This window comes from Gymnodraco acuticeps, unplaced genomic scaffold (assembly GCF_902827175.1).
Source record: "Gymnodraco acuticeps unplaced genomic scaffold, fGymAcu1.1, whole genome shotgun sequence".
Lineage (NCBI taxonomy): Eukaryota > Metazoa > Chordata > Actinopteri > Perciformes > Bathydraconidae > Gymnodraco > Gymnodraco acuticeps.
In genome coordinates, this window is record NW_022991680.1 from 193,215 (window position 1) to 337,393 (window position 144,179).

Genomic DNA, 144,179 nt, shown 5'->3' on the forward strand with positions numbered 1-144,179 from the left:
CCGGAGTTCTTCAACACGTTCAATTTTAACTCCAAATTCCTGCAGTTTCCTCCAGCGTATACACCTGAACATCAGCAGGAGAGGACTCTTTAAAGTAGAGACACTACATACTGATATACACCTGAACATCAGCAGGAGAGGACTCTTTAAAGTAGAGACACTACATACTGATATACACCTGAACATCAGCAGGAGAGGACTCTTTAAAGTAGAGACACTACATACTGATATAAACCTGAACATCAGCAGGAGAGGACTCTTTAAAGTAGAGGACACTACATACTGATATACACCTGAACATCAGCAGGAGAGTACTCTTTAAAGTAGAGACACTACATACTGATATACACCAGAACATCAGCAGGAGAGGACTCTTTAAAGTAGAGACCACTACATACTGATATACACCTGAACATCAGCAGGAGAGGACTCTTTAAAGTAGAGACACTACATACTGATATACACCTGAACATCAGCAGGAGAGGACTCTTTAAAGTAGAGACAATACATTACTGATATACACCTGAACATCAGCAGGAGATAACTCTTTAAAGTAGAGACACTACATACTGATATACACCTGAACATCAGCAGGAGAGGACTCTTTAAAGTAGAGACACTACATACTGATATACACCTGAAGATCAGCAGGAGAGGACTCTTTAAAGTAGAGACACTACATACTGATATAAACCTGAACATCAGCAGGAGAGGACTCTTTAAAGTAGAGACACTACATACTGATATACACCTGAACATCAGCAGGAGAGGACTCTTTAAAGTAGAGACACTACATACTGATATACACCTGAACATCAGCAGGAGAGGACTCTTTAAAGTAGAGACACTACATACTGATATACACCTGAACATCAGCAGGAGAGGACTCTTTAAAGTAGAGACACTACATGCTGATATACACCTGAACATCAGCAGGAGAGGACTCTTTAAAGTAGAGACACTACATACTGATATACACCTGAACATCAACAGGAGATAACTCTTTAAAGTAGAGACACTACATACTGATATACACCTGAACATCAGCAGGAGAGGACTCTTTAAAGTAGAGACACTACATACTGATATACACCTGAAGATCAGCAGGAGAGGACTCTTTAAAGTAGAGACACTACATACTGATATAAACCTGAACATCAGCAGGAGAGGACTCTTTAAAGTAGAGACACTACATACTGATATACACCTGAACATCAGCAGGAGAGTACTCTTTAAAGTAGAGACACTACATACTGATATACACCAGAACATCAGCAGGAGAGGACTCTTTAAAGTAGAGACACTACATACTGATATACACCTGAACATCAGCAGGAGAGGACTCTTTAAAGTAGAGACACTACATACTGATATACACCTGAACATCATCAGGAGAGGACTCTTTAAAGTAGAGACAATACATACTGATATACACCTGAACATCAGCAGGAGATAACTCTTTAAAGTAGAGACACTACATACTGATATACACCTGAACATCAGCAGGAGAGGACTCTTTAAAGTAGAGACACTACATACTGATATATGTTGTGGAAATAATTATCATAAGACGCCAATTAGTAACATACAGGACAAACCTCGATGTCTGTTTACCTTCTTTAAGGACACAGGCTGCTTAGCCAATAATGTTATTGTTCCCATTCTGTGACCGGTCAATACTGGGATACAGATGGTCTGTGTTGTGGGTACACTGGGACACTTCCTTCTCTGTATTTGTGGACTCCAAGGTAAAATCTTCGAGGTCATAAGTGTCCGAGGCAAGTAGCTCTGTGTTCCCACACTGTTTAGGCTATCTCCTCAAATATGTTGTTTACTCTCTGCGAAACCAGTTAGATGGGCTGGCAAGAGAGAGGCTCTCCAGAATTGACGTGGCAACTCTACCGTGAAGTCAGAACCTCTGACTCTTGGACTTGTGATGTGAATCCTCCGGCCGTTAACTCCAAATAAACCATCATGTGTTTGACATCAAAGCTACTGCTCTTCCCGTGTCTCCTTCCTGAGTCGGTGACTCCCACTGCATAGCTACACAGAAGTTTCCATTACAATATACACCTGAACATCAGCAGGAGAGGACTCTTTAATGTAGAGACACTACATACTGATATACACCCTGAACATCAGCAGGAGAGGACTCTTTAAAGTAGAGACACTACATACTGATATACACCTGAACATCAGCAGGAGAGGACGCCTTTAAATTCTGAAAAACATCAATGTCAAGGAAATCAGTATTAATTTGCTTTATGTAACTTGTGTTGTCAGGTTAATGAATTGAGTTGCTAAGAAACTGCACAGCCATAATTAAACTTCTCTACCTCTTGCATGTGCAGCACATTCAAACCTGTTCAAACTGTGACACGCGTGTGACATATTGTTGTGTCACATTGTTAGTTAGCCTAGAATCTCTTTTATTGCTTTACTCATAACTCACTCTGGATCTCATAAGTAAATAAAACAATCCCATTAAGCTGTCAGCCTGTTCCTGGGTGACAAGCCATCAGAACCTTTTCTCTGGCCAGCTGTTCTCTTTCTGAAGTGTGTTTTTGTCGTCTCTCTCTCTCTCTCTCTCTCTCTCTCTCTCCCTCTCTCTCTCTCTCTCTCTCTCTCTCTCTCTCTCTCTCTCTCTCTCTCTCTCTCTCTCTCTCTCAGAGCTATCCACACAAGTCTCTACGTCCTTTTGCCAGCCATCTCTTCCGTTATGGAGATTCTTCGAGGCACAGAGAACTGACAAGGCTGTGTGACGGTTTTGTCCGTGTTGAGGCCTCCTTCAGAAAGCAAAAAGGCACGAGTGTCTGACAATGTTGTTTACCAAACCACAAAGGGAAGAGCATAGATATGTCCTCGCTGAAACAAGTCCAGAAAGCCACAAGAAAAGTAAACAAAGAAGAATCTGTGACCGTGTGGTTCATTCAGGTTTTTCTAAAGGTTTTCTTTTCACTGCAGTTTCCCAACAGAAAGTCACCTTAGAAATAATATTTAAAATTAGATTAAATTTCGTAACATTTGCTCCATTTGAAAAAAACAGATAAATATATGAATTTAAAAAAGTTAAATTATATTAGAATAAAATACAAAAATATTTAAACATGTGCATATTGTACCACTATATATTTCAACATTAAATTAAAAGAATATGTATTATTGTCGACATCATATATCATATCACACCCACCTGACTTAAGTCCTACAATGACCAATACATTACATATTTTACATTATCCGTATCATACTCACATCTTTTCACATTCATTTTAAATAAATGTGTGTTTACAGAGAAACAGATTTCACCTGGTGCGTACAGTTGTCATAGGTTTCTCAGATAAAGCCACATGGCATGCAGCTGCCGTCCTGACGATGACATTTGACATTTTGACGTGTTTTTGGAGTGAATCTGGGTCGCCAGTGTAACTGCTGAGAATCCACGAGTACAGACGCTCGAACACAATCTGTCAAACACATTCTGAAATGTTGATACTCAAAGGTCTGGGGTACATTATTCCTATAGCCAACATTCAAGATATGGTGATAGACCCAACCATCAACCAGGTCTTTACACTATTTAATTTTACATTACTTTATCCTATTCTATTTGACATATTTCTGCATTGACTTGCATATTGGCCACTTGCAGCATCCTTTTGCACTTTTACTGTTTCTTCTTGCATTACTTTTATGTTTTATGTCATATATATCTAGGTTGCCTTGGTTTTCCATCGGTATTCATCTTGAAAAATACACTGTGGCGATTGTGCATATTAATTACACTGTAATCTGAGTTTTTCAATTTTAACTGTATTGTAATTAACTGTGCTATGTATTATTGTATTGACCTGTACCTAAATCATGTTTTATAATTGTTTGTGTGATAGAGATGATGCAATGTTTTAGTGTGTGTTGATTGTTGTGTACCTACCTCAGGGCTGCAAATAGAAATGAGCTATTAGCTCAAATCTGGCATAATTCATCTCTCCTCTTTTCTGAGATTAATGTTGTTGTATGCATGCATGGTCCTTGTTGAAATAAATACATACTAATAATATGTAGATAATGCCCTTGCATCTTGAGTAGCACATTAAGGCATGGATACCGGTATGAACACACTCCTGTTTCCTAAAGGATCCCCGTCACACCGTGGCACAGCGCTCCGTCAGACACACTACAAAAACTCAAAATCTTGCCAAGTATCTGTGTCTAATATCTAGTCAGAATATGTCTCTACTCCTGATATAAGACATAATAACTTCAGAAGTGACACTGCAGTGAGATATCAGGTCTTGATTTTAGACAATCATCTTGTTACGTCAAAACATTATATTTTGAGTTGTATCTCAGATGAAACACATATAAATTGAAACATTGAAACACAACATCTCATGAATCTGGTCAAATATATTTCAAAATGAGTAATCACAAGATCTGATTCATCTAAATATCCCTTCTTATTTCAAGAAATCTTACCAAGCACATGTTCACTTGTTGTATTGGCAGATTGTGTTACTTAACACCTTGTTTTCATAATTTTTTAACGTGTTTTTGGAGCTGCATCTTTTCCAGTGCAGATATCGGAGTGTCTCTGGTGGAGGTGTTCAGGTATGAAGAGGAGCTGCAGTCGGAGGAGATGGATTCAATCCTCTCCTGATTGATGGTCCTGACAGCAGCTGTTGGCACATTGGCCCTGTCAGACGCTCCGAGGCACTCGGGATCTTCCTGAGGGGGCATCACATGTCGGAGGAGGAAGAAGACAACGCCCTGACAATTCCTCACACCGGCAGACACCAAGGACATGTTGTTATTCCACACTACGATTTACAGCCTCGCTGGAAACTCTGACGTTTGCATCTTGTGGGGAAATGTACAAATACACAGTCCTGTCCTTCAACTTCTGACATGTGGAGAGACACCTCGGGAAAATACATTGTTTTTATGGTCAACTTTGAGAATGGGGGTTATTTTGCTTCCATCACATGGAAAACTATGAACAAAATGTAGGTGCTTTACCAAACTTGATCTATTTGTAAATGTATCTTGAACTCACCAAAACAGCATGACTTAGTGCTACACTCGTATATTTAATCATAACATTTCAGAAGAATTTAAATACAAAAAATAATTGAGATGTTTCACGATTGCGTTTATTTATTTAGATTTCTATTAAAGTCATTGTTTATTTCTCTTGACATTATTTTTCTGATTTTTGGAGGGACACAAAGACATATCCATAATAATTCACTTTGTAAAAACGTCCTTTTTGGAAATGTACGAAAAATCAACACGTATAATATAATGAGTTATGTAACGGGGGAAGTTTCATAGGGGCATCTTTTAGTTAAAATGGTTAGAAATTGGGGGATTTATTGCTTTTTTCAGTATTTTCTGAGTATTTCAAAGATATTCCCCTCTGTATTGACTTTGACTAAACTTTAATAAAGTTACATCAACATGTTGAACATGGTTTCATCTTATATTCAGATATCTGTTCTGGAAATGTATGCAAATTAGCACATATATTTAACCCTCCTGTTGTCTTCGGGTCAAATCTGACCGATTTACTACTTTCATCAATCATCACTTTTTAGTTTTACATTCGATTGCATTCAGGCTTCATGATATCCTTCACAGTAGACATGTGAACATATACAATTGCTGATCACCACTTTCATTGCATTTTGGATGATTTAGTCAACTTTGTAACACCATGGTGTTCCCGGCCATAAAGAAAAGGAATTAGTAACCATCCGGATCAGATAACACACACACACACACACACACACACACACACACACACACACACACACACACACACACACACACACACACACACACACACACACCACACACACACACACTAGATGTGTTCCCCCCCTTATGTGCCCAATCCCCTCATGTGAATCACACCTGGCACTCACACACATAAAAACACACAGGACAATTTGACACATGTCCCGCTCTTATGTGCCCATCCCCCCACATGGATCACACCTGGCACACGCAATACATGTTCAGTGTCTGTTCTTTGTATATTGACTGCAGTTTTTCATGTATACCAGTAGTCTGATACAATATGTACAGTTTGAAAGGGTGTTAAAGGACATTTGGTGATGATTCATGGTTTTTGTGTTAATGTAATAATAGCAGTTAAAACAGGACCGGCCAAATTTGACCGCGAACACCAAAGTAAGGGGGGAACGAAGGCAATAGGAGGGTTAATAAGGTTCAGCTGTATTTGCATTATTTAAACATAGAATTTCAGAAAACTTCAAATAAAAAAAAGTGTTCTAATGTCAGTAATTACCAAGGTGAGTTTAATAGTGGCTTTTTTTAATTAAAATGTTTTTTTAATTAAAATGTTTCAAAAGAAATGTTTCAAAGTGGTATCTGTTGGCCCTATTATCACCTAGGGTCTCTCATTAAGTCAACCTGTTTCTCTCAACTGTGTCTCCTCTGTGCCAAAAAAAATTCCGGGATGTTCCTTTGTGAATAGATGTTCTGGCACGTGATTGGCCGCAGGTTCTGTTCGGAGCACTTAGCCCACTGGCCCTGACTCTTTAACACTAACGAGAGTGAGGGAGAGGACATTGAAATTGATAACTGAATGTGGGCAAGGAGCCATTGGTTAATGGAGATTGTTCTGCCAGCCGGGACCCGGGTCCTCGGGAGGAGATATTTCATTATTCCACGGTCAACGAAAGGGGCCACGACCACATCCAGGGTTTTGAACCATGATGTGGAAAATTAAAGGTTATTTCACTGCTATGTGACACGCAACTCCCATTCTCTTACGGAAATATTGGATGAGTACGAGTCTTTTCCCACCGCTCAGACTAAGAGACACGTGTCAAATCCATGCAGCAAAACTGTGGGGATCAGACGTCTCTATTAGGGATGACCTTGACGTGAAAAAGTCATTTATCTAACTCCCCCGATGAGAGAGCAAGTAAAGGAGGTACTTAATTTGACAATTGTGTAATGGCGCTGTGTGCAGATGCTATGGTTCAGAAGTGAAGTGCACACTGGAGAGTCTCTGCTATCGATAGCAGCCGCAGAAGAACACGTGACAGCAGCTTTGTGTGAAATGTGTTCATAGCGGATCCAACGTACATCAATAGATCCTCGCTGTATCAGGCTGTCATGTGGGTTATGCTAATGTGCGGTGATCCACACCTTTGTAGTGAGATATAGGGTCGATGTTGATGTCCGAAAGCAACTCCATGCTAAGCCCTAAAAGGGACGCTATTATGCTTTTTGGGGGCTTCCCTTCGCTGTAGTGCGTTATATAGGTTGTTGTGCATGTAAACCTGAACATTAGCATATTATTACCTCTTCAAACTCTCAAGGTGGAGACCCCCTGTTTTTTGATGTGCCTCATAAAAAATACAAATGATTAGAAAGTTCATTTTATAGCATATCAGTTGAAGGTAGTATTAACTGTCTTACTGTTTGTTGGGAGCTAACACAGAAGTCCAGAGTGCCAGCGAGACCATTGAGGTTAAACTACCTAATAAATCTCATATCTTCCTGTAAGAGAGCAATTTCTAAGGCTCAAGGCATTTTACAATGTGCTCTGTATCCTCTGTTTGAAGAATTGAAGCTCATATATCTGATTTAGACTTCCAACAGCCAGGTCTCGACTGAATAACTCCTTTATTTCCTAATGCTCTATGCCCCGACTGATTTCACATTTAGCTTCTGGGAGCTGGTGATGTTTTTAGGAATGGCATAACTGTCTGTGCGGCTATATAACCCGCAGCAAGATACGTTTTCTCTTGTGAACAATAAAGTTTAAATTGAAGCTGACGTCTGGGACAGTTACCACGATGCTGTCGGGAAATAAATGTGTTTAGTTCCTACATTCTGGAAAAGCAGACAAAAACAAGAGAAGGGCCTTTTCTTTGTTCTATTGAAGACCAGTTATTTAGAAACATTGAATTTTTATTTGTAATTCCTTAAAGAAATGGCTCAAGGAGTGGCATTGTAAATATAAGATGCCATTTTTTACAATGTAACCCTCCTATTGTCTTCGTTTTCCCCCCCTTACTTTGGTGTTCGCGGTCAAACCGGTCCTGTTTTAACTGCTATTACATTAACACAAAAACCATCAATCATCACCAAATTTCATTTAACACCCTTTCAAACTGTACATATTGTATCAGACTACTGGTATCCATGAAAAACTGCAGTAAATATACAAAGAATAGACACTGAACATGTATTGCGTGTGCCAGGTGTGATCCATGTGGGGGGATGGGCACATAAGAGCGGGAAATGTGTCAAATTGTTCTCTGTGTGTGTACGTGTGCGTGTACGTGTGTGTGTGTGTGTGTGCTGGTGATGTTTTTAGGAATGGACAACCTGGCTGGAGGAATGACAGAGAGGTTTCTGAAGGTACCGCTGAGTGTTCACTTTAATAACTATAAGTTATCATATGATGACGGTGTGCCAGGCTGCATGCCAGGCCTCCCCCACTCATTACCCCCAGATTTCCAGACGTGGGAAGTAGCGGAGTGCAGATACTTTGTTACTGTACATAAGTTTTTTTGGTATCAGTACTTTACTCCACTACTTAATTACACGACCTTTTACTTTGACTTCTTACATTTTGAAGACAAATACTGTCACGATCTTAGTTTTATGTCACGGTTTTAGTTTGGTCTGTCTTGTCATGGTTTTATTTTGCAATTCTGTTCTCCCTGTCTTGTCTTCCTCCCTGTCGTTAGTTTCCCTGGTGTGTCTGATTGTGTTCACCTGTTGCCCTTGTGTTTCTCCTCCCCTGCCCGGCTGTTTCTCGTCTCGTGATTACCCCTCCCTGTATTTAGTCTTGTCTCTTCCTGTGTTCGGTGTTGGTTCATTATTTGTCGTTCATGTCTCCCTTCATGTTGGTCACAGTCACCTTTTGTTTGGATGCTACCTCGTGCTACAGTACCTGTTCATGGATTCTTGTTTTTTTCAGCTTTTGTAAATAAAGCTCGCCTTTTGTTTCATTTTGAAACCTGCTTCCCTCCTCAATCTGCATTTGGGTCCTATTTTTCCCCAACCATGACAGAATGAACCAACCACATATGGACCCAGCAGATGATCCATTTGAAGTGGAGTTGTATTCATTTACCTACTTGCTGGCTTGCAGCTATGGTAAATTCTGTGGAGCAACCAGTGCGGAGCAAAAGAGGGCTGCCCTGGCAGAGGCGTACCAGAGGGCAACAGAGAAACCAGGGTTAGTGAAGTTCTTACCTGGCTGGATTATGGACTTCCTCCAGACATAAGTTTCCCGGCCTGCTAGCCCCCTGCCTGCCACAGTTCCCAACATAGCTTCTTTCGAGAACGCTTTTGATGGGTCTCGTCTGGCTTTTGGAGGTCCACGGAGCCTCCAAAAGGCTCCTAAGAGAAGGAGACCCAGGTCCAGGCTACCAGCCCGAGCCCCTGCAGCCATGTTTCTGGCTCCAGCACTGGCCCCTGCAGCCATGTTTCCGGCTCCAGCACCGGCCCCAGCAGCCATGTTTCCGGCTCCAGCACCGGCCCCAGCAGCCATGGTTCAGGCTCCAGTACCGGCCCACACAGCCATGGTTCTGTGCTCCAGTGCCGGCCCACACAGCCATGGTACCGTGCTCCAGTACCATCCCACACAGCCATGGTTCCGTGTTCCGGTTCTGTGCCCAGCAGCCATGGTGCCTGCTCCAGTACCATCCCACACAGCCATGGTTCCAGCTCCAGAACCGGCCCACACAGCCATGGTTCCAGCATCAGTTCTGGCCCCAGCAGCCATGGTTCCAAGCCTTGGTCCAGACTCCAGTTTCGGCTCCAGTACTGGCTCTCCGGCCAATGCCCCGTGTCCTGTCGGCGTACCGGCCGACGCCAGTCTCTTCTCGAGTCCCCTCTCGAGTTCCCTCTCGAGTCCCTACTCAATGTCCTGTCCCGTTGGGGGTCCCGCCGACTACTCCCCTGCCGGGGGTCCTGCCAACCCTATGTCCTGTGCCGTTGGAGGTTCCGCTGGGGGTCCTGCCAACTCCATGTCCTGTCCCGTTGGGGGTCCCGCCGACAACTCTTCTGCCGGGGGTCCTGCCAACACTATGTCCTGTCCCGTTGGGGTTCCCGCCGACTACTATTCTGCTGGGGGTCCTGCCAACCCTATGTCCTGTGCCGTTGGAGGTCCCACCGACTACTCTTCTGCCGGGGGTCCTGCCAGCCCTATGTCCTGTGCCGTTGGAGGTTCCGCTGGGGGTCCTGCCAACTCCATGTCCTGTCCCGTTGGGGGTCCCGCCGACTACTCTTCTGCCGGGGGTCCTGCCAACCCTATATCCTGTCCCGTTGGGGGTCCCGCCGACTACTCTTCTGCCGGGGGTCCTGCCAACCCTATATCCTGTCCCGTTGTGGGTACGCCGACTACTCTTCTGCCGGGGGTCCTGCCAACCCTATATCCTGTCCCGTTGGAGGTCCAGCCGACACCTGTTTCGTTGGTCCTGCCCGTCCTCCGGAGTTGTCCCATCGCCGCCTTCTTGCCCGTCCTTGTGCCCGGCCCCCTGAGTTCCCCAGCCGCGGCCTTTGTCCTTGTTCCCGGCCCCCTGAGTGCCGCGGCCTTCGCCCTCGAGCCCGGCCCCCTGAGAGCTGCGGTCTTCGCCCTCGAGCCCGGCCTCCTGAGTGCCGCGGCCTTCGCCTTAGAGCCCGGCCCCCTGACTTTCCCGGCCGCGGTCTTCGCCCTCGAGCCCGGCCCCCTGAGAGACGCGGACTTCGCCCTTGAGCCCGGCCCCCTGAGTGCCGCGGTCTTCGCCCTCGAGCCCGGCCCCCTGACTTTCCCGGCCGCGGCCCTCGGGCCTGGCCCCCTGACTCTTCTAGCTGCTGCCTTCGCCCTCATGCTCGGCCCCCTGAGTTCGCCCGCTGTGGCCTTCGCCCCTTTAGGAACTCTGCTTTGCCCCCGGGCCGTCCGCCCGAGACCCCCACAATGAACTCTGCCTTGCCCCCAGGCCGTCCGCCCGAGGACCCCTTCCTGGTCCTCTGCCGTGCCTCTGGGCTGTAAGCCCAACCCCGTCCTCCAGACCCCCTCCACCCACCCTTTTGGCCCTAGTGATGCGTTCATTATTTGTCGTTCATGTCTCCCTTCATGTTGGTCACAGTCACCTTTTGTTTGGATGCTACCTCGTGCTACAGCTATTCATGGATTCTTGTTTTTTTCAGCTTTTGTAAATAAAGCTCGCCTTTTGTTTCATTTTGAAACCTGCTTCCCTCCTCAATCTGCATTTGGGTCCTATTTTTCCCCAACCCTGACAAATACCTGTACTTTTTACAGGCTGGTTCCTTTAGTCTGAATGTGTGTTTGGTGGCGTGATCATTATTCTTTAGAGTCATTGCGTGCCTATTGATTTGAACACGATCCGTGTATCCATCGTTTCCTGGTCTTCTCTAAAGAAGAGGGACCAATTAAAACGTTGTCATGTTGCCGTTGTTCAGCATGGAAACATTCATTAGCTAACAATGACATTATTGTTCTATTAATATAAAGGGAGGTCAGGTACTCTTTAAAGCAGCTGCTAGTTATGGGTACTTTTTACTGAAGTACATTTCAAAGCCTCTTTACTTTTACTTGAGTAAAGAAATTTAGTCAGTAGGCCTACTTCTCCTTTTACCAGAGTATTTTTAAACACGAGTATCTGTACTGTACTTCTACTTGAGTAAAGGATGTGTGTACTTTTGCCATCTCTGGCGATTTGTACCGTGTAAGCCTCCTATCGGACACAAAGCAGATCTGTATCAATAGATATTCTGTACTCTCCGAAACAGCTGCCAGGTGTGCAGGAATAAAATGGGCACAGCTCCAAGCACTTCTCCTCCTCAACTTCGTTCCTCCACATTCCTCACATTCCTGCTTCAATCCCCTTGTTCACTGCTGAACCGCATTTAATCTCGCCCGTGTTGACAGCGATGGAGGTGGCATGCCTTCGGGAAAATGGTGGGGGGAGTGAGACTCTCACAAAGATCAAGTTTTCTCCATAGATTCACCTCCAATCCACACATTTCTCAATGCAGCTCTCACATGTGGTATGAAACACACACCAGGACACACACACACACACCTGCACCTGTGTTATCTCTGTATGCAGCACATCATCCTCTGCAGGTGCTCTATTGATCGCCTGTACCAAGGTCTACTGCTGCTTCATCATCCAAACACACTACATTATACAGCTTGACTTTTACATTGAGGCATCTGCAACATGTGACCTTCTCAGAGACTATTTATAAAGTTATACTATTTAATTTACACGGGTGCCTGTGGAATCGTGAGGTGTACGTCAACATGTTGGTAATTGCAGCATGAATTGGAGAATATAGTACATATATTGATGTGTGGAGATATGTGGTTCTTCTGTCTGTCTTCTGTCTGTCTATTTTTCCACGGTGGCCAACAGATGCTAACGCGTTATAAAAGGCCAAAACCATGCAAATATAAAAACACAAATGTGCCAAAACACATGCCATTTAGGTAACATCTAAACCAACTTGACGGAACATGCACAGGCTAACAAAAAACACTGCAAATACAAAACACTGAAAATTAAAAATCACGCTGCAAGAAGCTCAAAACACAAAAGAAGCTGTTTCCAGGCGATACTCAGAGGTGATACACAGCTGGGACCGGAGCACTTCCTTTGATGTTTGGGGATTATAAAGTTGGCACATTTATGTTTTTATAATTGCATCTTTTCTGAAGCTTCAGTGCGTTTCCTTAATGGAAGTGTTTTGGGCCGTTGTAGCGTGCACTGAAATGAAAAACGATTCATCGGGTTAGTAGATTCCACTTTTAAAAAACAACATAGAACATTTCGTTTTTTACCTCAACTTATTTTAGTTAGTTTACAACTTATTTTAATAAGTCGCTCAAACTGAAAAAGAACCAAAAAAAGAACCAAAAAAATGTAATGATTTTGAACAAATATTTCTGCGTTCACTCAACTATAGGGATACTAAATTAGAGTAACTCATATCTTTTGAGTTTCAACGGTATAGTCTCAAAACTGAACACACGCTTGGACTTGCCCGGACTTTGCTGGACCGCATGTTGAGTTGGAGCAATCTGCGTTCCTCCTGGAAGTGGAACTCTAGATAGCAGTGGAACAACAGGATTTTGAACTAATCTATCAAGTTACCTGGTAAGTAGCCATTTTTGTTCAGCTGCTTACTGCTTATACAGTGTAACACAAGCTGTAAAGTAGTCATTAGCTACTTGTTTTAAGCTACTGTAGCATGATACTGATAGCTAGCTGTTTGTATCCTTTGTTTCATAGTTGCAGTCAAAGTTCATTATTTGTAATACAGTATGTATTAGTGATGCACGATAATTATCGGCCCGATAATTATCGGTCCGATATTACGAATTATGACGTCATCCCGATAAACCCGAACAGTATTAATAGCCCCGATAATAATATAATAATAATAATATATTTTTTGGGTAAAAAAAAAGAAAAAAATACTGCGGTGTGGGTGGATTGGGATGAGGGGCGCTTGTTTTTCACTCGGCTCCTCCCGTTTTGCCAGTACTGTGGTATTAGTGGTTTAGGAAGAGGGGAGTTCTTCACAAATCCAGCGCTCCCTAAATCATGCCTGGCTGTGACGTAAATGGTGTGCGGCCGTGAAGCCAGGACAGTAAACAAACATGTCGTCGGTAGTATGGGACTATTTCAAAGTTTCAGAGTTAGATAGTTCGCTTGCTATTTGTATTAACAAATGCAGAAGTTCCACGAGGAGGGAAAAAGGCAACGAGCTATAATACTTCCAACCTGATTAGTCACCTGAAACATCGCCATCGCTACGATGGTGTGTTAAAAGCGTAGGAAGACGCCTGCGCTGCTAAACTAGCGGCGAATCCAAAGCCAGCTGCAAAGGCACCGGGGCTTTTACCGATCGACGAGGCTTTTGGAAAAGGCAAGAAGTTTGCCAGAGACGACCCCAGGGCTAAAACGATCTCTAACTTCATCATAGAAATGATGGCGCTTGACGAGAGTCAAAACTGTTCTTAGCTTTGTTTTGTTCATAGTAGTAATGCTCATGTCATTTGCTCACTACTAGTCTTTTTTCTACCACCAGGTGTGCAAAAACTACAGGTACATTTAATATATATATATATTATATTATTATTATCGGTATCGGTATCGGTCTTGAGAAGCAGGAAGTTATCGGTATCGGTTTCAAAAAACCAATATCGTGCATCCCTAGTATGTATATATACATTTTCTTGTTAGAATTGCAATTTAATATTACAATACATCACTTTGTCTTTCCCAGCACAGAATACCTGACTGCGGCACATTGTTGCAGAACTCTCTGCAAAAATAACAAATACATCTTGCAGCAGGGTCAATATGAATAGAGCCAATGTGTGGGATGGAGCAATCCGCAGCTTCAAAGGTGCCTCATTCGACCCCTCTCATTCGACTGAGGATGGAGGGGACACTGGTGGTCCCAAGCGTGAGTTCCTGACCCTCCTTATGCTGAGAATGCGAAGAAAACATCATGTCATAGCAACTGTTTGTGCCCCATGGCGATGTGACTTTCCCAGCCGCTCACTGTCTCAAAATGTATAATGTTCTCTATAAAGATAGAACTAATACACAATTATGAATGTATAATATAAGCTGTTTTGTGTATTTAATCACGCATTGGTCTACAATTGAATGATGGCTTCGACATATTTCACATAAACAGACAATGAAAAAATGTGTCCTTCATGCTGATAACTAGTGTCTGCATCTGCCAATTAGTATTCTAAACAGAGCAGTGTGTTGAATCCTTATTTCTTGCATTTGAAACAGATACAATAGAAAAAGTGAACTTACTTCGTGTTCAACTTCTGCCACAAACTGTACATGTTTGCCGCAGAGCACTTGAACTGTCCCCAGATGTTGGCCACAGAAAGGACAAAACATGGCGGCCTGAAAATACATTGATGTAGTAAATCCATTTAATCAAGTCAATAAAAAACACATAGTCTAAATAGTGGTTAGCTAAATAAATAGAAAGACACATCATGATTACCGTTGAATCTGTGTTCTGTCTCTCCTTGAATGTCTTCTCTATATTTGTTCTTGAGCATGTCTAATGCACACTACTCTCCTGTCATTACTTTGTCCCTCTTCACATGTTGTCACTTCTCTCTCTCTCAATTCAATAGCTTTATTAGCATGACCATAGTTACAGGCAATTGCTAAAGCTCTGTATAGTTGCAACATCTATATATAAATACATACATATAAACAAACTGCTAAGAATTGAAATGTCCTTTTTCCGCGGTACTCACTATGGCCCGTGTTATTTGCCTGCAGATGATTTGTCATCTCTTTTAACAATGTTCTTCCCTCACTTTATCTTCTCTTCACGTGAAGCGAGAGCTTCAGCTGGTGTAGTAGTTAGGCACGCTAACGCTAGCTATATGAATATGACGCTCTATGTATAAAAACAAAACTTACCTTCTTATATCTTTCTCCACTTAAATGAACTTTCTTTCCTCCCGATTTCCATCACTCTTGTTCGTTCTCTCTATGTCTGGTCAGACGTCAATCTGTTAGCGGGCCCCCTAGAGGCCTGGAGCACTTCCGGAATGTTTTTTTTGTTTTGGGATTTGTACGTGCTTTTGACTTTGCATATCGTTTCGGTATTTGAAGCATTTTTCTGTTGCGTTTGTTTTCGGGGTTTGTGTGTTGTATTTAGTTTGCATCATTTCTGTAAATGCAGCGTTTTTCTCTTGTATTTGTTTTCAGGGTTTGTTTGTTTTTCATTTAATTATTTGCAGGTGTTTCCTGCTGATGTATGCGTTTTGGGCCATTGTGCAGCGTTTGCACCTGCCAGCCACCGTAGTTAATAGAGCGAAATGAGGCATGGCTAAAATGCATTATCTGTTTGGTATTTTGAAAAAAATATATATTTATATACTTTATATAGGTATGGCCCTACAATATATTGTTCAAATATAGCATGATATGTCCCCTTTAAGTCGCATTTTAAAGATCCCATGTCATGCTTTTCCGGTTATTACCCGTCCCCTTGTTATGAAGGTTTTTCTGCATGTAAACGGTCTGCAGGCACAAACCTTCAAAGTACACCCTGTAGCGAGTAAAACTCTAACACAGGAAAGACCTGTCTATGCTGCCCCAGAACGCCTCGTTGGGGATTTCTCTTTTTCCATTGTTTGCTTCCTGGGTTCTGTGACGTGTGAACACCCACATCAACAACAAATGACCGGATTGGCCCAAATGGACCAATCCGCGGAGCTCCTCACACACCAGGATCCCTTGGCTAACTAACAGGGAGTCCCATTGACTTGCATAGAGCTCCCTGAACGCTGGTAATAGACGAGTTGGGATGGTGGAGAAATGCTCTCCGCAGACCCATTCTCACAGCGTTATAAACCTTTTTCTTACTCAATATCAAGCCACACTTATTGTTTTTACTTCGGCTGTGAGTGTTTGTGTGTGCTCAGGGTGAGTTTCGCTGTGTCTGGCTGTATCGCCGCTCCTCGCAGCAGCAACGAGCCTCACAACATCCCGATCAATAGCACACTGGGCTCACAGGGAGGGGGGGGCAGGAGCTCCAACAAGCCATTTAGGACAGAGAGTGAATACACATACTATACAGAGATGCTGTGAGAAACCAATGTGAGTTTGGAAAATTGCACAATTTAAATCTGTTCTAGTCGACCTCAACAATGGAAACATGATCAGTAGAAATGGCCATGACATGGGACCTTTAAGATTAATTTCTATGAAGTCAAATAATTTTCTTGATGAATGTAATAGTATTTGCTCTATAAAACGTCAATAAACTGTTTAAAATGTTAATTTACGTTTCTCAAAGTGCAAGGTGAAGTTTAAAAATGTATTTGTTTCAGTCTGAAATCTAAGATATTTACTTTAATATGATATAAAAACAGGAACTCTCCAGATATGAGATTCACAAAACAGCATTTTATGTCATTACAATTACGATTAAATTATTTAAAAAAATAGGTGATTATTTGTCTGTTGATCAAGATAAAGATTCATGACTAATAGTTGCAGCTCTACCAGCAAAATATCTTCATTATTTAAAGGGACTTTATTTCCATTATCGACATTCTTCTCTCTCCTGTTTGCAGAGGTCAGTTTATCAGACGTCACTTAAACTGCAGCACTTTCAAATGTATACCTCGGAGATGAAGACCTTGCAGACTGATAAATCAAAGTCCTGTTCTCAAAGTTAAATTATTTGACTCACTGACTTGGAACCGCTTGGAACCCATTATTGGCTTCATGCGTCACTTTCTCATTTTATTGTTTAATATGTGTGAAAGTATTGTGTCCCGGTTGTATTGCAAAAAAGCAGAAGTGAACAGTAGGCTATATTAAAATGCAGCATGATACTTTAAAATGGACTCAGATTACATTTGTCATTGTGAGACGACTTCGCGTGGATTTATTTATTGATTATGTGTCAGTTCATGGGTTAATGCACACTCTGCTCTAAATTAAAACGCTCTTCACTCCGGTGTCAGAGCTTTCAACTTCTGTTATATTTTATGTGAGCTTAATGAAGACTCTCCAGATAAACAAGGTTGAGTAGACAATGGCACGAAGATTATAAAAGCAGTTTAATCTTTAATATTTCATATAATCCATGATGCATCGATTCATTTGTGCTGCGATGAAATTAAGTCCAGCCTGCTTTGCATGTATTAAGGTCACAGACTTCTCAAAAGTACAAATTGAAACATATTGTTCTTTTAAATCAGCTGTGTTCATGAAAGTGCGTGTCCAAGCTTCACATCGAGTTTTATGTAAAATATTTGAGGACAGGTTTTAAAGATTATGTATGCAACAGACCTAAAGTTTTTACCAGGTTTTTTTTCCAAGTGTTATTTGTGTCATACCCATTACTCTCCAGTTGAGGGCAGCAATACTGTTGAGAGTGATATTATCTCCTTCAAATAAAGAGGCAGAGCAAGACGTGGAGGATGGACGATGAAGAAGTTTGATGTAAAAGAAGAAGAATGCAACCTTCAGGTGCACTCTGTAAGTTACTGACGCAGCGATGAGAATAGAATAGAAGGGATGAAACCCTCTTTGATGGTCACACACACAGTGACATGTGTTCTCTGCTTTTAACCCATCCTAGTACCAGGAGTCTAGTACTAAAAACACAGTATACATCAGTTAAGAGTACACCATGATAAATAGGAATACAAAATAAAGAATGTAAGTTTATTATAGTATGATAAAATATAAACAATATAAGTAGTTAATAATCTTTACACATATATTATCCTTAAGTGCTGTGTGGCATTAATACTTTTAACAAAAATTAAATATTCATTCCTCATGTTGGCTCTTATTCTAACAGTTATATACTTGTTATATGATGCAGTTGTTTTCATTTCTTAAGTTTATTGTATATTGCAGTCTTATAGCATCCAGGGAGGGGGGTCAAACTCAAATACACAGTGGGCCAAAATTAAAAAATGGGTACTGGTTCAATGTTTATTGCAAAACTTATTGAAATGAACTTATTGCACATATTAAACCTGGAACTAACAAAGCATAAATTATTGCCTATAAAAACAACATTAAACATTAAATAATCAGTTGCATTCATTTCTTATGGCTCTATCTGCAGATTTTCCAGAGTCATTTCTTATGATTACATTTTCCCACAGGACAACAACAGCTTCAACAAAACTATTTCCCTCAACCAAAACCAAACCTTTCCCTGTTGTCGTGAGAGAGAAAGTGCAGAAGGAAACATCCATTAAACTCAGTGTTCTGCTCTGTGATGCTAGTTCAGATACTTGGCATCTCATCTTGGGTGCAAGTTCAACAATGTTTGGGGTCAGGCTCTGAGCTGAGGAGACCCTCAGGATGGAGTGAAGGTGTGCGTGCAATATACCGGCGAGCCAGATCTAATGGTAATTAGAAATTATCCTGCGGGCCGAAATTAAATCCACTAAGTGCCTGATTTGGCCCCCGGGCCTTGAGTTTGACACAAGTGCTCTGTAGGCATACCATCCAACCTCCTCAATAAACTCCAACATATCCAGAACTCTGCTGCCCGCCTCCTCACCCACACCCGCTCCCGAGGCCACATCACTCCCGTCCTCCAGAACCTCCACTGGCTCCCCGTCCGTCAAAGAATCAACTTCAAAGTCCTCCTGATTACTCACAAAGCCCTCAACAACCAGCCCCCCCCCCCCACCTCACAGACCTGCTGCACCACCACACCCCTGCCTGCTGCCTCCGCTCATCAGAAGCCAACCTCCTATCCATCCCCACCCGCATCTGGAACTCACTCCCACAACCCATCAGAGACTGCACTGACCTCACCACCTTCAACACACTCACAAAAACTCACCTCTTCAATCTTGCTTTTAATGTGTGATTGTTTGTGTATTATCTGACTTTAACTATATTACATTACATTACATTACATTGCATTTAGCTGACGCTTTTATCCAAAGCGACTTACAATAAGTACATTCGACCAGGAAGACACAACCTTGAAGAAAACAGAATCATATAAGTACATCAGGTTTCATAGAGCCAAACATTTCAAGTGCTACTCAACTGGCTTTAGATAAGCCAGTCCTTTATTAGTATAGAAGTGCTTTGTTAATAGTTATATCGCTCGAAGTGGAGTCGATATATATTTATTTGTTGTTATTTTATTTTCACTATATCTGTAAAGCTTCTTTGAGCACCTGTAAAAGCGCTAACAAAATAAATCTATTGTTATTATTATTATTATTATTATTATAGGACCTCAGATTTTCAGTGCCAAAAACGCCACTTTATCTATTGTGCTTATGACAAAAAAAGCCTCTGAATGTTTACATTATTTCCCGATTGTTCATGCAATTCTTCGTGTATAGCAGAAGCAGAATGTTACCAGTATATTTACAACAGTTGTTTGTTTTTGGATCAGACAAGGAAGACCACAGAAGGACATGTAATTGTAAGCATCCTTATGCACGGACTATACTCTAAAGCAAATGTGTATTTCGGTGGTTGGTGTAAAATGGTGGAATTCTCAACAGAAGGATCTAAAGAATTGTATATGTATTTTTCAGTTAAAGAAATTGTATAAATTAAGAAAGATGGCACTATATGAAGCAGAATGTGAATAAGTATATGTACTCTGGTCCTGCAGTAAATATTGTTGATCTCTGTTCTGTATTTGCAGGTCCCATTGTTATTGTTATTATTATTATTATTATTATTATTATTATTATTATTATTATTATTATGCGCCGCTTTTCACCTTCTTCTCAAGTAGGACCAGGGTCGGCGTCATGGGGGGTCATTCGCGGGCCATGCCCCCCCAAATGAGTCACTGTGCCCCCCCAACGCAGGGTGGGCAAGCCTAGCCACTTTGCCGTTTAAAAAAAAAAATATATATAAGTGAAAACGTTTCCACTAAAGGTTTTTTGTGTGAAATACGTCAGAAATAAAGAATACAAATATAAAACACAGCCTGAGCTGTGCTCACTGCTGCTCTCTGATTGGTGTGTTGCTTGACCAATGACCCCCGACCTTTGTTTTGTTATCATTACGTGGCTGTGTGTTTAGATGAAAGCCCCGTGGCGATCTGTTCATCTGTTACACTGATTAGTGATTATACAGTAAAGCCATCGAAAATAATATGATATACATATACAGTACAGTACAAGTATCCTACTTCTGGGTCTCTGTGTTTCATTCAAGCTCGGCTCTGTGTGTGTGTGGCACGAGCGCATTTTGTGAGTGCGCGAGCGGTAACGTGGAATGTTGATGTTAGCATCTGGTTAGCTCGCTATGCTAACGGATATAAAGAGCTGTTTCTACACCAAGGTGGAGGAGAGTCCTCTCCTGTCAGACTGAGAGGATCTTATAACCTCAGCTCAGTGAGGTAAAGGACTCTCTCAGTGTTTAGATAGTTCACTTTAGTGTAGGTTATCTCAGTGGGTCTCAAACGGGTTGGTCACCATTTATGTAAACAAGTATTTGCGAGGAATACCTTTATATGATCATTATAGTTATTAAAGAATAAGAGAATACATTAAAAACGGGTATGAAATACTATAGGACAGTAACACAAGAATACAGTTTAAAAGGGGAGTGATTAGGAAAATATCCATAAAGAAAAAGTAAATCTGTGTACAGTTCTGTTTCACATGGATGTTGAGAGATGTATCCATAGATCTCTTCATGTTGCTCTCAAAGTGCACCAGATTGATGCATTTAACTTCAATATTTAAAAAATAATCTTCCCGGGGGAGCTTGCCCCCAGACCCTCCTAGAGGAGGTTAGATCCACACCCACCTAAAACATGTTCACATGGATAGGATACTAAATACATTTGCACCCTTTTTATATGGTGGCCTATGTCCTTATATGTTTCTGTTTTGGTGGTCGTGCCACAACCGTGCATGTATGCACAAGTCATAGGTGCGCTATACAATAGCACTACACTCTGCAATGTGTGTGAAAGACAATAGACTTTACAGCATGTTTTTTGAAGTTGCGTTGGTGTTTGTGTGTTGGTTGTTGACGGCAGTGTGTGCCCCCCCTTTGTAAATGATTTCCCCCCCATTCGATTTGTTCTAGAGCCGACCCTGAGTAGGACTCAGATGAGGGTGCACTTTTCCTTTTCCTTATACATGTGATGTTTTGGTGTTGTTGGTTTTTGTTGTTGTTTTGTTTCTTTACGTTAACCGTCAAGTGGGAAATAAGTATTTGTTGTGTTTCTCTTTGTATCCTAAGATACTGTTATGTTTGGCTGTGAAAACGTTTGGCTGTGAAAAATATGAAGGACGGACAATCTATTTCTATTTATTTTGTGTTTTTTTTAGAAAGGGGCAGGTAATATAAGATTTGTTTCTTCTCCCGGACTTTTCCCTCAATGGTGTGTTTGTAGAGACATGTTTTGTTGGCAGTTATTGTACATTGGGTTTTGCGTACCATGAACGGAACAAATAAAAATGAAATGAAATATACCTGTATCTTCTTGACTTCTGCAGTTCCTCTCATTCCGTTTTTTTGAATGGATCAAACACCAAGGCAAATTCCTTGTAAGGGAATTTCGCAATACTCTGATTCTGGTTTCCCACAAACGTGGTTAGAATTACGATTTTCACGGAGGTCCCTGAAGGCGGCCGTAGAGGACGGAAGGAACCCTGGCAACGCTGCTGTCACAAAGCTAACGTTTATCCGCTAAGCCTCTGAATGCACCATTTTTGTCAACATGCACTTAACTGTGTATCAACCATCTAATCTCTACCTCATACCATCCTCTTAACAAATTCACCATGGCACTTTTTAACGAGCCAAGCTAGCAGACGTCTTTCTCCTTCGTCGTATAGCAGTTACACCAGCTAACCAGAACTAGCTGTTTGTTAGCTTGAATATGGCGATTGTGTCTGGATCCTGTGCCAGGGTAAACGGGTCTAGAAATGGGCCGACAGTTTCGGCTACTCCTTCTGTACCCGTGGGTCAATCTCAGCCCATGATAGCGGTGTGGGAATGGCAGGATGACCTGGGCTATTGGAGGCCTTATAGCGGACAGGTGAGCGCCCACATCGAGCGGTGTTTGTCTACGAGGAACCAGCGAGGAGCAGCAGCAGGAGGAGGAGCAGCCGGATCAACGAGCATCTGCCTCGGACAATCAGACCCCAGCCTGACGCCTTATCTCATCGACATACCGAGCCTGAAGCAGTTTCGACAGGACACAGGTGAGAATATGACACACTATGACATTTAATACCTCTATTATGAGCTTCCTATTCGGTGTTTTTGTTCAAATGTTGCACCTGTCCTGGAAACACCATCAGGCCAGGCTAACAGATAAAGCTAGTTAGCTACTTAGCATTAGCTTACAGGGACGCTGTTGTTTTGATGCGTGTTTACATAGCTGCTAGCTAAGGTTAGCAAAATACTCAGCTTAACATTATTAAACTTACCCTGTTTAATAGTTTGTATTCAACGTTAGCTAACTTGTCCACATAGGCTTTCTATAACCTGTCAAATTGCTTGTTACATTAGCATATTGTCTATTCCAAACTGTAATTACTTATAGGCTAGTATACGTTGCTAACTTAGTATAATATAAAAGTGTACATTGCTTGCATTTAGTTAGTTGTGGGTTGGCCTATCACATTACACTGACTTCAATTATATGTTAAATCTGTATATTAATATTGAGTTCAATAGTAATACTATATGTCACTGTTGATATGTACTATTATACATATGTGCTGATTCGTTCAAACAATAACAAGTATTGGGAATAGTTGTTATTATATCTGAAGTGCTCTTCTCTTTTCTAAATAATTATATTAAACATCACCATGAAACACCATTGGCTAAATAACAGAGCAGGCTGCCAAAAGGAAAATCTTATGGATTAAGGATTATGATGTTTACATTATTGACATCTATATTTAAATGGTTCTCTGGGATCTTTTCTGTGTCATGGTCCCCTTATGTGATTTTGACTGAAAATGTGGATTTATGTGTACATATAAGGCTTGCGTAATGAGCTTTAAAGAAGTGTTTTTAATAATGGTGTTTTATTTTATTTGCAGGAAAGACACGGTCAGTGCGTCGCTCCCTGTTCGCCCAGTCCTCAGGCCTGGGCAGTGGTGTTTACTGGGAATGGCTGAACGATGAGGGGGGATGGACTCCATACGAGACTCGCACCTCCATCCTCCTGGAGCACAGCTACCAGGCCCGCCAAGGCACGGCGGACCTGGGCCCGCACGGATACAACTACATAGTTGACCTCACGTCTCTGGCCCAGGTGAACAAAGCGAGCGGCTTCAGACGGCAGGTGCGACGGCAGTGTAACCTCCCGTACCCCCTGGCCTCCTCCGGACCCCCGGCCATCCCCTCCTCTGGCGCGGCCTGCTCCTGCCAGCAGTGTTTGAGCCACAGCAGCACAGGTCCCATGCCCAGCCGCTCACGACATTCCTTTTCATCAGGCAGTCTGAACCGGCCCATTCTTCAGGCCACAGGGAGGGCTGTGGCGGCCCACCCCACCTCTGTGTACTCCCCGTACCCGAGGAGACCCCTCTCTGTGGGGGGGATGTCCTGGGGCAGCCCCTGGCCTCCACCAGCCTCTGGAAGTCAACTGTCTGCACCGCTTCTGCCCAGCTCGGCCAGTGCCAACGGGTTAAGGTGTGTTTCTGATGGGATGGTTGTGTGTTGGTTTGCAGTGTCATTCAGTCAGGCTCGAGTCTATCGACAGCAGAAAGATGTCCCGAAAGTCCCAGAGGAGAATAAACCACTCACGTCTGGCTTTTGTCTTCAGTGGGAAAGGTTGCAAGAGTGGCTTTTTTGGGGGACAAATAACTGTGCAGGGGTCACTGTATGTTTGTCCCCAGCTCCAAACTACAGTGATGTAATGTAAACATGACATCCGGTTTGATAGGCAACATGTTTCTTCCCCAATGCCATGATGTGCGTTCCAGGGAATAGATGATAAATAAAATAAAAAGGAATTTGGAGAGTTATGAATATTGAAAGGTACAACAAATAATTGAAATGTCTTCATTAATTCCAACTGACAGACAGAAACAAATCTATTTCCTGAATACCATTAAACACACTTCTTTCAAACTCGACCGAAATGAAACGAAACGCATTGAAACCATCTTACTAGTGTTCGAACTAAAAACTGCAACTTTAAAACAGTTGACTAACTCTGCTCCTTCGACACACGAGACAAAAGTAAGGCAAACTCGCGAATGGGAAAACACCTCTGTTATCTGTCCAGGGTTGTAGGTCAAGGGCCCCTTTTCCACCCTTCCCTTCCCTTTGTCTTTCCTGTCCATTTCCACTTTGACTTATGTTGTAAAACAGGAATGAGTGAACACTATCTGCAGCTCCAGCCCTGCAGAGGTATGTGTGTGTGTTGGCTTCCTGTTGGAGGTGTCATCTCCAGCTCTCCTTCTTTCTGTTCCTAATTCTTTCTTTTGCTCAGACATGATCACTGTGAAAGGTGTGTCTGTTGAATATAGATGCACACATGCAGGTTGTGTAGTGGCAATTTCTTATGTTACCTTATATGGTGAAACCAAATGCTTCTAAAAAGCATTGTCTAACACTACTGTACCATTTCTTCATATTTTCTGTTTTCTCTGCATACTCTAATGAGGGTTATTATTCTCAAGCGCTTCAAGGCCACAGAGCTGATTTGGCAGACTATGTTGAAACTACTCCTGTTCACACAAAGTTTGAACTTCCATATTTTGATTGTACCGTTCTCTCTTTCCACCGCACCACCACTCTGTGGATGGTAAGCACAATGCTTTCTGATGTCCATGCCAAGGTATTCTCCTACCTGTGCAATCTATCTGATCTGCATTTGTATTTTTTTAAAGGTCCCATGTCATGCTTTTCCGGTTGTCACCGTCCCCTTGTGTCATGAAGGTTGTTCTGCATGTAAACGGTCTGCAGAGTCAAAACCCTCAAAGTACACCCTGTAGCGAGTAAAACTCTAACACCTCCCCAAAACGCCTCGTTGGTGAAACGTCATCATCCATTTGATTCTTCCGGGTATGAGATTACGTAAGCACGTACCCGGAACTAAATGGACCAATCCGTGGAGCCGTTACGTTACGTCAGCGGAGCCGTTACGTTAAGCCCCCGCTGATTGGTCCAAATTGACCAATCCACGGACTTCCTCACACACTCAGTGCAGGCAGCTCAGCTGATCTCTCCTCCCTGGCTGCAGGCTGATAACAGACAGTTGGGATCGCGGCGAAATTCTCTCTGCAGACCCATTCTCCCTGCAGACCCGTTCTCTCTGCAGACCCATTCTCCCTGCAGACCCATTCTCTCTGCAGACCCATTCTCACTGCTGACCCATTCTCTCTGCAGACCCATTCTCCCTGCAGACCCATTCTCTCTGCAGACCCATTCTCCCTGCAGACCCATTCTCCCTGCAGACCCGTTCTCTCTGCAGACCCGTTCTCACTACAGACCCATTCTCCCTGCAGACCCATTCTCTCTGCAGACCCGTTCTCTCTGCAGACCCGTTCTCACTACAGACCCATTCTCACTGCTGACCCATTCTCTCTGCAGACCCATTCTCTCTACAGACCCATTCTCCCTGCAGACCCGTTCTCTCTGCAGACCCATTCTCTCTACAGACCCATTCTCTCTGCAGACCCGTTCTCTCTGCAGACCCGTTCTCCCTGCAGACCCGTTCTCTCTGCAGACCCGTTCTCTCTGCAGACCCGTTCTCTCTGCAGACCCGTTCTCTCTGCAGACCCGTTCTCTCTGCAGACCCGTTCTCTCTACAGACCCGTTCTCTCTGCAGACCCGTTCTCTCTACAGACCCGTTCTCTCTACAGACCCGTTCTCTCTGCAGACCCGTTCTCTCTGCAGACCCGTTCTCTCTGCAGACCCGTTCTCTCTACAGACCCGTTCTCTCTGCAGACCCGTTCTCTCTACAGACCCGTTCTCTCTACAGACCCGTTCTCCCTGCAGACCCGTTCTCCCTGCAGACCCATTCTCTCTGCAGACCCATTCTCTCTACAGACCCATTCTCTCTGCAGACCCATTCTCTCTACAGACCCATTCTCTCTGCAGACCCATTCTCTCTACAGACCCATTCTCTCTACAGACCCATTCTCTCTGCAGACCCATTCTCTCTACAGACCCATTCTCTCTACAGACCCATTCTCTCTACAGACCCATTCTCTCTGCAGACCCGTTCTCTCTGCAGACCCGTTCTCTCTGCAGACCCGTTCTCTCTGCAGACCCGTTCTCTCTACAGACCCGTTCTCTCTGCAGACCCATTCTCACAGCGTTTATCAACCTTTTTCTTTCTCAATATCAAGCCACACTTATTGTTTTTACTTCGGCTGTGACTGTGTGTGCTCAGGGTGAGTTTCGATGTGTATCGCTAAACAAGGAAACAACACCTCCACGGAGCTCAGCGCGATTCACAACGTCCCGACCAATCAGAGCACACTGTGCTCACAGGGAGGGGGGGGGGCTGGAGCTATTGGAGCTACAACGAGCCGTTAAAGGCAGAGAGTGAAGACACGTAGTTTACAGAGATGCTGTGAGAAACCAATGTGAGTTTGGAAAATTGCACAATATAAATCTATTCTAGTCGACCTCACCAATGGAGTTATGATCAGTGGAAATGGCCATGACATGGGACCTTTAAGTTCTTTCATAGCAGATGCTAAATGCTACATGCTAGAATAAATATGCAAATGCAGACAAAAGAAAAGCTGTATCATTTAAAAGAAGTGGTTCATTACTTAGTCAATTCTGTTCTTTTGACCTAGCTCATGTCAAACAGGCCTTATGCTATCAGTGACACAAACCCTCCTGTTTTGCGTACCAAGTCGTCTTAACTATCAGAGGGTGAAACATCTGCAGTGGCTTTGAAGTTACCTGAAGGTTGTTCTACATATCTACATTTGGTCAGGAACTTATCATTTGTCATTGTTTGTGCTTGTGTGTTGGAGGTGAGAGCCTTACTCGAAAGTTAAGACAAACAGGGTTGATAAGTCGATAGTTAAACAAGGAAAATACAAATTGGGATAATTGACAAAACTCTTAGCTAATTTATTTAACATTTGCCGACTCAATGTCTAACTGTAAGGATAAGCTGCTTTCCATACTGTATGTTTATTACATTTGAAAACAAGTTATTTTTGTCTAACAAAACTAGAACATTTAAAGACGTCACTAAGACTGAGCAGTTCATAAAAAAGTGCCTTTCACTGGATTTAGTTTAGAGCTCCATATACTTCAGTACCAACAATAGGCTATTTCGCATAGTAAGCAGATTTGTCGGCTTCATATTTCTCAATATATTGATGAGTCATGGTACTCAATAATATCCCGTATTGGCACTTTACAAATGCAGCAAATGTTAAGTCATTACTAACCAATCTCTGGATGTGTTCAACCCTAAGTGGATGTATATAAACGTTCACAGTACATCCACAGTCATGTTTTCTGTGTGCTGACTGAATGTCCCTGTCCTTGTCTCCCGTCCTGCAGCGTCCCCTCCATCTCTGTGCAGCTGAACGGATCCACCAGTGTGAGCTCCGCCCTGGCAGGTAAACGGGTCACCGACCATCCGTACCTCCTCCGCTCTGTTCTGCAGCGCGCTCTAGAGTCAGTCGCTGGTTTCAATCAGTGAGAGTGTGTTTGGTTTACGTGTCTTGTCCCTCAGCATTTGTCTTGTGAGTGGCAGTCTGTTTAAGAACAGAATGCCACACGAAACGCTGCAATAAGAAGGTGCTGCAGCCGCAATAAAAGAAACGCCTTCGTGGCTCGACTTGTAAGAGACGCATAATTACGGTGCCAAACCTGAGAATCTGACAAAAAGAATTATTGTATTTATAATAAAATGTTAACTAATATATGCGTTTCTGGAGGAGTGCAAATAAGAACAAAACAATTTAGGAAGTCTGGGCCATTAAAAGTGAGAGAAACGCCTCCATTGGACTCCGTCGATATCACGATGTAACACTCCCACTTCTATTGGCTAGCGGTCCAACACTTTCTATGTGATAGGATAAGGGCTGGGGCATCTCTAAGCTCAGGGGGTCCGCGGGGTCCTAAAAGTATTAGAAGTTGATAAATACATTTAGCGAAAATGAAGGCTATTAAAAAGTATTAAAGGGCATTTTCCAAGGTATTACATTTTGTAGCTTGTTTTCAATAAGTATATGAATGGTCCAAAGAGGTTGTGTTCTACAGTCTGCCTGAATGTAATCATGGCGTAGGTGTGTCGTGTGATTCTGTGTAGTTTATTGATGGCATCCCGTTGGGTTTGACGTCATCTGAACAGGACATCGCACGCTCACTGCTTGATAGCGCAAAGCTCCGTTTACGCCGGTTGTTAAACAACATCGTTATGGGGAAATGCAAGTCTGCGTCCAAATGGTTGGAAGATAAGGAGGAAGGACAATCAATACTGTATAAGTATAAGTATAAGTATAAGTGTGTCGCCAAGGTAACCGGTTAGAACTCCAAGTGGCGATGAGGTCTTAAAATGTATGGAAAGGGTCTTAAAAAAGGAATTACATCTGACTTCAGGATTCCTGCATATACCCTGAAGCTGGTGACCAATCACAACAGAGCCGGCCAGCTAACCAATCAGAGCAGACTGGGCTCTGGTTTCAGACAGAGGGTGAAAAGAGGTGCTGCAGCACAGACAGTATGAGAACAATAAAGGGCTTTTTAGAGCCTCATAGCTAAACATCATATATAATTCCGACGTTTTCTCAAATCAAATACTTGCGGTGTTAAAGTAGACGGCTATAAGTGATGCTACTAAACGCTGACTGCCTTTCTGATGGCAGAAATGAGTCGGCAGGTTTTTGGCAGTCATCATGACTAATGGGAAGCCAAATGTATTTCATTTGAGTTCATGGTGTAATAACTGTTTTAAAATAAGCACAGAGGCGTACCCTTCACACACACCTTGAACTTTTGGACTGAACTCTGACTAATCACATTAATAGCCAAACATTAAAAAAGGAACATTAACCTTAATCAGACTCTCAGATGTAATGTCCATAATCGCTGTTAATGGTAAGACAATTTTAAATCCACAGAACAAACGGTTGCTGACAAATGCCTCAGTGTGTGTGTGTTCCCCCCCCCGCATGCTTCCTCTGCTTTATGGATTAACTCTGCAAAGTGTTTTTCTATCCTCACTGTTGCTTGTTTGTAGCATCATGAAGATTTCTGCTCTTTCAAACAACCACTGTGTTGTAATATGTTAGCCGCAAATTATATTCAGCTAGATGGTCAAATAAGCTAAAAAGTTATAGTACAATTATTATATTTGTATTAAAATGCAACATATCTTAACAAAAGCAAACAGGCATTTTAAAACAGTAAAAAGGAAAGATGCCAAAATTAATAAATGAAATGTAAATGGACCATTACAAATATATATATTTAGAGAATCAGTAAAGAACATTTATGGCCAATTCAATTCAATAAAAACACACTTTTTAAAATGCTCACATGTGGCAGGAAAGTCGTAATTGTCACTAAACGACAGAATTGACATGCACAGTGAGCGCTCGTCTCTTTTCTTCCTGCTCTCTGATGACTCTCCGTCTCTGGGCGCTGATAAGCCGAGTGAATCAATACCATCAGCCCGGAGGAAGCTACTGGACCAGAACCTTATTAGTGCAAAGCAGCGTACCCTGACTTTTAAAATTGAAGGTCATTCATGCGGCGTCTTCTCCGAACGCACTCTTCTCATGATCTTTAGTCACAAATGAACAATACTGGTTATCTGCTCGATATTTCTCTCAGTGTGAAACACTTCAATAAACAGAACGGCATCCAATTCTGTTGGAGGTAGAAAGGTACGGGAAAGTCTGCTTGGATTTGTTAAACAGGTCTAGATTATTGTTGCCTTTAAAAGGTGACTGATGCAAACTGTTCATTCAGTCATCGTCAAACTGGGTTATTTATTTAAATGAATGTCGATAACTTTGTGAGTCTTAAAATGGTCGACGGGAGACTAAATGACGCTACTACACATGGCGTTGAAATGAGCTTCCATTAGCTTAGCAGCGGTGACGTGAAGTCATGTGACTTTGCTGTAGTTCCCTGCGATTCAAAAATCATTCTTTTTCGAGGGAGCCCTTACGTTGTGTACTTCCGGGTCGGCTTCCAAAAAGACATCATCACTGCACCACTCAATTCTCACCTCATCAATTCTGAACACCTGACAAGTAAAGCCTGTTGATGCGGGTGGAGCGTGATGCAAGTAGCGCTGCGTGCTATGCTAACGAGGCTAAGCGTGTCGCCTTCAAAGAAAGAAATACATTTGTTTTTAATACTAACGTATGATTGTCACACGATGTTATTTCTGCAACGCCTAATCTGCATTGCTAAGCTGTTCACAGGGAGGGGGGTTTCATGTAAACCAGTCTTCTGATTGACAGGTCTGACTTCCAGCTCCTGGAAACCATCGATTCTTAGTAGATCTTTTCTCAGGATAACCTGTAGATTTCACTTTAGCTCACACAATTATTGCTCGTGTAAAGTCCTGATGGCACCTTTACTCCCTAATCAAAAAGGAGACACTTGAGTTTGGTTTTGATTTGATGGTCTATGTGGAGGACAAGGAGGGAGCATCAGTTGCTGCGACATTTCTCATACCTTTGCCTTTGATTTGTTCCTTTCTACTCCTGCATATCTCCACTTGCTCTCACCCCTCACCTGCCCCACCCTCCCACCCCATCCCGCCTCACCCCCACCCTTCCCCCGCTCCAGGCATGGCCTCCATTTTGATGTCAGCAGTGGGACTCGGCGTGCACTTCACCAATGCCCCCCTCCCTCAGCAGCAGCAGCAGCAGCAGCAGCTACAGCATCCACCTCAGCATCAGCATCCTCAACCTCAGCATCCTCAGCATCCTCAGCATCAGCAGCCTGCTCCTTTCTCGCTTCCTCCTCCTCCTCCTCTCCTCCCCCCCGCCAGCAGGCCCAGCCGGCCCCCCCCCAGCAGCAGCAGCAGCAGCAGTTCAGTTAGGAGAGCAAAGAGGCAGCACAGGAGAGGTAGCTACCAAAACCCCGGCCCTCTCTTTTCTTTCCTCCATCGCTCTCTCCCCGTTGGTTTATCACCACAGGCTTGAGGGACATTTCATCCTGCATCCGCTCGCTCTCATTTGTCTCCATGTGTTTGTGACGTGTGCTTCACTTTGGTGTTAGCTGGGGGGGGAAGTGTGGCTTTGTGTGCAACTGTGGAAGAAGTACAGAAGTCTCTAAACTGAGTTTTCAAAGACCTTTGGCTGATAGAGAGGCGAAGTCCCGCCCATCTGCTTCCGCCCCATGGGACCTTATTTCAGAAAAAGTATGTATTGAAGTCGATGGAGAGAAAACGTATCTCTCGATCCCGTTTGAATTGTGCCACGAATTACACATATGATGTTTGTCAATTTAACAAATAATTTCCATGTCAAAAAAGTCACAGTTTGTCGTAAAACTGTTGAAATATAAGACTATGAAAAATACGCAACTAGAAAGACTACAAATCCCAGAGTCCCGGTCCCGCATGCTGGCTCTTAGGAACCGACTAACTCCCCTTGTGTGTATGCACAGCTCTCAACGTGCCCAGACTTGGAGGGATTTCCACCTCTTTTCCGCCTCGTTCTGAGAGAAAGAAGTGAAATGTTTCAACGTGACGGCCGTCTTGGTGTGTGGAGCGAGACGGGAGATGGAGTTCATTGAGCGGTCACACACACAAAGTGTTACTTCACAGTTTTATGACAGTTTTATTTTTTTAACTTGCTAAATGATCTTTTAAATTGACAAACATCATGTGTGTAACTCGTGGCACAATTCAAACGGGATCAAAAGCTAATCTTTCTCTCCCCATCGACTTCAATGCATACTTTTTCAGAAATAAGGTCCCATGGAGGAAAGGGAGGGACTTGGCCTCTCTATTCAGCGGCCATCATAGCAGCGTGTTTATCTCTAATAGTGGTGGAAAGTAACTAAGAACAATTACTCACGTTCTTTACCTAGGACAAAGCCATCAAACGTCTGGAATACGATGCACTGCTGTAGATTTAACGAGCCAACCGTAAAGGAGGTAATGACATCCACATCGATGCAGCAGTTTTACTAATCCAGAAAACTAATATATAATCGATCAAATAAAGACTGACGGGGTATATTTTACTCCACAATAATAACTACTTGAACTATTGTTTACTTGCATGCTTTTACTTTGATTGCAGGAGTATTTTCACAGTGTGTGCTTAGTACTTCTAACGAAGCAAAGGATCACAATAACCATCAAATCCTTCTTATTTTTCATTCATGTTCAGCACTCTCAACGGAAACTTGTGCGAGACCTTGAATTGTGCAAACCGTTAATTTAAATAATCACGTTGTAGCCTTCGCAGCCAACAGATCTCAATGTCCCAGAAGCCACTGCTGCAGGATAGAGCTGCAATCGACATTCAATCTTCAGCAGTCGTTAAATATATTTATCAAGCACTCTTGGATTGTTCCATTTTTGATCCAATGGGGGTAAAGGAACGCAGCATTGAGCCAGATTAAATCAACCTTTACACGGATTGTATCACATTCACCGTGACAACCTCAAAGCGCTCGTGCTCATAGATAAGATTACACTGTCGGTGAATTAGCTGGAGAGAAGGACGTGTCGTGCAACTCGCCTCAATTGCATATATTAAGCTTCTTTGCTGCCCCTTTGTTTCTGCCTGATGTCATTTGTTCTTCTCTGCATGACCATAAATAACCCCTCCTTCACGCTCTTTGTCTGGCACTTCAACTTGAATTAATGCTCTCGACACTTCAGACACAAAAGCATAAAAAGTGTGAAACAATGAATATATTTTCTTCCTATTCCTCAGTCGGGAGGGAAAGAAAACAACCTCCTACCCTTTTTAAATGATGGCTTGAAATGGAGCCTTCTTGTATAATAAACCAAAAAGGTTTCGTAAATGTTCAGGAATGAGTTTCTTGAACCGATTTGACTCTCATGAGAGAATACATGCACTAATGTCTGTCTCCATCCCTCACGCTGCCATTAGTATTCATTCGCCCCTCATCCAAGTTGTCTCTTATCTTGTGTGTTCAGACGCACACTTTGATTAGCAGCAGCCTGAGCTGGATGTATTCTTTGCAGCAAGAGTAGAAATCCATACCTTTATGTAGCTTGTGTTTGACTGAAAATGTAAAATAAGATTGTGAGTGGTTTCCTTTGACCTCAGTGTGTCGCAGCTCATTCATCACTCTGCTCTCTCTCCTCTCAGCCTCCGCTCAGAGACCTGAGGAGGTGATTCAGCGCTACATGGAGGTAGTTGCCGGAGTGCAGGACGAGGTAAATGTTTCATGTTTTTTTCCTCCTAGACATCAGAGAGGTTTATTGTAGTCTTTTCCACACACATGCTTCAAGGGTCAAAACATAAACGGAAAGCATTCAGCTCAGCATTTAGATGACGGTTCATGTTGCAGCTGTTGGCCTTACTCTTGGAAAACGTGCCTTTCTGCCACTGAACACCCCTCTCTTCCTCAGGACTGCATTATCTGCATGGATCAGCTGTCCAACGCATCCGGCTATGAGACGCAGTCCACAGAGGAGGGCCCCAGCGTCCTGCCAGACACCGTGGGGAAGTTCATCAAATGTGGACACACCCTGCACATGCTCTGCATGCTGGCCATGTACAACAACGGGACCAAGGTACCCATGAGGACACTCGTCTATGCTTTCTTCAAAGACACCAGACTCCATGGACAAAAGCTGTAATTTGACCATGCAGAACAGGAACACACCCGATCAGGGCAGCTGTAGATCTGCTACTAAAAGTTATACCTAAATCTCCATTTACATACAAGCGTACTAGGATTAATGTATAACACAAAACAGCCTTCTTCTTTATTTCAACCACCTTTCTGAAAAAGTCGCTGTTGCAATATTTGTACATATCCTCATGTTTCTCACTAAGACCAGAACAGTTTACACCCAGCTCTGCAACAGGCTGTGTGTTGCAAACTGGAGTAAAAATGTACATTATTATAAAAGTCCAAAGCGTGCTCTTAAAGCCAGAATAACAAAGAGCTTAAAGGTGTACAACTGTGGTCCTTTAAAGACGTTTGGCAATACACATGACATGTTACTTGTTAGTCGCTTTTATCCAAAGCGACTAACATACTCAATACTGTGGACTAACCGGTTCTAGCTAGTTTGCTGCCCTAGGCGAGATTTTAGCAGTATTGTATGAACATGTTTGAAGTGGGGGGTGGACATCACATCCTCTAGGGGGGTCCGGGGGTATGCCCCCCCCCCCTCGGGAAGAAATGTTTGAACATTTGAAAGTAAAATGCTTCAATCTGGTGCACTTTGAGCACACAATTAGGAGAGACCTGATCTAGGGGGTACAACTCTAAAACCCCCATATGAAAAAGACCGGTTTACATTTTAATGTCAGATAAGTATATGAACATAACCAATAACCTACCATAGCCAATAACAAATAAATGTAACTTATTTTAGTTGTTCATTTATATCTTATTTTACCTTAACATTTATTTATTTATGCATTTTTTTTATCTCTCCAGTTTAAAACGATATGTCTGGGTTACTGTCCTATAGTCTACATTGGAATGATTTCAAACCTGTTTTATGCCAATAATTATAAAGGAGTGCCTTGGAAATATGTGTTTACATAAATTGTGATCAAAACGTTTGAAACCCACTGAGATAACTTAGACTAAAGTGAACTATCTAAACCACATGTGTCAAACTCAAGGCCCGGGGGCCAAATCAGGCCCTTGGTGGATTTAATTTCGGCCCGCAGGATAATTTCTAATGACTTTTAGATCTGGCCCGCCGGTATATTGCACACACACCTTCACTCCATCCTGAGGGTCTCCTCCGCTCAGAGCCTGAGCCCAAACATTGATGACCTTGCACCCAAGATGAGATGCCAAGTATCTGAGCTAGCATCACAGAGCAGCACACTGAGTTCAATGGATGTTTCCTTCTGCACTTTCTCTCAGGACAACAGGGCATGTTTGGTTTTCTCTTTGAGGGAAATAGTTTTGTTGAAGCTGTTGTTGGCCTGTGGGGAAATGTAATCATAAGAAATGACTCTGGAAAAGCTGCAGATAGAGCCATAAGAAATGAATGCAGCTGATTATTTAATGTTGTTTTTATAGGCAATAATTTAAGCTTTGTTAGTTCCAGGTTTAATATGTGCAATAAGTTCATTTCAATAAGTTCTGCAATAAACATTGAACCAGTCCGGCCCTCGACTAGTACCGGTTTTTTAATTTTGGCCCACTGTGTATTTGAGTTTGACACCCCTGATCTAAACACTCAGAGTCCCCCCCCCCCCCCCCCCCCCCCCCCCCAGATCCCTAACTCTCTCTGTGTTCACCTCAGGACGGCAGCCTGCAGTGCCCCTCGTGTAAGACAATCTACGGAGAGAAAACCGGCACGCAGCCCAAAGGCAAGATGGAGATTTACAGCATCGGCCAGTCGCTGCCAGGACACCCCGACTGTGGAACCATCCAGATCATCTACAGCATCCCTCCGGGCCTGCAGGTGCGTCTGAGCCAATGACACGAGTCCAACTTCATTTGGATTATACCCACAGTCTTTATGTCACATGTTTTATATGTAGCGGGGCTGCAAAATCCTAACATCCTGGCACACCAGATGCCACAGTCTCTCCTCCTGAACCAAAACGATGATTGAAAAGTGGCGGTCATTCAACTGTCAAGGACACGACAACTATGATGAAATTCAGAGAGTATGGGCTCCTAGAAAAGAGTGTTTCGTCTTAGTTTAGTCGCCTTAAAGAGGCCGTATTATGCTATGTGTTATATAGCTTTCTGTGCATGTAAATGGTCTGCAAAAGTGTTTTTGAGTCTAAGCTGCAGGAGTTTTTTATGTTTAATGTATCTCATGGAAGGGTTACTCTGAAAGGGTTTCACATCTTCCTAAAGTGTTTTTATAAAAATGAGGTGCTTTAGTTTGATAGCTTAAAGAGTGTGAGCTAAACCCTGAATGGTCTGGAGGTGAAACGGCACCCTGACTTTCAGTGAAGATGTTTTGAACAGATGAAGGCTCAGCGTCTGCTCCTCTCATTGTGCCTGGCTCACAGCGACACCCTCCTTTTGGGAAAACCCTTATTATCCTTTAAGTGCAGATACATTGTGTTTATCGCTGCTCTAAAGTTACAGGAACTGGAATCAGATTTGTATTGAGCCGTTAGTCTCAGGTTATCTCCAAACCACTGTTATTAGATTTTTGTACTATCACTGTTCTTGTGTTAAAGTTTATGTCTTTCATTTATCAAATCCCTCCTCCTCCTCCTCCTCCTCCTCCTCCTCCTCCTCCTCCTCCTCCTCCTCCTCCTCCTCCTCCTCCTCCTCCTCCTCCTCCTCCTCCTCCTCCTCCTCCTCCTCCTCCTCCTCCTCCTCAGGGCCCGGAGCACCCTAACCCCGGACAGCCGTACAGCTGCAGAGGCTTCCCTCGCTTCTGCTTCCTGCCAGACAACGACAAGGGCCGCAAGGTACAGAACACCTCACCTCTCAGCTCAATACACACACACACACACACACACACACACACACACACACACACACACACACACACACACACACAGCACACGCGAGAAGGGAACAGCTGGTAGACACTCTTTATTTGTGCTTGCCTCTATGATCTCACCTACCATTGAATAGCTTGACTGACTCAAATAGCAGATTCTCACATTCACAAACACACACACAGTGGGACAGACAATTACTTACTTTGGTCACACACACACACACACACACACACACACACACACACACACAGACACACACACACAGACACAGACACACACACACACACACACACACACACACACACACACACACACACACACACACACACACACACACACACACACACACACACACACACACAGACACAGACACAGACACACAGACACAGACACACACTCCAACTTGAAAATCAGAATTGGCAGTTGTGAAAAAACAAAAATACACATCTACTACTACAAGTACAAACCAGGTCTCAGTATGTCATCCATGTATGGAACAACATCCTGCAGACCTGGGATCAGCACACAGCTCCATCAGGACCGCAGGTGGCACTGTGATTACATTAAAAACATGTTGTGCTCTCTTATTATAAAGTTCTGTTGTTTCCATGGTGAATAAGAAGCTCCTTTCCTGCTCGCTGCCAACACACTTCTATAAATAACCTGTTGACTGTCAGTAATGGAAGAGTGGATTCAATTATTCCAGTTTTGTTTATCTGGGTCCCAAACTAACACCGGACACACAGTCTTTCCAAACGGTAGACAGCAGCTGCCTCTTACGAGTTTCATTCAGAATATGGCTTCATTTCCATCACTTAACCAGTTTATCAGTTATTACATGGCTTAGTTGAATACTCGATTCTGATTGGTCAATTCAGAACACGCTGTCAAGCACTTATTGACCGTTGTTAAGGATGCTCACATCTGCACAAAGAAGTCCGTTCTATTTAACTTTATACAGTTTGGCTGAAAAGCAACTAACAAGACAAGAGCGACAAGAAAACAGAGGAGAAGTACCGGGGCAGAAACCCTCCTTTTTACGCAGCGGTCCAGACAGACATCACACGGCGACACATATTCAGTGTGTAGTTCCTTTGGCATCAGGGCAGGGATATCTAGATACTTTCCAAGGTCTGACATCATGAATTGTGCTACTTTTAAAGCAAGCAGCGATGTTTTCAAATCTGTAATCAAAAAGCTCCGCCTTCCTGCCGTTGCTACGTTTTTCAAACGGTAACAACGGACTATTTTTCTTAGCGGATGCATGTCACTTTAAATCAATACATACATTTTCTAAATCCATAAAAGCATTTAAATTAATATTGGGAGTCATGTCGTTACTTTGTTGAGAATGTGGCCATGTGATAAGTTCTCTAATGGCTCGTAACATGTTCTTGAGTTGATTTGTTGACAAGGTAGTTTATCCAAAACAGGACCAAAAAAAGAATTGGTCTTTTCAGTAAAGCAATGGATGCGCTCTATGAGCAAGTTGATGAAGAACATTTAGTAAAAGTAGTAAGAGTAAAAATTGCTGGGACTATTTTTCCAGAGCTCAAGATAATGTCTTCCAGTTTCCTTTGTTTTCCAACCAACCCAAAAACCATCAGTCACATACGAGAAATAAAAGCAGGACATGAGAAGCTGGAAACCAGAGAATGTTTAGCTGCATTTTTTATAAATAGAAAAATAGTTGCTGCTTAATTTTCTCTCAACTAATCTGGTGTTATTGTTTTGCTCTAAACTATAATCACATTTATCCGGCACTTTTGTCCAAATCGACTTACGATCATTGAAATATAAAAAGATACAATCGCAGAACACCTGCAGGTATATCTGCTTCAAATAGAGAAAACGGAAGATCATAAGTCATCATAAATCTATCCCTAAGATTTACGATTAGAAAATGATAAAAGTAGGATAGAGACATGTGGAGATTATCCGGCTGAACAAAACGTGATCCGTCTCTTCAATGTGTTTCAACCACAGACCTGATTTCCAGCTATTTTTCTAAACCCTACGGAGAGATTGCATTGCTTTTTGTGGAAGGAACCGGAAGGAGTTTACTTCCGGGTTTTAGGACGCGTCACTGCGGCTCTCTGTAGACCAAACCGTTTAGCCTTTAGCCTTTGCAGACCATTTACAGGCACAAAAACCCATATAACAAAAAGCTCTAAATTGTTTTAATTCAACATGTTATTTTGTACGTTTATGGCCATTAATTAAATGCATAAACACTTGGTGCTGTTAAAACCACCAGACTCAGGGACAGTGTCATCCCACAGGCCATACGACCGTTAAACACCTGCACTTTTGAAAGGACATCCATAACATTCATCTGTTTGCAACTTACATATATCAACATTCCAATGACTTGTATATAGACTATTCTATTTGATTGTATTTACTAAATCTTGATTCTATCAGAGCTCTCTAATGTTGTTTCTCCGTCTCAAGGTGCTGGAGCTGCTGAAGGTGGCGTGGATGCGACGTCTCATCTTCACCGTGGGGACGTCCAGCACCACGGGGGAGCCGGACACCGTGGTGTGGAACAACATCCACCACAAGACCGAGATGATGTCCAACCTGTCGGGACACGGATACCCCGACCCCAACTACCTGGACAACGTCCTGTCGGAGCTGGCCTCTCAAGGCGTGACGGAGGACTGCTTCAAAGCCCAGGGAGGAGGAGGCGGAGCCAGCAGCTAGGGCACAGCTCCAGAAACCCACCATAGCATCCTCAGTCTGGTCCTACGCTCATTCAGCATCCATCCAACCCCTCATTGAGTGAGAGAAAGGGGGAGCTGAATAAAAAGCCTCTCTGGAAGAATTCATTTACATTCCTGCTCCTTCATATTCCTGGAGACTGAGCCTGTTTTTATCCCAATCTGGAGATTAAGTTTTCTTTTTGTAACCATCATCTGTATCCCCCTTGAAAGTGGCAGCTTACACGGAGGATAAAAGTCTCATTAAGCACTTTAGTTCTGACTGTGCATTTAGCGAATCATGTGTGATTTCCTGGTCAAAAGGAACAATTGGGAAGTTATGCAATTAAAGCGTATCTGTGGAAAAACACTGAAACTGGTAGTAGCAACGTGAGTATATATTAGCCTATTTGATGAGAAGAGGCAATACTTAACTGATGTAAATAAAAACAACAAGAACATTGCTAAAAAAAAGAAACTGGTTTGGTCCACAGACGCGAGTCGAGGAGAGGAAAGTTGTGGATTTTTAAACGTTTACACTACTTCTGATTAGACCATCTGTTGTAATATGTTACTCTCTAATCTACTCTGATAAGCAGATGTCTAATGCACTCACATGGTGATTCCTCATGTTTTGAATCTGCATTAGCGGCGCCCGCAGGCTTTCTGCAGGCATTGTTTTGTCCCTCAGAGTGTGACAGTGTGTGTGACGGGACGAGGTCGTGCAGCTCCACGTCCTCCGCTCCGACAGATGGGAAAACGCTCCGGTTTAAGGACATTTCACAGTGTGACAATCAAGGTCATCGAACTCGTCTTGATTAAACAAGACACGTGACGCCGCGGCCGGCATGATCATGTTCCCCCGGCTGTGAACGCAGCGCCTGAACGCACCACGGTAATACTGCTCACAGTACAGTGGACTGAGTCTTGACATGTATACAAGCAACACTCAAAAAAAGTCTCTGCAATAAAGAAATAAAACGAAATGAATCTTCACTGTTTTTTTATTATATTTGATCTAAGAGGATGAACGATGTTGGGGTTCGGATCTGGTTCATGAAACATTTGTACATTCATTTATAATGTGGGTTTATGTATTGAGCTAAATCTGAAAACGCAACCTCTGCAACTGAACAACAAGAGCTCAATATCAAAATATAGTTATGTGAAAAAGTACTAGTCCTGTGTAGTAATACAATACTACATTGATTTGAAGTCACTGGGTCACTTCATATGGAAGCTTTTGAAAAGAAAAACTTTTTCATAACAATATTTATGTAAGAGTGGAGAAAACGCTATAATATCCAATTTAAAAAGAGATGTCTTATTTGTCCAGTGTAGTAGAACAATGCTCCAATGGTTAGGGTTCCCGTGATATGGAAGCTATTGGAAAGTAATCCAATAGTTCTCAATAAAATAAAAGCTATTGTGTCTTTAGTAGAAGCACTAAAATCCAGACGTGTGCTACTTGTTCAGTGTAGTGATACAATTCTGCATCGATTTGAGGTCATTGGGTCACATGATATTGAAGCTATAGGATACAATAAAGTTGTCTATTATGAAACTGCTGATTCTTTCAAAAAGATATTCATGTAAAATAGAAAAAAAGCACTCAAATAATTTAAAGGTCCCATGTCATGGCCATTTCTACTGATCATATTTCCACCTGTCTGCATGGATTTGTGTGAGTCTTGAGCACCATGAAGTCCTGCAGGCTGCTCCAGTTTAAACCCATTTTATTCACAAAACAAATATAAAACCAGCTTTTCTCCTCAAAGTTCTCCAACACAAGAAGAAAGTTCTCACACAACTCACTGCAGGTCAACAATGTCATGAGCAATTAGCATGTTAGCCACTCCCAGCATGCACTTGTTCATCAGGGGTGCGTTTGAGAGAGGAATGAGGACAGAAAAGACAATCTGAATATTCCAATAGATGTCCTGTTCACCATCATTGTACTCTACATGGAAACGTGTTTAATGTTAATTACAGCTAATGCTAAAAGGTTAACCTCACAGGCTACGTAGTTTGTTGTTGCTATGGAAGCAATTCCTGCCGTTGCTACGCAGTTCCAACGGTTAAAACGGTCTATTTTTCTTATTGGATGTGTCATTTTTAAATCTATAAAAACATTTCAATAACATTGGGAGTCTTTTCTGTTTGCAACTCCTTTTTCCAAGGTTATTTACAAATTATTAAAACTGCATTTCTTGAAGAGTTCTGTATTTCAAATTTAGATTTTAACTATCTTCTCTCTCATGAATTGCATTCTATGATTCATTTGTTTCGTGTGTTAATGCGTAGCTCTGCATTTCTGTCTGAAATGGGCTTTTTAAATTAACTTACCATACCAAAATAGAGCTTTTTCACTCAAAGGCTACATCTGAATTTAAAGGTCACCTATCATGCTATTTTTAGGCAATAGCATATAGGTCTCAGATATATAAAAAACATGTCTATGAAGTGTTATGCTCAAAATACCAAACAGATCACCCATTCTAGCCATGCCTCATATCCCTCGATTTCACTTCCTGTTTCAAAAGTGCTGATTTGGGGTATAAAGCTTTAAAAACAAAAAAAAGGAGGGGTCTGAGTTCATGCGGGACCCGGCAGCTACTGTCTAAACTAAATGCTGCTGTGATGAAACGCCATATCATGGATTATCAAGGATTCTCTCTGAAACAGTCTGGAGCTCAAAGGCTTTCTCTCTTGCCGGTTATACCACAACGTGAGTTCCTTTTTACTTCCTGCTTCTTCACACACATGCTCTCCAGTACAGGTTAGCTCTGAGTGTTAGCGATGCTAATGTAAACACCGACCATATTACGTCCAAAACAGTCGGGCATTGTTTCTGATAGCAACGTTTCTGATTGGGCCGTGGGTCCACATTTCAGATATTACGTCATATTGGACGCAAATCTGGATCAGCTCTGTTTTTAGAGATTTGGGTACGGAGGAAAAGAGAGGGTTTTATGTTTTGACGCTGCGTTCCCCGACACACCGGGGACATATTTATGTATTAAAGACATCAACAAGTGTCTTTTGCTTGATAGGTCCCCTTTAAGGAAATGTGACATCATTATTGATAATAATAGATTAATTGCTCGTTCTTAAAAAGCTTATTTTTCATATTTATCCTTAAATAATCTCTAAGAAATGTGCTGGTATGTGGAGCTGTCACTATTCCATAGCTTTATTTTTAACTTGACTCAAATAAAACAGATATAGACTTGTTAATGGGGATCATAAACCCTACAGTAGGCCTACGTGAAGAAATAAAGTCGAACCAAATGAAAGTGCAAGGCAACACATTTTATTTCAAAGGCCTAATTGGCGTTAAGGTACAGCATATTAAATATTGTTAGTCCAGAGACGGTCATCGCAGAATAACATACCATTCCTTCCTTTACATGATACATTCAGGCTGACTTTATATTTTACATATTGTTAATGTGGCGCTAACATAAGAAGGCTCAGTCTAACTGAAGGTCTGGTGTTTCCTGCAGGTACTTCCTGCCGCTGAACAGCTGAGGTTCTACCTGTCAGACAAACTGAGAGTCCTTTCATCTCCCTCATTTTCTCCAATTAAGACACTTCGTCGCTGTTCATTTGATTTCCTGTGGTTACTGAGTGAGTAGCTTCTGTGTTAGTGTTGTGACAGTTCCTCAAGGAGCTGAATAATGTATTTTACATCCCTGCACATAATGGTATATTTCAATAAATATAATAAATAAAAAGTACAAATATCTGAATATTATGGAACCAGATCGTTATCAAAGACATGTTTTCCGTCAGTAATACAACCCAACAGTGGATGGACACTTGGTAAAAGCAAGAGCAAATGACATAACTTTGTCTCGTAAAAAAACAATATTACTGTCATGATGAGCTGTGGAGAGGAAACAAAAAGTGACTGCTGTCCTGTCCGTACATTCTGCTGCTCCTCGTTCACAGAGTCATTATTCGGTCTGCAGACTTTAAGTCTTAGCGCTCCGACAAAGTGATAGCGTGGCATGTGGAAGAGTTTCACTTTGACACACTCCTCCTCCTCTCTTCACTGTGCTGCAGTCCAGCTGTGTCCTTCAGTAATTCACTTTCCCAGGAACCTGCACATTCACGCCGCTGTAGTCCACCATGTACATGGGCCACTGCTGCAGAGAGAGACAATAAAAGAGCAAAGTCAGTCGTGATGGTGGAGAAAATCTCTCATTAGTACAAATAGGGGTTTTGACCTTGCCTCAAGTATGGCAGTATGATATTCAGTTTGAGTAGATTTTGCTTCTAGAAGTGGAATAAGACAGTTTAGGTATGATTACACTTGACAATGACTTTCACGACTCCTGTAGCACTCGGCTATAAGCCCATTGGTTCTTACTGAAAGGCACATGTCTAATGGTACTAATAGTTTGTACAATAAATGCACTATGGTGTTTGACAATAACAAGAATATAGAATATCACAGAACTTAATGAACCAAGACCCTAAGGTAAGATTTGAAAAAGGCTCCTGCAAAATGGATTGTTGGACAAAATATGTATCAAGTATCATATTACATTATCTTTATAAATAATGAGTTCAATGTTTCTTTTACTCAGATCATATTCTGGGCCTTTGGTTAAAAGAGAAGAAAAAAATGTCTGAGAAGGGAAGTCCAAATGTCCAAGATCCAATTTACCAAGAAAAAAACTTCTCTGAGACCCTCCTGTTGTCTTCGGGTCAAATCTGACCGATTTACTACTTTCATCAATCAGAACTTTTTTGTTTTACATTCGATTGCATTTAGGCTTCATGGTATCCTTCACAGGAGACATTTGAACATAAACATTCCTGATCACCACTTTCATTGAATTTTGGATGATTTAGTCAACTTTGTAACACCATGGTGTTCCCGCTCAAACATGACCGCCATAAAGAAAAGGAATTAGTAACCATCCAGATCAGATAACACACACACACACACACACACACACACACACACACACACACACACACACACACACACACACACACACACACACACACACACACACACACACACACACACACACACACACACACACACATCTAGAATGTGTCTGTGTGTGTCCCCTTATGTGCCCATCCCCCCATGTGAATCACACGTGGCACACACAAACACACAGAACAATATTTGACACATTTCCCGCTCTTATGTGCCCATCCCCCCACATGGATCACACCTGGCACACGCAATACATGTTCAGTGTCTATTCTGATATTTAAATAACATGTAAAAAAAGGACAAAAATAGTAAATAATTTCATGTGAAGGATCTTTTTTTTGTACATTTTATTAACATTAGGTTTTGGGTGTTAAGATGTTGTCAGAATATCGGCCTCTTCCCCTGGCTCTGCAACGTATTTATTCATTTCACCATCAATGGCCCAAATACTCCGTCGTAGGAAACAGATGCTTTCCTGTTTTATTGAATGAACGTACCATTACTGGAATCTGATTGGTTGAGATCCCGTGTTCAGAGGAGGCGGGGCCTCGGCTGCTCTCCTGGACTCTCTTACGCTTTCGTCGATTAGTCGAGGCTTCTGTTCCTGCTAAAGACACAAACACTTTGACTTTCCCATGCCTTTAAAGAGTTCTGCTTTTACTAACAAAAGAAACGACACCTACCTGTGTTACAAGGTTGGCTGCAGATTTCTGCAAAAGGTCTGCGTGAGAGGAAAGAGAAACAGCTTCTTTTTTTACAATGAAAAACAATTGGATCATGTTCACTATAGCTCAGACCTTAAATGATGCATGCTTTAAGTCTCTCGTCCATTCTGTCATCACAGCTTCACTGCTTTAACGTCACAATATTGTTCACTTTTTCCTTTTATTTACATCTGCTGCTGAGGTGGATTTACTCTGTGACATCTCAGGCTGGATTGAAATGCAAAGCATAAATAAACCATAATGAGCTTAACTAGCAGGCGGCACAGAAACCCTCGGTGAGGCGTGACAGCAGACTGAATGTGCAGAACTCACTGGAGCTGGCTCACGATGTTGAACGTTATTTTATCTGCAGCTTGAAGCACTTTCTCCAGGCACACGATGTCGTAGGTGTTGGGGTTCCTGAAGGGGATATCGTCTGGAAGGCCACTGATTTCTACCGACTCCGGACTGCCGCGGATCAGTTTGTACGGGACCACCACGGAGCGGTCCAATCCCAGAGCCTCGCCTGAGCACAGCACCACAACATGATCAAAAACACATTTGGTTTTGTAAATCAGCTCCAGAGGACAAAAGGGCTGCTTGTTTTTCTCAAAGCTCCACAAATAAACCAAAACAGCAAGAACACCATGTCCTTCGCTTTGCTCCTGGCTAAAGACTCTCTTTAATGGAGAGACTAACTTCTTCTATTTTCTGTATCTATAATTAGATATCTTCTGCATCTTCTGACCTTCAAACATGTGTTATGCTACAAGAGGCTGTGCCTTCAGCATTTACTCCTTTATCTACCTTCAATTTTGTCCTTTGCTATTTGTATTTATTTGTATGAGAAGAACATAAATAGATGTATTACGACATATTAATAATATGTTATGCCATTGTTTGTTTTTCACTTAGTTCTGACAGCTTGCTGCTCCTCACAGAGAAGAGCAAAGAGGAGAGGCTCTGTGTGAAATACTTTAAATTGTGGGTAAGGGTAGATAGCCCCCATTGTTCTGTGACCTGTCAATCATCAAACCGGGGGTCATATTTCATTATGTGTTCATTTCTATCTGAAGTTGTACCCATGGATGTATAAAGAAGAGTTCTACCGCAGAGTTATTCTCCGTGGGGACTTCCGGCAACAATCTTGATTCTGATTGGCCAGAAGACTCGAAAAAACATCAGTAAAGATGTTTTATTGAGAAGATGATCACTACGTGACAGAAGTTTTCAAAACCGTTTATGGTCTCCGGTACTTTCAGTCCAACGCCGACTGCATGCGTTAGAAAATCGGGCCTTCAAAATAAAAGTTTGACTTTTTTTCCCCCAAAAAAAAAAAAGGAATTTGTTTTCACTCACATCTGCGACCCACTTGAAACAGGTCCGTGGGTCGCGACCCACCAGTTGAGAACCACTGGTCTAGAATACCTTACATTTACAATAAAAGCAGCTAAAATAAACAACATAATTAACGTTGATGTCTCAAACAGGAAGTGTATTTACCGTATTTCTTGTTAAACAGTTCCTTGACTTGCTCTCGAAGAACTACTTTCTCTCCCATGCGGTTTATATCATCATCGTCTGTGAGGAGGAGAGTTTGAGTTAAATAAAGTTCCTGCTGAAGCAACAACAGGAGAATAACTGATGTAAAAACATTTTCTACTCACCACTTATTGAAGCGTACGCCTTCTTTAGTAAAGTGACACGTCGAGGTGCTGGTAAAAGGATAAATAAGACATTGTTATTCAATATTACACTCATTCATGTTAGTGTCTGTGCTCAATGAGGGTTATCTAATCAACTTTACGTTCCTACCTGGCTTTGGAATGAGTCCTTGAAAAGGTCTGCAAGGAAGAAAAGAGATAACAGGTCATCTACAGTCATAGATTTCACTTTTAAATATAATGAAGCAGACATATTCAAACTCTGGTGCCCCTATACAAGTTACTCTGATACATACTCTGAAGGAAAATGCCATCAAATGATATGTTACATCATGTTACGTCAGTCCTGATTCTCACCGCCCAATAATAATATATAGATTTAAACCTTTGAATTCCACGGTTATTTTTAAATGTGAAATGAGAAGTACAGGGATTAAACTTGAAAGCAATAATAAGTTCTTTAATTATGCGTTAGTAAAGCAAACATATCATGACAGGCCAAAATATGAAAGCTTACTTAGGTCTGTTGTAACTAACATTTTGTTCTGTAAACACTCGAATAAGTAACTGGTGCAATATGTGCAATATTTGCAATATATATATGCCGTTAATAACTGTGCAATATATACCTGGCTGCTAAATCCTCAGAACTGTTACAGGATATGTATTTTTTAAATGTTGTAACTTTTTATTTTATTCAATTTTCTATTATATTATAACTTTTTTTTTACTTTAATACTTTTTTACGCATGCTTCTACGTAACATTACGCTGTCTTTGGCTCTTTCTTCTGTAACAATGTACATTTCCCCTCTGTGGGACTAATAAAGGTATTCTGATTGGTGTTACAGTGGTCATGTGACAGGAAGTCCCACCTGGTGATGGTGAAGTTGATCTTGTCGGCCACGGCCAGGATGCGCTCCAGGTTCTGGGACCCGAAGGTACAGGGCTTCCTGAAGGGGATGCCGGGGGGGAGGCCCTCGATGATCACCGAGTCCGGGTTGTTCTTGATCCTCTTGTAAGGCACTTGGACCGGGTACTTGATGCCCAACGCCTCCCCGTACTTCCTGTTGAACATATCCTGGACCTGTTCCCGCAGCGTGTTGGCCAGGTCGATCCGGGACAGCTTGGACTCCAGGCACTCTGAGGGCCGAGACATTTACATTACAACATATTTAAAGGACCCCCCTATTATACTGTTCTTCATCAATATATTATAGGTCTCAGATATATCCAGAGCCTGTCTCTGATTGGCTGAAACACCAAACGGATCATTGCAGCATTACCCATAATCCCCTCTGTTTCAGCCCTGTTTCCAAAGTGCTGATTCTCTGTCTGTTACTTTAGATGAAAATAAGGAGCCCCTCCCCACGCCCCTCTGAGAGAGATTTGGTTACAAAGAACTCAATGGTGCTCTAGGAGGAGATTCAGGTGATAAGGGGGGGGGGGGGTTACCTTGGTTGCTGATTGGCTAATGGTTACACAAGACAACACATCGTTATGACATCATAAAGTGGCCAAAATCTGATCAGCTCATTTTCAGACAGGTTTTTATAGAAATGGATCAAAAAGAGAGAGAATCTTTGTTCCTGAAACTTTCAGAGTCTCTTTCCACAGAGGGGACACATGTTGATGTAGAAGAGACATGAAGAAGAGGGGACACATGTTGATGTAGAAGAGACATGAAGAAGAGGGGACACATGTTGATGTAGAAGAGACATGGAGAAGAGGGGACACATGTTGATGTAGAAGAGACATGAAGAAGAGGGGACACATGTTGATGTAGAAGAGACATGAAGAAGAGGGGACACGTGTTGATGTAGAAGAGACATGAAGAAGAGGGGACACATGTTGATGTAGAAGAGACATGAAGAAGTGGGGACACATGTTGATGTAGAAGAGACATGAAGAAGAGGGGACACATGTTGATGTAGAAGAGACATGAAGAAGAGGGGACACATGTTGATGTAGAAGAGACATGAAGAAGAGGGGACACATGTTGATGTAGAAGAGACATGAAGAAGAGGGAACACATGTTGATGTAGAAGAGACATGAAGAAGAGGGGACACATGTTGATGTAGAAGAGACATGGAGAAGAGGGAACACATGTTGATGTAGAAGAGACATGAAGAAGAGGGGACACATGTTGATGTAGAAGAGACATGAAGAAGAGGGGACACATGTTGATGTAGAAGAGACATGAAGAAGAGGGGACACATGTTGATGTAGAAGAGACATGAAGAAGTGGGGACACATGTTGATGTAGAAGAGACATGAAGAAGAGGGGACACATGTTGATGTAGAAGAGACATGAAGAAGAGGGGACACATGTTGATGTAGAAGAGACATGAAGAAGAGGGAACACATGTTGATGTAGAAGAGACATGAAGAAGAGGGGACACATGTTGATGTAGAGAGACATGAAGAAGAGGGGACACATGTTGATGTAGAAGAGACATGAAGAAGAGGGGACACGTGTTGATGTAGAAGAGACATGAAGAAGAGGGGACACATGTTGATGTAGAAGAGACATGAAGAAGTGGGGACACATGTTGATGTAGAAGAGACATGAAGAAGAGGGGACACATGTTGATGTAGAAGAGACATGAAGAAGAGGGGACACATGTTGATGTAGAAGAGACATGAAGAAGAGGGGACACATGTTGATGTAGAAGAGACATGAAGAAGAGGGAACACATGTTGATGTAGAAGAGACATGAAGAAGTGGATTTTGCATAATAAGTGACCTTTCTGACACATTTTAGACACGATCCCATACATTAGCAAATACTTGAACAATTGAAACTTCTTTAAGACAGACTCAACAAAATGCAATCCGGCCCTCGGTTATTCTCTCCATGGTGTTTGTGTTTTGTGTGTCTTTTAAGTATTTGCTGTTATTTATTTTGCACTAAAACATATGAAGAATGTGGAGTTTGAACAGTAAATAGACTTGAAAGTAAAGAATGTACTAAAAGATGATAGAGATAGTCATAAAAGACAGAGAACTGGTAAACACCACTACACAGAGCTCATTCATGTCTAACATATATATATATATCTAAAGTGTGTGTACCTGGGAAGCCCGGCCTCAGCGCTGCATCGTCCTCTGGAGAATCATCCTTGGCGTCCAGCTCTTTGGGAAGAACATTTGAAAGGTTCAACTTTTGTTGTGGTTGCTTTAAGATTTACTGAGGACAACAAACGTTAAGAGCCTCTTCTGTTCCAGCAGCTTAGCTCTGGCACAAAGAAAGGTAGAGATAGCTGCAAGGACTTTCTCTCCCCCCCCCTCAGAAAGAGGTTTTAAAAATAGCACGTGAACTGGATTTAACCTCATCATTCCACGCAGAGGACAGAGCAAACAGCATCTTCAAGCAGATGGAGCAATATTCTGCTCAGATGAGACTTTTTCTTCAGAGCTTTCAATTTTAAAATTTGTGGCACGACAACATCCTTTTGAAATGTAGGACAAATGACTTCAAGGTTCAATATTTGTCATCAAGAAGATGGGTTAGGTAATTCACTTCAGAAACACTTCTTGTTATTCCATGGAATGCTCTTAACATCCCGATAGCAATGAATATATTAAATGCTTTGACAATGGAAGCCGTGGCGCTGTAAAAAGCTCGACCAATCATCTGGTCCGGCTAAAGTAACTGGATGGCCTACCTGCCTGTCAGCCTTCCATCTGGGCACAAACTTATCTCGTGCCCTCATTGGTCATGTGCGCGTTCGTGTGTGTTGGAGGAGGGGCTCTGTGAGGAAGTCTGAAGGAAGGGGCAGATTTTTTTCGGTTGTGTATTTTCAAATTCTAACGCACTCGAGCTGGTTTCTCCATTCTTACCTACCCTACCTTTAAGGAGAGTTTTTCTTGTTCAAAAATATGGTGCAAAGAAACCCCCAAATTGATCAAGCAACTGAAAAAATGTATAAATGAGAATCACACACCTCTGAACCCCAAAGCCTCATGGTATATGTAGTGATCTGGAACCACACATTGCGTAATCTTGCATGCAGAGAAACACTTTCTGCTCCTGCAACGAATTGCATGATCTAAATGACAAATGACTAATGTAGGAACAATAAACAAACAATTACAAATTCATGCGCTAAGTGGCTTTATTCTTTAATCATGGCTTTTAGGTAAACTTCTCTTTTTGGTGCAGTTAGTTAGTGAACCCCTTCCTGGTTTAGTTGTCATATTTTAAGACATTCTCATCAACAAAAATAAACCTTATTGAGGCGTGAATTTCAGCAAATTGACTCAACAAAGTCTTCCTATCTCACTGAAAAGGGAAAAGGCTTGTTTTCAGTTATTGTTCAGTTAAAATGCATTATGGATAAAAGCCAAACAAAACACACCTGGATCACAGATGGGCATTGAAGGCATCTCTTGTTTGACTTGCTCAGTTAGCAGCTCCGGCCTGCAGACAGACAACAAGACAACATTAGAAACAGTGAATGAATCTCTACATTAAAGCATCTCGTCTAAACACAGCCTTGTTTAACTGTTAAAGGACACCATTATGCAAAATCCACTTCTTCATGTCTTTTCTACATCAACATGTGTCCCCTCTGTGTAAAGAGATTCTCTCTCTTTTTGTCCTGATCCATTTCTATAAAAACCTGATTTTGGACACTTTGTGATGTCATAACGATGTTTGAGTAACCATTAGCCAATCAGCAATCAAGGTAACCCCCCCCCCCCCACCTTATCACCTGAACCTCCTCCTAGAGCAGTGCTTCTCAAAGTGTGGTCTGTGAACGCCCCCTAGTGACGTCACTTCTTCTTCTTCTGCTTCTTCCCAAAGCAGAAGAAGAAGTGACGTCAGCGGCTTCATTTGCCTAATCCTTCCCCAGTGTGAACGCGATCTGTACTTAGTTCATGAGAACTAAAGAGTTCTCATGAACTAAGTTCTGATTAACCTTTGTGGGAAAAGTACTGCGGTGTGAACATGGGCGCGGGAAGGGGGGTGCTGAGGGCGCTGCAGCACCCCCTAGCGGCAGGCAGGGGGTGCGGAGCTCCCCTGTCTGAATTATTATTTGACGGTTATTGCTGCTCCCGCTGTGCATAATCTGTGTAATATGTAGCCAATAAATTCCACATTGTTGGCTACAATTCTGTAGCCCCGGACAATTCTACCTCAATAATATAATACATTATACATACATTAACCGTGCTTTACGTGAACCTTATCAAGACACTAGAGAGGACGGCAGGGCTGTAATTTCCCGTGTTCAGTGAATGCAACAGAGGCAAGACACCAGACCAATCAGAGATTGCATGGAAATAAAAGTGTGCTTGTGTCATTCAAGCTCGGCTCTGTGTGTGTGTGTGGAAATAGCGCATTTAGTGTGTGTGTGTGAGAGAGAGAGAGAGAGAGAGAGAGAGAGAGAGAGAGAGAGACCGGTGCCAGCAGCAGGGACCGTGTTGTTAGCATCTGGTTAGCTAGCTGCATTAACGGACATAAGGAGCTGTTGGTTCCACAACAAGCTGGAGGAGAGCTCTCCTGTCAGACTGAGAGACTCAGGTGAGCTAAAGGACTCTCTGAGGGTTTAGATAGTTAACTTTAGTCTAAGTTATCTCAGTGGGTCTCAAACGGTTTGGTCACAAATTATTTAAAAGATTATTTCCGCGGCACACCTTCATATGATCATTATAGTTATAAAAAAACAAGAGAATAAAGGAAAAACAGGTATGAAATACTATATGGCAGGAAAACAAGAATACAGTTTGAAAGGGGAGTGATTTGTAAAATATCCATAAAGAGGAGCATCCCCCCGGACCCCATAGAGTAGGTGAGGTCCACTCCCCACTCGTAAAAAATAGCACTTTACCCCTGCCTATATGCCGTGAGCTGATTATCGAGCCTTCATTGTAACAGTCGCGGGTGTACTGTGTGTGTGTGTGCCTGTGGGGAGTGTTGCAGTAGAACATTCCACTGTAGCGCCCCTGGTGCTCGCGCTTTTGTGCGTGCTCTATAGTGCCCGGAATAGTGTTCACTGGAGTCCAGCACCTCAGCACCCCCACTCAAAATACCTTCCCGCGCCTCTGGGTGTGAAAGCGCCTAATGTGTTCTTTTCAACCAAATATCTCTCAGAGGGGCGTGGGAAGCAGCTCCTTATTTTCATCTAAAGCAGTGTTTCTCAAACTCTCAAACCACCTAACTCCACAAATAACCCAAAACACATCGTTTTTCTAGAACAGATTACAAATCGCCTGAAAATGGTACAAACAGGTGGCAACATGTGTGACGAAGGTGTTGCCCTGGGCTATATCATGCAATAGAAAATTAAACTTAAGCTCGCTCCATTGCGGAGATATTCCCGCGAGAGTGCGGAAAACTTAAATTTATTTATTTATTTCAAATGTGAAATTTTACCAATATACTCACGGACCACTAGGGGGCGCTCACGGACCACCAGTGGTCCGCGGACCACACTTTGAGAAGCACTGACTAAAGTAACAGACAGAGAATCAGCACTTTTGAAACAGGGCTGAAACAGAGCGGCTTATGTTTGGTGTTTCAGCCAATCAGAGACAGGCTCTGTATATATCTGAGACCTGTGATATATTGATGAAAAACAGTATAATAGGGGACCTTTAAAGCATCTTGTCTAAACACAGCCTTGTTTAACTGTTAATACAAAGGTGGTAAATTAAGGTACAGGATGTGATTTTCTCACACCTCTTCTCTGGCTCTCACCTGTTGATCACAAACTGGATTTGGCTGCCGACGGCTAGGATCTTCCTCAGTTTGTTCGCTCCGAAGCAGCTGGGCCTCCGGAGGGCGATCCCCTCGGGCATCCCGGTGATGTACAGATCCTCCGGGTACATCTGGAACTTGGAGTAGGGAACCTTGGCGGGTTCAGGCAGGCCCAGAGCATCAGCTGAGGGGGGGGGGGGGGGGGGGGGGGGGGGGGGGGGGGGGGGCAGGAGAGGTTAGTTTGTGAATAGAGTGGTGCAGGAATGAGTCCGAAAACCTGGAAATGAGTCAGCATGTTATTCCTTCAGATTCTCTCAAAGTCAATTAGGTTTTGAATGTGTTTTTGGTTAGACGCCTAAAATAAGGTCTGTGGAATACCTCAACGGGCTCAGAAATCCATCGTGGCTGCACACATTTTTAATAGAATAACACATGTTCAATATTTACGATCAGACCTCCTGTTGTGCGGGGAGCTTCCCTCTGATTAAACTCCTCTGACACGTAATTACGTTTGATCTCTTTAAATCCTTTAATTTGCCGCACATTTAGAAGACTAATTCTGAAGTGTTAAATCATTTAAACGACTTAAACGTGACAATATTAATATTTGAAGGGACTATAAAAGCTTGCCTTACACTGGGAAATGGTGTCTTGCTGCAGTATTAATGCGCCTGATTTGACCCTCTCCCAGAGATGGCAAAAGTACACACATCCTTTACTCAAATAGAAGTACAGATACTCGTGTTTAAAAATACTCTGGTAAAAAAAAGTACTGACTAAACTTCTTTACTCAAGTAAAAGTAAAGAGGGCTTTGAAATGTACTTCAGTAAAAAGTACCCATAACTAGCAGCTGTTTTAAAGAGTACCTGACCTCCCTTTATATTAATAGAACAATAATGTAATTGTTAGCTAATGAATGTTTCCATGCTGAACAACGGCAACATGAGAACGTTTCCATTGGTCCCTCTTCTTTAGAGAAGACCAGGAAATGATGGATACACGGATTGTGTTCAAATCAATAGGCACGCAATGACTCTAAAGAATAATGATCACGCATCAAACACACATTCAGACTAAAGGAACCAGCTGTTTGGAAAATCAGAGAAGTAGAAAGTACAAGTATTTGTGTTCAACATGTAAGAAGTAGAAAGTACAAGTATTTGTGTTCAACATGTAAGAAGTAGAAAGTACAGGTATTTGTGTTCATCATGTAAGAAGTAGAAAGTACAGGTATTTGGGTTCAACATGTAAGAAGTAGAAAGTACAGGTATTTGTGTTCAACATGTGAGAAGTAGAAAGTTCAGGTATTTGGGTTCAACATGTAAGAAGTAGAAAGTACAGGTATTTGTGTTCAACATGTGAGAAGTAGAAAGTACAGGTATTTGGGTTCATCATGTAAGAAGTAGAAAGTACAGGTATTTGTGTTCAACATGTAAGAAGTAGAAAGTACAGGTATTTGGGTTCAAAGTGTAAGAAGTAGAAAGTACAGGTATTTGTGTTCAACATGTAAGAAGTAGAAAGTACAGGTATTTGTGTTCAACATGTAAGAAGTAGAAAGTACAGGTATTTGAGTTCAACATGTGAGAAGTAGAAAGTACAGGTATTTGGGTTCAACATGTAAGAAGTAGAAAGTACAGGTATTTGAGTTCAACATGTAAGAAGTAGAAAGTACAGGTATTTGTGTTCAACATGTAAGAAGTAGAAAGTACAGGTATTTGGGTTCAAAGTCAAAAGTCGTCAGAAAAATAAAAGTACTGATACCAGAAAAATGTACTTAAGTACAGTAACGAAGTATTTGTACTCCACTACTTCCCACCTCTGCCTCTCCCACAGAAACTCACCATACTTCATGCTGAACAGACTCTCCACTTGTCTCCGGAGCTGCAGGATCATTTCACCAATGTCCTCCACCAGGCTGCCAGCTGAACGAGTCAAACAGATGCAAAGTATTCACAGAGAGAGCATTAAAGAGAGTTATTACAGCAGAGCAGCTGCGGGAGTCTTCCCACCTGTGAACATTACTTCTCTCCCCCCCTCAGCAGCTTTGTTTTGATGAATTCCCCCTGCCCTATTTGACCTGGTAATGACAAACTCACTGTGTGCTGTATTAATCACTGCAGACCATAACAAATGGACATAGCAAAGACAGATGGTAAAAGGTGGAAATGGGGCTAAAAAATTAAGTGGAACATATTTTTTTGAGGTGGATGTAACTTAAATCAAAAGAAATGTGCTGCACCTGAAGTAAGTTCATAGAATTACAGGCCCGGCATATGTACTACAGCGTCTCCAGCGGTCTCGTGTGGACGGACACGTTTATTGAGCCGATTGTGTGTGAACGGAAGACTTTTTTGATATCGAATTCGGTTCATTCGTTTCCGTCTCCGTGTAAATGGGGCCTTAGTCTAAAGGTGCAGGTCCATGTTAGAGATACCTCATTCACACCAACAGTGTTTCAGGGCCGGTTCGGAGCTGGAGCTTGAAAAGCACCGGGTTTTCCTGTTCACACCGCAGCGGAGCAGCCTCTTAGCTCCGGAATCCGGTTCATTTCGAGCACCAAAAAATTGTCCGGCCAGAGCAAAAGCACCGCATACGTCACGCTTACGTCGAGGCGGGGGCAGGGGCGGGATCAACTCCTGAACAACAACAAAAAGCCGGCGTTTTATCCAGTTTGTACACAACGATGGAGAAACTTAACAAGCAGCAGTGGTCCACTGAAGAGACCAGCTACCTACTGGGAATCTGGTCTTCCGAAGAGGTACAGAGGAAGCTGGAGCACAATCGGCCATTGTTGTTGTTGTCGGTGTCAGCTGTGAGGGGTTTCCGGTTTGGCTTTATGAAGCAGGCACGCAAACGGTTACGTCATGGCGCAAACGATGACGCAATGACGCAGCACCAGTCGGACTCTGGGCAGTGTGAAAAGAGCCGGAGCTAACCGAAGAACCGGTTCTGAACCTGAAAAGCTCTAGCACAGAGCTTGAACCGGAGTTGCGTTGGTGTGAATGAGGTAAGAGAGGAGGGGTTTGGGGTCTTTGAGGAGCAGTTTGGTCTCTAACACATTATCTACCAATCATTTTTGGCAGCAGGACTACAGGACAACTCAACATCTGGAAATAAGCACAATGCATCAGTGTTTGAAATGACTCAAAAGTGCGCTTCCCAGAGGAGGTGTTTGTGAGAGGGGGGGGGAACATATTTTTTTGAGGTGAATGTGACGTAAATCAAAATAAATGTGCTACACCTGAAGTAAGTTCAAAGAATTGGGTCTGTAACACATTTTATTTTGAAAGCTTCTATGAATCTTTTGAACAAATATTTGATTGTGATTTTTTTATGACGTCGACGGCCGAAAGATGTTGAAAAATACAATTGTTTTTTATTGTTTTTGTGGTCATATTTAGATGTAAGTTATGATACTTTTGGCAATATAGGTGTGCATCCTTTATTTGCAGAAAATGGGAAAGCAAACTTTTTCTGAGAGCGGTGCAAACGTTCTTTGAAAAGGCTGAGAACCAACTTTTATTGATTAAGGCAGAATATATGGTTTGGTAAACTTAGTGAATTTGGAAAGCGCAACATTTAAATGTTGATTAAGAAGTAAAAAGTCAACGTTATGAATGAAGCTTCAAACTATTCTGTACTGCTGTAGAAACGAATACCAGGTTTTGTCATATCTATGGGTTCAAGATTGCAGTCTAATGGCGCATTTCCACTACAGCACGGTTTAAGCGTGCGGTGCCGTGCCCGGCCCGTTTTTGGTTGCGTTTCCACTTGGCGTAGTACTGGCTAGCGGGTGCTATTTCAGTTTTCTGGCTCCATAAAATCGAGGTTCTTTGCAGGCCAACAACCAGGCTGAGTCGGGCTGAGTATGCTAAACGAGAGAGAATCGCTGGCAAGGGGGCTACAACTACAACAAAATGAACATGTTTGACCGTGATTTAATTGTAATACACGTTTCAAAATGATGCCGAAGTAACAACATGCTGATACCGGTTAGTAAAAACGATGAATTAATGCTTTGACAAGTCTGCAGACAGACGGCAGGCGAAGAACCTTTTAAAATGCGTGTTTTCTGAATGGAGATTGGCTAAGCTAACGTTGTATATGCTCCGACCGTCCACACTCACAACAACGGCCTATACAGACATAAATAAAGCAGCGACTGTATTCGCCATGACACAGGCAGTCTGTGGTTTGTACTTGTTTAACTTTTGTCTAGTTTCTGAACAGATATGAGGAGCTGTGAGCTCTGAGTGCTAAGAGCTAACGGCTGTGTTGTTTTTCTGTGGTTCTCATTGAAGATGACGTCACGGCTCCGCCTACACTGCGTTACTATAGTTACTGCCCCAGCTACTAAACTGTAATGGAAACGCAGCATAAAGTGAGCCTCACAAGGCCTGGCCATACCGTACTAAGCCGAGCGAGGCCCTGCAGTGGAAAAGCGCCATAAGTGAGATTGAAGACCTGTAAAAGATTATGAATATATATAAAAACTATTCTCATATCGGTGCGTAGGTTGTGCAGGGGCGTGTCTCATTTAAAAAGCTCAGAAGTAGTTTTATTGTAGTTCAGTCGGTCTGTCCAACAGTATAATATGTTCCCGCAGTCATAAAGAGGTCAAATGCACTGAATTAATGAACAGAAATGTGAGTGAGTCGTCACCTTCAGAGGATCTTGGGATGCTCTGCGAGGTCGCACTTGGTGACAGAGCTTCAGCTGAAACAGGAAAGAGAAACATGAGCAAACACAGAAGCTGTCACACAGTTACAGAAAAGAGAATCCAGATATGTGAAATATTATCCAGGTCCAAAGGTGAACCACAGGTGTTTTCTGTTAACTGAGCTCACAGAAAGACACATTTTATTTAATTATGATGTTTTAGTTTTATTGTGTGTCCTCACGTTGGTGCCTAATTATGCAAAGTAGGTCTGACTGACACAAAATGGCGTGTACAGCAAAGGAAACAGAACTGTGAAAAAAACACGGATAATATCTGTAATACCCCTGTCTGTATCTGTGACCCCCCCCCACACAGACTATATCACCCCTTGCTGCGAAATACCAACCACCTATGTGCTAGATGTGCAATATATATAGATGCCGTTAATAACTGTGTAATATATACCTGGCTACTAAATCCTAAGAACTGTTACAGGATGTGTATTTTTTGAATTATGTAACTTTTTATTATATGTTTTTATTATATCATAACTTAGTACTTTTTTTTAATGCATGTCACATATTTAACATATGTAACATTAAGCTGTCTGTGGCTCTTTTTCCTGCTGTAACTACGCACATTTCCCCTCCGTGGGACTAATAAAGGTATTCTGATTCGTCTTTTGTTAAATGGTTACAAAAAAGGTTTTTATTTTAGTTTTCTAGGTCAAAGTGAAACCCACATTTCTTTAAAATCACTATATATAATGCAGCTGAATACTGAAATTAAGAGAGTGAAACAGCAAATAATTCTAAATATGACATTTGCTGCACTTACCTTCATGTTCTTTCCTTTAGAGGTCATTTGTGAAAGAAAAGAAAACTTAAACAAAGCACAATCAAAACAACAAAATAAAACAAAAGCTAAACCCAAGACCACTGAGTAGACTCTTCATTCTCTCCAACGCTACATCGGATATTTAAAAAAATAAATCCTCATTTAGGTTCATTTCATTAAGGAAAAAACGAAAATATCTCCTAATATCCAATTATTTACTCCTATGGTTTAACTTGTAGTAAATACATATTTTTGCATGAGGTTTAAAGGGTAATTTGACCAAAATCAGAGCAAAGATTTCTGCTTCATCCCCAAATATAATGGAGGTGATTGAATTTAGTTTTTGGCTTTTACAAAATGTACAGGAATCTGAGATGCTGTATCTTAAATGTTGGACTATTAAAAGCAAAAGTATTTATCCCACCAGAGATAAATAAATATATGTGTTTGTCATTTGAACTGGCCCTTTAAGGTAAAAATGAGAGCAGTCTACTCAAATGTCTTGGTGGTCTCACTCTAGTCACTTTAGGCCCCGTTTACATGGAGACGGTTCGGGTTGTATCTGCTACTTTTTTCTATCGTATAGAGTACGGTTCGTTCACACGAGGCCGTAACGGAACCGCGGAAACGGACCCCTCCAACGATAACGGGTCCCAAGGTGGGTAGATCTGCGGACGGAACGCTCTGGGGAGTCAAACGGCTCCGTGTGTACGCCCGATACGCCATAGCCCCGCCTCTCCTGCTCACCCGCGTCATTGCTGATGTGTTTTGCCAACGACAACAACCGAGTGTTTCGAGCCAGGTCCCGGTATCTCGCAGGACAGTGCACCCAGCAGGAGCCTCCAGCTAGATTTGATCGATGTGGACATAAACGCGAGTGAAGTCTAATCGGACAGGAGAGAGAGATCAGAGAACAGATGCTGCTGACGGAGACACGCAGCTCTGCATGATCACCTGCAGCTCCGCCCGCTGTGATGGAGCGATGAGCGGAGCAAAACACACACTTCAAGTTAGATCATCCCCCTTAGCTATTTTAATTACCTCTCAAACTACCTAAACTAGTTATAAATATGTTTATTTTTACTGGATCAGCCAGCTGCATGAGACGGATACTGACGGGCTGTCAGGAGAGGGGGAGGAAAAGAGAGACTCTGTGTATTATTCTTATATTATTATATAGAGTCGTTATTCATTTGTTTTAAAGCTCAATAAATAACAAAGAAGACCTTTGAACGGCACTTTTCTAATTTTGTCCGGAAGATTTAAACTTTAACGGACATGTTGACTGGTGAAAAAAACAGAAGGGCAACCAGGCAACCATGCTTGGGAGGTCTTCTTCGCTGCTTTTGGTGTATTTTGTGGCCGAAGTACAGCGCCACTTACAGGCCCGGCATATGTACTACAGCGTCTCCAGCGGGGCGCGCGGTCTCGTGTGAACGGAAGACTTTTTTTATATCGAATTCGGTTCATTTTCGTTTCCGTCTCCGTGTAAATGGGGCCGTAGTCTAAAGGTGCAGGTCCAAGTTAGATAGAGGAGGAGTTTGGGGTCTTTGAGGAGCAGTTTGGTCTCTAACACATTATCTACCAACCATTGTGGGCAGCAGGACTACAGGACAACTCAACATCTGGAAATAAGCACAATGCATCAGTGTTTGAAATGACTCAAAAGTCAGTCTGATGCATGGAGCGTTACCCAGAGGAGGTGTTTGTGAGAGAGGGGGAGCTACAGAGTTTGGGAGTGGGGGGGTTTAAAAGGTGGGGTTTGTAGCTACTTGGAGGTTTGGTTGTGGGGAAGTGGGAGGAAAAGGCTTGTGAGAAAAGTGTTTTTTTTCATACGTGTGGCAGCGTTATTTAGCTCCCTAACAGTGTGGCTGCTTGGAGGAGGCGTTTCCAGTGGCTGCAGTGAGAAAGAGGAGGAAGAGGAGGATGAAATGGAGGAAGGGTGACTGGTTACCTGCATGGTTTTCCATTTGCTGATGGGGGGCCGAGGGAGTGGGGGGAGCAGGGGGGGCAGAGGGGGGGGGCTGTGGGGGGGCACGCTGCAGCTGCTGCCACCGGCTCAGACACAGAGTCAGCGGCCTCCTCCACACCTGGAACAGCATCTGGAGGAGAAACAATGTTTAGAAGTCGCCCCGATTTGGATTCGAGACACAAAAGGGCAACAGGAAAGCTGAGGCTGATGATGTTTCTTGCAATGATTTTGCAGTATTTGCTGATTAATGGTGTTCTCAATTCTGTACTTGTATTTTTAACTGTAAGTGAATAAAGTCAGACACTAAATAGACTGACAATGGACTAAATTCACCATCAGCGCTCACACTCACCTGGCACTGTGATCTGAATGATGTCCCCGTCTGGAGGCTCTGTTTTAATCCTTTTCAGAGGAATGCAATCTGCTGAAGGACCTGCAGGGATTTAATACTACATTATGTCTGATATCAGTGTGTGGCTCTGTGTTGCTGTTAAACACATCTAATGTGTGTGAACTGACTGAACTGATAAAAAATACAGGGCACATTTCTGGAGACACTGTTCACATTGACTGTTTTTCATCAATATATTCCATGTCTCAGATATATCCAGAGCCTGTCTCTGATTGGCTGAAACACCAAACAGATCATTGCAGCATCCCATAATCCCCTCTGTTTCAGCCCTGTTTCCAAAGTGCTGATTCTCTGTCTGTTACTTTAGATGAAAATAAGGAGCCACTCCCCACGCCCCTCTGAGAGACATTTGGTTAAAAAGAACACAATAGCCGCGTTCACACCGCGTACTTTGCAGTACTTAGTGCCGGCACTTATTACCCCAGGGCACTAAGTACCAATCGCGTTCACACCGGAGTACTTTTCCCTGAGGGAAGATTACGCAAATGAGCCGCTGACGTCACTTCATTTTCTTCTGCTTTGGGTTTACTGGCAGGCCACAAACAACTTCACGGCGTATACTGCCACCCGGAGTCCCCGGCCGGAAGTCCCCGGAGTTGGGGACTGGCTTCAGTAGAAGCTGCTGGGACTCCCAGCAGCTTCTACTGAAGCCTTCCGAGTAAATCGCCAGAACGCCGACACCTCCTCATCTCCACCGCTCCCATGTTTTATTTTGTGTTGCCATAAGTTAGTCTCTCTCCGTTGGTGCGCGGGGCTAATGCTAATAATGCTAATGCCACAAATACAATGGCGGCTTCATAAAACGTTTCAGACATAGGTTTCAGAGTTTTACGGGGCGTGGTTTGCAATTCACCCAGCCAATCAGAACTGGGGCACTTTTCCCCCCCCCAGGATAGTACCACATCTCTAGCAGGCACTAAAAATGGGGGTAAAAGTTCCCGGCACTAAGTACTCTTTTTTGTGTGAACGCAACATAAGGGGTACTAACGGAACTAACTGGGGAAAAGTACTCCGGTGTGAACGCGGCTATTGGTGCTCTAGGAGGAGATTCAGGTGATAGGGGGGGGGGGGGGGGGGGGGGTTACCTTGGTTGGTGATTGGCTAATGGGTACACAAGCCAAAACAATTTTTTATGACATCATCAAGTGGCCAAAATCTGATCAGCTCATTTTCAGACAGGTTTTTATAGAAATTGATCAGGACAAAAAGAGAGAGAATCTTTCTTCCTGAAACTTTCAGAGTCTCTTTCCACAGAGGGGACACATGTTGATGTAGAAGAGACATGAAGAAGAGGGGACACATGTTGATGTAGAAGAGACATGAAGAAGAGGGGACACATGCTGATGTAGAAGAGACATGAAGAAGAGGGGACACAAGTTGATGTAGAAGAGACATGAAGAAGAGGGGACACATGCTGATGTAGAAGAGACATCAAGAAGAGGGGACACATGTTGATGTAGAAGAGACATGAAGAAGAGGGGACACATGTTGATGTAGAAGAGACATGAAGAAGAGGGGACACAGGTTGATGTAGAAGAGACATGAAGAAGAGGGGACACATGTTGATGTAGAAGAGACATGAAGAAGAGGGGACACATGCTGATGTAGAAGAGACATGAAGAAGAGGGGACACATGTTGATGTAGAAGAGACATGAAGAAGAGGGGACACATGTTGATGTAGAAGAGACATGAAGAAGAGGGGACACAGGTTGATGTAGAAGAGACATGAAGAAGAGGGGACACAAGTTGATGTAGAAGAGACATGAAGAAGAGGGGACACATGTTGATGTAGAAGAGACATGAAGAAGAGGGGACACATGTTGATGTAGAAGACACATGAAGAAGAGGGGACACATGTTGATGTAGAAGAGACATGAAGAAGAGGGGACACATTTTGATGTAGAAGAGACATGAGGAAGAGGGGACACATGTTGATGTAGAAGAGACATGAAGAAGAGAGGACACATGTTGATGTAGAAGAGACATGAAGAAGAGGGGACACATGTTGATTTAGAAGAGACATGAAGAAGAGGGGACACATGTTGATGTAGAAGAGACATGAAGAAGAGGGGACACATGTTGATGTAGAAGAGACATGAAGAAGAGGGGACACATGTCGATGTAGAAGAGACATGAAGAAGAGGGGACACGTGTTGATGTAGAAGAGACATGAAGAAGAGGGGACACATGTTGATGTAGAAGAGACATGAAGAAGAGGGGACACATGTTGATGTAGAAGAGACATGAAGAAGAGGGGACACATGTTGATGTAGAAGAGACATGAAGAAGTGGATTTTTAAGACTTCATTTGATTCTCGAGGCTTGAAACAAAAAGCTAACATATATTTTTTAATAATGCAGAAATGCTTTTATTTATTGGCACGTACCTGCTTCACAGTCAGCCAGGGGACTCACGCATGCACTCGCTGATCTGTGAGATTAAATGAAAACACACTCAGGTGACTTCCAAAACCAATTTTTGTGTTGGGGCAAAATAAATACTCATGGGCTCAATACTACTACTAATAATAATGACACTTAAAATGAATAGAAATGTGTTAAATTGTACAAATAAGCCTTAACATTTGTAAAAAAACAAAAAACAACTGTTATTCTAAGATTTGGTTTAACTTACTCTGATTTTTTTAAATGTAATTGCATACTGTCAGTCGATGTGAACATGTATTTATATCAAAATATGCATGCAGGGCTACTGCTTAAATGTCACAGCTAGGGCTGGGCAATATATAGAAATGATATGACTCATTTCCTTTACCCAATCAATCATTACATCCACCTTACTGATGATGAATATTTATCAAAAATCTCATTGTGTAAATATGTAATAAAAGCACCAATAGTGAATGCTACAACATCGTCGGGATAGTTGATCAGAAATATTATGATAATTAAGTTTCTCCATATTCCTACAACAGGTAGTGTCACTCACGACAGTAATGTTTGATTCAGTCCACACTCTGAGCGGGCCACTATCTCATATTTCCACATTATGAGCCAAGTCTGCAGGGTGATGCTCAGTGTGTGTGTGTGTGTGTGTGTGTGTGTGTGTGTGTGTGTGTGTGTGTGTGTGTGTGTGTGTGTGTGTGTGTGTGTGTCTGACCTGCTGCAGTGAGGGTCTCGCCCCCCTCCCTCTGTGTTGTCCAGGAAACCGTCTTCTGGCAGCGATCCAGGGTCGAGCTTCCCCTCCTCTCTCGCTATCTTGCCAGCAGCTTCGACAAACAAGAAGACGCGGAGAATAAACAAACAGAGAATCACATTAGCGGAGAACATCTGTGGGCTGTGTAAATATATAAATAAATACTTTATGTTAGTCGGTAACTGTAATTAATTGGAAGTATTTTGACAAATATTATGCGGCTTAATGTCTGGCTCAGGTTCCACACAAAGCACACGTCAAATCCTAACTAAATAATAACATTTTTCAAAAGATCATTTGTTATCTGAAGGAAATGCAGGCACTGATCCAAGTGAGCTGGGGTTTTGTCTAATTAGACTGCAGTACTTCCAGGTAGGTGCACATAATGAAAGGGAGGGATATTAAGTGCAATGAAGACACACTTGTATGCTGCTAATGTGATGAATTTAGCAGGTGAAGGCATAGAAATCCCATTCAAATTAAGTTTAAAAAAATGCTATCTCTCCTCCCTGTTTGCTGCCACCATGTAACTCTACAAAGACTGGAACATTTTTAGACAAAATTACAACTATTGTTAAAAATATGTACTTTGATATGATGTAAAACACAGGAAAGCAGGACATTTCCTTATTTGAGAGTAAAAAAAAACTGCTTTTTATGACATTTCCGCATGAAAATAAAAATGATTTTCATGTATTCTTGACAAAAAATAAATAAATATGCACCAACATTAGCCTTTAAGATTGTTAGCATGTTGATTTTGACATTTCATAGTTTATTAGCATTTAACTTATGTACAGCTGAGGCCTATAGGTAGGTAGGTAGGTAGGTAGGTAGGTAGGTAGGTAGGTAGGTAGTAGGTAGGTAGGTAGGTAGGTAGGTAGGTAGGTAGGTAGGTAGGTAGGTAGGTAGGTAGGTAGGTAGGTAGGTAGGTAGGTAGGTAGGTAGGTAGGTAGGTAGGTAGGAAGGAAGGAAGGAAGGAAGGTAGGGGAGATAGGTATGACATTTCCGCATGAAAATAAAAATGATTTTCATGTATTCTTGACAAAAAATAAATAAATATGCACCAACATTAGCCTTTAAGATTGTTAGCATGTTGATTTTGACATTTCATAGTTTATTAGCATTTAACTTATGTACAGCTGAGGCCTAATAGGTAGGTAGGTAGGTAGGTAGGTAGGAGGTAGGTAGGTAGGTAGGTAGGTAGGTAGGTAGGTAGGTAGGTTAGGTAGGTAGGTAGGTAGGTAGGTAGGTAGGTAGGTAGGGTAGGTAGGTAGGTAGGTAGGTAGGTAGGTAGGTAGGAAGGAAGGAAGGTAGGGAGATAGGTAGGGAGTAGGGGAGGTACTGTAGGTAGGTAGTTAGGGAGGGAGGTAGGTAGGTAGGTAGGAAGGTAGGGAGATAGGTAGGGAGTAGGGGAGGTACTGTAGGTAGGTAGTTAGGGAGGGAGGTAGGTAGGTAGGAAGGTAGGGAAGGTAGGGGAGATAGGTAGGGAGTAGGGGAGGTACTGTAGGTAGGTAGTTAGGGAGGGAGGTAGGTAGGTAGGAAGGTAAGGGAGATAGGTAGGGAGTAGGGGAGGTACTGTAGGTAGGTAGTTAGGGAAGGAGGGAGGTAGGTAGGAAGGTAGGGAAGGTAGGGGAGATAGGAAGGAAGAATAAATATGCACCAACATTAGCCTTTAAGATTGTTAGCATGTTGACTTTGACATGTCATTAGCATTTAACGTATGTACAGCTGAGGCCTATAGGATTACTTTAGATGGCATTCAGTGATGGAAAAGTGTAAATTCTGAAGTTTCTGTAAATAAATATCATTGCTAACTGTAATCTACATTTCCATCTATTTATATAGAACTTTCAGTTTGTTGAAGAACAAATGGAATTGTAATTATTTTCCTATCATTTTGAATTGTAAGAACAACTGAGTTAAAGACTCAGTTCAGCAGTTTTTATAAACGAGGCCAAATCACAGCTCGTATGCATAAGGAAATGCGAAAGAAAGCAAAATGAATCCCACTCTTACCGGTGAAAATCCTCTCATCAAACATTCTGAAACACAGAGAGGAAACAGGCCATTAGTCACACAGAGTTCACTCAGCTCTCAGGGCTAAATGCATGATGCAAGCAGTGTACATGTGCACAAGTCATCATTAACAGCTTTATAAGCACATTAACTCCTCTTTAAACAATCAGTCTCAGTGCAGCAATCCAGCAAATGACTCACTGCTCTGTTAGCACGGAAGAAACTGAAAGTAACTGAGAGGAAGTGAAGTAAAGACAACATGCTCCTCTCCTGCTGTGAGCCAAATTCATCTTTGATCACAGCTATTTCTCTGAGGTTATTAACTATGTGGATAGAAAATGATTACACTTGCAGGGTACTGTACATGGGTGCTCTCTTGTTTTTATTTACAAATGATATGTTTTTTTTGGATGTTATTTGTTTGAAAATGCTCAAAACATCAATAAAAACTTAAAGGTCACCTATCATGCTATCTTTAGGCAATAGCATAGGTCTCAGATATATCAAAACATATATTAAAAAAAAGTCTATGAAGTGTTTTGCTCAAAATACCAAACAGATCATTCTAGCCATGCCTCATATCCCTCTATTTCACTTCCTGTTTCAAAAGTGCTGATTTGGGGAATAAAGCTTTAAAAAAAAAAAAGGAGGGGGCTGAGCTCATGCGGGACCCGGCAGCTACTGTCTAAACTAATCAATCAATCAATCAATGTTTATTTATATAGCCCAATATCACAAATGTTACATTTGTCTCAGTGGACTTCACAGTGTGTACAGAATATCAGTATGACAATACGACACCCTCTATCCTTAGACCCTCACATCGTACAAGGAAACACTTCCGGAGAAAACCCACAGTTTAAAGGGAAAAATGGGAGAAACCTCAGGGAGAGCAACAGAGGAGGGATCCCTCTCCCAGCACGGACAGACGTGCAATAGATGCCGTGTGTAAATCGAAGAGATAATACATTTTAGGTAGACCAAATGTTTGGAAATGCATGTGTCTGTAATAAGAAGATGAATCCACGAGGATATCCTCATGATCCAGGACCACAGCAACAGGCACCACAGCCATGACTCAATACTGCGGTGATGAAACGCCATATCATGGATTATCAAGGATTCTCTCTGAAACAGTTTGGAGCTCAAAGGCTTTCTCTCTTGCCGGTTATACCACAAGGTGAGTTCCTTTTTACTTCCTGCTTCTTCACACACATGCTCTCCAGTACAGGTTAGCTCTGAGTGTTAGCGATGCTAATGTAAACACCGACCATATTACGTCCAGAACAGTCGTGCATTGTTTCTGATAGCAACGTTTCTGATAGGGCCGTGGGTCCACATTTCAGATATTACGTCATATCGGACGCAAATCTGGATCAGCTCCGTTGTTCCCCGTTTTTAGAGATTTGGGTACGGAGGAAAAGAGAGAGGGTTTTATTTTCTGACGCTGCGTGAGTTCCCGACACACCGGGGACACATGTTGATGTATAATAGACATCAAAAAGTGACTTTTACATTATAGGAGACCCTTAAATAAAGAATTGAACTTACAGAGTATTGTTTATGGGTGCTTTCCTGTTTTTATTTATTTATTTAATATATTATTATTATTAAAAAAATGTGATGTGTTTTTTTGGATGTTAATTGTTTGAAAATTCCTCGAAAACATCAATAAAAACGTGGAAATAAAAAAGATTGAACTACCAGGGAACTGTTTACGGGTGATTTCCCCTTTAATATATGTATTTATTCATTCATTCATTTATCAATTTTATTATGTTTGTTTATTTGGATGTTTAAAAATTCTTAAAAACTGAAATAAAAAGATGAAACCTGCAGAGAACTGTTAATGGCTACTTTCCCTCCAGAGTGAATTATCTACCTGTTTGAATTAATCCAGATGACCTGTTTTTATATATCGGGGTCACTGCTGATCAAGATTAATAGTTAAGGGACAGAAACACGTTTTATGCCCCTCTGATCCTTTTGCAATATGGTCTCTAGTTTCTCTGTGCCTTTTTGTTTGGAAACTTCACCCATCAACAAGCCTCGCTGGGAAATGTCTTCTTGTTTAAAATGAACCTGGGAACTGTAGCTTTTCCCTCAAAAGGCAAGGGAGGCGTGGATCAGGGGATCACAGGTTAAAACCCCACTGCAGTCAGCATGTCGTTGTGTCCCTGAGACACTTCACCCCAAATTGCTCCTGTGGGGATTGCCCACAGTGTTGAGTATGTCATGGCGCGTTTCCACTGCAGGCCTCGCTCGGCCTCGCTCGGTTTGGTTAGGCCTTATTAGGCCCGGCTCACTTTAATGCTGCGCTTCCATTACAGTTTAGGAACTGGGGCAGTTACTATAGTAACGCAGTGTAGGCGGAGCCGTGACGTCATCTTCAATGAGAGCCCCAGAAAAACAACACAGCCGTTAGCTGTTAGCACTCAGAGCTCACAGCTCCTCATATCTGTTCAGAAACTTGACAAAAGTTAAACAAGTACAAATCACAGACTGCCTGTGTCATGGCGAATACAGTCGCTGGTTTATTTATGTCTGTAGGCCGTTGTTGTGAGTGTGGACGGTCGGAGCATATATAACGTTAGCTTAGCCAAGCTACATTTAGAAAACACGCATTTTAAAAGGGTTTTTCGCCTGCCGTCTGTCTGCAGACTTGTCAAAGCATTCATGGTTTTTACTAACCGGTATCAGTATGTTGTTACTTCGGCATCATTTTGAAACGTGTATTACAATTAAATCACGGTCAAATATGTTCATCTTGTTGTAGTTGTAGCCCCTTGTCAGCGATTCTCTCTCTAGTTTAGCATACTCAGCCCGACTCAGCCTGGTTGTTCCTGGCCCTAGAACCACGATTTAGTCGGGCCAGAGAAAAAGTAGCCCCAGGCCAAAACTAGGCCAACTGGAAACGCAACCAAAAACGGGCCCCGCACGGCTCGGCACGCTTAAAGCGAGCTACCCGTTGCAGTGGAAACGCGCCATTAAGTCGCTTTGGATAAAAGCATCTAACAAGTAACATCCATCGGCTGTGGATAATCTCCAGGGCAACACATATGGATTAATGCGCCGCTGTCCGCTGAAAGTAGTCCCAGTTTAAATTGTTTAATAACTTTTGCTAAAAACGTCAGTATCCAGCTGTTTAGCGCAAACTATACATTTGTGACCTGTTTTTAATGATTTACATCTTAAGTGGGACTTAATAAGCTTGGGGCTGAGAAAGGCTGCAAGAAAAGTTGGTTATGTCTTTTAATGTCTTACGGAGCCCCTAAAGCACATGTGTCAAACTCAAGGCCCGGGGGCCAAATCCGGCCCTTGGTGGATTTAATTTTGGCCCGCAGGATAATTTCTAATTACTATTAGATCTGGCCCGCCGGTATATTGCACGCACACCTTCACTCCATCCTGATGGTTGTCTCAGCTGAGAGCCTGAGCCCAAACATTGATGAGCTTGCACCCAAGATGAGATGCCAAGTATCTGAACTAGCATCACAGAGCAGAACACTGAGTTTACATGGATGTTTCCTTCTGCACTTTCTCTCAGGACAACAGGGCATGTTTGGTTTGTTCTTTGAGGGAAATGTTTTTTTTGAAGCTGTTGTTGGCCTGTGGAAAAATGTACTCATAAGAAATGACTGGAGAAGCTGCAGATAGAGCCATAAGAAATGAATGCAACTGATTATTTAATGTTGCTTTTATAGGCAATAATTTAAGCTTTGTTAGTTCCAGGTTTAATATGTGCAATAAGTTCATTTCAATACGTTTTGCAATAAACATTGAACCAGTCCGGCCCTCGACTAGTACCCATTTTTTATTTTGGCCCACTGTGTATTTGAGTTTGACACCCCTGCCCGAAAGGTTCATGGAAAAAAAATAGTATATCGTGCGCACGAGAAAGTATTTTGTGCGCACAAAATACTTTTTTTTTTCTCCATGAACCTTTAGGGCAGGGGTACTCAAATACAAATCTTAAAGGTCCAAAATAAATGTTTCAATAAGACAAAGGTCCGTTTATTACGGTCATTCAAACTTTTAAACAATTGCAACAAGATTCTTAACACGAGGTTGCAAAAACAAAAATAATCTGTATGCAGCAGTTTTCATTGTTATTGTGTCTGTGCTTGACCCCTCAGAGTCGCAGTATAAGAGCTGCACAGTTATGAATAAAGGTAGCTGCACCCTCTTTCATTCAGCATTCCCATTATTGCTTTATAAATGTATGCCCCCTTGTGCGTCCACTGAGGTTCGTCAGGCCCAACACATCTTCAACAAACTCCCCCTTTGCCTCATCATAACAACTCACAAACACCAGCAACTGAGCATTGTCAGTGGTGTCAGTGGACTCACCCACAGCTAAGGAAATGCACTGTGCATTTTTTATTCCATCACAAAGCTGATTAATCAAATCACCAGCCAGTATTTATGTTCTTCTGGTTGCTGTGGAATCTGAGAGGGGGATTTGCTTGATTTTACCTGTTATTTCCTCTTTTTGTTTGCCTTCAAACATGGTCTCCATCACTTCAGTCATGCATTATTTTATACTGCAGTTATTATCCAGTGGAAAGTCCTTACCTACTGGCCTAGTTCAATCAAAGTGGTTACTTTTTTTTGGCTGGGCAGTGTAGTTTTACACAACGTCTGATTTGACTTTCTCAGGACTTAAAACTGTTTTTTGGGGGCAGACCCCCTCAAAGAAAAAAATATATTTACACACGTAAGGTCATCATCTTAATAGTTGTGTATGCTCATCCGTGAGCAGAGCATCAAGTTGACATGTCTATTACAGCTGAATGCGGCGATTACCATTTTATTCAGCAAAACGCCTCACAAACGTATTAAGATCAACAGCTTCAGTGCGTTTTGATTCAATGCTGAGTACAGCCACACTGACAGTCTCTTCTCTGTCATTGTAGACCGCAAATACCTCATTCCTTCAGCGCTTGGGTCCGAATGCTTCTCGTTTTGCGCCGTCCAGTTCAAAATGAAATCGCCGCCAATCATATGTCCACGCTCGCGCCAGGACCGGGGGAGGGGTTACATGACGTGCATCATGTGCTGCATTCACTTGCACTCGGACATTAGAGACTTTCTCTCATAAATGTCCGATGAGCCACAACTTTTCTTTCAAAACAAAGCTGCCAGCTGGGGTGGCAGCTGGGGTGGCAAGGCCTATTTTTAGGGTGTCAGTTGCCACCCCGGTAGGTGAAACTAGGCTACTAGCTACAGTACAGATGGAACTAGATGAGCTGTTAACTCTCGCTCTGAATTTTTTTTTTTAATTCTCGCTCTGACTTAGACAGGTTGAAAGAGACACACACATTTTTCCCACCCGCAGTCCGCGAAGACCCGCCCTACTGTGCCTCTGATTCGCAGATTGTTTGGGGGAAAAAAACGCTGACTGGATGCTGAATGTGATTGGACCAAAGCGTTGACACACACAGGTGGAACACAGTGGAACAGTCAGACATGCAGAGCGCTGTTTGCAGTGGACATAGCGGAGAATTTTGACTCGTTGCGAATGCGTTGTGGCGATGTCTCACATATAATACAGAGAGATAATACATATGAAAAGTATAATTTGCTCAGAGTCCGGAGACAGTGGTGGTTCGGTCCGGATCCGGACCGGAGTCCGTAGTTTGAGGATGCCTGCTTTAGGGGCTCCGTAATGTCTTGTTTTGTCATTCCAAGACCCGAATATATTCAATTTAATATGATGTAAAACAGGGAGAAACAGTAAATCTCCATATTTGAGATTCTAAACACCATATTTCTTTGGAAATGTTAGAACGACAAATTAAACAATTAGTCCATTATCAAAATAGTTGTTGATTATATTTCACTAGGGCAAAGTGACACAGTCAGATACGGAGGAATCTGAAAAGTTAGAGAGACAAGGTTAAACATTGCTTACTTTGTTTTTTATTTGTGTATTCTTACAAATAAGAACTCACATACTTTAACAGCTTAGCCTTAAGTATTGTTACCTTAGTGCCACGTTTGCTTTGACTTGTCCTAAGGTATCTTATTGTTTACCTGAAAGCACAGCTGAGGCTAAAAGGATTTATTTTGATGGCATGAAGTGTTGGAAAAGTGGAAGTTGCAGCCACTTAAAATTAATATTTAAGTCAAATTTAATTAAAATGTCCAATCTTTTTATCAAGAGATTTCACTCTGGACCAAAGATAACCACATTTGTAATTGTACAAAAGCCAGCAAGTGTTTATTTACTTTCTTATAGTTAAATTGTTGGCCTATAACTTGGACTTATTTGATCTTATTACATGTGATCGTGGCATAATTAGTAGCTTGTCTGTAGCTTTAAATGAAAAAATGTGGCTCCAGTTGAAGCTGCCAAGCGTTATAATTACCAATCACTTAAATTCAAACCGAGCAGTCTGTCAACAGGGAACATGCCAAAAAATAAACATCAGGGCCTGCATCTGGAAAGTCTCTCAGCGACAATGTTATGTAATTCTGAATTAATCGCATTTTCAATCTTTCATAATTCTATTAACACTAATTAGCCGACGCAGGATTGGTTAAGAGATGTGTTATCTCAAACAAGGCATGGTGGCTCGTTTAAATTAGCGAAAAACAAATGGATGGGAGAGCAGCCGTTAGCAATATGCTGCAAAGGGAAGTCATTTGGGACTCGAGTGGGAACGGTTTCCCAGTCAGCGGGACGCAGAAACAGACGTTTGTCAGACAGATGGTGAACGCTGCATCGCTCACTGACTGCTTATTTAATTATCTTTTCAATGATTGGCACTCGGTGGGTAAAGTAGAATTTATTATACACCAGGCAGGAGGCAAAACATATTGTGAACAAAGTAAGAGTGAAGTTAAAAAATAGGAAAAATGTATAGAGTAGTATGTTGAAAAATATCGTTAAAAAGCCATAAGAAAGCCATAGTATAATATGTTGAAAAATCTTAAAAAGTCTAAGTATAGACTGTCCCAAAAAAAAAAAAAGAAAAGATTATTATATGTTATTTGGGACGGGTGGCGCAGTGGGCTGTACATCCGATCATCAGATCAAGGGGGGTGCTGGGGAACTCCAGTTCGAAACCCGCTCCTGCCGCCACTGCGTCAGGCCGTTCTGTCCTTGGGCAAGACACTTCACCCGGATTTGCTCCTGTGGGTAATGTCCACAGTACATGTATGATACTAATGTGTACTTGTAAAAGCGCCTCGATGACTTTGAGGCGTGAAGATGGACGGTGTGGCGCAGTGCGCTGTGCAATGATCATCAGATCAAGGGGTGAAACCCGCCGCCGCTGCGTCTGTAAAGCCGTTGTGTCCTTGGGCACTTCACCTGAACTTGCTCCTATGGGTATTGTCCACAGTACATGACCATTGCATGTATGATACGTGTAATGTGTATTTGTAAAGCGCTTTGAGCATCTGGAAAAGCGCTATAATAAATGTAAGGAATTGTTATTATTATTATATATATATAAGTATGTCGAAAAATATGAAAAAAAAGTTAAAGTATAGTATGTCCAAACATTTAAAAAAAAAGTACATAGCTAGTGAACAATGTCATCTTGTAATGTGAAAAGACATAGCATAGCATGTCGAAAAAAATGTGTGCATAACATAGTTTTGTATGACGAAAACTATTGTGAAGTTTATCAACAAATATAATCAAGTCATAAAGTTGTCCTCAAACATCTAGACTGCGGATTACTTGAGCTGAATACTTTAAATTCATCCCAACGATTAATGTCCATCATGCTAACCGCATACATAACATATAATATATGATCTCAAAGCGTAGTTTACCGTTTGACGATGAAGCGGATGCCGTGGCGCTCGTCCAGGATGCGTTTGAGTTTGGGGACTCCGTAGGTGCACGGCCTCTTGAAGGGGATCTGGTCGGGGATCCCGATGATCTCCACGGCCCCGGGGTCACACGCTATCTTACGGTAGGGGACAGGCACCATGTGATCTAGACCCAGGGCCTCAGCTGCAGGTGGGAAAACAGGATTATTAGAATATATCATTTAATATAGTTTGTGATGCTACTGACAGGGAATCTGAACCAGAACCAGAACCAGACACGTACGAGGAATTTGACTTGATGTCATGGTGCATACATAAAAGTAAAGCAAAAATGTAAAACACAGATAGAGAACTATTTTTAGATAAAAACAGATATTGTGTACATTGTGTATCACTTAGATCAGGGTTGTCAACACTTTTTTCTCCGAGGGCCACATACAGAAAAATATACGAAGGGCTGGGCCACTTATAGAGGTGATTAATATCGCCTTATAAGTTAAGTTATAATTTGCAAAAATCTATCAAATGTAGGTAACTTATTCTTGATACTTGAAAATCCTTTATTAGAAACACAACAGCCTAAATCCCAGCTCTCCAGAGGGTTTCATTTATTTAGTTTGCAGCTCATGCTTTAAAACAGAAACTTCAGAGTGCTTATAATGAGAGGAAATAGAAAGGGTAGATTTCAAGCTTGTTATGTAAATAAGTTATTGGGTAATTTATTTGAAAAGTGGGCACACATGAATACTGCGATATATATATATTGAATTAGTACAATATGACAAGTTTAAAGGGATAGTGGAAATGGAACCTCAAATAGTTTCGTTTTAACTTATATAGCATAATTACGTACCAAAACAATCACACCTGATTAAAAAAATATAATAATTGCCTTACGCATGTTAGAAGCACTTTATTGCAGCTTCCCCGAAGTTTTTTAGAAACGAAATGTTCGACTCGGCCAAACCGGAAGTGACCATGGCGTCTATGCAGAATGAACGTGGAAGGGCAAATATACCAGACAAAGAAGAAGGATTGTACGAGGTATCCAGTGATGATAGCGAGTCAGAAACATCCTCTCGGCTTTCCTACGAAAATGTCGTGTTAGGAACTGAATCTGAATACGGTTCAGTAAGCGACGATGGTGACAATATTGAGCCAGACGATGGACCATTACGTCCTTATTTGTTCGAGCCCGAGGTGATGGTTCACGGCATGGGCAATGGCGAGGATGACCAGGAGCCAGATGATGCACCCCTACGCACAAATAATCTTGACTGGTAGGTCCCTAAGCATAGCTCACGCATCTTAAGATCACCTGTAGCCTTTACAAATATTAATCATTGTTAACCAGTTAAGCCCGAAGGTCCCCCCAGTGGACCCCTCCCACAGTTTTTTTCTCTCACATGTCTCAGGGCTTCTTAACATTTATGAAACTATTAATGTTTCATACCCTTTTAAAGGTAATAAACTCCGCTAACTGACAATAAGAACAATTGTTAGCTAGAAAAAACACAAGAGTAATACCAAGCCTTTGAATTAGCATTGAGCGAAACAATGCTAACGCTTTTTTACACACAACACACGGTAGAAATGCCCTTATTACTATCTTAACTGCACAAACAAGATATACGATTTAAAGCTGAGACTCCACAGATTCCACACATGTAATGTCATCACTGTAAGACCTCGAATTCCTGGAGCTATCAGCCAGAAAAGAGAAAGTAAACAACATCCGGTTCCAAAAATATTACAATAATTACGTCTTACCTTTTTTGATTTGTGATCAAAAGTTGTGTTCAACGGAATAAAAACGCATCTCAAGGTTAATCCAATGTCGTTGTGTCACGTAGAATTTTTTACTGATAATCAATCATCATATTTATGGCAATATACTCGGTACCATAATAAAGGTTGGCTATTCACATGCAAATGCTATTGAATGTCCGCCATTGTTTGTGCCCGTCTTCCTATGCTCTCGTCATCACCCGAAGATTCCCGACGATTCCCGAAGTATTTCGTTTCATTGAGAGGGCGCAGTAAAATTGAAAATAAAATGAAACTAGGCGCATGAAATAAAAAAAATTGTTTATTATGCTTATTTTTAATAAAAATACATAAGTTAAACCCAAAATTCGCAGATTTCCACTATCCCTTTAATTTGTGTGCCATATTTCATTATACTATTTGAATTAGCTGAGGGCCGTTTCAAAGTGTCCCGCAGGCCGCATTTGGCACCCGGGCCGTAGTTTGGACACCCCTGACTTAGATATTCACTTTAACTGTAGGTTATAGTTGGTCTTTCTAGAGATGCCCTGATCCAGGGAATTCACACACATGCCATATGACAGTAACGTCACTAACGACACATACAAGTCATCAGTGTGGACGTTTTTCAGCATGAGGTTAGGACACATAAATCGCCCTATGTTAACGCCTGCAAGTTGAAAAAATAAGCCATGGAGAAACAACCTTACATGGAGTACTTAAATCCTGAAATGATACATTGTTACCGTGAATGAAGTGAAAAGAAAATCAGAAAAATTGAGAACGTTTTGATGAATTGCAGTCATTGGCAATAAGAGGTTTGAAAACACACACATATAGACGCGCTATGTGCCAGTAGGGTTTAACAAGTAGGATTTAATGAAAATGCTTGGGTTTAGGATGCAGTGGACTGGAAAAAAGTAGGACTTTTAAGATATTGAAATCTAACTGGAATCAAACTGCAAATGGTGCATCTATAGTTTATTCATTCATGCATTATTTTCCGAGGGGAACATTGATTTACATAAGGAGAAGCAGACTCCAGTGGGATGCACACCCAATGTAAAGTAAGTATAATTCCAGCTAAATGAGAATTTAAACTTCGAGGGGATGATAATCGATGCTGTGGGATTTGATTAAAACTCCGGAAACAGATCCAATGAGTCGTAACATGTCCAGTTTGCTTGTAGCCACAGTATCCACTGAATGACTGCTTTCATGCATCTTTTGAATACCTTCAAATAAGTGGCACATATTTCCTTTTAATCAGCTGTGTTTCTCCTCTGGTTGAGCTTGTCTTCAGACATTTTTCTGTAGGTTTTTCCGTGTACTGCAGCTACAAATGCGTGTCGTGTGCATCCCTGAGGAGAAGGCGATCAAACCACGGCACTGACCCCAATCTATCACCATCCACAGATAAGCTCCGAACATCACGGAGCTCGAACAATAGCTCGAGGGGGCAGGGATACCTTTGAGAATCAGTGCCTATATGTGATATAAAATATGAATTCAGAGAGGCTTGACTCACCGTATCTGCTGTTGAACAAGATCTGAACACACTCTCTTAGCGTGTTGATGTCTTCAGTTTCCCGGATAAAAGAATCCCATTTTTCTGCAGAATAGAAACTCCTGTCAATGCGTTACATACAATGAAAGAGAAACCTCCTTTTTTTTATTAAAGTTTTAACATTCAAATGAGCTTCATTTCATTTAAGTGCTGAAATTAATCTTCTCCATCTACTCAATGTCAACTTGGGAAATAAGTGGAATCTTCTTATAGGATTACTCTAGACGTCTTAGTAGCTTAGCCGTTAATGGTTCAGGTTTATTATAGTTTAGCCTTTGTTTGGTAACAATGCTTGGCTACTGTGTGTGAGTCTAAGCAGGGCACAGGAGAGCACGGAGGGAAATAAATGCACAAAAAACTCCTCAGGGAAAGGAGATTTGAACTTCTAGCATTATTTAGAATATTATATTATACTATATTATATTATTATTATTATTATTATATTATACTATAAAATATTATAGACAGACTGATTGAGAATTTTAACGGCTGATCCTGAAACCAAAATCCTTAAGGAACCCTTATTTTTGGATAAAGATTCCTAAGATTGTGTTATTTACTTTATTTGTGATAAAGACTTAAACCCCACTGATGTCTGTAAATATAAATCTGTGCAAAAGTGATAAATCATCACCTCTAAAGTTGACTAATTACACTTTTTATATGTTTTAAAAATAGAAGTTGTTAAATTACATTACATTTAGCTGACGCTTTTATCCAAAGCGACATACAATAAGTGCGTTCATCAGGTTTCATAGAGCAAAAACATTTCAAGTAGGGCCGGGACTCGATTACAAAAATTAATCTAATTAATTAGAGGCTTTGTAATTAATTAATCGAAATTAATCGCATTTTTAATCACATATACATATTTGACCTGAGAACAGTGAGAAGCCTTCCGAGTAAATTGCCAGAACGCCGACACCTCCTCATCTCCACCGCTCCCATGTTTTATTGTGTGTTGCCATAAATTAGTCTCTCTGCGTTTCTGCGCTGGGCTAATGCTAATAATGCTAATGCGAGGATAATAAAATGGCGGCTTCACAAAACTTTTTGGGAGTTTTACGGGGCGTGGTTTGCAATCCGCCCAGCCAATCAGAAATATAGCTCTTTTCTCACAAGAGAGCCGTACGAAAGTCCCTGCTCTCTAGCAGCTCTCTGCTCTCTAGCAGGGACTTTCGTGAGGGTAAAAAGGTTCTCATGAACTAATTTTAGTACCGGCTCTTTTGGTGTGAACGCGATAAAAGAGGCTAACGTCCACGCTAGCTTCCACGCTAGCTGCTATATGTTTTGCATTGAGGTGATACTTGAGGCTTGATGTGCTGCGGTGATATGCGAATTCCTTTTTGCATAATTTGCACACAACCGTGCTCTTATCGACGCTTCCATCCGTCCATTTTTTAAAACAACATTTCCCACTGTTGTTCACTGTGGTTTGTTGTTGTCTGAAGTCATGAACGTTAGTTGGTGCTCCAGTATAATCGGTACGCCTGAAACTCATCCAGTGAGAAACGTTCCGCGGTGCAAAAATAAGTGCGATTAAAATGCGTTAATTTTTTTAACGCGTTAATTTTTGTGTAATTAATTAATCTTAATTAACGCGTTAAAGTCCCGGCCCTAATTTCAAGTGCTACTCAACTGGCTTTAGATAAGCCAGCCCTTTATTAGTATATAAGTGCTTTGTTAGTAATTCTATCGCTCGAAGTGGAGTCGAAAGAGATGAGTTTTCAGTTTGCGCCGGAAGGTGTGTAAGCTATCTGCTGTCCTGATGTCAATGGGGAGCTCATTCCACCATTTTGGAGCCAGGATAGCAAACCCACGTGTTTTTGCTGATGGGAACTTGGGTCCCCTTCGCAGCGAGCGGTTTGGTTGATGCAGAGCGGAGTGCACGTGCTGGGGTGTACGGTTTAACCATGTCCTGGATGTAGGAAGGGCCAGATCCATTCGCAGCATGGTACGCAAGTACCATTGTCTTGAAGTGGATTCTAGCAGTTACTGGAAGCCAGTGAAGGGAGCGGAGGAGCGGAGTGGTGTGGGAGAATTTAGGAAGGTTGAAGACCAGACGAGCCGCTGCATTCTGGATGAGCTGCAGAGGTCGGATGGCACATGCAGGTAGACCAGCCAGGAGGGAGTTGCAGTAGTCTAGGCGTGAGGTGACGAGAGCCTGGACCAGAACCTGCGTGGCTTTCTGGGTCAGCTGGGGACGCATCCTCCTGATGTTGTAAAGAGTGTATCTGCAGCAGCGGGTTGTTGCAGCGATGTTTGCAGTGAAGGACAGTTTGTTATCTAGGTAAGTCCAGAGCTTTATATGCAGTAAACGTAATTTATTATAATTGAACTACCTTTATGCAATGTCAAATACGACAACCATTCAATTAATTTATTGCACAATAAATCTACACATTTTCCCATTTGATATTTTGAGGCACTATTAAAAAAAGTGCTTAAAACTGAGAATTATACTTAATGTAGGTGTGTTTAACTTTGAAGCCAATTAAGAGGTAATTTGAGGCGAATATCAGGAACTTTAAGGTTCCGTTACAATCTGTGTCAAAGACACATTTAAATATGATTGAAGTGCTGCTCTTTAGTGATGACTTTCAAAGCAAGGACAAAATATTCTGTAATTGAATGTAATAATATAAGTTATAAATCCAAATATACAATTGATGGCTAAGATTTGATGGCATTAAATGTTCTCAGTCTGTCTCTAATGACTAATAGATATAAGTCTGTGATGTGCGTTTTGAATGAAGCAAAGTAGATCTTATTGGTCACATGTGGAATCTCACCTGACTTTTCATGCACAATGGAGAAGAGCAGCCTCTTGGAGATGTGGATGCCAGGAGGGCTCTGCCCCTGCTCCCCAGGTAGCCTCGTTGTCTCGTCTGAAAATGCAAAATATCCAAACTTTAATCAGTTCAATGCCACACTGGTTTCCTACCGGAGCACTTTCAGCTGTAGACTGAGGCTGCAGCCACACGAGAACGGTAACGGTCGTATCCGCTACAGTTCTCTATCATATAGACGGTTCGGCCACACGAGGCCGACATGGAAACGCAGATAACGATAACAATAACGGGTCCCAAGGTGGGAAGATCTGGGGACGCAACGCTCTGGGGGGCCTAACGGCTCCGTGTCTACGCCCTATACGATCATTTTCTGATAACGATGACGCAATAGCCCCGCCTCTCCCACCTCTGCTGCTCAGAGATCAGCTGCTGGGCTCTCAGAAGAGGGGGAGGAAAAGAGAGGCTCAATTTATTATTCTTATATTAGTATATAGTCGTTATCAATTTGTTTTAAAGCTCAATAAATAACAAAGAAGACCTCTGACCGGCACTTTTCTAATTTTGTTCGGAAGATTTAAACGGACATATTGACCGGCGAAAAAAAATCTAACTGAAACTCTGCCGCACGGTTCCCTCGTCCCTTGGAAGAGGCGGAGAGGTGGGTGTTTTTCATTTGCTGGTGGACTACCGGAGAGATTTACAGCAGGAGCACACGCTTGTCTCAGGGAGGGAGAAAAAGAGCCAGAGCGTCCACCGCGGAGAATAAACAGAAGGGCTACCATGGCAACCATGCGCGGAAAGTTTTCTTCGCTGCTTTTGGTGTATTTTGTGGCAGAAGTACAGCACCACTTACAGGCCCGGCATATGTACTATATGTATGTACGAGCGGTCTCTTGTGAACGGACACGTTTCTGGTGCCTATTGCGTGTGAACGGAAGACTTTTTTGATATCGAATTCGGTTCGTTTGCGTTACCGTCTCAGTCTGAGACCACCGAAGACCACCACGGAGCGCCACAGGAGGTCTTTCCTCTCAGTGGCCATCAAACTCTATAACTCTTCACCCTTCAGCAAAGGGAACTGAAAACTTCCAATATGTGCAATATAATTATCATTACCATCATTACAAAACACTCGCTGCTATATAACAATATTATTATTATTAATAATGTGCTATGATAACGTGCAATTACTTATCTGCCACCACAGTTTTTTTTATACTACTAAATACTGTTAATATTTACATTAATTATGTGACCGTCTATGTTTCATAGAGATATTTAATTGCTCTTTTTACTGCACTTTTAGTGTACAGTTTTACTATTATGCTGCTGTGTTTATTGTATTTGTGTAACTCTGGCACAACAATTTCCTTCGGGATGAGTAAAGTCTTGTCTTATCTTATCTTATTTTAAAGGGGACCTATCATGCAAAATGCACTTTTTGATATATTTTATACATAAAGATGTGTCCCCGGTGTGTCAGGGAACTCACGCAGCGTCAGAAAATAAAACCCTCTCTCTTTCCTCCGTACCCAAATCTCTAAAAACGGGGAACAACGGAGCTGATCCAGATTTGCGTCCGATATGACGTAATATCTGAAATGTGGACCCACGGCCCAATCAGAAACGTTGCTATCAGAAACAATGCCCGACTGTTTTGGACGTAATATGGTCGGTGTTTACATTAGCATCGCTAACACTCAGAGCTAACCTGTACTGGAGAGCATGTGTGTGAAGAAGCAGGAAGTAAAAAGGAACTCACCTTGTGGTATAACCGGAAAGAGAGAAAGCCTTTGAGCTCCAAACTGTTTCAGAGATAATCCTTGATACTCCATGATATGGCGTTTCATCACGGCAGCATTTAGTTTAGACAGTAGCTGCCGGGTCCCGCATGAGCTCAGACCCCTCCTTCTTTATTTTGTATCAATTACTAATTAAGCTTTATTCCCCAAATCAGCACTTTAGAAACAGGAAGTGAAATGGAGGGATATGAGGCATGGCTAGAATGGGTGATCTGTTTGGTATTTTGAGCAAAACACTTCATAGACATGTTTTTTATATATCTTTATATATCTGAGACCTATGCTATTGCCTAAAGATAGCATGATAGGTGACCTTTAATGCACTGTCATTTATTTGTATTCAAATGGTAAATGGAATGTACTTAGATAGCGCTTTATCCAGTCTTTACGACCCCTCAAAGCTCTTTACGTACTACAAGTAATTCACTCATTCATACAGAGCAGTGCACCTTGCTCTAGGAACACACACTCACACACATTCACACACCGTTGGCCATCGAGAGCAACTCAGGAGGAGGCTCAATATTTGTTAAAAACTGCAAAATATGTGTAAATATTCATCTGAATAAAGGATTTGTGCTGCCGCAGAGATTTCTGTGTGTGTGTGAGAAAGACAGAGTTTGATGAACTCTGTTGTTTTTAAATGTGCTATATAAATAAAGTTGGATTGGATAATGTAACATAACACCCACTCTCCACACATCTCACCGTTGTTTGGACAGTCTTTGACCGACGCCATCTTGTCCGTCCCTGCGGTCCAGTTGTTCAGCCGGTCTGTCCCCAGGTTGAGGAGGGACATGGGTTTGAAGTCCAGCTTCCCATCGGGGTGAGGTTTGGAGGACATGGGCATGCCGTACAGGAAGTTGGACAGCACAGAGTTGCTGGAGGAGGTGGAGCTCGGGGAGGAGACCCCCTGTGAAGACGTCTTCCCCGAGCCGTGGCTCCCTGGGGTCAGAGGGGCCGTGCAGTTGTGATTAACGTCAGTGCTGGACTTGGCTTCTCGAGACAAATCTTCTGCTGGCCTGCACACAGACACAAAATCAAGAGGAAAGTAATTTAGAGGGGGACATTCATCACGGCCTGACATCAAGCTTTGTGTTTGCCAAGTGTCTCCTCGCTTATATCGACATTTACAGCTGCAACAACTCTTTCAGAGGAGAGCAAATGTATTTGTTCCATTAAGACATCCTCTAGCTGGCTTAAAGTCACTCAAAGACAAATGGGATTAGATGTTGTGTTAGTTTGGTAGTTTGAGTATTTACCTTTTCCTCTACTGTTTTGATCTGTCTGAGTACTGTTTGCTATCTGTAACAAATACCAGTATTGCTTCTAACGTGAATGGCACCCTGCCCTAGTTTTCTCTATCTCTCATCATGTGCTTTACTGAGAACAACATACCAAACACAAATCATATTTCAATTGTGTTACGCAGTTTTAGACACAGGAAAACCCCCCAATCTGTTCTGGGCAAAGACATGTAGTTAGTTTAGTTGTAGTGGTAGTTAATGGAGCAGACACACAGTTTTCCAACTACAGAGAAGCAAAACTAAATGAACAAATATATAAAACGATAGTCATTTAGATGCAGGATGTTTGCATATCGTGCCCTGCCTGATTTATTTCATCCCACCCCTCTCCTGTCCTCACAATAACATCATCAGAGCATCGTGGCTGTCAACAGGCTCTAAGTCTAAACACTCCTCTGTCCCTGCATGACATTCCCTGCTGTCCCCTGTTTATTATGCTGTGTTTATACGCTGACCTCCCAAATAAATGTTGACTTAACATGAAGCCCTACGACAAATGCCACCAGCCACAGTCCACAGACACATCTGCACTGGAGCTGCACCATGACTGAGGGATTGATCATTTATAAACCAAAATTCGCCTTTTTATTGAAAGATATGTTAAAAAGTACCAAACAAGGATGTTTTTGTTGGTCTGTAGAATACGGTTTATTTCCAGAATATCTCTGCAGAAATACTTCAGTCCGATATTTTCCCGTATTTTGCCTTTACCAAATTCTGTGCTTATTGCAATTTGGATATTGCACAAGTCCATGCTTCAATTTGGATAACATTTAGATTGATTGTAACATTTGAAAAACAGTTTGTTTAATTGAAACATCATCCGATTTTGTTGCAAGATAACTCTGCATTGTCACCCCCGCATCAACGTAAATCTTACTAAAGAGTTTTTCAAAGCTGAATTATACTCTGTCTCACACACACACACACGCACACACACACACACACACACACACACACACACACACACACGCATACCATGTATACATCACTTCAGGGGACATTACATTGACTTACATGCATTTCCTGGAGACTTATCCTAACCTTAACCATAACCAACACATGCCTAACCCTAACCAAGTCTTCACCCTAAAATTAATGATTCCCCTCATGGGGACCTCCATTTTGTCCCCATAAGGGAAGCCAGTCCCCACACGTGACTATGTAAACAGATGTAGGTCCCCACAAGTATAGTAATGCTAGACCACACACACACACACACACACACACACACACACACACACACACACACTCTAGATGTGTGTGTCCCCTTATGTGCCCATCCCCCCACATGGATCACACCTGGCACACGCAATACATGTTCAGTGTCTGTTCTTTGTATATTTACTGCAGTGTTTCATGTATACCAGTAGTCTGATACAATATGTACAGTTTGAAAGGCTGTTAAATTAAATTTGGTGATGATTGATGGTTTTTGTGTTAATGTAATAGCAGTTAAAACAGGACCGGTCAAATTTGACCGCGAACATCAAAGTAAGGGGGGGGGGGAACGAAGACAATAGTTAAATAGTTAAAGCCAATTCTGAACATGATTGTCTTTGTATTGTGAGTTACATTAACACAAAGGACTATTTCAACCCATCTTTGGCTCTCGCTGAGCTCAGATGTGGAGATTGTAACCACCTGATGGGTACAGGGAGGCAGGATACGCTTTAGAGAGGAGCATGGGTAATTAGATATTTTTTAGTTAGTCAGAGCGAGGCTAGCTGTTTTCCCGTTTTCAGTCTTTGTGATAAACTAAGCTAACGTTCATTTATTCCATACGTTGAAAATGATAGCAGAGTCAAATTATTCCATATTCTATTTTACATGTACATGATATAAGTATATCGGACGTATATTGGACGTGACTTTCAAGTATCATGTCTATATCTACACTGTTTGAGAGCCAGGAACTTAAGATTTTCATCGCCAACATTGCCTTTGAATCTTTAAAGACTTCTTCCCAAGCTGCCTCACATCCAAACTATTTCCATGCTTTGAACATGTATTAAAAAACAGCCTGTTTGCTACCAATAACCAGCTATTGAGAAGCCAGGAATGTTCTTTCACATTCACACAACTCTGCCAAACTTCCTATGTTCCCGTTCTGGAGCGATGTAATGTGAAACAGCTGCTTTCATAATCTGATAGAAGCACTGAAGCCTGTTTTCCCAAACAGACAGAACAACACACATCCCCCCCCCCCTCACTTCTTCACTGTGAACTGGATGCGGTGGCTCTGCTCCAGGATCTTCATCAGGGTCTTGGTGTCGTACTCAGAGGGCTTCTTCAGCGAGGCCCCCTCAGGCAGACCGTGGGCCACCACACAGCCGGGGTCCTTCAGGATCCGCTCATAAGGCACAGGGACCAGGCTGCTCTTCCCCACAGCTTCACCTGCGGAGAGCACCAGGAGGATGTTAAGCAAGGGGGGATTGTGGGCATTTTGCACAATGTTTTTAGGCTTTGTAGTGACAGTAAGTATGTTTTGGTTCACATGGCAGCTGTTTCTATAAATATATGAATCATCCAAGTGAAAAATTTGGCATTCTTTCATATAAGTATGTAATTAGCACCCCATATATTAAAGTAATTGATGTTTAAGGTGTATCTTTTTGAGGTTTGAACACATTTCACACGTAACTACAATAACCGTCATCATTTGTATTGTACCTTGTTAAGTGTTAAAAAGTGTAAGTTTGGTAAAGTGGTATTGGCATCATACTCATGAACATGTAATAGTTCATTTCAATTTAAAATGTGTACCTTTTTATAGTGAATTTATTTGGGAAACACATATAAAGCAAGGCCTGTTTTGGTTTAAAGTGATGGCCGTTAAAGTGCATTTTAAATCATGCATGGCATTCAGCATCATCACATGTTCGCCATATTCTTCCATCACTACTGAGTCTCATGTGAGTTCTGATTATATTACTAAAATTAACATATTTCCTATTTGTATGATATTTCAGTGGGTAAGCCTGAAGCGAAGTGAACCCTTTAAAACTCGTTAACACCCTATGCTAGTTTTTGCTAGTTAAAACATTCAGGACATTTGCAACTTTGGTACTTTGTGTTATATCTTGTACAACATTACATGGTGCAGACTAGAACATCAAATCCTATTATGATTGGGTAAGATAAATATTAAATGTTCGCTTGTCGAGAAAGATGTAAGTCATGCATTAAGTTAAAGGTCCCGTGTCATGGCCATTTCTACTGATCATATTTCCATTGTTGAGGTCGACTAGAATAGATTTTAATTGTTCAATGTTCCAAACTCACATTGGTTTCTCATACAGCATCTCTGTATAGTATGTGTATTCACTCTCTGTCCTATACGGCTCGTTGGAGCTCCTGCCGCCCCCCTCCCTGTGAGCCCAGTGGCCGTCTGCAAGACAGCGAGACACAGCGAAACCCAGCCCGAAATACACACACACCCGCAGCCTGGCTGGGAGCCTCGCAACGGAGTTTGTGTGTGTGCTCAGGCTGAGTTCCGCTGTGTCTCGCTGTCTTGCCGACCCCACACCAGTGAGCCAGCTCACAGTGTCCCGCTCCTCGCAGCAGCGAGCCTTGCAACGTCCCGCCAAGTGTGTGTGTGTGTGTGAGGAAGTCGTTACGTTACGTCACTATACGTTACGTCACTATACGTTACGGTACGTCACTATACCCGAAATACGTCACTATACCCAAGATGTAAAAAATGGAAAATTAGAAATCCCCAACGAGGCGTTCTGGGGCAGCACAGACAGGTATTTTCTGTGTTAGAGTTTTACTCGCTACAGGGTCTACTTTGAGGGTTTGTGACTCTGCAGACTGTTCACATGTAGAAAAAGCTAAATAACAAGGGGACAGGTAATAACCGGAAAAGCATGACATGGGCCCTTTAAGAGTTGTATGGCACATTAAGGCCTGCTGAGTCACACTTACTGTAGAGAACGGTGAAGGCTTCCTCCACCATCTTCCTCAGAACGAAGATGTTGGACTGAGCTTCTGACGGAGCTCTGGGTTTCCCCTGATCTCCGTCCTTACTCAGTTTGCTCAGATCTACTTCCTGCTCTTTGGTATGGGCGTTAGCTGAGGACACATTCTGCAGACAGGGCCCCCCTGAAGACAAAGGACAAAAGCCATATAATAAGTGAACAAGAATATCCAATATGATTGTTAGTTCAGATGACCTGCCGTATTAGTTTAACAAATAGTTAATGCAACTTAACTTTTGCCCCTAACTGAGTCATTGCTTTGACTTTAAAAGTTCCATGTTATCCAAAAAAAGCATAATAGGGTCTCTTTAAGTATCTTCAACAATTGGTGAAGCCATTCTGTTCAAATACTCAGCATGTGTTTTAGTTAAGGGCCAATAACGCACACAACTTAAATAGATTAAATATGGATACTTATATTTCTACACTCTATTGACTTTTTCAATTAGGTTTCTAATGTCTGTACTTTTATATTTCCTTACCGCGTCACCTTTAATTCAAAACATATATATTTGAATCATGGTCCTGTATGATGACATGCCTTTGTGTAAAACAAGCAGGAGAAAAACGTTTTTAGACAGCAGTGAAAATGTTGTTTTGAAAGTCTAAAAGCCAACGAACATAAATTGAAGCAGAATCTTTGATCAGATAAAAACATCTTGGTAATCTTGGAGATTACTTAATCTTTTATTTTTCTATAAATGTTGATGTTTGGATTTAGAATAGTGTGGAGTTATTGTAAATCTTTGAGTCAAACAATCTGAAAAACCACTTCGGGAATCAATTAATAATATTAGTGTAGCCTCATCTTTATCTGCAGTCATGGCGGCAGACCATTCGACGCTAAATATCAGTTCTTTACTGAACAAGATGAAGTGGAGCCATTGTTCCCTGTAACTGACATTAAAACTCATTCCTCTTTAATAACCAGCCTCATGAAATCAACCTGCCCTCAAATGAGTGTTAATAGCAGGGAAACGCTCTGGAGTCTGAGAACATGAGGGGATTTTATACTTTAGCGCTCAAGGTCAATAGGTGGGGCTTAGGCTGTTTTCTTAAACACAGCTCAGCTTACAAACGTGCATACTCGTTTGTTTGAAGGAAATTAAGGCTTACAATTTGTGTAAGAGGTATTCTGGAATATCTGAGTGTTTGCGAGAATGAGAGGCCACTTGATTTTAAACCTCCTAATTACAACAATGCACTTAGACCCCATTTACACGGGAACGCAAACGCAAAAGAAACGCAAACGAACCGAATTCGATATCAAAAAAGTCTTCCGTTCACACGGATACGGCTCAATAAACGTGTCCCTTCACACGAGACCGCTCGACCCGCTGGAGACGCTGTAGTACATATGCCGGGTCTGTAAGTGGCGCTGTACTTCCGCCACAAAATACACCAAAAGCAGCGAAGAAGACCCCGAGCATGGTTGCCTGGTTGCCCTTCTGTTTATGCCCGGCGGTGGATTTAGCAACATGTAGTTCATGTAGTTCTCCATGTCCACTTGTTGCTGATGGTTGTGGTAGAGGAGCTGTAGATTTTGCACTAACATCTGTAGCATGGTTAGTAGCGGTAGCTAGTGACCATGCTACAGCAGTGAGCAGCAGAGGCGGGGCTATGGCTTCATCGTTATCAGGAAATGATCATATAGGACGTACACACGGAGCCGTTTGGCCCCCAGAGTGTTCCGTCCGCAGATCTATCCACCTTGGGACCCGTTATCGTTTTAGGGGTCCGTTTCCGCGGTTCCGTTACGGCCCCGTGTGAACGAACGGGCTATACGAAAGAGAAAAGTAGCGGATACAACCGTTTCGTTCCCGTGTAAACAGCACCTTAATCTCCTCCTAAACAAGCCTCTGACAAATGTACTGTTTAAAAAGTAACGTAAAAAAGTTGATTTTAATCTTAATGAGCATTTCATATGACTGTGAGCAGTTGTTACATAAAAGCATCTCATCCAATGTGACAATATGTTTTGTTGATATATCTTTTTATGTGATAAAATGTGTGAAACTGCAACTACTAAATAAATAATCTGACATCTGCAAGCTGCTAAAGTTATTGAAGCATTCTGCCGCGACATAACTTCCAAATCCTACAGGGACAATCAGTGCCTTTGTATGAAACTGGCTAACAGCTGTAGGTACTGTACAATGACATTAATCAATGCTCCATTCAACATTCACCATTAAACTCACGGCAGAACTTGTAGAAGTCTGTTTGGATCTCCCTCCTGGAGTTGAGGAACACTCGGCCCTTTTCCGTGCCGACTGCAATCACGCTGTCTTCGTGTACGGTGACACACGCCACCTCAGCGTTGAGTTTAGACATCGCCATGCACTGCAAAACAAGGAGGCATCAGTTACTCTCAAGGCATTACCATAAACTCTGAGGAAGACATGCGCTCCACTCAAGAGTCTATTAAGAAAACTGACGAGCTGCATTGTGTTTTCTCTTGGGATGGAACAAGGTATTTTAGGGATGGCTTGACACCACTTTTCCAGTCCGATAATGACACCTTGAGTATTTGCAGATATTCATATCAATCACAAGTTTATTTTTCTCTATGTAACACCTCATACGTTTCTAAAGATGCATTTTGTTTAACCTAGCTGTCAATAAAACATTATGCTCTATCTGTGAAACCAATATTCTACCCCACTAAAGGAGGAAATAGGACTCAGTAATTCAATCCGGCTGCTTCTTTAAAAAAAGTGTTCTCATACGGGACCATTTCAACATTCACAATACAATTTAAAGGGAAACTCTGTTCAAAAGTTCAATCTGATAACCACGAATAACAAAGGAAGTATAGTTCCTGTCAGTTAGAGATAACTGAGCCCTCAACATGGCATTGTAAAAATGAAGAAGCAATACTGGTATTTGTTACAGATAGCAAACAGTACTCAGAAGTAAATACTCAAACTACCAAACTAACACAACATCTAATCCCATTTGTCTTTGAGTGACTCCTTCTTTAAGCCAGCTAGAGGATGTCTTAATGGAACAATGTAGAATATTACTAAAATAACTATAATTGAATATATAAAAATGATAGCGATATCAAGGTGAATTGCCATTATTGAGATAACTGTGAATATCCCTGTTTGAGTGACTGAGCGATGTTGTGCACATTAACAATGCATCTTCATATAAACAGGAAGCATTCTCGCCACACTTCAGGCCATTAAGATTATAATGTATTATTCATATGAATTTTCTCTCTGTGCTTTTCTTTAAGTAATTGGTATGTAAGCTGAGATATACAGATATCTTGCTACACGATGAAGGGGAGATTATTGTCACCCATGGAGAGATGTATGTTATATGTGCAGTAACTATTCTTCACACATTTGAGTACGTATGCGGGTGGGTGTTGTATGTATGTTATGTCTGAATGTTTACAAAAATGACTAAAAAGAGTATTAAAAAACCAAAACAAGAAGCATTCAGCATCATGTTTCAGGGTGGATTTTCACTCATTTGCAAATAGAAAAGACATTGTGTCCATGGATGATGCTCTCCCTCTGTGATGTCCCCTTCCTGTCTCTGGTGTAGTTTGCTGTGATACTTTGATATTTTGATAAGAGAAACATTTAGCAGGCTGTGTTATGTATGTATGTTTTGTAAACCATTGTGTGAGGCGTCTCGTCGGACGTACCACTGAGTCGAGGGCGGACACCAGGCTGGTGAGGATCTCCTGTCGGGCGGACACCAGCGGGGCCGTGGCGACGCCCCCCCGAGAGTTGGTTCTGATGCCATCACAGGCCAGCTTCCTCATCTGAGCCATGCCTCTGCAGAGAGGACATTAACACAGTTTAGACAGGCAGCCACAATGTGACATGGAAGGAAAAAAAAAACGGACGTGAGTGTGCATCCATAAACACACGCAGATGTGACCTGCATTTAAAGTACTTTCTGCTGACTCCATTGTGTTTGACTTTAAGCAAATATTAGCGTGTATTCAAGGCATCGATCCAAGACTAGGAGATAAATAAAGGAAGTAAGGGATCAAGCTTTTATTATCTCAGGGATCATTTTTTAATCTACTAACAGGCAGATTCTACAGCCAAGCTAACAGCTCTGTTCTGCATTACTTAGGAGCTCCTAATGACATTGTTAACGTGGTGATGTTTTGCATGTAATGTTTGCATAAGGGTATCAACTAGTAAGAACTAAAAAAACTGATATTTTTACAGTTATATGGACAGAAAAGTAATTTAGTAAGAGACCAATCGGTGAGGTTTTCTGCCTCGGGATTCAAATCTATGAAATCTAGCAACAGAGTGAATATTTGCAACTCAAATTTGCAATCGACCAATGGTAAATATGTTTGTTAGCTGTGTAATAAATACACAAGCCAGCATAGGAAGTGTATACCATTTTAAACCATCAGTGTTACTAGTAATGCATGACCTTTAGTTATAGGTTTATATATTGGTTTTTTAGGTCTAAACCAGTGTTTCTCAAACTTTTTCATACCAAGGACCACTTAACCAATACAAAAACACTCGCGGACCACCTAACTCCACAAATATCCAAAAACACATCGTTTTTCTAGAACAGATTACAAATCGCCTGAACATGGTACAAACAAGTGGCAACAGGTGTGATGGAGGTGTTGTGCTGGGCTATATCATGCAATTGAAAGTGAAACTTAAGCTCGCTCCATTGCAGAGATATTCCCGCGAGAGTGCGGAAAACTTCAATCGATTAATTTATTTCAAATGGGAAATTCTACCAATATACTCACGGACCACCAGTGGTCCGCAGACCACACTTTGAGAAGCACTGGTCTAAACTATAGTTTTGGACACTTATGGCGTGATGATGGCGCTCCAAAAAGTATGAAGAGATAACCAAAGTTCTATTTGGGGGGATAATGCAATTACTGAACATCATTTGAGAATCCATCCAATAGCCGTCGTGACAGGTCGTTAAAAACAACAAATGTGAATGTCATGATGGCGCCAGAGGGTAAATCAGGAGTTCAACCAAATATTTGGGATTCATCCTTCTTTACTATAAAACTTGATGTCAATGCCTCCAGTAGTAGTTAAGATATTTTACGAGATAAGTAAAGACTTTTGAGCTGCTGGTGCAACGGAAAGTCAATAGTTGTTCAGGTATTCTCGACCAAAGCAATGGACTGGCCAACATCCCTACAGCCACACTTCTAGCATTGCTAATCCATATGTATTCAGCAACCTATGGTTTCATGCTCTTATGTGTGTCATTTGGGGCTTCTTAGAGCACTCAAATGATGTCATATGAGCCCCTACATCCTGTTTTTCCCTCGCTGACAGATGGCGCCAGAAAAAGAGATATTGACTTTAGATTATCTAGATAAGCCCTTAAATTTCCACCACTTAAGGCAAGGTTTAGCGACATCATACATTTAAACTGCCTGTCAAAGAACATAATGACATATAACTACAAATAACAAGACACTCTATGTATATTAAGAAGCAAACAGATATAAAATACTGCTCGGCTAAAGCCAGGCACTATGTTCTCATGGCAACTGAAACCCGTCTCCTTGGAAACTAATCTCGGGGCATTTGAACAATGCGGCTCTGGCCTTTAATCTCTCCAGACACTGGGAACCATTATACTCGCCTCTGGCAGCCCCACACCACTGACTCAATAGAGAGAGGACAGAGAGGCAGAGAGATAGACAGAGGGGAGGGTGGGTGTGGTGGGTTCAGCTGCACCAGTCTCAACATGCCAAGTCTATTGGCCATCTAAATGTGCCTCCCCTGGGGCAACAGCAAACATTAGCCCCCTCCCTCCTAAATGATTGCGGCCTCAAAATAGATGGCCTCTTTCCCTCACATATTTAAAAGGCAAAGGAAGTAGCGAGGCGGAGGAGGAGGAAGGTGGGGATAAGCATCAGCTCAGAATAATGCCATGTCGAGGAGGCACAATGTCACGGTCCTGCTGTGGCTCTCTGTGAATATTAAACTATTCAGTATGCAAAAACTACTCGAAACACAACACTAACGAAAAACGAATTGTCGTCTAAGCAAATCCTGCAGTTGTTGATAGTGACATGCCAACTAATAGTCTAATGGATTGTCTGTTGTCTACTACCCACTGACGTGAAACTTGTTTGCTAAAAAGACGATTAGAAAGACAGATGAACTAGAAGCTACTTCGTCTTTTCAACATTCCTACTGATGTCTTTTTACGATGTGTGCATCTTGCAGGGTTTTTCCTGCATCTTAAGATCCTGGGCACTCTGCCGGAGTGCCATTTGGAGCTAACCTCTAAGTGAATTTAAATTATCTCAGGAACTGGATTAAACCAGAGGACCTAAAAAGGGGTCTGTAATGCGATAAAGCTGTTTACTGACAGAGGGCTACTTTGGCTCCAAAAATGTCAATATCTACCGGAGTCAGTGAAGGTGACCAAATGAAGGTTTATGTTCACTTAGGAAACGCTATCACAGCTCTATGTCAGATTTCTGGGTCTTTGGAGTTCTGAAACAGGGGGAAAATGACATAACCAGTCCAAAAGTCTATATTTACACCAGCAACTAACCAAGGTTGTTGTTCTATGCTATCGTTTTTGGGAATAAGATACACTTTACATATAAGTTCTCTACTATGATTAAGAAGTTAACCTCTTCCTATGCTTCTTTTGTCAAATTACTACACATGAAGTCTGCTTTCATAGTAAATGGGGCATTTGTCACATGGTCAAATCTGTGTTTTTGATGGCCAAACATTTGTGTCTCGCTTTAACTTCAGACACGATGTGTTTGTAATATACATGTTAGTGCATACCCTCGAAAACATGATATCGTGGTAAAAGACAAGGTCACCATAGCCCATACAGTACATGGCTTTACAGGACGTTAGAGCTTTTCAAGATGTTTATTGAGATTCAAATTCTCTGCACACTAATGGCGCATTTCCACTACAGCACGGAGCGCGGTTTAAGCGTGCCGTGCCCGGCCCGTTTTTGGTTGCGTTTCCACTTGGGGTAGTTCCGGCTAGCGGGTATTTTTCCACAGTTTTTCTGGCTCTCCAAAATCGAGGTTCTTTCCCTCCCTAAAAGCCCACTCGGCCACGTGGGAGTGACATGTGTTGTGAGTGTTCAGCGCGAGCGAAGATGTCAGAACAAGAGCAGCAACTCGTTAAAAAGAAGGGTACAACTATTTCCACTATTTGCAAGTAGCCTACTTTGTCATTACATTCCACATCGCTAAAGATATGTGCCCAGTTAGCACTGTTAGCAACCAGGGCTTTAAGCAACTTGTCAACACGTTGGACAAGCGTTACGCGATGCCGTCTCGGTATTATTTCAGCAGGTCTGCGCTGCCTGCGCTATATGACAAATGCCGTAGGGAAGTTGAGAGAGATGTGGCTTCAGCTGACTACTTTGCTACCACAACAGACCTATGGTCTAGCCCAGGGGTGCCCAACCAGTCGATCGCGAGATGTGTCTAAAAATAGAACAACAATATTCTGTTTTATCGTTAATGTCCTGTAACATAATCTTCCTGTGTCAGAATAATGCACTTGAACGCATCAAAGCTTTGTGATTGGCCGGCGTCACCCCATGTGTCGGGACGTGGCTGAGGGTCTTCAGTACAGGTGGCAATATCGTCACCTGCCTGCGCTCATCTCTGAAACCAGACCATGTCAACAGGCTGGTGTTTCTTGCAAAAAATCTTTAAGAGATGACATGAGCAGCCCTACCAGCCTTTGCCATGGTGGCCTAAACATTTGTATTTGGTATTAAATTGTAGTTCAACATTTATTTCCTGTTACTTCTGGACCATGACGGTGGGCCAGCCTTCAACGTTTAACTGAGTGGAATAATGAATATGTTTTACCAAAATGTTGGCTATATGTTAAGGAGTGTTCAGTAGGTTGTGACTGCACTGCATCACATTTGATTTCATTTATTTTGGTCTAATTTATTTTTATTTATCATATTAATATATGTTTAGTATGGTTTTGGAAGTGCGCTCCAACATATTTGTTGATCTTGTTTATTGGTAAAATATTATTTGTTTTAAAGTTCAATAAATGGTCAATGAATAATCGTCAAAATAATCGTGATATCAATTATTGACCAAATAATCGTGATTATGATTTTTGCCATAATCGCACAGCCCTAGACTGTATTCGCCATGACACAGGCAGTCTGTGGTTTGTACTTGTTTAACTTTTGTCTAGTTTCTGAACAGTTATGAAGAGCTGTGAGCTCTGAGTGCTAAGAGCTAACGGCTGATGTTGGTTTTGTAGTTCTCATTGAAGATGACGTCAAGGCTCCGCCTACATTGCGTTACTATAGTTACTACCCCTGTTTCTAAACTGTAATGGAAACGCAGCATAAAGTGAGCCTGGCCTAACGAGGCCTAACGAGGCCTAGCCATACCGTACTAAGCCGATTGAGGCCCTGCAGTGGAAAAGCGCCATAACATTTAGTCTGGTTAACTAGCCCTTTACTTAAGTTAAAGTTGGTAGGTAGCGGCGTTAAGCTTTAAAAAGGACTTTTTCTCATTTAATGAGTGATATCTGCTTTGTTTGCATGCAGGTGAAACAATACACATTGCTGCCAAGGCTGTAAGGTGCAAAGAGACATCATTGCTAATGTTTCAACAGCTTTGACAGCTGGTGAGTAGCACTGAGTGCAAACTGAAAATGTGTCTGTTGACAAGATAACTTCACAGGCTCACATTTAATCTCTAGTACATTTATCATTTGGATTCAGCCATGACAAGCAATATGAAGTAGGCTGTAGGTTGTTTATCATGCTGTTGGTATACGTGTGTGTTTGTTTACATGCCACACAATGCCATCAATGTTTTACATAATTATGTCTTGAAGGAAGTAGAAGTATGACTGTAGTTTTTACATATCTACAACTGCCAGGAAGTCAGGGTGTGGTTTTTCAGCTACTGTCTAATTAATCATACAACATGATCTCTGTTTACACTGTGTGCCTGAGGCTGTTTACCATCTTCATAAATCATTACTGATGTTAAAATGTTTAACTGCTGGAACTGGAAGTCAAAGCAGATTTACATATTAGGGAATAAAACGGTCTAACCCTCCCAGACAGGATTAGATACGACAACATTAACATACCGTATGCCAATATTGTATATGACATGATCAATTAATAGGACAAATCATGCAAAACAGTGAGTTATCCTTTTATACACTATTATTGTATGATTGAAAGGCTATAATAAGAGTAATTGTGTCTTATCATCCAACAATTAGGTGGGATTATCACACATAATTATATTCTGATCCTGGTCATTTAACAGGCAATATTTAACTTGGGATCTTTGGACATAATTATATATGGAGAACATGTATCTGGTCAAAGGACATACTGTACATCTTGTGTATTTTTGCTCACAGAGTAACTTTACACTTGCATATTTTGAATATAGTTGGCACGACATTGCATTCATACAAGATATTTTAAGGCACATACCGGGCTAGTATTTGTGAGGAGAGCTTCTCATGCTGCTCAATTCTGGCACGATATCTACTATTAAGTTCACATCACATGAGAGGGGAGAGGCATTACTTTGACAAGCTGGACCCAGGAGATAACGCATGATACCACAGGATATGAGACCTGGGTGCAATAAATAAAGTCAGGGTCTGTTCTTCCACAGGAAATGAGCGTGTGTACAAATGTCTCTTGTGAATTAAATCCGCCTAACAGATGCAGCTGTCAAAGTTTAAGGCTAGTCACCATTTGTATAACTTCTTATAAGACAGCTGAGAGAATGAACAACAAGAAATTAACAGTTTAAATAAAGTCTCGATTCAGATTTAGACACCAAACACTTTTGAGATTGCTCTAAAATCATCTCTGTTTTAGATCCAGTGTCTTTTAGTTTAGGAAACACTACTAACTTTTAGTAGAAACTGTAATAAACAGAGGTGGGAAAAGTACTCAGATGTTGTATTTAAGGAAAAGTAGAACCACCAGAGTGCAGGAATACTATGTTACAAGTATTGGCATCAAAATATACTTAAATGAAAGCTTTATGCAGATTGTCCCATTTCAGGATAAGCAGTAAATGTTTTGTTTATAATTATTGATGCATTCAAGTATCTTATACAAATAATTAAAGGTGGAGCTAATTCATTTGGGTAATTGTGAATTTTCCTCCAGGTGTAACTAAAGATTATATGTCACCACATTAATCCAAATCTGCACAGTAGCCTAACTATAGATATTAAATAAGCACGTGTGTATAGGTTACTTCTCACTTGCAGCATTCTCTTGCACTATTTTATTTCGTATATGTTTCTTTTTGCACCATTTGTTATGTGTATGTCTTATATATATATATACATATATATATATATCCATGTTGCATTGTTGAAGGATGTCCATAACTACACTGTAGCTACTGTGCTTATGACAATAAAACCTATGGATCTTTTAAATGCAATGGAGTAAAAGTACACTTTTTTACCTCTGAATTGTAGTGGGGTAGAAGTACAAAGTAACAACAAATACTCGAGTACAGTAAAAGTACAGTACTTCAGTCAATGTACTTAGTTACTACTCACCACTGGTAATAAATGATAACGTAATGAGTAACCCATTGTTTTACTGCAGTTTAATAGGGTGTAACACGGCTGTAATTAACTCAGCAAGGCTGTTGGTTAAAGCTTTCTATATTAAAATAGCTTTTCTGAACTTCACATGTGTTGTTTTTCTTTACACTTGCTACGTTAGCTAGCTGGCTTTGTTGGAGTAGCTCGGTAACCTTATTAGTGATAGCAATATATGAGGTATAATTTAGCAAGCAGTGTCCTAATCATAAACACAGGCTAGCACAAGGTTACATGGAGACGTACCTCTGAGGTTAACTTAACTCCTAAACAACTATAACCCTTCCTTCGCTACTCACCGTAACGTTATGTCAAACTAATCAACGCTGGTAATTAGCTAAATGTATCATAATAACCGTTGGGTTAGCTAACTAGCTAGCTTACTATCGTTAGCTCTAAGGCTAGCTAGCGTTAGCACTTTCCTTTCATCTCCTCCTCCCCAGTCCAGAAATGAGGTTATAATCTGTAATTTTTGAATGTACAGTAATACAAAACTACGCGTTTAATGAAAGCAAGCAATGTAACTCGTCATGAATATTAAAAGGGATAGCGAAATCTCACCTTAATTAGCGATTAAATAGCCTTGTTGCTGCTGTCAATCCCGGAATAGGTTTATTCCCCCGTTTTAATCCATCAGAAACACTCGCAATTCTCATCCACAATGTCCTCTAAAACGTCGTAATCCGGAACATCACACTGTGGACTTCGATGACACGTTTTACAGTCTACTATATATGTATTTAATCTAAGTTTATGTCTGTTTTTCCCTTTAACAGAGCAGGGTGTCCCTTTCCCCTTTCTTTGTTCTGTAATCTAGTAAAATTGAAACTCATTCGCCTCCTGCTAATCCAAACCCAACTCAACAACAGCATCTATTGGCTGCAATTTACATACAGGATTAGCGGAGGAACCTCTGGAAATACCCTCGGGGAACAACATTGACATGGAGAGGGAATATATTGTTTTTTATTTTATTAGTGTGACTGATTAAATCCCTGTCTGCCATTTGGCTGCAACTTCACACACTGTCAGTTTTGGTTTACACAAAAAAAATCCTTTCAGACTGCATGAAAGTGGTTTGACATGATAGTATGCAAATTATGTTTAAGGATTAGTCCAAAGTGGATACAGCATTGATCTTCTGGTAATTACTGTAATACCATAGCTCTTGTGCCTAAAATAGCTTGTCAATGTAATATAGGGGAAAGTTCATATCCTAGTGAAAGGGGAATACAAGTGATCTTATAATAAATGCAGTCAGATTTATATTAAACCTAATCATCAAATGGTATATAATCCACTATATCACTATAATATGGTTAGTTCTGGTTGCATTGATACACCGCTAAACTGCTATGAAATAATTAGTTAAACCAAGAGCAAAAAATTGATTTGTGCCTGTGCTTTTTTGTATTGCTTAGCCGAAAAAGTGATCACTTATTTATTAAATGTCACCAGTATAACCCATTTGCCCTTTAGCAAAAAAACTGGGACGTTTGGATAAGGCCTGACATTTGCCAAGGCCGACAAGTAAAAGTGATATGTGTGGAGGTTATAAATCCAGAAATTGTAAATAAACATGCAATGTCTGCGTGTCAGGAGGTTAAGCCCATCTTTCCACACATTTCAGTTATTGCAGACTATTCTCATCAAGTCACTTTAATACCAAATATTTGCCTGAGACGAGAGATTTCTAACAGGATTTATTGTGTTTTCTGTGTGTTTTGTTTAGGAATGGATAAATGGTTACTGGCAGAATTTCCCAAACCACCAATTTCTTAGTGGTATTCTGTGTGAATCTGTAGAAATATACTATGTTTTGCCCTTAAAGACAGACAGTAGTATGAAAGAGTGTGAAATAAAACACCACCAGCCTTTGCCCACATTGTTAATATTTAATGACTCAATCTCCGAAACCATTGCAGCAATAATCCAAAGGGTATAACCCTCCAGCATAAAAGGCCATGTACAATATCCAATGGAAAATGTAAGTATTATCGTCGCCGACCAGCGTCTGCCCTTCATGTTTTGCTCAGGATTCATGTCTCCTGTACAGCAACAGTTCCCTCTGACCAATACAAACAGGATCTCAGAGTGAATTTATGGATAAAACGATATTTGGAAGATTTACAGTATAAATTATTAACGTGTCGATAACATTATTCGCGAATAAAATCCAGATGTTCTTAACCTGGGGAATTATGAGAGTAACATTTTACACATTGTTTGGGTGTTAGCTCCTGTGGCAGCCCTTCAGTAGCCCTACTTAACAAAAGGTCAGTAAAGTAATCCAATACATTTAGATACAGCATCAAATAAGACTGCTTTGTTACATATTTACATATAAGTTAATACTCGTGTATGGATGGAGTCTGTACTGATACGCAGGGACGTCTCTGGCCAACATGAGGCCCCACGCAAAGTTATATGATGAGGCCCTCTGTTTTGCGAGCGTCGACGGGAGGGGTGCTAGTGGAGCCTCGCAGCGGCTAGATTTGCCAGTTGAGGCACCCTCTGCAAGATGAGGCCCCCTCTGCAAGATGATGCCCCCTCCGCAAGATGATGCCCCCTCCGCAAGATGATGCCCCCTCCGCAAGGTGATGCCCCCTCCGCAAGGTGAGGCCCCCTCCGCAAGGTGAGGCCCCCTCCGCAAGGTGAGGCCCCCTCCGCAAGGTGAGGCCCCATGCAGTCTGCATGATCGGCCTGTAGGGAGGGACGGCCCTGCTGATACATAAAAAAAAAAGCTGATACTGCTAAAATGTGTTTTGATATAAGAGAACATAAAAGTCTTGAATAATTAACTGTAATCACTTAAGCATTCGTTAACATAAATCAGAAATACATTTAGGAGAAGCCCTGTCAAGAAGTCCTTTGCACATAGCAAAACATTTTACTATTTCAAAGGAATATTGGTCCAAAAGCCACTTTACCCGACACCTGAAGAGAGATTTGTGGTTGAAATAATCTCTTTCAGTCCTGTTTACAGATAACTTTAGAGTGCACATTGGTGATTTAAATATATAATCGACAGTTGTCAGTGTCACAATGCATGTCAAAGTCCTCAGTTGGGATTATTTACTTTTTTGGTTTGGATAACAACGTTTAAAAAGCGGCTAAAATCCGATTCCAGGGTCAACTCGGCTGAACTGTAACACGTTAAAAGGAACGATACACTTTCTGCTGTCTGAAGTAAACATGGAGGCCACAGATGTCAGAATGTACTGTTTGATTTTAACTTGATGTGTAGGGAATGCCTGAGGACAAAAATAACAATTGCTAAATGTTTAATTGTATTTGTATGTGAAGCAATGGCTGCTTCTTCTGTACGGAGAACATTTTGTTTTATACATCTATCAGCATTTCTTCACAAAGACAAAGAAGCTTGACAAACGTTGAGTGTGACGTAAAGGAAAGGATCAATTATTTGACTTAAGTTGCATTGCAAAACATCAGACCTGTACCTGATATATGAACACATATGAATCAGATTTTCCTTTAATGTTTTCTTTTAGAAGTGGCTGTTATATAAGCGTGATAATGCACTCAAAGGCTGCCAGAGGGAATAATAAGATTCTCTCTCTTTCTTATTTCTTATATCAAGACACCATGTTGTGCTTGATGGCTTACTTTAAAGACCCAGATCTAGACGTGGAATAATTTCAGAGTACAAGATTTTCATTCATGACACTTTGGAATAACTGTAACTCGCTCCTACAGGGTTTTGCAAGCTTTTGTAAATTACATAAAATGGGGCGAAGCCTGCGAGCTAGTTCAGGCAGTCAACTCGAGCACCAATGATACATTAACATGTGACGCACCTCGTCCCTCTTACAACCAACCAATCACATTCTCCTAAACATGCCGCTCTATTTAAGCTGCCAGGTCTTCCTGCCTCTGCCTCGCTAGCTGCTGCTGCCACTGTGTTCACTTGCTATTGCTACGTTCATGTTCCTGCTGCTGTGTTTCATGTTGCTGCTGCTCGCCTGCCCCCCCACCACCCCAGCTTCCACCTGTAGGCTCGGGGGATAGTTGTCTAATCATCACTCAATGTTCTTTGTAAATCTGTGGAGTGATGAGGCCCAAGCCTAGACGCCAAACTCAAACTATATGCTGCTTAATACACATATAAGAAACACGTGAGTTGTCTGACTGAAAATGCTTTAAAAGACACATTTTCAGTATCAAATGGTTTGTGATGACTGAAACAGAAGCAGAGTATTTGCTGTACCCTGGTGAGTGAAGGGGAAGTGGATTATGTTTCAGGAAGTGGGTTATAAAGTGTCGGGGACTGTTTAAAAAAGAAAAATCCAAACAAAAAACTGTCCGACATTGATATCCATTTTAAATAAATGTGCCCTGATTACAATCGAAGAAGGGTTAAACAGTGTTTGTGTTTTCTCAATGAAAGACAGATGTGGGGGTGGAGTATTACTTGAACAATCCTTTTTAATTCCACAGTTATTGATCATATTGTACACTAAAGCGGCAGCGTGAACACTGGACAGAGCTGACCGTAATGAGGTTTCTAACACTTCTCATTAGATATGAAGTAAAGTGACAAATGAGCCAAACTCCCTAAAATAAAAGCCAGCCATTGCTCTGAGTACCACTGGCCAAAACAGCTCACTCATACAGGATGAAATCAAAGTAAAAGCAATAAATAAAACAAACAGATCTTCAGTTCTTCACGTCGTTGTCCATCAGCCGTTTTGCCTTCCGGTTCAAAATTAGGAATTGTCACAGAGTTTGTACCGATAATATCTCTTCATGTCCCATTACCTGTTTATATTTTATAGTACTTTAAGCGGTCTTCATGATTGGCTAATAGGTGCTTTCTGCAACAACACATAAAATCACTGGAGATGGAGATTCGCTGTTTTGGTTTGGAGTGTAAACTGAAATCTTCATCAGGCGTCCATCGAAGGGTCAGGGAGGCGTGTGGCGCAGAGGATAGAGCATGGTCTGGGGATCAGATGGTCACAGGTTCAAACCCCACTGCAGTCAGCATGTCGTTGTGTCCCTGAGACACTTCACCCCCAGTTGCTCCTGTGGGGATTGCCCACAGTGTTGAGTATGTAAGTCGCTTTGGATAAAAGCGTCTAACGAGTAATGTGTAATGTAATGTCAGGAGGAAACGTTGGACCAGCTTTTTCTTTAAGATGTCCCAGTTCAATCTGATCTCTTCTGCTCATATCAGTGTTGCTCCTGAAAAGAAAGGAAACAACATGTCTTAGCACTGACAGATGTTGTAATATTGCCACAATCATGGTTTTAAGTGTAATGAAATAGTACTTACATCTCGAGTACTGCCGGACTCCTGATGATGAATCCCATTGGCTGAGTTTACACCATGCACCTGAAAAACACAGTAAACAATTGATGATTAAACCCTCCTGTTGTCTTCGGGTAAAATCGGACCGATTCACTACTTTCATTCATCATTCCCCCGCTCTTATGTGCCCACCCCCCCACATGGATCACACCTGGCACACACAATACATGTTCAGTGTCTGTTCTTTGTATATTTACTGCAGTTGTTCATGTATACCAGTAGTCTGATACAATATGTACAGTTTGAAAGGGTGTTAAAGGATATGTGGTGATGATTAATGGTTTTTGTGTTAATGTAATAGCAGTTAAAACAGGACCGGTCAAATTTGACCGCGAACACCAAAGTAAGGGGGAACACGAAGACAATAGTTAAATAGTTAAAGCCAATTCTGAACATGATTGTCTTTGTATTGTGAGTTACATTAACACAAAGGACTATTTCAACCCATTTTTGGCTCTCGCTGAGCTCAGATGTGGAGATTGTAACCACTCTGATGGGTACAGGGAGGCAGGATACGCTTTAGAGAGGAGCATGGGTAATTAGATATTAGGCTAGCTGTTTTCCCGTTTTCAGTCTTTGTGATAAACTAAGCTAACGTTAATTTATTCCATACGTTGAAAATGATAGCAGAGTCAAATTATTCCATATTCTATTTTACATGTACGTAGATAAGTATATCGGACGTATGTTGGACGTGACTTTCAAGTATCATGTATGTCTATATCTACACTGTTTGAGAGCTAGGGACTTAAGATTTTCATCGCCAACATTCAGTGGCGGTTCTAGACCAATTTGACTGGGGGGGCCACTGGGGGGCCAGTTATTTTCTGAGGGGGGCACAATAAATGCAGGACGAAAAAGAGAACTAGACAGTATGAAGTAATTGCGCATAAGAAAACAATGCAATACAGTTATTGGTATTTGTTTCAGTACACATATTTATTTCAGATAGATCTTATAGTTATTACTGTTAGCTTCAGCTTAAGTTATAGTGCAATGTTTGCACTAACACCATATTTATATAAAAATAAGGCAATGAACAGTTACATCTCTACTTTACATAAGGGTGTCTGCACAATCTCACATTACAGCAACAAAATCCTGCGTTTTAGGCAAAACCGAGTACCAGAAAATATACATTTAAAAAAAAAAAAAAAAAACTTTTCATTGTTAGGGGGGCCACAGGGGGGTCAGAGGTCAGTGTTAGGGGGGCACTGGCCCCCTGGCCCCCCTAGAACCGCCCCTGCTAACATTGCCTTTGAATCTTTAAAGACTTCTTCCCAAGCTGCCTCACATCCAAACTATTTCCATGCTTTGAACATGTTTTAAAAAAAGCCTTTGATTAAACTTGTGTTTCTTTTTTCTATTACGCCCCTTTTAGCACTTTGGGATTACTTTATAGCAAAGAAAAGTGCTTTACCAATAAAATGTATTATTATTGTGAAGTGAAGTTGAGGTTTTACCGGGCTTTTCTCGGGGTGTCTGCGCATGGCCAGCACCAGCTGGTCCACCTGCTGGTTGTGCTCCATGGCCCCCCGCAGGGCGTCCTCTGTGCCGAGCAGCCGCTGCCGGAGCCGGCTCATCTCCGAGTCCAGCATCGAGGGGTCCAGCATGGAGTGCCGCCGGTGGTCCGGGGAGGACCGCTCCCGACCCTGAAACACACAGAGCAGGAGTGAGTCAGTATGTTGGTAAAAAAATGGTAAAGAGCAGATTTTCATATTTTTTTATATACTCTTATTATTGTCATTTTTTTAAACAGTTTCTATTATATTCTGTTTCTATTATAATCTATTTGATTTGATTTACTTATCTGTTATATTGTGTTGCACTGTTGGAGGAGCCTGTGACCTAATATGTTCATTGTCATAACGACACTGTAGCTACAGTAAGCACACTTGACAATAAAAGCCTTGAAACCTTGAAATAACATGCATACATACAACATACGCCCGCATACGTACTCATAAGTACGCATAATGTGTGCAGACTAGTTACTGCGCATGTAACATACATGGGTGACAATAATCTCACCTCTATCACCTACCATAAGCTACCCATATTTTCATATTTCAACATATTAACTTCCTCTCAGGGATCAACTCAGCTGCCACTGATTAGGCAGTGATTACATTAACCAACAGCTGCCTTGCTTTCAGCCGTCTGTGGAAACAGCATTTTGCTCTACTCTGAAATCTGGAGAAACCCCATTCCAGCTACAAAAATGAAACATGAATAAGGTTGAAAAAAAGTCACAAATTATGTATCGGGAGGCTGTCAAGAAAACAGTGATAGAATGTATATGTATTAGTGGTAAATATTTAACATTATACAAATCTTTTTGGCAATATATTTGAGCATATATGTAGCAATGGTCTGTGTTCCAAGTGGAAAATTAAAGAGTTGAGTTTATTTGGCACGGTATGACCTAAAGATGCCATCAAGTTGGGAAATGCAGGACGAAGCATTTTTGGGATTTTTACCCGTACAATCTTAGCATCTGTTGCGTTTAAAAAAAAAAAAAGTTTATATATTTATTTGACAGTGCACATTGATTGACATTTCTGTAAATGCGCCAGAGTTAGCCAACAGGCTATTTTTCGTCTGTAGTCCCTGGACAGATGTTAAAAGTCATCCTAAAAACTAAAATTCACTTCAAATAACAGGTAAATACAATAAGTAAAACAACATTCAACAGAGATACTTATATTATGATAAAAGCATATATAAAAACATAAAAACTAAACTAAAATAGATATTCACAAAGCAGACAGATAGCAACAGGTCAAGGCATATGTACAAACAGAGCGTTGTAAAGTGCAGATTGTGTCAGTGTTGACAGAGCTGACTTTCCACTAACCATGTTTTTAAGTTAGATTTAAATAAACTTCAGGTGTTTTGTTCTCTAATCTTTACTGGGATTGAGTTCCACTGTTGTGCAGCTTTAAAAGAAAAAGAAGATTGGCTGAATGAACTCTCCCTTAATGGAACAACGCAGTCTCCTCTTGCTGCAGCTCTTGTTGACCTAGTTACAGGTGTGCGTATGGTGATAAAATGTCTGAGCGGAGGTGAGGTAAGGCCGTGTATTATTTTGTACATGAGGCAAGCATTTGAATATCTAATTACATTTTCCCAGCTCAACAACTTATATTTTGTGAGTATTGGGCAATGATGAGAATAAACTGACTTCTTATCTACTATTTTAAGTGTTTGTTTGTATAATGATTCCAGGGGTTTAAGAGTGGTTGTACGGCATGTGACCAGGTTGTTAAGCAGTAGGTGATATGAGATAGAACCATAGAGTGCATGTACATCAGAGCCGCTTCTGTTGACATGCAGTTCCTGGTAAACCTCAAATTGAACATACTGAATTTGACCCTGTTGCAAACCTTTTTCACCTGAGCCTTAAAATTGAGTCTTGAATCAATTAAGACCCCCAGGTATTTGTACTCTGAGACCACCTGTAGCCTCTCCCCGGACACAAACACATCTGGCTCAACGCAGGAGGACTTGGTTTTGGTGAAGAACATACATACAGTTTTACTGACATTTAGTTGCAGACAGCATTGCTCCAACCAAGCTGTTACATGAAGCATCTTGTTCGTCAGTTTATTAGCCACTTGTGTCAGACTGCCTCCGTGAACATAAATTACAGTATCATCAGCATACATTTGGATGTTTGTGTCAGGACATATCGATGGTAAGTCGTTTATATACAATGAAAATAACAATGGACCCAGAATTGACCCTTGTGGGACACCTGTGCACAGCTGGAGGTTAGATGATTGATTATTCTGTACTCTGACATACTGAGAACGGTTGAACAAATATGATTCTATCCATTTAAGTGTTAGTGTGGAGAAGTTAATGCTGGATAGCTTAGATATGAGTTTTTTGTGGTTAACAGTGTCAAAGGCCTTCTTTAAGTCGAGAAACACTGCTCCTACAACACCACCTTTATCCATTTTGGATTTGATTTGTTCTGTGAAGAAACAGTTGGCTGTTTCTGTAGAGTATTTGGCCCTAAAGCCAAATTGCATTGGATGCAGAGAAAAAGCACTGTTATTCAGATGGTTCATAATTTGTTCAGCTACAAGTTTTTCAACGACTTTTGATACTGTAGGAAGGATACTAATTGGCCTATAGTTATTGGTAGACATTGGGTATCCACCTTTAACGTTGACTTCCACTAATCATTTAAAAAGTCATGCCTCATGATTTTCCCATCTTTAATTATGTATAGAGTATTTTGTATATCATGACAGGCATTGAGACCAGGGTGAGGCTCCTCTTTTTTATGCAACTCTAACTTCATGATGGTTAAAACAATTTAAAGAAACATTTTGACATTTCGTAAAATTCACTTGAAAAGTTTGATATATCTTTTTATTCGTTCAATATGAAGCTGGAACCAGGAGGATAGCTTAGCTTAGCAGCAGGATGTTGATTGTGTCCAGTAAGACTTCCCCATTCCTCACTCAATTAATCTATGATCTACTGACTCACCTTGGTAAGTTATAATAGATTTCTAGAGTAGAACGCGCAACGCTTTTGTGTATGTACTGTATCATGATCCTTGCTGCGGATTTAGCAACCACAACATTACTAGAATAGGGGAAATCAAAAGTAATCCCAGCAGTTCAGAAGCAGCGTTCATCACACTTCCTCACCAGCAGAAGCAGTTTCTCGCGCAGGGTCTTGATGTCCTCCTGAAGTTTCTGCTCCTTCACCTTCCACTCGGCCTTGTGCACTTCACGGGTCATATCTTTCTCCATGTCCCGCGAGTGGCGATGAGACTCCAGGAGTAACACCCGCAGTTCATTCAGACTCCTGGAAACACAAAAAAAACAACACATATGAGAAACAAAATAAACAGGAAAGCTTGAGTGTTCGTTCTATAACAGAGATACGGCAGGTCACACACACACACACACACACACACACACACACACACACACACACACACACACACACACACACACACACACACACACACACACACACACACACACACACACACACACACACACACACACACACACACACACACACACACACACACACACACACACACACACACACACACTCTGATACCCCCGATACACTGCCTGTAAATATAAAACGTTGTGCAATATACATGCATGTGCATATCCTCGTGCTTTCTTGTTTCTCTCAATTTATTTACAACCCGCAATATGCAAGTTTATTCTCTTCCCTTTATCTGCACTATACTTCTGCTGTGGTAATAATAATAATGTATAATTTCCCCATTGTGGGACAAATAAAGGAATTCTGGTTCTGCCAGTTATTGAACTCTAAAGAACAATAAAGAGAATGTCTCCTGTCAAGGATCACATGAGTGGTACATCTGCTCAGAGGTCATTATCATTTTAAAGCTCGAGACCTGCAGGATGTGAATTATATATCAGCCGGTTCGGTCGGTGGGGATTGTGGAGGCGGCCTCACCTTTGTACATTTCCATAATCAAACATATTTGGCTGTTTACTCGCATACTAATATCAGTGGAAAACATACACTGGTTATTATTCTCTGTGACCAGGGCACCACATGTTACCCAGAGGGGTTAGCTGCGTTAATGCCCTTATTCAGCCGATTTATATGTATATGCAAATCGCCCACCGAGAGCATAATTTCCGCTTTCTAAAAAGAAATACTCTGTGCAAAAACATTCCTATGTTGCTGAAATTGTTGTTGTAAAGCAGATCCAAATCACTATTCAAATCCATAATTGTTTTGACTTTTCAGAAATGATTACTTACGCATTAACCCAAATAGCCCATGAATTAGGCACTAGTTATTCCACATTATTCATCATACATTCTCAGATGAATAGTGTGTGTTTGTGTGTGGCGCTGTTAGCATAGGCTATAGTCTCTAAATATTGTTTTGTTCATTCAATACTTTGTTGGGGCTTTCACTGGGTCTTTAAGATATGCTATTAGCATATTTGGTTGCCTTGTATCGATAAAATGCTGAAAATCCTTGAAATGTTTTTGTCCTTGTAACTTTTTACACAATATTAGCAAAGTAAGTACAGTTCAAAATAATTATATAATGACGATACGTTTCGGGAAAATGTGACAGTTCACTGAGTTTCAAAGCCCGCAACAAATATTATTTGGCACAGCCGTAGCTTTAAAAAATGTATTTATTTCTTTGTAAATGTTCTGCAATAGCTAGAATCCCTGTGTTCATAGTGACATCACGATGTAACACTCGTGCTACTATTGCTTAGCACTCCAACTTATACGTGATAGGTTAAGGGGCGGGACATCTCTAAGCGGTTGACCAATCACAACAGACTGGGCTCTGGTTTCAGACAGAGGGTGAAAAGAGGTGCTGCAGCACAGGCTGATATACACCTGAACATCAGCAGGAGAGGACTCTTTAAAGTAGAGACACTACATACTGATATACACCTGAACATCAGCAGGAGAGGACTCTTTAAAGTAGAGACACTACATACTGATATACACCTGAACATCAGCAGGAGAGGACTCTTTAAAGTAGAGACACTACATACTGATATACACCTGAACATCAGCAGGAGAGGACTCTTTAAAGTAGAGACACTACACACTGATATACACCTGAACATCAGCAGGAGAGGACTCTTTAAAGTAGAGACACTACATACTGATATACACCTGAACATCAGCAGGAGAGGACTCTTTAAAGTAGAGACACTACATACTGATATACACCTGAACATCAGCAGGAGAGGACTCTTTAAAGTAGAGACACTACATACTGATATACACCTGAACATCAGCAGGAGAGGACTCTTTAAAGTAGAGACACTACATACTGATATACACCTGAACATCAGCAGGAGAGGACTCTTTAAAGTAGATACACTACATACTGATATACACCTGAACATCATCAGGAGAGGACTCTTTAAAGTAGAGACACTACATACTGATATACACCTGAACATCAGCAGGAGAGGACTCTTTAAAGTAGAGACACTACATACTGATATACACCTGAACATCAGCAGGAGAGGACTCTTTAAAGTAGAGACACTACATACTGATATACACCTGGACATCAGCAGGAGAGGACTCTTTAAAGTAGAGACACTACATACTGATATACACCTGGACATCAGCAGGAGAGGACTCTTTAAAGTAGAGACACTACATACTGATATACACCTGAACATCAGCAGGAGAGGACTCTTTAAAGTAGAGACACTACATACTGATATACACCTGAACATCAGCAGGAGAGGACTCTTTAAAGTAGAGACACTACATACTGATATACACCTGAACATCAGCAGAATAGGGCCCGTTTAACAATCCATTAAATAGCTCTTTGTAATATGTGTAATAGTGTTGTATTTAGTTGTTTGCTAACAAGTTTGCCAGGTCAGTATTGTGTTCACAGCTCGTTTCTGCTGCCCCCCAGTGGACAAAAACTAAGTGAATGCATGTAAGAGGTTGTTTTACTTGTGTTTAATGAAGCAATGTCCTCCACATCAGTGATAATGTATTCTTCCTCCTCCTACACAGTTTCCTGCAGTTCCTCGGGGCTCCTAACTATGACAGCGCTCTGCTCAGTAACATTGATTTGTGTTCCCGTGACATGCATAGTTATATGGTCTTGTATTATTGCTTGCTTCAGCAAAAAAGAAAAATCTATATTTCTTCCATCACAAGCCTTGCTAGTAATTGGCTTTCTTGAATTACCCTCACTCGTTTGTTTTCCTAAAAGGATGTCAGGCTCACATAGCAGCAGGAACATTAGGGGAAATAATGACACTACAATTAAATAACACTAACTCAAGGGGCCACCAATGGATCTTACAATGGATGGTATACAGTAGATATATTTTTATTGCATATTACATAATTGCTGCAGTGACAATGCACAAAAGAAAATATTCTGCTGTAGCCAGAAGCACTTATTTTAAAGCCTTGTAGCATTTACTGACATCATAACCATCAATAATGTAAGAACCGCATAATGTGAGTTAGCCAATAATGTAATACAATTAGACTAATCTGTAGTGTCCTTCAAAATGCATTGTGTAAATGTGAGTGTGCTTAAGGAAGCCATGCACGTCCACACTGATGACTCTCTTTTCACTTGGCTGGATTAACAATGCTAAGTAACAAAAACTAAAATGGCTTTGGGAGTTTGGTGAAAAGTGTGCCAGAAATGAAGAAATGCAACCTGATTCCTGCGGGAATATGTTGTGTCCTCAAAAGACTCTGAGACGCTCTGGTGTGTGTCCTTTCTAGTGTGTGTCTTCTCTAGTGTGTGTCCTTTCTAGTGTGTGTCTTCTCTAGTGTGTGTCCTTTCTAGTGTGTGTCTTCTCTAGTGTGTGTCCTTTCTAGTGTGTGTCTTCTCTAGTGTGTGTCCTTTCTAGTGTGTGTCTTCTCTAGTGTGTGTCCTTTCTAGTGTGTGTCTTCTCTAGTGTGTGTCTTCTCTAGTGTGTGTCCTCTCTAGTGTGTGTCCTTTCTAGTGTGTGTCTTCTCTAGTGTGTGTCCTTTCTAGTGTGTGTCTTCTCTAGTGTGTGTCTTCTCTAGTGTGTGTCTTCGCTAGTGTGTGTCTTCTCTAGTGTGTGTCTTCTCTAGTGTGTGTCCTCTCTAGTGTGTGTCCTTTCTAGTGTGTGTCTTCTCTAGTGTGTGTCCTTTCTAGTGTGTGTCTTCTCTAGTGTGTGTCTTCTCTAGTGTGTGTCTTCGCTAGTGTGTGTCTTCTCTAGTGTGTGTCCTCTCTAGTGTGTGTCCTTTCTAGTGTGTGTCTTCTCTAGTGTGTGTCTTCTCTAGTGTGTGTCTTCTCTAGTGTGTGTCCTCTCTAGTGTGTGTCCTTTCTAGTGTGTGTCTTCTCTAGTGTGTGTCCTTTCTAGTGTGTGTCTTCTCTAGTGTGTGTCCTTTCTAGTGTGTGTCTTCTCTAGTGTGTGTCCTTTCTAGTGTGTGTCTTCTCTAGTGTGTGTCCTTTCTAGTGTGTGTCTTCTCTAGTGTGTGTCTTCTCTAGTGTGTTTCTTCTCTAGTGTGTGTCCTTTCTAGTGTGTGTCTTCTCTAGTGTGTGTCTTCTCTAGTGATTGTCTTCTCTAGTGTGTGTCCTTTCTAGTGTGTGTCTTCTCTAGTGTGTGTCCTTTCTAGTGTGTGTCTTCTCTAGTGTGTGTCTTCTCTAGTGTGTGTCTTCTCTAGTGTGTGTCCTTTCTAGTGTGTGTCTTCTCTAGTGTGTGTCTTCGCTAGTGTGTGTCTTCTCTAGTGTGTGTCTTCTCTAGTGTGTGTCCTTTCTAGTGTGTGTCTTCTCTAGTGTGTGTCTTCTCTAGTGTGTGTCCTCTCTAGTGTGTGTCCTCTCTAGTGTGTGTCCTTTCTAGTGTGTGTCTTCTCTAGTGTGTGTCCTTTCTAGTGTGTGTCTTCTCTAGTGCGCGTCTTCTCTAGTGTATGTCTTCTCTAGTGTGTGTCTTCTCTAGTGTGTGTCCTCTCTAGTGTGTGTCCTTTCTAGTGTGTGTCTTCTCTAGTGTGTGTCTTCTCTAGTGTGTGTCCTTTCTAGTGTGTGTCTTCTCTAGTGTGTGTCTTCTCTAGTGTGTGTCCTCTCTAGTGTGTGTCCTTTCTAGTGTGTGTCTTCTCTAGTGTGTGTCCTTTCTAGTGTGTGTCTTCTCTAGTGTGTGTCTTCGCTAGTGTGTGTCTTCTCTAGTGTGTGTCTTCGCTAGTGTGTGTCTTCTCTAGTGTGTGTCTTCGCTAGTGTGTGTCCTCTCTAGTGTGTGTCCTTTCTAGTGTGTGTCTTCTCTAGTGTGTGTCCTTTCTAGTGTGTGTCTTCTCTAGTGTGTGTCTTCGCTAGTGTGTGTCTTCTCTAGTGTGTGTCTTCGCTAGTGTGTGTCCTCTCTAGTGTGTGTCCTTTCTAGTGTGTGTCTTCTCTAGTGTGTGTCTTCTCTCGTGTGTGTCCTCTCTAGTGTGTGTCTTCGCTAGTGTGTGTCCTCTCTAGTGTGTGTCCTTTCTAGTGTGTGTCTTCTCTAGTGTGTGTCTTCTCTCGTGTGTGTCCTCTCTAGTGTGTGTCCTCTCTAGTGTGTGTCCTCTCTAGTGTGTGTCCTTTCTAGTGTGTGTCTTCTCTAGTGTGTGTCTTCTCTCGTGTGTGTCCTCTCTAGTGTGTGTCCTCTCTAGTGTGGAGAACAGCTTAAATAATTAATATAACAATGAGGTGCACAGGTATTCCCTGTACCTGCCACTTCAGCTACTCATATAATGACCCTTATTAAAGTTTAAAGGTCCCATGTCATGGCCATTTCTAATGATCATATTTCCATTGTTGAGGTCGACTAGAATAGATTTATATTGTGCAATTTTCCAAACTCACATTGGTTTCTCATACAGCATCTCTGTGTAGCATGTGTATTCACTCTCTGTCCTAAACGGCTCGTTGGAGCTCCTGCCCCCCCCCCCTCCCTGTGAGCCCAGTGGCCGTCTGCGAGACAGCGACACACAGCGAAACCCAGCCCGAAACACACACACACACCCGCAGCCTGGCTGGGAGTTTGTGTGTGTGCCCAGGCTGAGTACCGCTGTGTCTCGCTGTCTCGCCGACCCCACACCAGTGAGCCAGCTCACAGTGTCCCGCTCCTCGCAGCAGCGAGCCTCGCAACGTCCCGCCGAGTGTGTGTGTGTGAGGAAGTCCGCGGATTGGTCCAAACGTAACGGCTCTGCAGACGTTACGTCACTATACCCGAAATACGTCACTATACCCAAGAAGAAACAATGGAAGAAGAGAAATCTCCAACGAGGCGTTCAGGTATTTTCTGTGTTAGAGTTTTACTCTCTACCGGGTGCACTTTGAGGGTTTGTGACTCTGCAGACCGTTTACATGCTTAAAACGCTACATAACACACAAGGGGACGGGTCAGAAAAGCATGACATGGGACCTTTAACAGAACTTTGTCTGTTAAATGTTCTGTATCCACAACTAGGCGATAATGACCTGCAGCTGCTGACAGAAATATGAGGATTATACAGTATCTAAGCTGCACTGATCATAAATATCTATGTACAGTATCAAATATGTATAATGTGAAAGGGCTTTCTTGTTGTGACGAACACCCAAAGAATGATCATTTATCTTAGTATCGCTTCAACTCTACGAAGTGTTTTAGTTTCAACAAAAACAAAACATTAACACTGATTTGAAACATGATTTCACTATAATGTAACTCTTTAAAGCAAGTAAACAAACCTACAAGTAAAAGTTATTATAGTTTCTCATGTGGGTAGATTGAGGACCTTAAAAAAAATGGACGTAGTCACTGTGACGTCTCCAATTGGTGTGTGCTCAACTTCGACATTTTGTCTGTCACCTTCTCGGACCAAAAGCATCCCTGTTTTATTCGTCTTTTTCACTGTAAATGTGATCTCAATTTAAGAAATGAACATCCTTCTGAATTGAATAAGACTTTAAACTATAGATGGAGACTATAAACTCTTCCGAAAAATGTTTACTGAGGTTATAATTCGTGTGAGAAGTAGGGTCTTTTCCCTTTTAGTTCCGATAGTTCCTGGAATTTTGCGTTCACACCAAAAAGAGAACTTAGTTCAAGAGAACTTTTCCCCCCTTTTCAGTCCCTGCTAGAGAGCAGGTAATTTCCTGGGGAGAAAAAAGTTCCAATTTCGATTGGCTGCGCGAATTGCAAACCACGCCCCGTAAAACTCTGCAAAGTTTTGTGAAGCCGCCATTTTATTTGCTGGCATTAGCATTATTAGCATTATCCCCGCGCACCAACGGAGAGAGAATAACTTATGGCAACACAAAAGAAAACATGGGAGCGGTGGAGATGAGGAGGTGTCGGCGTTCTGGCGATTTACTCGGAAGGCTTCAGTAGAAGCTGCTGGGAGTCCCAGCAGCTTCTACTGAAGCCAGTCCCCAACTCCGGGGACTTCCGGCCGGGGAGTTTGGGTGGCAGTATACGCCGTGAAGTGGTTTGCGGCCTGCCAGTAAACCCAAAGCAGAAGAAGAAGAAGTGACGTCAGCGGCTTCATTTGCGTAATCTTCCCTCAGGGACTTATTCCGGTGTGAACGCGATCAGCTCTTTAGTTCCATGGGGGTACTAAGTGCTGGGAACTAAGTACGGCAAAGTACTTGGTGTGAAAGCGGCTCTTGACTTTTCAGATGCAGAGACAACGCTTGGGTAAACAATTCACCAGGACACTAATGGCAGGGAGTTACCATTCAATTTCTAGTATGACTACATACGGCAATTTTGAATCAAGTCTCAATAAAAAAGTTTTAAATTATTGTATGGAATTTTCTAACATTGATATGATAGGTTCAATAAGAAACTCCTGAAGTAACTAATGAGTTTTAGTATTATTTTTTTTACTTAGTTTTAATTCATCCTATCATTAAGGCCTACATTATAGCCCAGGGTGTTTCAATATGTTTTTCTAATATGACTTTAGTATTATATTATAAGGCTGTTAAGGGCCCTTAGAGGTGCTATTAATAAGTAATCCCACATGAACAGTGGAAGCAGAATATTCATTATAAGCTTCTGGCGTTAAACTAGAAGCCTAATATTGCTTAATATATTCCTACATTTAATTGCTTACTATTATTTTTTTACAGAACATTTTATTATGTTTTGTTTTAATGCAAAGCTTGAACACAGAACGCATTTCCCTTGTGTTTTTAAGTTATAAAGGAAAGTCTTTTTCTCCCTGCTTCCTCATTAATATCCGTGCTGGAAATTGAAATTGTATTTAACCCCTGGTGTAAGATTCATACAGAATTAGTGACCCTATTAGGAACATAAATTACTTTTAATTTGGCTTTTACATTCAACCTCCACACATGCAAAACAAATGCTTATTTGCCACCCAAGCACCTCTTTTCACCCTCTGTCTGAAACCAGAGCCCAGTCTGCTCTGATTGGTTAGCTGGCCGACTCTGTTGTGATTGGTCAACCACTTAAGAGATGTCCCGCCCCTTAGCCTATCACATACAATGTGTTGGAGCGCTAGCCAATAGAAGCGCGAGTGCGAATTATATTGGAACATCAGAAAGGATGTATCTTTCTGTAAACTTATATAACATAATATGACTGTGTGAATTGCTGCGTTAACCTCATTCCCAATAGAGGAAAAGCATAAAAACAACAACAACAAAAGACAGAAAGCCGACAACAAAGGCTGATACTTTTAAAAGAACAATCTAAAGGAAATAAAACAACAGAGCGGGGCCTGATCGCTCCGCAGGGCGCTGTTATAACTGCAACATTGGCAGTATCCAGATGAAACATTACAAAATGAAATAGCGTGATACAAATATAGCTGAAGATATGTGGATTCAAATCAATACATGGCCTGTGGGCTCCAAGTATCCGTCCATTATCAAATTAATAACATGTTGTACTTCAGTGCGTCATGTCTGCGAGGATCCTTTCTCTCTGGCAGTAAGTGCTGAGGCAGATTGTAAAATCAATGCAGCGCTGTCTGCGTACCTCTCTTTCTTCAGCAGCTCCTGGCTGATATTGACCAGCTGCCCAGATGCATCATGGGACTTCTTGGTCATGGACTCCAGCTCCGACTCCACGCGCACATTCTCCCTCGCCAGAGCCTCGGCTTTCTTCTCTCCGGAGCGCACCTTCCCCTCCAGAGCTGAAGGAAGGGAAATAAGAAGGAGGAGAACATTTGAATTTAAAGGTCTCCTATCATGCTATTTTTAGGCATATATTTTGGCTCTCAGATATATGCAAATATATCAAAATATATATATGATGTGTTTTGCTCAAAATACCAAACAGATCATGCATTTTAGACGGAGCTGATCCAGATTTGCAATATTACGTCATATCGGACGCAAATCTGGATCAGCTCCCCGTTTTTAGAGATTTGGGTACGGAGGAAAAGAGAGAGGGTTTTATTTTCAATATATTCAGCATTATTTATGATAATGTTATTTAGAAATTCATTTAAACACCTTGTATAAATTGTTAAAACAATATTATGTCATATTTCATGACGTAATGTTTGTTATATTACATGATATTAGATGAGATAAGATTGACTTTATTAAAGCCAAATTAGGAACAAAATGTATAACAGCAACAATGCATGTGAAGTCATCTTTCTGTGCAAAAATATATGTTACCTAAAGTAATAAGGCTTCAGGTAGTATGATCTCCCACTTTAGGCGCGTTCACACTGCAGTACTTTTCCCACTTTAGAAAAAAACTCCCAAAAAAGTTTTGTGAAGCCGCCATTTTATTTTCCTCGCATTAGCATTATTAGCATTAGCCCAGCGCACAAACGGAGAGAGACTAACTTATGGCAACACAAAAGAAAACACGGGGGCGGTGGAGATGAGGAGGTGTCGGCGTTCTGGCGTTCTGGCGATTTACTCGGAAGGCTTCAGTAGAAGCTGCTGGGAGTCCCAGCAGCTTCTACTGAAGCCAGTCCCCAACTCCGGGGACTTCCGGCCGGGGACTTCGGGTGGCAGTATACGCCGTGAAGTTCCGGTGTGAATGCGATCTGTACTTAGTTCATGAGAACTAAAGAGTTCTCATGAACTAAGTTCTGATGAACCTTTGTGGGAAAAGTACTGCGGTGTGAAAGCGCCTAAAATTACGACTGTATTTGTGTTATTTCTTTTTTTAATATTGTGCTGGTATTCCTCTACTTCTATTCCTTCAAACACAAAGATAAAAAGACCGACTTCACTGTACACTTTGTGACCCATAACTGAATAATCCTCCGCTTTGTGTCTCTTTATTGCTGTTAAAATATTCACTGTCTGTTCTTCAAAGTGTGTCAATGTGATTATCCGAGCTACATGAAGTAGTGTTTTGGGTCCCTTTGAAGTGATGGGAGTTTTCAAAGACCGCCTTTGACAGATTTCTCAGCGCTGATCAAAGAATGAAACAGTGAAGATGAACACAAAATGAAGTGAAGCCTGCAGTCAATAACACACAGGGCACAGCACAGAGAACTACAATGATGTGACACTTAAAACACTTAAAATGCTCTTTATCTATGACTCAGTTAACGAGTTTACAAAATGAGAAATATGTCAGATTTCCTCCAAAACAAAAGTCAATTTGACTGACGGCCAGGAGATGATTCAACCAATAGCGTCATTTATGGCAAAACACTGCAATTCCCCTGCAGGCATTGAAGGATTACTGAACGGAACAAAAAAAGACATGTACCAACCATGAAGAGATGCTAAATGACACAAAAAGAAACATCAAAAGGCTACAAACAAAACACAGCTGGAAATAGACTCACAAAAGGACACAAAAACAACTTCAAAGACACCCAAAAAGACGACCAAAAGAGAAAAACAAGCACACACAAAAGGAGCAAAACACTCTAAACGAACACAGACACACAACCCAACCACAGAGATAGAATCATAGGGAAACCCTCTTTAATGGTCACACATGCAGAGCACACAGCACACACAGTGACATGTGTTCTCTGCTTTTAACCCATCCTAGTACCAGGAGTCTAGAACTAGGAGTCTAGCACCAGGAGTCTAGTACCAGACTCCTGAGACTAGTACCAGGAGTCTAGTACCAGGAGTTTAGTACCAGGAGTCTAGTACCAGACTCCTGAGACTAGTACCAGGAGTCTAGTACCAGGAGTCTAGTACCAGGAGTCTAGCACCAGGAGTCTAGTACCAGACTCCTGAGTCTAGCACCAGGAGTTTAGTACCAGGAGTCTAGTACCAGACTCCTGAGACTAGTACCAGGAGTCTAGTACCAGGAGTCTAGTACCAGGAGTCTAGCACCAGGAGTCTAGTACCAGACTCCTGAGTCTAGCACCAGGAGTCTAGTACCAGGAGTCTAGTACCAGGAGTCTAGCACCAGGAGTCTAGCACCAGGAGTCTAGTACCAGGAGTCTAGTACTAGACTCCTGAGTCTAGCACCAGGAGTCTAGCACCAGACTCCTGAGTCTAGCACCAGGAGTCTAGTACCAGGAGTCTAGTACCAGACTCCTGAGTCTAGCACCAGGAGTCTAGTACCAGACTCCTGAGTCTAGCACCAGGAGTCTAGTACCAAGAGTCTAGTACCAGACTCCTGAGACTAGTACCAGGAGTCTAGTACCAGGAGTCTAGTACCAGACTCCTGAGTCTAGCACCAGGAGTCTAGTACCAGGAGTCTAGTACCAGGAGTCTAGTACCAGCACCAGGAGTCTAGGAGTAGTGGGCAGCTATTGTACAACTATCTTTTCCTGTTTGTAAAATCAATGCTATTGTGTGTGAAAATAAAGGAGCTCTCTATAGAGGTTACAGTATTGACAGATTTCTTTCTTTCTTCTTTGGAAAATGACATTTACCTCCGATCTGGGATTTGAGGCCTTCCACCTGGGAAGTGAGGGTCGTCACCTCTTTCTCCCTCTTCATCAACTTCTCCATCGTTTCTGAAGATACACAAAACAACAGTCAGTGTGTTTTGAGGATGCAATGTTCAAGAAACCACAATTAGTGACTGACACAAGCTCTAAGGCAAATCAACGCAGTCCATAAGAGGCTTTAAGTTACTTATTAGCCGCTTTCACACCAAGTACTTTGCAGTACTTAGTTCCCAGTACTTAGTTCATGAGAACTCTTTAGTTCTCATGAACTAAGTACAGATCATGTTCACACCGGAATAAGTCCCTGAGGGAGGATTAGGCAAATGAAGCCGCTGACGTCACTTCTTCTTCTTCCGTTTTGGGTTTACTGGCAGGCCGCAAACCACTTCACGGCGTATACTGCCACGCGAAGTCCCCGGCCGGAAGTCCCCGGCCGGAAGTCCCCGGCCGGAAGTCCCCGGAGTTGGGGACTGGCTTCAGTAGAAGCTGCTGGGACTCCCAGCAGCTTCTACTGAAGCCTTCCGAGTAAATCGCCAGAACGCCGACACCTCCTCATCTCCACCGCTCCCATGTTTTCTTTTGTGTTGCCATAAGTTAGTCTCTCTGCGTTTGTGCGCTGGGCTAATGCTAATAATGCTAATGGACCTTTTCAGTCCCTGCTCTCTGGCAGGGACTGAAAAGGGGGTAAAAAGGTTCTCATGAACTAAGTTCTAGTTCCGGATTTTTTTGGTGTGAAGTACGCAACGTTTTCAAGAACTATCGGAACTAAAGTGAGAAAAGTACTCCGGTGTGAAAGCGCCTATTGTCTCCAAAGTTACATTAGGATTTCTGAAAATCTTATAATACTGAATACTTGGTGGACAGATCTCCTTTATGTCAAGGGAGCCATATTTTGTTATGGCGATTTCAGCCAGTATGAACTCTTATTATCTTTATTTTAAATGCTAGAATTGATGGTGAGAAAATAAAGTAAGTGGCAGAAATAAGAATTGCTCAGTATTTGTATAAACTAATAGAACATGTATTCTGAACAGTAAAGGGGTTTCATTATAACTTCAATAACTGTTTTAAATATTTGTTTCTATAACTCGAGAAATGATTGGCATGGAGCAGAATATACATTAATATTTGTAAAATACAAACTAAAGTATATGCATATGTTTTGATGATAATAAATGGACGTTGATACCTTCGACATTCTGTTTTAGCTTCATCTTTTCTTCTGTAATGTCGTTGTCCTCTATCACCTGAAAAAGGATTAAGTATTAAAGCTTAAACCAAAGCAGTGACAGCATATCAACACTTAGTTATCTCATCAATCAATCAAAGTGTATTTATACAGCTTCATATCACAAGTTTTACATTAGTCTCAGTGGGCTTTACAGTTTATACAGAATATGAATATGATTACGACGACCTCTGTCTTTACATCTTCACAACGGACAAGGAAAAACTGCAAAAGAAACCCCAAAGTTAATGGGGGAAAAACTGAAGAAACCTCTGGGAGAGCAAGAGAGGAGGATCTCTCTTCCAGTACGGACACATGTAGAAAAAATAATACATTCACAACACAGATAGTCCAAAGAAATCTCCTCTTATCTCCTGTGAGACTCACGTTAGCATCGTTGGAGGTGTAGCGGTCGGCCTGCGTTGCCTGCAGCTGATTGGCCGTCACCCTCAGCTGCTCCTCCAGCTTCTGGATCTCCTGCTGGCTCTCGGCCTGGGCGTTCTGCAGCGCCTGGTAGTCGCTCATCTTCTTCTCCGACAGCTCCAGCCTCTCTCTCAGCTCCTCTGAGTTCCTGTCCTTCTCCATGTGGATCTTCTCCACCTCGGCCAGCCGTCGCTCCGCCCTCTGCAGCTTCTCTCCGGCCTCCTCCAGGGCCTTCCTGCTGCTCTTGGCCTCCGCCTCGCTCCTCCAGCTCTGGCTCCCCTTGTCCAGCTGCTCTTTGGCCTCCGCCAGGCGGGTGCAGAAGTCTTCGCGCTCCTTGGTGAGGATGGCTGCTTCGATCTTGTGTTTGGCCTTCAGGTTCTCCACCTCCAGCTGGTGCTCCGTCTTCAGGCTCTCCAGAGAGGCCTGCTCGGGGCCTCCTGCCGCGGGGTGATCCCCGGACAGAGAGGCCTTCAGGTCCTCCAGGGAACGCTGGTGCTGGACCACCAAGGAGTCAAATTTATCCTGCAGAGGGAAGGAAGGGGAAATATTAGATACGGAGCTCCTCAAGATCTTACAGAGCTGAACCCAGATCAAATGCACACTGAAGGCGCTTTGAGCAGGTTTTCTCTCAGTGATTGTGATGTCATGTTAAATGTTTGTTTGTCATGTATTGTGTCTTGATATTTGTCTGTTGATGTTACACATGGAGCTGCTGTGATGCAAGTCACATTTCAGACTTGATCTGACCATTAAAGTATTATCGTATCATATTGTCTTTAAATTATATTTTGGAGGCTTTTTTTGTTGTTAAAAATGTTTAAATTTGTTTTTGATTTCATATCAATGTAACAAATGGTGTTATTTCTCCCTCTCCCTTGCTGCAACAACGTATGAGACTTACTTTAATAGAGCATGGTAATGAAAGATCTTCAGGTTCCTAGCTTTCCATTTGTCTAATGTGTTTTATTATTTATTTAACCCTGAAAATCCCATCTTTCTATATGTTTTTATTTGTTTGTAGTTATTGTTTAATTTAATTTAATTAATTAAATTAATTGTTTAATTATTGTTGTATTATTGTACTCCTATTGTGTTATTCTATATTGTATTTGTTCCCTGTACAGCACTTTGGTCAACTGAGGTTGTTTAAAATATGCATATAAATAAATAAGATAATATAAGACTTTATTTATCCCGAAGGAAATTGTTGTGCCAGAGTTACAAAATACAATAAACACAATAAAACTGTACACTAAAAGTGCAGCAAAAAGAGCAATTAAACATCTACAGACAACATGAAACATAGAAACATAGATGGTCACACAATCAATGCAATTATTAGCAGTATTTAGTAGTTAGTAGTGCAAAAAATAAAACGTAGTGGCAGTTACGTAATTGCACGTTATCGTAGCATTATTAATAATACTAATAATAATATTGCACATAGTTATATAGCAGCGAGTGTATTGTAATGATGGTAATTATATTGATATGTATATTGCACATAGTGTTGGTGTGGAAGTTCTCAGTGCCCTTTACTTAGGGGTGAAGAGTTAAAGAGTTTGATTGCCACTGGGAGGAAAGACCTCCTGTGGCGCTGTGTGGTGGTCTTCGGTGATATCATATAAATAAAGATTGAGATTGTCTTCTTCAGCATAAAATCCATTCCCACATTCCCACAGCTCTCTGATCAGTTTGCGTTGAACAGAAAACCTTCCAGGTGTCCAACGTATGAGACTTACTGTGATAGAGCATGGTAATGAAAGTTCTAAGCCCTGATGCATTTTCACAATTCATTTTTTTGCTGATCTTCAGGTTTCCCAGCTCTCTATGCGTCTCATATTTTTGCCTTTAACTTTTTTCCTGAATATCCCTTGTCTTCTCCAGAATGAAATCCTATCCTATCCTGACTGACTGATTCCCACAGCTCTCTGATCAGTTTGCGTTGGACAGATACCTTCCAGGTGTCCATCATCTGCACGTTCTCCCTGTTTGCGTCCTGGACCTTCAGCTTCACCTCGCTCAGCTCCCGGCTCTTGTTCTCCAGCTCGGCCCTCAGCTCAGCGACCTCCTGCCGCCTCTCCTCTAGCTCCGCCTCGTGCTTCTCCCTCAGCTCGCTGCTCTCCTTGTTGTGCTCGCGGCCCGCAGAGGCCAGCTGTACTCGCAGGATGAGGGTCTCGGGCTCGGACCCCGGGGCCTCGTCACCGTCCTCCTGCTGGGAGTCGGACCCTCGGAGCTTCACCTGCAGGTTCTCCATCTCCGCCCTCCGGAGGCTCAGCTCCTCCTCCAGCTGCACGATGCGACTCTGCTCCTCAACCGTGGTTTGCTGACGAGAAAAAAATAACATGGTCACTGTCGCTGAAAATAAATCTGATGGTTGCTTCGAAAGAACGACTAAGAAACACCCTGAAGCTGAACGACGTCATTCCAAAGAACAGAGGTGGGAAGTAACTGAGTACATTTGCTCAAGTACTGGACTTAAATACAATTTTGAGGTACTTTACGTGACTAACGTGACGTCTATTTTCTTTATCAGCTATACTTTTATGCCCTCCAGCTTCTACTAATTGAGTTTGAATGTTTTTTTTCATCAATTGTCTGTATTAATATCGTGTTAGTAGAATAATAAAAGTCAATTTATGCTATTTTATACTTCTAAAAGGGAGATAATTTAATTTTACTCCACTACATTTATTAACAGCTTTAGCTACTGTTAACAAAATGCATCTCTAACAATTCAACTAGTGGACTAACTTTTTAAGTCAAAAAAAGAGTAAAATTGCTTAAATATTTGACAGAAAGTCCATCAGAGCTTTGCTTATCACATTATCTAGAAATATCACATGTATAATAATGAATATATAGGGAGGCTGTGGCTCAGTGGGTAGTGTGCTTTTCCTGTACTTTTACTTTGATAATACTTTTGTACTTTTACTTGAGTAAGATTAACAATGCAGGATTTGTAATGAAGTATTTTGACAATAATGTATTAGTACTTTTACTCAAGTATAGCATCTGAATACTTCTTCCACCTCTGCTAAAGAATAAGTGAGTCAGCAATAAGGAAATGAAAGGGAAACCCCGAAGATCTTTGTAAAGACTGGAAACAGTTAAAAGCATACGAGACATTCAGCGTGTGGACAGTGACAAAGTGAAACGTTAAAACTCCCTGCTGGACGACTTCTTAGACAAAAGATGATACAAAGAATTACTCAGTATGTATTCATGTCCTACTTAGAGCATGAGATTGTAATATTAATGGGACATCCTTTCTGTTTCAGTATGGATTAAAGAAGTAAGATTTAACGATAACGATTTTAGGCGGCCGAGATACAGATTGTTTCGGACAGGCTGGCCGAAACAAAGAAGTATCTGCAGAGAGTATTAGAGCTGACAGCGGTTTAATAAAAGAGGATTTTCCACTCGAATGTAACGGAGGCTACACCCACTGACACTTCACATGATCTATCGTTCACTATGAATATACGGCAAGGATCTAAAACTGCGTTAGAGATCAAAGCAAGAACTGCAAAGTCAAATACTGACAAAACACATTTAGGCACTTCGAGTACCATAAGAACCCGGACCCTACTTTTGAGAAAATTAAGGGGAACATAATTTAGACCACATTTCTGACAAGAACCCCCCCTAGTGTCAAATATCTGAAATGTGACATATATGTCCCATTGATGGGCTTTAATGGTAAAATAACTCTTATTTATAACTTAATTAATGAGGATAATTTTTTGGTTTAAATTAGTTTGAACATTCTTTGAATTGAAGAATAAGAACATTAACTCAATATAATTGAATCAGCTAAATTAACTGAGCAGATCATAATCATATTTCTATGTCACTTTGGGTTTACTGTGAAAGCTTAGGGTTAAAGTCCCGATCAGTGTCACAGCAATGTTTGTCTCATTTGTTTCATATCAATTTGATCAAGAAATGTTTCCACAACAGGTTCAATGTAATAAAGGACATGTTATGTAAGCATTTTAATTCTTAAAATAGCTTGAATTTCACCTTTAGCAACAAACAAAAAAAGCTTTTGAAATGTAGCTCGTTATGTCACATGTGTTAGCCTGGCACATGGACATCTTGGACATGTTGTCATGGGAACACTAAATCACATGACCTGGCCCATGTCCCACCACTGTTCAGTGTGTGTCACTTAGGGACTTCATGAGATAAAAACAAGGCTAAAGCTGTATAAGGAACCTTCCAGAACATTTAAAGTTCATGTGACACCCGTGTCATGGTGGGTCCTTATGGGGTAAAGCCTCATTATTAGATCTTTGGGGGACATTTTTCCGCCACTAGTAGTCATTTGGAGTAATTGAACACCTGATGAATGTTCATTTAATATTCAGCACCTTGAGGAGGTTAGGTTTGTCAGTTAGTAAGTAGGATTAGCAAAAATACATTGGACTGATTTCTTGATACTCGGTAAAAAGGTGGAATTCAAACGCACATTTTAAACTATTTAAATTGTAAATGAATTGATTCAGAAGGGAAATGTTTTTGCAGATGTGACAAACAATTCACCAGCTGAAGAGGATCATAGAGTCACCCAGAAATGATGATTCTGATCCCTAAATGTTCAATTCAGATTAAAAGTGCTTACATTTGCTTTTTTTATTCGGTGCCTCGAAGGAGCGTAGGAGTGTGTGTTTGTCTTTTGTTTTACATTTAACTCGAAGCATTAACAACTTAAATGCAGTTACAGTTATCAAATGCAATCTGATTTACCTGTCGTATAATACAGACCTACTGTATATCATTGTGCCAAGTTCGTTTAGTAAATAAATTAAGTTAATAAGTCAGTTAATTTGACAGTAAATCATTTTGAAGAACGTTGAGTTATGGACATTTTAACACATTTTCCTTTTATCTGATAAATATTTTACATTTCTGTGAATAATCTGGCCAGAGGAACAAGCTTGTTGAGAGGAGTACCATCAAAGTTCTGGCAATAATAATGATTACAATTTACCAACAGATGAAAACAAACACTACATTTGTGTATCATGCTGCTGCAGCTCGTCATTCATTGTATCTGTTTCATCCAAAGACATACAACTAAGGAGCATAAGGGTCACCGTGTCACTGTCCAAAGATGTGAGCGCACAGCAGATGAGAGGAGAGCCATTCTCTGATCAGACGCAAGCAGCCAAGCAAATACAAAGAAACACAATGAAGCCTAAATAACATCAAAAGGAGGTAAGAAAGACGATTTAAAGTGTTAACTTCAACCTGGCAAACCAACTACCAGACCCCAGAGTTACTAGTGCATCCCTATGACCAGAAGTGTCCTGCACAGCATTCAGAGTGAGGCACAGCACACAGGAGAAGTAAAAAGAGTCTGTGCAGGATCCTCGTCCCTGACAGCCTCTGAAGTGGAGAATTGAGATCAAAAGCCAAAAACAAGATCTTTTTTTTTGTTCACCTTGGTTCTCTTACCCAACCTCAAGGATGCTGCATCATGAGAGCCTCTCCCCTGTTGGCAGAAGCAGATTTACTGCATGCGAGTCAAAGCCTTTGTGTTACCTTTTGATGTCAATTGAAAGCTCGTACGGTTTGATTTGTGCTCCTGCTGTCAATTATTGAAGAGGCTGCGCGTCGAAGCGGTGCTTCACTGATGCTACCTGGAGCCAAACGTGTCTTACATCAGGGATGGATCACATTAACAATTCAGCGATCTCTCATGTGTCACTGAGGTGAAAGGATGTTGTACACGTAACATCCTGGCATCTACAAAGCCAGCTGGCGACTCATCTGATGGACAAGCTTTGAATAAAAGATGATAAATCATAATTCAAAGCAGCAACAGAAGACATGAGGCTGAAGCTCTGCGTCAGACATGAGGAGCATCACTGGAGCCATGATGTGATGATGATGAAGGAGGAGGAGACAGATGAAGGCTTTTTTCTCACTATGTTTCATAACTTTCTATAAGAAAAATCGACGAGTCTAAATCAGACCTTTACTTAAAGATGAGGGGGGGACGTATGGTATTTTTCTTATTCCAGCAGATTCTTAAGAAAGTGCTGAGAGGCAAGTGAGAAAAAAGCAGGCGATGCATTTTTGATATCAATTGTTTTCTTTCCTGTGTTTATGAGTTCTTGTATATTTTGCACGTCTCTGCACAACGCCACCTCTTATAAAACTTCACAGCCCTTTCAATTTAAATTCTGATGTACCAGCATCTTCTTTGGAGTAACGTATCATAATTGTATTGTACATTTTTACAACTTCATTCCTTTTACTGTGTTAATGTTAATGCTATAACCATTTTACCCCAAATAATGTCTTTATGTGAAGCTACAGGCCAATAAACCTGATTCTGAAAATGAAAAGTTGGGCAAAAAATGTTTTGTCATATAAACAAATATTGCATTTTCTTTCATTGTTGTTGTAATACTCATTTTGGCCACAAGAGGCTGCGTGTGCTAACACACTCAAATATATTACTTTAGTAGAACAATCATTTAGACCAGATTTAAAGGTGACCTATTATGCAGAATGAACTTCTTCATGTCTCTCCTACATCAACATGTGTCCCCTCTTCTTCATGTCTCTTCTACATCAACATGTGTCCCCTCTTCTTCATGTCTCTTCTACATCAACATGTGTCCCCTCTTCTTCATGTCTCTTCTACATCAACATGTGTCCCCTCTTCTTAATGTCTCTTCTACATCAACATGTGTCCCCTCTTCTTCATGTCTCTTCTACATCAACATGTGTCCCTTCTTCTTCATGTCTCTTCTACATCAACATGTGTCCCCTCTTCTTCATGTCTCTTCTACATCAACATGTGTCCCCTCTTCTTCATGTCTCTTCTAAATCAACATGTGTCCCCTCTTCTTCATGTCTCTTCTACATCAACATGTGTCCCCTCTTCTTCATGTCTCTTCTACATCAACACATGTCCCCTCTTCTTCATGTCTCTTCTACATCAACATGTGTCCCCTCTTCTTCATGTCTCTTCTAAATCAACATGTGTCCCCTCTTCTTCCTGTCTCTTCTACATCAACATGTGTCCCCTCTTCTTCATATCTCTTCTACATCAACACGTGTCCCCTCTTCTTCATATCTCTTCTACATCAACACGTGTCCCCTCTTCTTCATGTCTCTTCTACATCAACATGTGTCCCCTCTTCTTCATGTCTCTTCTACATCAACACGTGTCCCCTCTTCTTCATGTCTCTTCTACATCAAACACGTGTCCCCTCTTCTTCATGTCTCTTCTACATCAACACGTGTCCCCTCTTCTTCATGTCTCTTCTACATCAACATGTGTCCCCTCTTCTTCATGTCTCTTCTACATCAAACATGTGTCCCCTCTTCTTCATGTCTCTTCTACATCAACATGTGTCCCCTCTTCTTCATGTCTCTTCTACATCAACATGTGTCCCCTCTTCTTCATGTCTCTTCTACATCAACATGTGTCCCCTCTTCTTCATGTCTCTTCTTCATCAACATGTGTCCCCTCTTCTTCATGTCTCTTTTACATCAACACGTGTCCCCTCTTCTTCATGTCCCTTCTACATCAACATGTGTCCCCTCTTCTTCATGTCTCCTCTACATCAACATGTGTCCCCTCTTCTCATGTCTCCTCTACATCAACATGTGTCCCCTCTTCTTCATGTCTCCTCTACATCAACATGTGTCCCCTCTTCTTCATGTCTCTTTTACATCAAACATGTGTCCCCTCTTCTTCATGTCTCTTCTACATCAACATGTGTCCCCTCTTCTCCATGTCTCTTCTACAATCAACATGTGTCCCCTCTTCTTCATGTCTCTTTTACATCAACACGTGTCCCCTCTTCTTCATGTCCCTTCTACATCAACATGTGTCCCCTCTTCTTCATGTCTCCTCTACATCAACATGTGTCCCCTCTTCTTCATGTCTCCTCTACATCAACATGTGTCCCCTCTTCTTCATGTCTCTTTTACATCAACACGTGTCCCCTCTTCTTCATGTCTCTTCTACATCAACATGTGTCCCCTCTTCTTCATGTCTCCTCTACATCAACATGTGTCCCCTCTTCTTCATGTCTCTTTTACATCAACACGTGTCCCCTCTTCTTCATGTCTCTTCTACATCAACATGTGTCCCCTCTTCTTCATGTCTCTTCTACATCAACATGTGTCCCCTCTTCTTCATGTCTCCTCTACATCAACATGTGTCCCCTCTTCTTCATGTCTCTCCTACATCAACATGTGTCCCCTCTTCTTCATGTCTCTTCTACATCAACATGTGTCCCCTCTTCTTCATGTCTCTTCTACATCAACATGTGTCCCCTCTTCTTCATGTCTCTCCTACATCAACATGTGTCCCCTCTTCTTCATGTCTCCTCTACATCAACATGTGTCCCCTCTTCTTAATGTCTCTTCTACATCAACACGTGTCCCCTCTTCTTCATGTCTCTTCTACATCAACACGTGTCCCCTCTTCTTCATGTCTCTTCTACATCAACATGTGTCCCCTCTTCTTCATGTCTCTTCTACATCAACATGTGTCCCCTCTTCTTCATGTCTCTTCTACATCAACATGTGTCCCCTCTTCTTCATGTCTCTTCTACATCAACATGTGTCCCCTCTTCTTCATGTCTCTTCTACATCAACATGTGTCCCCTCTTCTTCATGTCTCTTCTTCATCAACATGTGTCCCCTCTTCTTCATGTCTCTTTTACATCAACACGTGTCCCCTCTTCTTCATGTCCCTTCTACATCAACATGTGTCCCCTCTTCTTCATGTCTCCTCTACATCAACATGTGTCCCCTCTTCTTCATGTCTCCTCTACATCAACATGTGTCCCCTCTTCTTCATGTCTCTTTTACATCAACACGTGTCCCCTCTTCTCCATGTCTCTTCTACATCAACATGTGTCCCCTCTTCTTCATGTCTCTTTTACATCAACACGTGTCCCCTCTTCTTCATGTCCCTTCTACATCAACATGTGTCCCCTCTTCTTCATGTCTCCTCTACATCAACATGTGTCCCCTCTTCTTCATGTCTCCTCTACATCAACATGTGTCCCCTCTTCTTCATGTCTCTTTTACATCAACACGTGTCCCCTCTTCTTCATGTCTCTTCTACATCAACATGTGTCCCCTCTTCTTCATGTCTCCTCTACATCAACATGTGTCCCCTCTTCTTCATGTCTCTTTTACATCAACACGTGTCCCCTCTTCTTCATGTCTCTTCTACATCAACATGTGTCCCCTCTTCTTCATGTCTCTTCTACATCAACATGTGTCCCCTCTTCTTCATGTCTCCTCTACATCAACATGTGTCCCCTCTTCTTCATGTCTCCTCTACATCAACATGTGTCCCCTCTTCTTCATGTCTCTTTTACATCAACACGTGTCCCCTCTTCTTCATGTCTCTTCTACATCAACATGTGTCCCCTCTTCTTCATGTCTCCTCTACATCAACATGTGTCCCCTCTTCTTCATGTCTCCTCTACATCAACACGTGTCCCCTCTTCTTCATGTCTCTTCAACATCAACATGTGTCCCCTCTTCTTCATGTCTCCTCTACATCAACATGTGTCCCCTCTTCTTCATGTCTCCTCTACATCAACATGTGTCCCCTCTTCTTCATGTCTCTTTTACATCAACACGTGTCCCCTCTTCTCCATGTCTCTTCTACATCAACATGTGTCCCCTCTTCTTCATGTCTCTTTTACATCAACACGTGTCCCCTCTTCTTCATGTCCCTTCTACATCAACATGTGTCCCCTCTTCTTCATGTCTCCTCTACATCAACATGTGTCCCCTCTTCTTCATGTCTCCTCTACATCAACATGTGTCCCCTCTTCTTCATGTCTCTTTTACATCAACACGTGTCCCCTCTTCTTCATGTCTCTTCTACATCAACATGTGTCCCCTCTTCTTCATGTCTCCTCTACATCAACATGTGTCCCCTCTTCTTCATGTCTCTTTTACATCAACACGTGTCCCCTCTTCTTCATGTCTCTTCTACATCAACATGTGTCCCCTCTTCTTCATGTCTCTTCTACATCAACATGTGTCCCCTCTTCTTCATGTCTCCTCTACATCAACATGTGTCCCCTCTTCTTCATGTCTCCTCTACATCAACATGTGTCCCCTCTTCTTCATGTCTCTTTTACATCAACACGTGTCCCCTCTTCTTCATGTCTCTTCTACATCAACATGTGTCCCCTCTTCTTCATGTCTCCTCTACATCAACATGTGTCCCCTCTTCTTCATGTCTCCTCTACATCAACATGTGTCCCCTCTTCTTCATGTCTCTTTTACATCAACACGTGTCCCCTCTTCTTCATGTCTCTTCCACATCAACATGTGTCCCCTCTTCTTCATGTCTCTTTTACATCAACATGTGTCCCCTCTTCTTCATGTCCCTTCTACATCAACATGTGTCCCCTCTTCTTCATGTCTCCTCTACATCAACATGTGTCCCCTCTTCTTCATGTCTCTTTTACATCAACACGTGTCCCCTCTTCTTCATGTCTCTTCTACATCAACATGTGTCCCCTCTTCTTCATGTCTCCTCTACATCAACATGTGTCCCCTCTTCTTCATGTCTCCTCTACATCAACATGTGTCCCCTCTTCTTCATGTCTCTTTTACATCAACACGTGTCCCCTCTTCTTCATGTCTCTTCCACATCAACATGTGTCCCCTCTTCTTCATGTCTCTTTTACATCAACATGTGTCCCCTCTTCTTCATGTCCCTTCTACATCAACATGTGTCCCCTCTTCTTCATGTCTCTTCTACATCAACATGTGTCCCCTCTTCTTCATGTCTCTTCTACATCAACATGTGTCCCCTCTGTGTAAAGACTCTGAAAGTTTCAGGAACAAAGATTCTCTCTCTTTTTGATCCATTTCTATAAAAACCTGTCTGAAAATGAGCTGATCAGATTTTGGCCACTGTGTGATGTCATAACGATGTTTTGTCTTGTGTAACCATTAGCCAATCAGCAACCAAGGTACCCCCCCCCACCTTATCACCTGAATCTCCTCCTAGAGCACCATTGAGTTCTTTGTAACCAAATCTCTCTCAGAGGGGCGTGGGGAGGGGCTCCTTATTTTCATCTAAAGTAACAGACAGAGAATCAGCACTTTTGAAACAGGGCTGAAACAGAGGGGATTATGGGTAATGTTGCAATGATCTGTTTGGTGTTTCAGCCAATCAGAGACAGGCTCTGGATATATCTGAGACCTGTGATATATTGATGAAGAACAGTATAATAGGGGACCTTTATCACCACGTTTTCCCTCTCCGGGATTCCGTACATTTGACTAAATTGTGTCGTCTAAAATAACTGTAATAATCTTTTAACGAGTGTAAACTCAGATTGAAAGTCAGATTGACCAATATGTGTGTCTAATGATTTCAGAGGATTATTCGTGTATCTCTAGTTTGATTTCCTGTGAATTTGGACGCCACAGACAGGTGGAGTATGAGTTCATGAGAAGCACACGGGCTACAGGCAGAGGGCTCGTTGCTTTTCTTTTACCCTCCTCTTCTCTACGTCTTTGTGAAGCCCCTCTGCTCTCGACTTTTCGAGGAGCAGACTCTGCTCAAGCTGACGAATGTGGGCACGCTCCATTTTCCTCTGAGTCTACAGAGAGAGACAAAGAGAAAGACAAGGAGGAACAACAGACTGAAGGAACCGAGGCCGGAGACGTTTCAGTCCGTCGTGACTTTTGTATACCTTCTCAGGGTCCATGGGGTTATATGCTGGATTTAAGCATTAAGAAGGACATATATTCAATTGTTAATAGTGTTTATACGTAGTAACTCTGCTGATAAATACCTCCAGGTCTCCTTTGGTGATGCATTCCTCCTCTACTCTGAACTGGAGGTCTTCCACTTTCCTGTAGAGAAAGTAGTTGTTAGAGATGTGGCACAGAGGATAGGTAAAAGCAGTTTTTTTGTACTTAGTAAGATGATATTAGCATTAATGAGTTTGGTAATCAACTTCTTATGTTCATACAATATTTTATTATTTTTAATTGATCTTTTATTGAAAAAAAATGTGTTGCTTATGTTATTTAATATTTTAATATTATTGTAATATTCTTTTTTTTTTAAATGCAAATTCTTCCTTTTTTTATATGAATATTTTAATTTATTTATTTTAATTTGATTTATTTCTAAAAATGAAACAAGTGTCAATAAACCCAATTTCTCCATGGTAAATAAAGTATTTCTTATTCCGATATATACTTAAAGTACCAAAAGTGAAAGTCTCATTGGGCAAAACAGACCATTTAAAAACCGTGTATTTATATATATTACTGGATTATAGTTTTAACAGATATTTAATTTAGTTGCTTAATGCAAAATGATTTGATAATACATGTTTGTAAAGCCCTACAGAACCCTATACATGGAGGAGAGTGAGAGCAGCACAGCTCTGTGATGTCACCTTTTCTCTTCTTCGAGCTGATTGGTCAGTTCCAGTTTGTCTTTCTGCGTGCTGGTCAGCAGAGTTTTGATTTGCTGCAGGGCGCTATCGTTCTCCGACACAAACTGTGGAGGGTAAAGAGCGTTAATGGGACATGCGACAGATTTATCCGTGAATAATTTACTGCCTGAGCCCAACAGGAAGTGTTTGAAAAATATCACTGGTCTCCGGCTTGAGCTTCAATCTCAGGATCCATGTATCTGTGATCCTCTCCAGAATGGAAGTAGTCATCACATACAGAGCATCAACTAGTTCCTGAACAGTGTCCTTCACATGCTGATATCCAAGAGAGGGAGTCACACAGTCACAAGGTGGAGGAATACCAGTTCTTCTAGGTAATCATACATCTTGTCATGTACAAAATACTGAGTTTTTTCTCAAAATTCTGACTTTTTCTCAACATTCTGACTTTTTCTAAAAATCTTAAAAAAAATCTGACTTTTTCTCAAAATCTACAAAAAATTCGGACTTTTTCTGAATACTTAAAAATAATAAATATCCCTCGTCACCGGCTTGAGCTTCAATCTCAGGATCCATGTATTTGTGATCCTCTCCAGAATGGAAGTAGTCATCACATACAGAGCATCAACTAGTTCCTGAACAGTGTCCTTCACATGCTGATATCCAAGAGAGGGAGTCACACAGTCACAAGGTGGAGGAATACCGGTTCTTCTAGGTAATCATACATCCTGTCATGTACTCAGCTACAGTTGGGATACCTTTGTTATCATGTGTACTCTGATATTGAAAGAGTACATTCAGTATTTTCCCAACAGGAAGTGACATTTATTATCTGAGTGTCGTACCGTGACATGCTGCACCTTGAAGCTGCTCAGCTCCTTCTCCACCTCCTGGATGTGGGTGGTGGCTTTGGCCATCTCCGCCCGCTCAGAGTCTCTCTCCGCCAGCAGCTGCTCGATGTGCTGCTGCTTCTCCTTCAGAGCCTCCTGCAGCGCCGTGGTGCCCGAGATCTTACGGGCGTAACGGGACGACGTCTCCGTCAGCTGGAGGGGAGAGAGGGCGGCAAATATTAGGGATGAGCAGAGGAAGGGGAGGATTGTAAGGGAAACAGAAGGAAGGGTACGACGGCGTATCAGGGCCATTATCAGTAATACAAAAAAATGTACATTTGTTTATTTTTTGTAAATTTGTGTTTTTTACGTTTATTAAATCTCAATTTCTAAATTGTCTTTTTTTTGCAAATGTATGACTTATTCTCGAAGAATATAAAAAAAAACTAGATTAAAGAATTGGGAGATTATTCTCAATAATTTGCAACGTAAATCTCAGAGACGACAAGTTTTTCGTCTTAATTTGTGAATTTTAAATATCAGGAGTTTATTTCTTTAAATGTATTTTTTTGTGTGCAATTTTATGACTTTAGGATCTCATCTAATATTCAAAATGTATTTGTGAGACTGTTATCATAAATATACGGCTTTGACATGTGAATCTGACATAGGGAAATATATTTCCCTTTCATAAAACATAAACATACCCACAATTATGTATAACAGGCTTTCTTATACTGACCATAGTACGATAACATAGAACATTGTACACTTTTTAAGTGAATATTATTTAATGTTGGCATCACAAGGCTTCAAACAATAAATATTTCTCAGCACAATTAAGTCCTAAAAGATGTAACTATTGTTTTGACCACTAGAGAGAGCTCTTTGAAAAGATTCCTCTCGTGCTATCAGTTCAATTCAGTAACCTTTATTTAAACACAGAACACTGACACATGAGTTGTTTCATTATACTGTGGATAAAAAATAATGAACATGTCATGAATAACCCTACATTTTAAATGCATGTTTACAGCATGTTGCAAAGGTCATGAACTCGTGCACCTTTCCTGCGTACTGCACCGTACTACTGTGTGTTAACATCAGTGTCAGTTCCTACAAACTGAGGACGGGGACTTTCGCATTTAACAACGCAAGATCTTTAGGATGAAGGTGGGTCAGAATACTTTGTGCACAGATCTGCTGATAACTCAGACTGGCAGTCTCTCTCTGCTGCCAACAATTAAGCAAAGTAAAGGGGAGGCTTCTCCATCCGAGATCTGGCCTTCCACTAGGAGGTAAAATCAATGTGAGATATCCGGATGTCCCTTTATGTCAGATTGTTGCAGGACACAGAGGACAGGATCAAGAAGGGAGTGAACAGTTTCTGAAGCCACTGAACCTGCATGAATAAGATCAATAAGATTCTTAAAGGGTGTGATATTTGCACATATTTCAATATATGAAGACTTCTGCCTCAAAATGGTCTCTTTTTGTATATGCAAACATGCCTGGTTGCATAAACAGTCCGATTCACAAAGACCATTGGTTCTAGCCACACACTAAATAGTACAATTATCAGAGTTTGTTGTAACAAAACTGCATTTCAAGAGAATGCCTACATTTAAGCTACTTTCTGTAGCATTTTTATGTTCCTTTATGGCCATTCAACTATGTTCTGGTTGTATTTGAACCTTCTTGGTGGTGTTAAATGGAACCTTATAAAGAAATAAAGTTATTTACTTTATGTATAGGGATGTATAAGATATCAAGATATTACAATAAAAAGGTTGTTGTGATTCTCTGACGATATTACTTAACATATTTGTGCCCCTTTTTTTGCAAATGTTCACTTTAAAATTCAAGCAGAAATACTTAAAGTTAAAGGTGACATGTCATGCTTTTCCGGTTATTACCCGTCCCCTTGTGTTATGAAGCTTTTTCTGCATGTAAACGGTCTGCAGAGTCAAAACCCTCAAAGTACACCCTGTAGCGAGTAAAACTCTAACACAGAACATACCTCCCCAAAACGCCTCGTTGGAGATACGTCACTGTCCATTTGATTCTTCCGGGTACATCATGATGTCATGTCGAGTTTGGAAAATTGCACAGTATAAATCTATTCTAGTAGACCTCAACAATGGAATTATGATCAGTGGAAATGGCCATGACATGGGACCTTTAAAAGGAAAAACGTTTTTTTATAAGAATATTAGTTATTATAAATTTGGTTCGGGTGAAATACATTAATTTATGAAGTCCAATTTACTTCTAAATGTTTTGAAAATCAGACATTTGATTTACGTTCTTCAGTCATTTTTTGATCATGATATTATTATATCCCGATTTTTGGGGGTATCGTCACACCCCTTATTATGATAAATAACGGTATGCTAGCTATACTATATTAATAGTTGTAGTTTGTATTGTCAAATGATACTTATACTGTCTGTTATGTGTGATTGCCCCATCGGGAATGCTTGGAACTTGGCTGTACTCTGTGTAGTGACAATACAGTCATCTAATCTAATCTTCTTGCTTCCTTGCCAAGAGTCGGATGAGAATATTAAACCCAACTCTCTGCAACAAAGCGAGGACGATAATCTCCCAAAAACAATCCTTCTTTAAGTTTGTATTTGATGTCTCACTGCCTCCATCTTAATTTCAGAGGATGAGCATCATAGGAGGAGTTTGCCCGTACTACTTTAAAGCAGATGTGTGTCTCTGTAGTCGGCGTACAAAATTATTTGCCGAATGATTTAAGAAAATGTATAAAGAAAGCGTATTTAGACAGTATGAAGTTGACTTTTGATTGTGTTCTGGTTTTATGTTTCAGTATTTGTAAGCGACTGTGACTGAAAGAATATTGCTTTTATTTGACTTTTTTATTTTCCTGAAACTTTCAGAACGTCTTACACACAAGTATATGTATAAAAGACATGAAAAAGTGGATTTTGAATAATAGGTGACCTTTAAGATAACCAGCCATGTGTGGAATAAACAAATAAATAACTAAATAAATCTCACCAGGCCGGTGCGACTGGGCCGTCCGCCCACAGACGAGGCCACGGAGCTGACGGAGCTGATGGAGGAGCTGCTGGGGCTGTGGGCCAGAGAGGAGACGCCCATCGCCATCCGCTTGCTCTTCTTAGCCTTCGCTGGAGAGGTGGAGGGGAAACCGATCCGGATCACTTTGTGGATCGGAGCGAACAGGCCGAACTTGTGGAAACACTGGAAGTATCTGCAGGGAGAGCGGAGGCAGGAGTTTGGTTTAAAGAGGATGTCACCAAGAACATACTTGTATATATATATATATATATACAAAAACAAGAGAGAGAGAGGTTTTATACACAATAACAACTTCAGAGTTTTCTCACTGTCTGTGGCACTTCCTGTTTACTAGAAGCTTATTTATTGTGATGAGGTTTGATAAAAATGTGCCAAATGAAGCCGATAAAATTGTTTTTAAAATTATTTTAAGATAAGAAGTACTTTAATGGTTGCGGTGCAGCAGCATAAAAAGACGTTTTTTCCCCAGACATTTGTGACTTTATAACCGCACTGATTTATTTGACTTCATTTTGTTAACTTGTGTGTTTTATCTCACATATGTATGACTTCATAATATCACAGAATATTAAAGTTTTGATAAACATTTCTTTAGTTTTATTCCTACAAAAATATGACTTTATAATCTTTGAGAATATAATATAATATTATTGTTTTGTTTAATGTTTTGTGAATTTGGGTATCTAGAAAAAGTGTATTCTTATTATTCGTATGGTTCTATCATAAAAATGTCTTATGGATTTACAATTTTGCTAAAGATTTCCATTTGATTAATTGCATTAATGTTCATGTAAATATTTTCTAAAACATCTTTACTCACTTTTTTAGCTCTATTTACCATTAACTTGTGTATTTATAGCTTGATCTTTTATCTTAGATTGTGAAGATAGTTATGAATCCATGAGTAATCCCATCTGGGCTGCCTCTCTGCACAATGTGCTTTCTATTATTCTAATGTTGTCTTTATACTAACTTGAACAAGTAAACCTTGAATCATAAACTATTTGGAAATGATATCATGAGTTACACAAGACGATATCTTAGAATAAATATTTATAATAAACAAATAAATGTGTGCGTCCAAATCTGATTTCCATTAGCTTCCCTTTTGGCTGATGGCTTCATTTCAAGTTGAAGCAAAGCTCTAAAAAATGTCCGTACCAATTTATCATATCCGGATTCTGTGAGTGGAGCAAATGCAAATCCTGAATATGGCACAGCGGCTCTGGGCTAGTGTGTCAGTCGGAGTGATTTCACGGACAAACAGATGAAAGAACAAAGAAGTGAACAGATGGAGCCGCAGCCCTCCACTCCATTTCCTTTTAGGGGAAAAGCAAAGGAATTTGGGGAGCTTGAAGCATACATTGTGTGTGTGTGTGTGTGTGTGTGTGTGTGTGTGTGTGTGTGTGTGTGTGTGTGTGTGTGTGTGTGTGTGTGTGACCTAGCATTACTATCCTTGTGGGAACCTACATCTGTTTACACAGTCACGTGTGGGGACTGGCTTCCCTTATGGGGACAAATTGGAGGTCCCCATAAGGGGTATCATTAATTTTAGGGTGAAGACTTGGTTAGGGTTAGGGTTAGGCATGTGTTGGTTATGGTTAAGGTTAGGATAAGTCTCCAGAAAATGCATGTAAGTCAATGTAATGTCCCCTGAAGTAATGTAAACATGGTGTGTGTGTGTGTGTGTGTGTGTGTGTGTGTGTGTGTGTGTGTGTGAGAGACCTAGCATTACTATCCTTGTGGGGACCTAAATCTGTTTACACAGTCACGTGTGGGGACTGGCTTCCCTTATGGGGACAAAATGGAGGTCCCCATAAGGGGTATCATTAATTGTAGGGTGAAGACTTGGTAAGGGTTAGGCATGTGTTGGTTATGGTTAGGATAAGTCTCCAGAAAATGCATGTAAGTCAATGTAATGTCCCCTGAAGTGATGTATACATGGTGTGTGTGTGTGTGTGTGTGTGTGTGTGTGTGTGTGTGTGTGTGTGTGTGTGTGTGTGTGTGTGTGTGTGTGTGCGTGCGTACCTTGTGCCAGCCACTGCCCCGTCGTTCTTCCCCAGAGGCTCGTCCAGCTCCACCCCGCACCACTCCCCCTTGGCAAAGTCTGTCTCCCCCATGTAGCGAATGACTCCCATCTTAGAGCCCCCCACCTGCAGCACAGAGGGGAGAGAAAGCCCCTTCAGTCAAAACAACATTCAGGAAGAAAGACATTGCAGGAAGTGGCCTCCAGTTTTTATCTTGTGTTCAATCAGGAACAACGGAAATAACTAACATACTACAATGCATATCAGCATTTCTCCTGTGGGGTCTTTGTGCTGTGTGTATCAGTGAATTAGAAAATGTAATGCTTTAACACTGAGCTGTAGAAGACATGTAATCATGGCCAGTACGTTCTCCTACGGTTGAGTTTCCAAACAAAATGATAAATAGAAATGTTTAAGGAATTACTTTTAGTGACAAACCAAGATAATTGGGGCTGAAATCACTTCTGTACGATAGACTGAAGCTACAGCCAGCAGCCAGTTAGCTTAGCACAAACCCTGTTACTGCTTCCGTCAAAGAAGTAGTCCTGCACACGACCACCCAGAAAACTGACTTTTTTGCACTTCTGGTTTACAGTTATAATAGGTTAACGTGGGAGCTTCAGAGGTGACATGTGACAAATACAGGCTAGCTGTGTCCCTGTTTTACACTATGTGTGCCAAGCTAAGCTAACACGATCACACCGACCCACTCCTCTTTCTCACCCACCAAACGTGAACAAGCTAATTGTTTTTAAATGTCAAACTATGCCTCTCAGATTGGTGTCTATATCTCATGCATTTGGCATCAAAAAAGCTAATATTCCTCACAATCCTACAACTCGTTCCCATGCTGCTAAAGGTCCTGAACCTTTCCCAGAGGACTGTGTCTGGAGTCACTTCCTTGTTGACTTCTCTAAGTTTAATACTCATGAGCTATGCATTGAGATTTCCCACACGTATTCTGCAGAGAGCAGGAGATACAGATTCAAAAGTTGTAAGTGCATGCATTCACTTGTGTAGATTTCAAGAAATGTTAACTATGACTCAATGGGAAAATCATGGAGTGATTTCCAGGGTGCCACATGGTCAGGTCTTGCAGCTCCGTTGCATCAGAGTGAGGAGCGCTGGTTTCCTGTCAGCCGACATGCTACACTGACTGCAGCTGCTGATCACACATGGTGACCACATGTATGACCGACAAGGACTCATCTCCAACATCCCACTGCTCACAAGTCCCCTAAATGTCTGACTTTGTATAGCAAACATGAAATACCCAACTTAAGACAACATAGCACAGCTAGCACACATAGGAAAGTGCTTTACTTATATTTGACTTAAGTGGTCATTTGTTAAAATTACTCAAAAAAACAGCTTTCATTCATTAAGTTTTCATCAATAGTTCAAAATCTAAACGTATTTATTATACAATAACATAACAATAACCAGCAAAATATCAAACTCTGAGGACAATTCATTTTTTTATAATAATAATGAATCATTTTCTGTTATCTAAGTTTAGGCCAAATCATATTTATGCTTTGATTTTTCCAGAGCAACAACGATTAGTTGAGCAACGCCAATATAATTGATGATGGTTTTGTAATTGTTCATCGTGAAAGGGCAGGAAAGGTCGTTGTTTAGCTTCTTAAATAAATCCGCTTTACTCTGTTTTATCTCACATTAAAGTGAATATCTTCGGGTACTGACAAAACAAGACTTTAGAAAACACTGGATTTTGAGAAACTGGGACATTTTAAATTATTTTCTGACATTCAAGATAAGTCAACATAGAAAATAAGTGACAGATAACAGATTTGTTCTCAATCTACATTACTGTTATCTCATTTCCAGGAAATTGTCAAATGAATATGTAGAGAATGTACAAAATGTTGGAAAGAGCAAATAGCGGTGCAGATGTTTCCGCGCCACATCTGCATTTCACATTTCTGAACATCCATTTGAAATTGAACAACCATGACGTTCCAAAACCATTGTCCCGTATTTAGATGAACTCAATACTCGGTTTAATAGGAACTGAATACAAGGCCAAAACCAAAGAGGGTGTGGTACTGTAAGTCACTCTTCATTTTCATATTGTCAACATAATATTGCCTTCCAGATAACAGGAGCGTGGCAGGAAGCTCTGTGGTGTCAGAAGTTATTAAAGTGAGCCGGTTTGCTGTCAGCGTGAGTCTGCATAGTCACAGTGACTCAGCGTCAGAGTACCAGCTGCAGACAGACACTCAGCACAGCTACATGTCACACGTTAAAGCTGCACTTTAAAGGAGCTAAAACCACACTTATCTTCGGGGTATCTGAGGCTTTAAAAAGAAATGCTACACTGCTTGCATATAAAATGTCATTCTTGGTGATTTCCTTGTGACTCTAAATGGGAAACGTACATTAATACTTAATATGCTGATGGTGTGTTTGCTGTGCTAGCGGCATGGCTGTAGGGCTGACGGTCTGTTGGTCCAAAACATTGGCCCAGACAGAAATATATATATATATATATATATAAGGAGGATTACTATATAACTCCAGTTTCCAAAAAACAAGACGGTGACATCTAAACAAAGTGGAGATTGGCTAAAATAGCAAAATGGTATGCTTAAAACCGGCCAAACTAATAACATTCCCATCACCGGCCTTAGCCTACTTGTGTTCAATGGTAACCAGCACAAGTTAACATGCTAACATACGCTAAAGCAGGGGGGTCAAACTCAAATACACAGTGGGCCAAAATAAAAAATGGGTACTAGTCGAGGGCCGGACTGGTTCAGTGTTTATTGCAGAACTTATTGAAATGAACTTATTGCACATATTAAACCTGGAACTCACAAAGCTTCAATTATTGCCTATAAAAACAACATTAAACATTAAATAATCAGGTGCATTCATTTCTTATGGCTCTATCTGCAGCTTTTCCAGAGTCATTTCTTATGATTACATTTTTCCACAGGCCAACAACAGCTTCAACAAAACTATTTCCCTCAAAGAGAAAACCAAACATGCCCTGTTGTCGTGAGAGAGGAAGTGCAGAAGGAAACATCCATTAAACTCAGTGTGCTGCTCTGTGATGCTAGCTCAGATACTTGGCATCTCATCTTGGGTGCAAGGTCATCAATGTTTGGGCTCAGGCTCTGAGCTGAGGAGACCCTCAGGATGGAGTGAAGGTGTGCGTGCAATATACCGGCGGGCCAGATCTAATAGGAATTAGAGATTATCCTGCGGGCCGAAATTAAATCCACCACGGGCCGGATTTGGCCCCCGGGCCTCGAGTTTGACACATGTGCGCTAAAGTAATGTTAGCATTAGCAAATATTAGCAGATAAACATAAGATCATTATACATTTATATTGCAATACTTTTTATTGTGCTGACAATAACTTCTACAACCATTTGTAAATACTTTACTGGCTAATGTGCATTTGAACAGCTGGGTTGTCTTACCTTTTCAACACCAGCATGTTATTGTCATATTGCCTGTCAAAGTAAGCCTCACAGACACAAAAAACCCACCGTAGACACATTTTTGTATTTAAAACAAGGAAAGGGGTGTTATACATGTTTCGTAAGTTATTATTGTAAGGGAATGAGTGTATAATAAACATAATCATCAAGTTCACTCTTGGTTGGCTGCTCTTAGCATTTTCACAGTTCCTACCATATGACATTACATTTCAACAACGTCATTTAGACTCCATAGCCGCTTTCACACCAAGTACTTCGCCGTACTTAGTGCCCAGCACTTAGTACCCCCACCAAGAAACCAGGGTTGCGTTCCAATAGTCCATTTAGCTTAGGAACCTTCCTAACCAAGTGAAATGACCCGGAAGTCCCTCACTGGCAGCCATGATAAGTGCCGTTCCAATTCTCTACATGAAAGGAAAGGAGGTTTCAAACTTCCTTTATAACCTCCTTTAGCTTAGGAACCACTGGACCTCCCTAACCGAAAGGAGAGGAGAAAATGCTGCCCCACAATGCCTTGCAGCCGCAGCATTTGGCGTCA

General features: G+C 41.5%; 3 protein-coding genes and 1 long non-coding RNA gene across 11 annotated transcripts in view; 1 reads left to right on the top strand and 3 right to left on the bottom strand.

The window, feature by feature from the left end:
• Positions 1–14,242: 14,242 nt before the first annotated feature.
• On the bottom strand, positions 14,243–15,530 carry LOC117534525. The gene is made up of 3 exons (XR_004567245.1): positions 15,474–15,530; positions 14,844–14,939; positions 14,243–14,498 (listed from the first exon to the last, which is right to left on the bottom strand). It is a non-coding gene; the product is annotated as an uncharacterized LOC117534525 (long non-coding RNA).
• A 6,590-nt stretch (positions 15,531–22,120) lies between these two features.
• dtx2 (deltex 2, E3 ubiquitin ligase) lies at positions 22,121–40,788 on the top strand. Of its 3 annotated transcripts, none has more exons than XM_034198750.1 (9): positions 22,121–22,738; positions 23,591–24,182; positions 28,035–28,093; positions 31,308–31,565; positions 33,794–33,861; positions 34,057–34,221; positions 35,926–36,087; positions 36,971–37,060; positions 39,551–40,788. In XM_034198750.1, the coding sequence occupies exons 1-9, from the start codon at positions 22,414–22,416 to the stop codon at positions 39,800–39,802; spliced, it is 1,971 nt and encodes a 656-aa protein (XP_034054641.1). In that variant the 5' UTR covers positions 22,121–22,413; the 3' UTR covers positions 39,803–40,788. The 3 variants fall into 3 exon arrangements, with proteins under 3 accessions (XP_034054641.1, XP_034054640.1, XP_034054642.1); XM_034198749.1 differs by having other exon boundaries at positions 22,122–22,738; positions 31,284–31,565; XM_034198751.1 differs by lacking the exon at positions 31,308–31,565 and having other exon boundaries at positions 22,122–22,738.
• A 2,301-nt stretch (positions 40,789–43,089) lies between these two features.
• Positions 43,090–99,368, bottom strand: gtf2ird1 (GTF2I repeat domain containing 1). Its single transcript, XM_034198736.1, is given in 28 exon segments — positions 43,090–43,949; positions 45,256–45,365; positions 45,442–45,479; positions 45,796–45,988; positions 46,966–47,043; positions 47,130–47,177; positions 47,278–47,306; positions 48,001–48,268; positions 50,203–50,262; positions 51,489–51,550; positions 53,834–54,017; positions 55,676–55,756; positions 58,497–58,550; positions 61,286–61,353; positions 61,355–61,433; positions 61,656–61,736; positions 64,104–64,147; positions 64,838–64,946; positions 66,893–66,918; positions 74,681–74,864; positions 77,976–78,059; positions 80,807–80,902; positions 83,317–83,630; positions 86,129–86,312; positions 87,846–88,022; positions 90,100–90,241; positions 91,563–91,695; positions 99,067–99,368. Coding segments are annotated over 27 exon segments (2,991 nt in total). The 5' UTR covers positions 91,692–91,695; positions 99,067–99,368; the 3' UTR covers positions 43,090–43,880.
• Positions 99,369–102,920: 3,552 nt separating this feature from the next.
• clip2 (CAP-GLY domain containing linker protein 2) overlaps positions 102,921–144,179 on the bottom strand; it is a 63,483-nt gene continuing 22,224 nt past the window's right edge. The window contains exons 4-18 of one of the 6 annotated variants that reach the window (XM_034198740.1): positions 140,169–140,293; positions 138,099–138,312; positions 135,102–135,284; positions 134,242–134,345; positions 133,627–133,687; positions 127,260–127,310; positions 123,768–124,136; positions 121,775–122,332; positions 121,349–121,406; positions 120,142–120,225; positions 117,303–117,459; positions 108,505–108,664; positions 105,301–105,489; positions 103,802–103,861; positions 102,921–103,710 (exon numbers count right to left, since the gene is read on the bottom strand). In XM_034198740.1, the coding sequence (XP_034054631.1) occupies positions 103,699–103,710; positions 103,802–103,861; positions 105,301–105,489; positions 108,505–108,664; positions 117,303–117,459; positions 120,142–120,225; positions 121,349–121,406; positions 121,775–122,332; positions 123,768–124,136; positions 127,260–127,310; positions 133,627–133,687; positions 134,242–134,345; positions 135,102–135,284; positions 138,099–138,312; positions 140,169–140,293 (2,385 nt within the window). In that variant the 3' untranslated portion in view covers positions 102,921–103,698. Of the gene's footprint in view, positions 103,711–103,801; positions 103,862–105,300; positions 105,490–108,504; positions 108,665–117,302; positions 117,460–120,141; positions 120,226–121,348; positions 121,407–121,774; positions 122,333–123,767; positions 124,137–127,259; positions 127,311–133,326; positions 133,432–133,626; positions 133,688–134,241; positions 134,346–135,086; positions 135,285–138,098; positions 138,313–140,168; positions 140,294–144,179 lie in introns of all 6 variants that reach the window. The other 5 variants (XM_034198738.1, XM_034198739.1, XM_034198737.1 and 2 more) reach the window with 5 other exon arrangements.

Bases quoted from the DNA above. Each gene is read 5' to 3' on its own strand.
- dtx2 (XM_034198749.1), top strand. From the start codon at position 22,414: ATGGCGATTGTGTCTGGATCCTGTGCCAGGGTAAACGGGTCTAGAAAT. The intron at 22,739-23,590 runs GTGAGAATATGA...TTTTATTTGCAG, and splicing joins GCAGTTTCGACAGGACACAG to GAAAGACACGGTCAGTGCGT. The intron at 36,088-36,970 runs GTGCGTCTGAGC...CCTCCTCCTCAG, and splicing joins GCATCCCTCCGGGCCTGCAG to GGCCCGGAGCACCCTAACCC.